Genomic DNA, 142330 nt, shown 5'->3' with positions numbered 1-142330 from the left:
ATGCAAAGCTCCAATTGGGGAGCACAATGTAAGGAATTACAGGAGGAAAAGGCCAAGTCCTACCCTCTGGGCCCTGTGAGGAGCAGGAGATCTAACAACACAGGGTGATAGTGGTGACCCTGCCCTCCACCCCACATGCAGTACGGCCTATCATGTCACCTGCACAGTCACAATGGACTGTGCAACTCTCCCCCCTCCTCACTCATAATCCTTCTTATTAACACCCTGTCAAACTTTGCCTACGACTTTCAATTAAAACCCAATTAGTACGTTTCATATTAAAATAATTAATTATATGGCTTTGGCATATTCCATCAAGGTAAGGCCACAGAAGACACTGCTTTTTAAAATATAAGTTCTATTTGATTTATTTATTTGCAAACTTGGAAAGAGAAATGTAAGTAACTTGCAATCCGAACTCCTTAACCTACTCCAAGTAAGCACTGCATTGAATTTCCTTCAAATTTTTCTGCTCTGCTTTTCTTTGGTTTTTATGTATATATGAAAAATCTGTAGACTGCCAGCCCGAGAAACGGTGCCATGAGGTGACTCAGGTCCTCAGGTCGTCCACAGGACTCCACAGGGGTTGAGCCCTCCCCCCCTCCCCCTGCCCCGATCTTGGGCTACTCCCAGACTGGACTGGAGGCTGCTGTAGCCCCTCCTTGATGCCCGGCTGCTGTGTGCCCAAGAGGATGCAGATGCGAGGATGCGGAGCTTGGCCTAGGGAGCCGCCCTGCTTGATTGACAGGCAGCCCCGGGCCTCAGTCCTCCTCCTTCTTTCCCCCCCTCCCCCAGCTGAGCTGGAAGAGTCAAGCCCACCAGGGCCGATCCCATAGTGATTGGCTGCTGTGCTGCTAGTTTACCTTGAGAGGGTTGGGCGGGATTGGGTCCTGCAGGACTGGGATGTGGAACCTTCCAGGGACACTNCTTTGTCTCCAGTTCAAGCGAGCGTGACAGAGTGTGGCTCATCAGACCGCCTCTGTCACAGGTCACACCAATCCCGACCCGGTAACGTTCCCTGCTGTTCCCAAGACGTGTGAACCTAACATGACCAAGACTGTGATGCTTGTCAGAGGCAGAGCAGAAAAGAGCCAGTCTTGGTGGAAAGATAAACTTTAAGTAACAAAGCAAGAAAAGATGATTCCCAACAGGACACCCTGAGCCAGCAGACATGGCTGCTCCTATTCCTACAGCATCAAAATATGAGAAGAACACATTTCCCTTTCTCTCTGATTTCACATCCCCCTTCCTCAGTCTCCAAAGCTGCAGGTATAACCCAACTGCTCCCAGGAGCCATTTCCTGATGCGCCTGAGGGTAGTTCCCTACCTGGGGGGGGTCTTCATCCTCACTGCTCGAATCATATCTTTTGCGGACAATCCGATCTGTAGAGACACAAGCATGTGTGGGGCTCAAGCTCCCAGAATCGTGAGATCATGATCTGACCTGAAATCAAGAGTTGGACACTTAATCGCCTGAGCCACTCAGGCGCCCCCAGTCAATAATATTTTAATAGCACTGTATGGTGGACCTGCACTGTCAGGATGGGGCCCTATGCAGGGCTTGATCCCACTAACCATGAGATCATGACCTGAACCAAAATCAGGGCTCAGAGGCTTAACCTACTGAGCCACCCAGGTGCCCCTGAAGAGCTTCTTTGTCTTTGGACCGACTTTACCAAATTACTGGACTCCTAGATGACTTGCACCAAGCTTAACTCTGCAGACATGAGACACATGGCATTTTTAGTCATTGTCACCATTTATACAGACCAACATATATACATACAAATTCACACCTTTGCTGTAACAGACCGAATGGTCTGGGTGGAGGATAAGCACACAGCTAGCCCAGCAGGGAGTTTCAGGTTTGTTAAACACTTGCGATGCATGTGCATCACCTCATGTAGCAATCACCCTACAAAGCAGAATATCTGCTCTCACACCCATTTTACAGAAAAGGAACCCGAGGCCCATCGAGGTTAAATTACATAGCTAGAAAGAAGTGAAAATGACCCCAAGCGTTTTGGCTCAAGACTCTACACTTATAGCCACCCCATTCTACTTTTGGCCGGGGGCAGTTCAGGGTATAGAGAGAGGAGACTAAACGGTCTTTCCGAAAGGAAAGTCATAGCCTGTGGTAAGGAAAATGATGGAGTTGTGGCGGCTCTCCAGACCCTAGAATGTACAGCGAAAAAACTGTGGCTTCAAGTCACATAATCCAAGCATGATGCAATGGCTTGTCAATTCTGTTGCACTGACAATGTCTCATTTAACTCCTTCTGATCTAGAGTTAGGTGTGTCCTTCAGTCCCCAGTTCAGGGGGAAAGTTGATACATTATGGTCTCGAGGAAAAGACAAGCACTTGTTGCAGCCCCTGAGGAAATATTGAACATCCAGCAAATGTAAATATCAGGGTAATTTCTTCAACTATCCTTTCCCCCTGCCCTGCCCTCTCCCTGGGCAAGAGCCTTTCCACACAAACTGCAAAACAAAGAAAATGAAGCAAATGAACTCACGTTTGCTTCCTGCTAGTTGAAAATAAGTGTCTGGTGACAGATTCCAAATGGTTTACTTGTTGTTGGTGTTGATTCCGGAGTCCTAACATCAACTTTGAAACAGCATCGTTGGGGGCACGGGGGGGAGGGAATGAAGGTTCATTTTCACGGAAAACTCCCTGGCCAGAAACATAAGTCTCTGGAATACATTATGACTTGGCATCATCAAACAAACGAAATACATAACTTTAGAAGTGCTCAAAGTAGGCTGTACTCAGATTGATGGAGGGCAAAAGCTGCCATAGTTGATGGTTTTAAAATGAGACTGTTCGCAGGGCACCTGGGTGGCTTGGTTAAGCATCCACCTCTTGATTTCAGCTCAGGTCATGATCTCACAGTTTGTGAGTTCGAGCATGACATCAGGCTGACAGTGCAGAGCCCACTTGGGATACTCTGTCTCCCCCTCTCTCTCTGCCCCTTTCCTACTTGCTCACACACTCTCTCTCTCTCTCTCTCAAAATATAAATAAAATAAGCATTAAAAAAATAAAGAAATAAAATGAGATTGTTCACAGAAGTAAATTTTACCCTGTCTCGGGACGCAAGAGCATACACATGACTGTGTTTAAGGAAAATTTTTAAAAGGCAACCTTCATTAACAACAGAAGGGGCAGGCTGTCCGGGAGAAGTTCCTTGCTTTTTTGCTCCTAATGTAGCTGCAAAATGTATGCTAAGTTTTTTGGACGTCAGTCCCCTGTCGTCTCTGACACTCCACTTATGCTGGAGTTTTAACATTTTCAAACTGTAATCTTCAATGCCCAGCAAGAAAAATAGTCAAAAAGGACACGAAGGCCATATCAGGGATTCCCGTTTCACGACAACGTGCACTGAGATAGGCTGCCCAAGTCAGAGGGAGGAGATGGGAATGCAGACGGTTGTGTCTTGTTCCAGCTGATGCGACAGGTCAAGTATCCAGACAGCCATTCCCTCTGCTAAGATAACTGGAGTACTTCTTCAACTCGGGCTTCTCCAGGGTCCAGCATGTCGGTGGACCTTTCATCCTTTTGGGTGAAAGTCACAGTCACCCAACTCAACAAATAAGCCAAAGCAAAAAAGTGAAATTGACTGGCTAAAGTGACTGCATGACTGTAAATGAATTTTGCAAAATCTAGCAAAGTGACTGCAAAATCTAGCCCAGCGGTCCCAGGCCAGAGGCTCAATTGTCATCGTACTTCCACCATGTCCCACGATCATCTCAGATCTCTCTTTTCTTGCATGTTGGCTTCATCATCTCAACAGCAGATTCCCACAGTGGCCTTTAATAGCTTAGGGGGGGAAAAAAAGGCTTGGCTGTAATTCCCATTCGTCTAGCTCAGAGTCACGCTCAGGATTGGGACCCAATCACTATAGCCAGAGGGATGGATGATGCTGATTGGTCAAATCTGGTCATGTGTTCACGGGTGGCACGATGTAGGAGATGCATTACCCCATAAACCTGGTAGGATGGGTGATTTCCCTCCCTGTCTCCTCCCCACCCCCGCACCCGCTATAACAGGAAGAAGGGGAATAGATATTGGGCAGGCAAAACCAGAATTCATTTTATCAACACCGTGGGATGTCTGGAGCCTTCTTTAACATCTCCCGTGATTCTCCTGATGTTCACTTCTTGCTCACAACTTCTCCCATATGCTTTCCTGTTACCCTGGGAGATTGCCTCAACACTCCTAAGGTTGCCGTCATATCTTTAGCCCGAGTCACCCCAAACATGGACACACACCCCCTCCTTTATTCCCCCAAACGCCCGTATTATGCATTATTGTGCATGACCCCCTGCTATGGTTTGAATGTTTGTGTCCCCTAAATCCATAGATTGAAATCCCAACCCCCAATATGATGGCATCAGGAGGTGGGGCGTTGGGAGGTGATTAGGTCATGAAAGTGGAGCCCTCACAAATGGGATTATAAAAGATCCCATGGAGCTACCTTGCCCCTTCCACCACGACAAAGCAAGAAGGCACCAGGTATGAACAGGAAAAGGTGTCTTAGGAGATAATGACCATGTTGCTTCCAGCGGGTCTTAAGGGTTAACTTACTTCAACTGAACACACTCCTTACTTGATAACCTAAGACCCAAAATTTGTAACAAACAATTTACTTGCTTTGAGATTTGAGATTTGGCCTTGAGGAGTGAAGAATCATGAGCTTGCCGGGCCACAGAGGCCAGCAAGTCTATTTGAAGCCGCCTTGTCTTTCTTATTAGCCTCACAATTTTTTTAGCAAAATATTTTTCTTTTGTTTAGGTCACACAAATGTGTATCTGTAGCCCATGCCCTCCTTTGCACAAAGAACAGAGTACTCCTGCACATTATGAAACAAGAATGAGACCCCAGGGTGCCTGTGTGGCCCAGCTAAGCACCCAACTTCAGCTTGGGTCATGATCTCACAGTTCATGGGTTCAAGCTTCACATCAGGCTCTGTGCTAACAGCTTGGAGCCTGGAGCCTGCTTCAGATTCTGTGTCTCCTTCTCTCTCTGCCCCTCCTCTGCTTACACTCTCTCTATCTCTAAAATAAAATAGCAAACATTAAAAAAAAAAAGAAAGAATGAGACCCCCCCCTTGCTCAACCCCCAAGCACTGAAATAACATTTGTAGCTGGCATCGAGTCTGTATTGATGAAGTAATGTTGCAGACCACTGCACTCCCTTTGCTTATTAACTACCCTAAACCCCTTTTTAATCTTTTTAGGTTTATTTATTTATTTTGAGAGAGAGCAAGTTGTGGGGGGGGGGACGGGGGGGAGTAGCAGAGAGAGAGGGAGAGAGAGAATCCCAAGTAGGCTCTGCGCTGTCAGCATAGAACCCAACACAGGGCTTGACCCCACAAACCATGAGATAATGACCTGAGCAGAGCTCAGGAGTCAGACGCTTAACTGACTGAGCCACCAGGCATGCCACTTAAACCCCTTTAAAAATGCCTGGGCCATGGGGTGCCTGGATAGCTCAGCTGATCTCAGCCCAGGTCTTGATCTCAGGGTTGTGAGTTCAAGTCCTGTGTTTGGCTCCATGCTGGGTATGGAGCCTACTCAAAAAAATAAAAATGTCTGGGCCAGGCAGAAAGCTCAGAGTTGGCTTTTGGACAGGAGTCCACCTTCTTACCTGGTTGCCGGCTTCCTGAATAAACCTCAAATTCCTTTCCAATCAAAACTCATCTCTTGGGCAATGATGAATGATGATCTTTTGAGTGATGAGAGGTCAAACTTGGGTTCAGCAACAACACAGCCTGCTCAACACAGAACCATGAGCAATAATTTTTGTTGTTTATAAACTCCCTAGTGCATAGTATTCTGTCATAGCAGCCCAGGGGGGACTAAAACTTTGGGCAAAGGATGCCTTTGGAGCCCATCACAGGAAACACCCAAATACCAGATAGCACCAACTGTCCGTCTTTGTGAGCTTTCTGATGCCAGAAGGCTAGAGTTGGCTTCTTCCCAGCCCAGCCATTCTCCCACTTGTATCATGCTCTCATCTCAAGGCCTCCACCATGTATATTTTGGGTGTCAGGTGAAAATCAGAAACTAAGATGATTTTACTACTCAAGCAATTTAGTTTCTTTTGTCTTCAATTCTCCATTCCAGACTATGCTCTGGGCTTTGCCTTTTATAACCATAAAGGCCATCAAAGTATTTTCCTAAACCACAGTCACAAAACACCCCTTTCCTAAGTTAAAACTGGCACCTCCCATATCCTGGCTATTGTAAATAATGCTGCAATAAACATAGGGGTACATATTTCTTTTTGAATTAGATACATGCACCCCTATGTTTATTGCAGTGTTATTTACAGTAACCAAGCTATGGAAGCAGCCCAAATGTCCACTGATTGATGAATGGACAAAGACGTGATACACACACAGACACACACACACACAGACACACACACACAGTATCTATATATACATAAATATATTTGTATCTATTTGTATACACAATATATACACATAGTATCTATAGATACATATAGTACCTATATATACATAAATAATGGAAAATTACTTGGCCATAAAAAAGAATGAAATCTTGCCATTTGCAACATGGATGGATCTAAAGATTATAATGCTAAGTGAAATAAGCCAGTCAGAGAAAGACAACTACCATATGGGTTCACTTATATGTGGCACTTAAGAAACAAAACAAATGAACAAAGAAAAGAAGAGACAAGCAAAACACCAGACTCTTAAATATAGGGAACAAACTGGTAGGCACCAGAGGGGAGGTGGGTGAAGTGATGGGTGAAACAGATGAAGGGTATTAAGAGTACACTTACTGGGGCACCTGGGTGGCTCAGTCAGTTGGGTGTCTGACTTCAGCTCAGGTCATGAACTCACCGTTTGTGGGTTTGAGCCCCACATCAGGCTCTGTGCTGATAGCTCAGAACCTGGAGCCTGCTTCAGATTCTGTCTCCCTCTCTCTCTGCCCCCTGCTGCTCTCATTGTGTCAATCTCTCTTTCTTAAAAATAAAAATAAACATTAAAAATTTTTTAAAAAGGAGTACACTTACCACAATGAGCACTGAGTATAGAATTGTTGAATTGTTATATTATACACTGAAACTAATACAACACTCTATGTTAATTACACTGGAATTTCAAAATAAATGTAAATTTTTAACAAACCGGTGCCTCTCAATGCAAATCAAAACCACAATGATCTACCACTTTAGACCTACTAGGGTGGATATAATTTTTTATATAATATAAAAAAACAGAAAATAGCAAGTGTTGGCAATAATATGGAGAAATTGGAACCCTCCTGCATTTCTGGGGGGGATGTAAAATGATGCAGCTCTTATAGAAAGCAGTTTGGCAGTTTCTCAAAAAGCTAAATATAGAACTAATCATTTGATCTAGCAATCACATATACCTAGGAGAGATATATACAAATGGAAAGCAGGGACTCAAACATACATTTGTATAATAATGTTCATAGCAGTATTATTCACAATAGCCAAAAGGTGGAAACAACCCAAGTGTCCAATAATGAATGAATGGATACACAAAAGATAGACAGATAGATGAAAGAAAGAAAGAAAGAAAGAAAGAAAGAAAGAAAGAAAGAAAGAAAGAAAGAAAGAAAGAAAGAAAAAAGAAATATATATATTGGAGGGGCGGCGCCTGGCTGGCTCAGTCAGAACAGCACATGACTCTTGATCTCGGTGTCCTGAGTCTGAGTACCATGGTGGGTGTAGAGACTGCTTAAATAAAGAAAACTTTAAAAAAGAAATATAGGGGTGCCTGGGTANTCTCTCTCTCAGAAATAAATAAAACATTAAAAATTTTTTAAAAGAAATATATATAATAGAATATTATTCAGCCACAAAAAGGAATGAAATTTTGAAATATGTGATCATTTGAATGGACCTTGAGAACATTATGCTTAGTGAAATAAGCCAGACACAAAAGGACAAATATTAGATGATTCCACTTACATGAGGTACCCAGTATGGCTAAATTCATAGGAAAGGAAAGTAGAGGTTATCTGGAATTTAAAAACAGTAGAGGTAATTCTGTTACTGATAACAGAAGAGAGGTTACCAGTGACTGGGGAGGGGAGAAGGGAGAGTTATTGTCTAATGGGTAGAGAGTTTTAATGGAGGTTGACGAACAGGTTTGGTATATACATAGTGGTGATGGTTATACAACATTATTAATGTATTTAATGCCACTGAATTATACATCTATGAATGGTAAAAATGACAGATATTGTGTATCTTTAATCACAATACTAATTAATTAGCTGATTGATTATTGGCAACTNGAGCCCGACGCGGGGCTCGAACCCACGAACCGCGAGATCATGACCTAAGCGAAAGTCGGATGCTTAACCGACTAAGCCACCCAGGCGCCCCGCTATTGTTTATGTTTCTATGGGGAAAAATCTATAAATGGAAATGTATTACTAGAAACATAGGGACTTGGATATCACAGATTAATTCTATGGTCTATGATCATGCAATATTTATTACACATCCATTTACTAAGTGCCTACTGCATGCAAAGCACCCACCAGGTTAGGAACTTGGGAAGGAAAGGTATAAAAATGAATGAGTTTCAGGTTATGCTCTGAATGTAGAGTTGTCAGATTTAGTAAATAAAAATACAGGAGTCCCAGTAATGTTCAAGTTGCAGGTAAACCACAAATACGACAGCCCATGCAATATTAGGGATGTGCTTTTACTAAATGATATTCATTGTTTATGTGAAATTAAAATTTAACTGAATGTCCTACAGCCCTGATGGAGGAAGTTTACAGTCCAGTTAGATGTTCACAAATCACCAGAGTATAAAGTACAATGAGCCGAGCATCAAAAGGTCAATTTGGAGGTAGAAATTATTATATTTAATTGCAAATGGTCGGCTGTTTCAGTCCTGTACAAATATATGTGATGTAACTAAGTGGAGAAAACAGGCTATTTTCAGTATTTTTATTGTTTTTTCTCCTCTCCTCACCTTTTTGCTTACTCAACATTATTGCTCCACATCCAGTCAATAAACCTTTGGAGAAAACTTTTCTGTTCAAGGGACTGTTCCAGGCACCAAAGGCAGACTGGTGAACGGACTAGACGTTGCCCTGCCTTCATGGAGTTCATGGTTTAGGGGGAAGACAGGCAGCGATGGGAATAAATGAAAGAAGAAAATCACTTAAGAGAGTGATGACAACTGGGCCTCCTGGGTGGCTCGTCGGTTAAGCGACGGACTTTGGCTCAGGTCACGACCTCTGGTTCCTAAGTTCAAGCCCTGTGTCAAGCTCTGTGCTGACAACTCAGAGCCAGGAGTCTGCTTCGGATTCTGTGTCTCCCTCTCTCTCTGCCCCTCACCCTGTGCACTCTGTCTCTCTTTCTCTCTCTCTCAAAAATAAATAAATAATCATTAAAAAGGATAGCAATGACAACTATACAGAAGAGAAGACAGGCTTGAAGAAGAGTGAGTGTGGAGGCTGTGTTGGGGGCTCCAGAAAGGGCACTCTGAGGAATGAACATTTGGGCAGAGGTCTCAATGGTGGGCAGTTGCCGGCCATGCACATCTCAGGGAAAAGCAGTACAGGCAAAGGGAACAAAAAGGAAGTCAAATTGCCCGGGGCATAATTACACACAATACGTTCTCAGTAAACAATTTTTTGTTTTTCTCATTCCTTTTTTTGAAGGGAGTGTAAGTTTAAATTGAAATGGTTAAACCATAGGCAGCCAAAGAAAGAAGACCAAGCGAGGCATTCCAATAACCCACAAACTGTTAGACTACAATGATTTTTAGGGTCCATTTAATTTTTAAAAATAATTTTTTAAGTTTATTTATTTTGAGAGAGAGAGATAAAGTATGGGTGGGGAAGGGAGAGAGAGAGAGAGAGAGAGAATCCCAAGCAGGCTCCGTGCTGTCAGTTTCTGTGTCTCTCGAACCATGAGATCATGACCTGAGCTGAAACCAGGAGTCAGATGCTTCACCGAATGAGCCACCCAGGCCCCCCAGGGTCCATTTTAAACCTACTTTTCCAAGACATATTTTCGAGAATAGTAACAGTCAACATCTCAATCACTTAAAATGTATGATGTCAGTTGCATGTATTATCTCATTCAATCTTCTAGCAACTCAGAAGCGAACTCTCTTTTTATCTCATCCCTATATCTCAAGCGCTGAGATCCAGAGAGATGATCTAGTGGGAAACAAGACTGGAATTGGAAGCGTTGTCACTATGCTGTACCACCTCTTTCTACTTTTAAAGACATCAGGAACCCATGGATATTAGGATGGGCTAATTGACCTTTCATAAAAAATGAGTCAGGTCCCTGATCTTGCCTAAAGAGAAGCTTTTTCCTTCCTTCTTTCAGGCAGAGATTTGTTGCATGCCCTATATTCCAGTAGTTCCCAGAGCAGATATCTACAAAGGAAATCTACCACCTTAATGGCAATACACCTTGCTGATGCCTAAACTCAAATTTATTTTTGTTATTATTTCTTCTTATGGTATCTATCACAATTTTGAATTATAAAACCTCTGTATGATTGGTGAATATCTGCCTTTCTAACTAATGTGAAAATTACATGAGGTCAGGCGAGTGAGAGGCACCTATTATTGTTTGTTTGTTTGTTTTTTTTAAGTAAATGAAGACACTCCCCTTTGGGATCTCCTGAATTTGGACTGTTAAGCTTAAGGATAAAATAATCAGATATTTTACCAGCAAAAATGAGTTTATTTGGGATTAACAGAGAATTGCAATTCAGGACATGCAAGCTATGGCAAGACCATAGACAAGTCCAACAAACAAAGAAGAGGAACTTATTTCATGGCCAAGAGGAACAAAGTTGGGAGGGAGTTATTTTGAAGGAAAGTCCATTGGAGAAAAGCAAGAATTTAGGTTGGTGCCAGTTTCTCATTGTCTGGGTTGCAAAGGGTAGTCAATTTCTTGTGGGAGATGCAATGTACATCTTTTCTTGCTGGGGCCAGGAATTGATGAGTCTTTCCCCTTGAGGATTCTTCTGTTGGGTCTGTAATTGACAGTTCTTCCTATAAGTAACATTGAGTGGTGTGCCTCTCCCTTCTAGCACGCGGAGTCCATTTTAACAAGGTCTCTCTTTATTAATTTTCACAGGATAGGACCAAAGAGAGTTAGCAGAATGCTTTTCCATCTCTTTGCAGCCCACATCCATTGTAAGGTAAACAGTGTAACCCCCACTACAAATCAAGCCTTAAAAATGAGGCCAGGCAGTGCCTGCAGTGGTAAAGCCACCCCACCTACAAAGCCAAACACTTAACTAAGCTCTGTGTCCCCATTTATTCATCAAGCATTCACTGAAGGTACCATGTTACTATTCGAGGCTCTGGGACAGAGCGGCGAGCAAGAATGAAACCGCTGCTTTCAGGGACCTGACATCCCAGGAGGGATAGCAGATACTCAGAAAATAATAAAATGTACACTGAATGTATAAGATAAGTGGTGATGAGTTAAGAGGGATGGGGGTGAGACAGGGAACAAGGTAAGGGAGTGTATGTATGTTGAGGGAGTGGGAGAGTTGCAATTTTAGAAAAGCATGTCCAGGTAAGGACTTCTTGAGAAGGTGGCATTCGTCAGATGACAATACAGTGTCTATTTCTTGGACCTGTAACGAAGATCGAAAAAGAAAATGCACAGATTCGTTAAAACAACAACAACAACAACAACAACCAAAAACAAAAAAACCTTCGATAGACCCACAACGGACCCAGGAGACCTCAATGGAAAGAGGCCCGCGTGGAGCGCACAAAAAGGGGAACGTTGGTCATAGCGGAACGGTGATCGAGGTGGAATTGCCCCAGACGCACCGGTGATCCCTCTGAAAATTGGCCCCGGGCGGAAATGTTCGCCAAGCAGTTATGCTAATCCCATAGGAACCCCTTACGACAGAGCGACGCTTCGCCCTGGATGTATGGTTACCCTGGCAACGACGCGCGCCGGGTGGGGAGGGAGCAGCGGCGGAAGGAGGCGCGCGGGCGGGGACGGAGGCGAGGCTGGCGGCGGAAGTNCGGGGCAGGCGGAGGCCCCGAGCCCCGTGGAGCCGCCGGAGCGGAGCCGGCCGTACGCCGTGCTGCGTGGGCAGAACCTGGGTGAGCGGCAGAGGGCCGGCGGGGAAGAGGGAGGGCGGGTGTGCAGGTGCAGCCCTCTGGAAAGGCTCGGCGCCTGGCCGCGTATCCAGTACGCTCTCCTTGTGTGCTGGTTGCGTGAATGGCCTGGAAGTCGGGCCCCCACTTCTCTGGCTGCGCAGGCCCAGGCTAGGCAACAAGGGTGGCTTAATGAGGAAGATAAGGAGGATTGCAGCCCTGTTTTACGGACCAAAGTGAAACTCAAAGAGATGAAGTTAACTGCCCACGTTTACACAGCTAGGGTAGCGGTATTGGAAGCCAGTAGTGATATCCCCTGCATTTCTAACGTTCTCGTTATGCCCCTTCACTCTTAGGAAAAGACCCAAATTAGTATGTTTTCCGCTAACCTAAAGAAATCCGAAGAGGATTTTTCCCTTTTATGGAAAAAAAAAAAAAAAAAGCAAAAAGTGAAAATAGCGTGGGGCGCCTCGGTGGCGCAGTCGGTTAAGCGGTGGACTTCGGCTCAGGTCATGATCTTAAGGTTCGCGGTTTCGAGCCTTGCGTCGGGCTCTTTGCTGACAGCTCAGAGACTGGAGCTGCTTCGGATTCTGTGTCTCCCTCTCTCTCTGATCCCCCACTCCCCCCCTCACACTGTGTCTCTCTCTCAAAAAAAAATGAATAAATGTTTTCAAATTTTTAAGAAAGAGGGGCGCCTGGGTGGCTTAGTCGGTTAAGCGTCCGACTTTCGCTTAGGTCATGATCTCGCGGTTCGTGGGTTCGAGCCCCGCGTCGGGTTCTGTGCTGACTGCCAGCTCAGAGCCTGGAGCCTATTTCAGAGCCTGTATCTCCCTCTCTCTCTGACCCTCCCCTGCTCACGCTGTCTCTCTCTCTCTCCTAGAAATAAAAATATTTAAAAAATTTTTTTAAGAAAGAGAAGAAGAAAATAGCATTCGGCAGGTTTTCTGCAATACACACCTCTGAGCAACGAAAGTGGCACCACCAAACTCCCTCCCTGGAACTACGCCCCGCATTTTAGCATCAAGCCGTTAGAGCTTTGAGATGTGTCTTGAGGTATCAGAAAAGCCTTAAGACATGTTATTTTTGGGGACTGGGAAGTTCAGAAATGATTCCGTGTAAATTAATGGTAATTGCTTTTTCACTTCGCACCATTTCTACTTACTAAAGATTTCATAGGCATACTGCCTTCAGAGATCAGAGAGCAGGAGAAACCCGTACTAGAACCTAGGTTTTGTGGAGCTTGAAACCTACCTTTTGGGAGGAGCTCTAAAAGACACGTGTACACACACATACATACATACATACATACTTACATACTCATGGTGTGTCTGGCTTTGAAAGGGGTCCTGGAGCTTAAAGCGTGGCCGACTTCTTCAAAGTCTTCCTTTTCCAACATACCTCATTGATGCATCTGATGCCACAATGAATCATTTTTGGATTATCTTGACTCCACATGAACTCCTATTGAACCACTTACTGTGTACCTAGCACTCTGCCGAGTGATTTCCATGTGCTCTGCTCTGTGGCTTAATCCTTTAGGAAAGAGTTTCTCCATCTTGGTACTACAGACATGTTGGGACCAGATNGATCTCATGGTTCATGAGTTCAAGCCCGGCGTCTGGGATCTCTGCTGACAGGGTGGAGCCTGCCTGGGATTCTCTCTCTCCCCTCCTCTCTCTCGGCCCCTCCCCCACTTGCACACTTGCTCTCTCGTTCACTCTCAAAATAAATAAACTTAAAAATATTAAAAATTAAAAAACAACATTAGAAAAAAAAGATGTTGAATGGCATCCCCAGCCTCTGCCCACTAGATGCTAGCTGCTAGAGCACACCCGGCTCCCAATGAGAATAATGAGAATATCTGTGGACATTACCAGATGGCAACGAGGGCAAAACTCCCCTGGTTGAGAAGCACTTCTGTAGAACAGTACTGTTCAGAGAGTGGTCTGCAGACTACTTATCTGCAAAGAGAGGACTATGGAAATTAAGTTTTAAGGGATTTAAAAAGTTGACGTTGTTGCAGCATCCAAGCAAGTAGAGACCTGGTGTCCCTGAGTTGTAATGCTTTGCAGGTCAAGGGAGCTGCTAATTAATCATGCACATAGTAATGGACTGGAACAGGCTAAAAGTTAACAAAACTAGTCCTTTACCACAGATGGTCTGAGAAACACTCCCCTAAACAGTCCTGTGCAGTGGGAATTTTCGTCTCCCATCTTTTCAGAGGAGGAAACAGACACAGAGAGATTGTGTAACTTCTGTAAGATCACACAGCCTGTCCATGATCTACATTGGGATTCCCATCTGGGAACCGAGTCTGACCCCAAACCCAAATTCTTGACCACTGTGCTGTGTTGCCTGTTTGAGGCATAATAACGGTTTTCATTTACCATGTGCATGTTATACGTTCACACTGTCGTTGGGTGCTTTTCATAGGCTACCATAGTTAGGTTTCAAGAACTCTGGTGGGGTGGGTTTTATTTGCCACATTTGATAGATGTAGGAAATGAAGCTCACCAATGGGAAGTAGACCATAAGAACGGACCTCAATAGCCCTAGATTCTGCCTCAGCCTGCCATTCAAGTGGCTAATACCACATGTAAAGTGTGAGAGACGTAAAGAGATGAAGAAGAGAATTTGTCAGGCCCCAAATGGATCGCCGTCCAAATGGATATCATGTAACTAACAGTTCATAATTTTAAAACCGTTTTTGAGATCCTAGTCTCCACTTCCGGTTTTTTCCCAGAGCGCTTCCAACATGTAAAATGCAAGAAAATGGCTTAAATAGGATAAGGCAACCTTGGGTTCAGTTGCAGTCAGAATCTTAGAAATTCATGGAAGTCAAGACTTTGAAAATAAGGGCAGGTATTTAGGAAACAAGGCTTGTTTTGGAGATATGACGTTAAGCTTGTATAAGTTGTAGGTTGTCTTTGTCACCTGTGTCTTTTCTTCCCCTTGCACACACATACACACACACACATACACACATACACACAGTTTTTAAATAATAACTGGGTCCAGTGCGGGGGCATTTTTGTAGGGGTCACAAAATAAATATTTTATTTAAATAAAACTGTGGTCAAATCTTGTTTTTCAGTAGCCACACTGGAGAACAACCACGGTCAGGCTCCCAACTGGAGCCTGGCATGGGCCCACGTACTTAAAAACAAATGTATGTTTGCTCGGTGAAGGTGACATTCTGAACTCTCCAAAGAGCTCTAAGGTAGTCTGATGGGATTGCCTTTCCCTTCCTTGGGTTGCTGGTTATGTTCTTTTTTTTTTTTTTTAATTTTTCTTTATTTAGAGAGAGAGCAAGAGCATGACGGAGGGGCAGAGAGAGAGAGGGAGAGAGAGAGAATCCCAAGCAGGCTTTGCACTGTCACCACAGAGCCTGACCCAGGGCTCGATCCCACAAACCATGAGATTGAGACCTGAGCTGAAACCAAGAATTGGACACTTAACCAACTGAGCCACCCAGGTGCCCTGGGTTATGTTAAAGCCCGTTCTTATGTCTAGTACTGCACCGATGCTCAACCCAAGTGGTGAGTTGGAGGCGCCATTTCTCACCTGAACTCTTGGAGGTTTTAGATGTGAAATTTATTCTCCAGAATGTAATAGGCTTGTGAAGTTAGTTCATTCCTTCTTGGCTCAGAAGGCATTGTCAAGACTCATCTAGATTGAAATGCTTCACTCTTTTTTTTCAATCCCCCAGTTTTTATGAATGGCTTTAATGTGGTTGGGGGGCACCTGGGTGGCTCAGTCGGTTAAGCGTCAACTTCAGCTCAGGTCATGATCTCATGGTTTATGAGTTCGAGCCCCACATTGGGCTCTCGGCTGTCAGCACTGAGCCTGCTTCNCCCTTGCCATCTCTCTCTCTCTCAAAAATAAATAAACATTTAAAAAAAGTGAGGAGCACCTGGGTGGCTCAGTCAGTTAAGTGACGGACTTTGTCTCAGGTCATGATCTCATGGTTCGTGAGTTTGAGCTCAGAGCCTGGAGCCTGCTTCAGGTTCTGTGTCTCCCTCCCTCTCTGCCCCTCTCCTGCTTGCGCTCATGCGCATGCGCGCACTCTCTGTCTCTCTCTCTCAAAAATAAAAAAACATTAGAAAATTTTTTAATTAAAAATGTGGTTGGGCTTTCTGCTTCTGTTCTTGTGCGCTGTACTCAGATGGTTCTCCGTACAGCGGCCAGAGGGATCTATTTTCCCAACTGAATCAGATCATGTCATTCTTTGTGTGCGGTCCTCCAAGTCACCGCAGATCCCGTTGCCTTCGTGGTCCACAAAGCGCTGCATGAACTGACTCCAGCCTTCCTCTCGCTTCGTTTCCTGCTTGTTTTCCTCCCTCCTCGGCCATGCTTGCCTTCTTCTGCTCATTGGCTTTCTGGGGTTGTCTGGCCCGCAGGGCCTTCCTTTGCTGGCCCTCGGGGCCGCAGTGCTCTCCCTGCAGGTCTTTGCATGGCCGCCTCCTTCCTTCATCAGGTCACCTTCTCAGGTGCTCTCCCTCCTTCCCTCCCTGCTGTTACCCAGCCTCCCCATCACTATCACATTCCTTCAGGCTACGTGAGATGCTCTTATTTACAGTTTCTGCCCCCCATGTGCCGAAACATCCCAAGAGAGAATCTGTTGGTGGCTGTTCCCACACCCCTGGCGCAGTGCCTGGCACTGAGTGGCACTGAGTGGCATTTGATAAATCGTCAGCGAACGGATGAGCCACAGAACCTGGAGCGGCCGTTAGGAGGTAACCTGTTTTCCTTTTGCAGTGTTGATGGGAACCATTTTCAGCATCCTGCTGGTGACCGTGATCCTGCTGGCGTTTTGCGTCTATAAACCCATTCGGCGTCGGTGACAGCCGAGCAAACCAGTTCTTCCACGAGTATTTGGGAAAAGAGCAAATTGTGTTGCACGTGGGTCATTGGAGAAGTGGGAATCAGAACCTTCCTGCTTGGAGATGACCTTCGGTCTGGACAGTGGGTAAATGTGAAATGATATAGAAAAAACAACTGGCAGTTATTTTTTTTCCTAACACTGTAATGCAAATAATTGGGTCTGCTGCTCAGTGTTTGTTTTTGTATCTGGCTGCACTCACGCTTGTCACAAGGAAGACCTGAAGCTCCAGGTGTCCGTGTGAAGATGGGGAACAGTGACTATGTGAACAGTGTAAAAACCACACGGGAAAGGACTGAATGTTTGAAAATATTCATGAGAAGTAGACTTAATGTGTAGACATTCCCTCCTTAAGAGCCATTTGGTCACAGTAGGGTTAAGAATCACATATGTTTTTAATAATACTGAGCTGGCCTAGAATGCTCTGGTTGCAAAGCCGTGTCAGCTGTGGGGAACGTCGGCTCCTCATGCGGCATCCGGCTCTGCACACACATGCCCCCGTTCAGGTCAGGGTCACATCACGTAGGCCCATGACCTCACGCACCCTTCGGCTGGGAGGCTTGGAGTCGGGCTGGGAAGGTTGCTGGTTGGCCTCCCTAAACAAGAGCTCCATCCCACCCCACACATGGATCTCCCTTGGGCTGCACTTAAGTCCTTCTAGGCGGTGGCAGCTTTTCAGATTTGGAACCTAAAAGAAACTCGGCAGGAAGTCTTTAGCCCTGGGTGAGGAGGTTCTTAACCAACAAGCGTGTGTTCATTGTAGGAGGCAGAGTGGCGGGCGGGTGTATTTGCACAAATTTAATTTTAACCTCGGAAACGCTGCTGTTTTGCACTGCTGAACTGGATTTTTTTTCCTCCTGAAATACTTGTGTACTCACAAAGTGGTTGTCAGTATTTATTTTAAGGGTGCTAAGTTTAATTTTTTTGTTATTAAATTGAAATGCTTATCTTGTACTTCCGTTCAGTCACAGCACTGATGTTTTTTAATGATCCGCACTAAATGTGAAATAGCTAACGTGGGATACTGTAACTGTTTGACTTAAGGATTTTGTTTGTAACCCTGACATTGAGCCATGAAATGTTCACTGTTCTGTGCTTTTGAGCAAAGCGTCAATTAAAATTAAAGAAAAAAATCTCACATGCTGTTTTCCTCCTAGTAATGATTTCCTAAGCGTCTAAAATGCTGGTGGGTGTTTGATTCTGATCTACTCAGGGAAGCACCGAGTAGGTACTTTTAGGTGAATTGTAAGTTTATATGTGAAATAAGACAGCTGCCCCAAGCGAAGGTATTATCTCAGAAGACTGGGCCGGAAGTAATCTCTCAGGCTGGGCCAGGGGTCAGAAAGACCTGGACTCATGTCCCAGCTCTAATTACAAACAGGCTTAACGTCCCCAGAGCCTCAGTTTTTTTCATCTGTAAAGTGATGTATACACACTTTATCTTCTTATAAATTATGGGGAAGATCAAATGCTGTGAAACCAGTGTAAGTAAAGGCGGGGTCACCACATTTGGCCTGTGCCATAAAAGACCGTGGTGATTGATTGACTGCAGTGGGGAGGAGGGCATGAGATTCTGAGACTGGCACTGACAGTGAAGTCCCAGGAGTGCACATCCCCACCTTGTCTGGAACGCTGTGTTTTGATATGCTATTTTGATGCCTAAAAATGCATAACTAATTTTTGGATTTTAAAGGGAAATAGTAAAAAGTTGGTAGGCCCAGGGTCCCTGGGGGGCTCAGGTGGTTAAGCGTCCGACTCTTGATCTCGGCTCCGGTCGTGATCTCACGGTTCGTGGGTTTGAGCCCCATGTTGGGCTCTGCACTGGCGGCACAGAGCCTGCTTGGGATTCTATCTCTCCCTGTCTGCCCCTTCTCTGCTTGCACATTCTGTCTCTAAAATTAAAAAAACAACAACAGGAAGGCCTGTAAGTCTGGTAACCTGCTGTTTGCTCAGTTATCACCAGCCAGGTTACAGTAGGATCATGTTCCAGCTTTCTGAAACAATCTTGCAATAGTTCTCCCATATACAAACCCAAAACCCAGCCTGCACCTTCACTCCCACATTACCGTCTGTTCAGTGTGAGATTGCAGGCTAAAGTCAGACAAAAAATAATCTTTATAGAAAGAGGCTTTTTACAGAGAGGAGGAAGAATACAAACCTCAATTCTGGGGGGGAGTGAATTTTACTGAAAACATTTATGCATCAGAGACTAACCACTAGTCCTTTTCAAGTGGAATTACTTTCTTTACCTCCATCTCTGGGAATACGGGGTGGGGCAGTAGCCCAGACCTCCAAATTGAACGGTGCCCTAAACACCTACTGTATACTCAGACGAATATTCTCTTCCTTTATATTAATCATAAAAATGATTTCTCTTAGTAAGCATTAATCTTAATTTCCTTTCTTTAAACATTTTTTGTTCATTTTTGAGAGCAAGTGAGCACGAGTGGGGAGGGGCTGAGAGAGAGGGAGACCCCGAATCCTCCAGGCTCTGAGCTGTCAGCACAGAGCCCGACATGGAGCTCAAACCCACGAACCATGAGATCATGACCTGAGCTGACGTTGGACGCTTAGCTGAGCCACCCGGGCACCCCTAATCTTAACTTCCTTTAAAATGGAGATGAAGAAATCTGCAAGCACTGCTTGGGACTTAGGGGCTCTGGAAGTCTTAGGGGTATGTTACATTTTTTCCAGCTGGCCCTCAGTCTTAAGTCCACACATTTCCAGACACAGCCGGTCCCGTGTGGACTCTGAGGCCCTTCCCGGTACTGCAAATAGTCCCGGGGAGACGCTGTCATGCACTTGGTCTCTGACGCCCTCTGGGTTCAGCAGGAAAGTGGTTACGGTAGCCTCTGTCTCCTGTCATAACTTACAATTTAGCTTCCCTGACCGATCCCTCACATTATACGTGGTGGCTGAGCGTGCTCCCGGAGCAGTGTCGAGAACTTTGTGGTCCTCAGTTCTAACACTGTCTTACAGGCCGAAGCTGCTCAGCTGGGCCCTCTAAGCTTTACTGAACCTAGAGGTAAAGAAACCCTTAGTTTTCTAATTAAATAACCCACAGTTACTGCATCTCTTGACTGACGACGACTGAGTTTTCTTTGTGCTGTCCTCCCACTTTGCCCCCACACTGGCTCAGTATTATTTTACCCCTAAAAGCAGAGCAGCTCCCTCACATCTTCTGGGAAACAGCAAAGCCTTGTTTCTGGAACCCAAACATTTTTTTACTGGTCGCTGCCCTGTTTTTGTTATAATCCCAACATAATTGGGTGTAGGATAAATCTGGAAGCCCTAACCCTCACCTCAACTTGTGAGAACACCCTCACCAGCACTTCAGCTTCCAGGGGAGAGTGTGTTCATTCAGTCACATGAGCGAGCTGACGCTGGCCTGGCTTCCTGCTCTTGTCCAGAGCCAGCCCTCCTCCCGCAGGATGCCTGGGGTCTGGCGCAGCCCTGGCACTGACTGGCTTTTAGTTACCGTCTGAAACGAGCAGCGTTGGGCATGTGGACGTCTGGCCGGAGTGGGAGGCTGGCGGGAGCAGGTCACCTTTGTCACATGCGCTGAGTATCGCAAGACATGCTCGTGCTCTGGCCATGTAGGTAACGGCCATGTGGGGCGTGGCCAGAGAAACCCTGTGCGAAGGAAAGAAGGCTCCGAGATGGCCTAGGGTACTGTGCGAGCGCCCTCTCGGGAAGCAATCTTTATTTGCGTTTTAAGAGAGTGGACACATACATGAAACACGCTGCGGCCGGTGGACACAACGCTCAGTCCCTTTTCAACTGACTTCCTGGGGAGCCCAAGACCTCAGGAAGCAGAACAATGGAATGCAAACACGGAAAGTGGTGACGATTCACCTCAGTGGGGAAACGCCGTGGCCTAAACGCAGCCATTCCCAAGAAGCGCCTTCACTCAGGGTGCACGCTGGGTGAACAGGGTGCCAGCTGCGATTTTGAAACGCGTGTGCTGCCGCGGTATACCGGCCTCGTGTGCGGAGAAAGTTTGGGTTGGACCGTGACAAAACAAGGCAGATGGTTATGTGCGATCAGAAGCACGGCTCTTGGTGACTCGGGACGTTTTACTGGCAACGCTCCCCTAGGACACAGACATCACTGCACCAGTGGTCTGTTCCCTTCCTATCCCTAGGGGAGCGCAACAGATCAGAAAGAGACGCACAGTGCAGGAGGCTATTGTTTACCGGGGGGTTTCAGTGCAGCCTGTGGGGATGAAGAGGGGGCCGGAGGGAGGGCACCCCCGGCTCTGTGCCCCGGGCTTCTTCCGGTGTGTCGTGGGATGGTTATTTACAGAAGGGTCAGATAAAATCGTTCACTACTAAAGGTATCCAAAAAAGGCCTGAGAAAATCTGGTTAAAATGTATAACCTTGTATTGCTACTGATGGGAGGAGTTGTCTTTATATCTTTTAAAAATAATAAAAAGATTCTGTTAAAAAATATATTTATCCAGAAAGATGCTGATTTGAACTCTAAAAAGCGATGCAGAGTCATCTTCCCTTGGGGACCCAGAGCTCCTCTCCTAACTGCAGGTCTACCCCTTCCTCTGTAGCGAGCCCAGGCCCGCGATGGGGCCATCCTAGGCCTCTGTGTGGAAAGCTTCCACGAGAGACGGCGTGAACACACCTGCTTCGGCTCGTGCTGTCCCGCTGGTGGCTGGCCCGCCCCATTCGAGAACAGGCCTCGGGCTCTCCTCGCTGCTCCTTCAGGGCCAGGATTAGCTGCCTTGGATTGAGCCTGGAAGATCCTGCTCTCAAAGGAACCACCTTTACAAATTCAGCTCAGACCCTCCGTAAGCGGAGCGAGGTGGTTTGGAACTATTGGTAATTTTTAAGGCGAAGGCAACATCCGTGGTCATTTGTATATCCTAATGTGATGCAAAGGGTTAACCCTAATCTAACACACATCCTGTACATGTCTCCTCTTTAACTGTAGCTGGGGGAGGAAGGAATGGAAGAAGGTGGAGATGGAGGAAAAACAGCGCTAAGTGTCCTAGAAACCCTGTATAAAGGTAAAAACAAAAGAGTAGGTCGGCACAGAGTATCCGTTTCTTTGGTGAACTGTAAAGAAGTGTCTCATAAATTCTCGTAAACCATGCTCTAAAAAGGCTGCTGCTCTCATGTATAAAAGCACCCTGACTCTGCAATAACTTGTTTGGTTATCACTCCTTGGTAAAAATTGATCTACAAACTCGCGGGGTTGGGGGTGTTGTCTAAAGCTGGTAGTAAAAAACGCGACCTGCAAGCCAATACATCTAATGGAAAGTGACGACCCTCTCCTCCCCTTAGCCTGGAGGCGGGGCCTGCCGGTCCCCAGCCCCCGTCCTGGGGGAGGGTCGTGGATGGGCCCCGGAGTCCCTGGTCTTGCACCTCTGAGTAAAGAAAGGGCAGCTGCCGTCTGCCTGCCGCAAACCTGCGGCCCCAGGCCCTAGTGACGCGCCGCCCTGCGGTGCAGCCCGGAACCTCTGCTCCGCGCAGCTGGGGGCCGGCGGGGGCAGGAGGGGCTACTTGTCAGTGAGGGACAGCTGCAAGACCTGCTGGAGCTCCGCCTCCTCCTCCCGCAGCCGGAGCTCCCGCTCCTCCAGCTCTTTGGCAGAGAGCTCCATGGCCAGCTGCAGGTCGCTGTCAAAACGGCTGGTCTCACTCGAGGCACCAGGGCACAGGCCTTCTGAGCTGGCAAGGAGGCTCTCCTGGATGGCCCTGCGGTAGAAGCAAGAAAGGGGGGAAAAGAAACCGATCAGCGGCGGCATCTATAGTTAACTGCACACCGAGCACCCCAGGCCCGGCACCTTATTGGCCCTCCCAGTGCACCGCGCCATTCAATCCCACAGAACTCTGCAGGCGTGGGTGCCGTGTGCAGGTGAGAAACCCGAGGCTCAGAAAGGCAAAGACACCCACCCAAGTCCACCCAGCTGCTAAGTGAGGGGGCTGGCAATAGAACCCAGATCTCTTTTAAAGCAAAACCCAAGTTCTTCCTCAACAGGCTTTCATTTATGCCTAGAGTATGTGAAAATACTTCATAAACTAAATCTTTCCAGTCTCTACAACCTCCTCCTTTAAAAGATCATCTACTCATCTCAGTAGCTGTTCCCCCAAAGCCTCAGCATTCCTAACAGTGTACAAACTTCCCACTGAGGGGATCTAAGACCCTGTGTGACCATACATTCTTTGCAGAAGATCAGAGCCATCAAAAAGCTATTTCTCAGGTGCCTTTCTGCTAATGGCACTGGCCTGGGACTAGCCAACAACTCTATCAACCGTTCCTGGAAACAAGGCTATCAAGAGTGTAGAGCTATTTTTAGCGAGTAACTGCCACAAGAGGAGGCAGGAGAGCCAACTCTGAAGCCTCCCATGCCGGGCAGGGTGCCTGTGTCCACCTCGCTGTGACCTTTGAGTGTCATGCCAGTCACCTCTCATACTGGGCGTCGTAGGCATCTGTCTGGCTGATCCCTCCATTCGAAGCTGGTCCTGAAAGTTCCTACAAAAAACAGATGTGATGGACATGAATACCTCCTAGAAGAAACAGGTGTCCAACCGATAAGGAAATGGAAGCGGCAAGAACAAAATTGGAAATGTTTACATGCCCACCATTGGTAGCACTGTGCGGAAAAATGAATAGGGAGTTGAGTTATCTCAGAAACATCACCTAAATGTCAGGGGGTATGTGATCTGCTACTGTAATTAACACCCACAGCCTCTCATTCTTGACACAAAACAATCGATCAAAAACAGCATTGGGCAGGGGTGCCTGGGGGGCTCAGTTGATTGGGGAGCCGACTTTGGCTCAGGTCATGATCTCACGGTTCGTGGGTTCGAGCCCTGCGCTGGGCTCTGGGCTGACAGCTCAGAGCCTAAAGCCTGCTTTGGATTCTGTGTCTCCCTCTCTCTGGCCCTCTCTTGCTCACGCTGTCTCTCTCAGGAAAAAAAAAAAATGTTAAAAATTAAAAAAAAAAATAGCATTGGGCAATGTTTAAATGAACAAAGGAGGTAATTCCTTTAAGCAAGATGACACTACATAATTCAATACTTGTCATCTTTGACTCTGGCTATTCCCCTTTGCAAAATTTATGATCAACAAGGTTTATGCAGGTATTAGGGGAAAAAATAAGCTCACTTATGGAGGGAAAGGAGGGTGTACTGGACTGACCGTGATGTCCAGGCACTGGATCCTCTGCCAGGAGGCCTCCCAGAGGGACTGTGCCAGCCCTGGGTGTGGCCCTTGGCCCAGCAGCAACTGAATGGTCCTAAGAAAGGAGCCATGGGAACTGGAGGTGGGTAGGGCTCACATTGCCCAGCCTCTGAGTCTCAAGCATTAAAACCAGAATCCCAAAAATCTGAGCTTTGACGCTGGAGGGTGGGGGCCCCTTTCAAAGCCTAGCTGAGCTGTGAGTGTGGGTGCTGGGGCCACTTCCCCAAGGAATTCCCACTCTGCTAACACGATGGATGAATGATGGAAGGAAATAAGAGACCAATGAACAGAAAGACAGACAGCAGGAACCCAGGACACAAGCGGAAACAGAAATGGCCCGACCCCTGCAGTGTCAAGGAGAGCCACAGGAGGGCAGGGATGGAAGGACTTGATGACAGCAGAGGGGACCGCAAGCCCTGGACTGTCACGGGCAGGGGAGACCTGGGGGAAGACTCCCCTGGAAAGGCAGAGGGCAAGTGTGCTTGTGCTGGTCTGCCCTCCCCTTAGCTAGACACTCTAACCGAGTTTGGGATTATACCTCTCATGATGGAATGAAACACTGGAGTAAAAAACAACACTTAANTTCCTGGGTTACAGGGCTGGTTCAGTATTCGCAAATCAATCAATGTAATGCATCACATTAGCAAAAGAAAGGNTGGTTGCATTTTTATACACCAACAATGAAGCAACAGAAAGAGAAATCAAGAATCTGATTCCATTCACAACTGCACAAAAAACCATAAAATACCTACGAATATACCTAACCAAAGATATAGGACATCTGTATGATGAAAACCATAGAAAACTTATGAAGGAAATTGAAGACAAAGAAATGGAAAAACATTCCATGCTCATGGATTGGAAAAATAANGCTGAGAACAAACTGAGGGCTGATGGGGTGGGGGGGAGGAGAAGGGGGGTGATGGGCATGGAGGAGGGCACTTGTGGGGATGAGCACTAGGTGTAAATGGAAACCAACTTAACAGTAAACTACTTTAAAAAACAAACAAACATTTAACCAAGAATCAGATGCCATTTTCATCACATGCTTACTGAGCAGCCACAGCACAGTGTGACTGGTCTTTGGCGGGGAGAAAGCTGGGACTCTAATCCACATGCCGTCTGAGGAGACCTACCAACACAGGGACAATATTCCAGAAAAGTACGATAGTGTGAACTGGCATGGACCTACTACGGTTTTAGCACTAGAAAACTAGCATACTCCGTCTGACATTTACAGGATTATTGGCTGCATGGGTGAACCTGAGGAGAAGGAATGTCTATCGGGAGACAGCCTGTGACTGTTCCTGAGGGGGCTGTGCAGATGGTGTCACGTGAGAAGCTCCTGTGGAAGACCAGGTGCAGAAGACATCCCTGTAGACGCAGTGACTATGCCACACTCGTTAGGTAGAGTGAGTCTCGCAAGTCAGCTAGAACCGGAAACCTCCCCGGCCCCGCCGCTTGCTCTGGGACAGGCACCTGGCTCCTGCTGGACTCCAGTAAACTCTGCTGGATGGCAAACTGCATTATCTCGTAATCTTCGTCTTGTAAATGCACATTTCTGCCGTTGTCTTGAACATGGTAAGACTCCGGAACTTCAAATACAGACTGATCAACCTCAAAGTTTGTGACCTGGGAAGCTGAAACACAAAGGGTGACAGTTCAGTACCTGGATCAGTAAAATAAAGTTCCACTTTATTTCTATAATTTAAAATTTTTTAAAAAATTATTTAATGTTAATTCACCCTTGAGAGAGAGCGAGAGACAGAGCATGAGAGGGGGAGGGGCAGAGAGAAAGAGAGACAGAATCTGAAGCAGGGTCCAGGCTCTGAGCTGTCAGCACAGAGCCTGACGCGGGGCTCGAACCCACATATTGTGAGATCATGACCTGAGCCGAAGTCAGACATTCAACTGACTGAACCACCCAGCCACCCCCCCATTTATAATTTTAAATTTATAGGGGTGCCTGGGTGGCTCAGTCGGTTGAGTGTCTGACTTCAACTCAGGTCATGATCTCACGGTTCATGGGTTCGAGCCCCACGTCGGGCTCTGTGCTGACAGCTCAGAGCCTGGACCCTGCTTCAGATTCTCTGTCTCCCGCTCTCTCTGACCCTCCTCTGTTCATGTTGTCTCTCTCTCTCTCACTCTCTCTCAGAAATAAATAAAACATTAAAACTATTTTTAAAAAATAAAAAATATAAATTAAAATATATAAAAACATTTTTAGTTTAAAAAATGAGAGGATTAAAATTATTAAAATCAAGGCTTGCTACTATGTAGCAAGAGAGATTCTGAGGAAGAATAACCTTGACAGAGAAAAGTACCAAAATACTGCCTTTTATTTTGGCTTGATTTTTTTTTTAGTAATAAAATTAACTCATAGTCATAAGAAAAATAAAGATCTCTCTCCTTCCACCCTCTTTCTCTTATTCCAAAGTCCTGAGGTAACCAGTGTTTACTTGTATGTTTTTTGAGGAATGCAGTGTGTGTATGTGTGTATACTTGGACACATCAAGATCTCTTGTATTTTTTCCTTTCTATGAAATATTGTAAACACATGAAAGAATGTCTGTAAACTAAAATAAAAATGATAATAAAATATCTGTATATCCCTCAATTAGGCCAATACACAGAACACTATTTTATCACAATAAAAAGAAAAGACAAAAACACTAAAAAAAAATTCAGTTATGTTTCTACAAACTACCAGTGAGTAACTAGAAAGTAAAATTAAGTAACTAATCCATTTATAGTAGCATCCAAAAGAATTTGGATGGAAGGCAAGAGAACCTGAGGAAATTTTGTGGGGTAACAGAATTATTCTACATCTTGATTATGGTGGTGGTTACACATATCTGTCAGAATGCACTGAACTAGGGGCACCTGGGTGGCTCAGTTGAGTGTCCAACTCTTGATTTTGGCTCAGGTCATGATCCCAGGGTCATGAGGTCGAGCCTCTCATCAGGTTCTGCACTGACAGCCTGGAACCTACTTGGGATTCTCTCTACCTATCCCCTGCTCACTTTCCCTCAAAATAAATAAAGTATAAAATACATAAACTAAGGGCTCCTGGGTGGCTCATGGCTCAGTCAGTTAAGCGTCGACTTCGACTCAGGTCATGATCTCATAGTTCTTGAGTTTGGGCCCCACACTGGGCTTTCTGCGGTCAGCACAGAGCCCACTTTGGATCTGCCCCTCTCTCTGCCCCTCTCCTGCTTATACTCATTCTCTCTCTCCCTCTCAAAAATAATATATAAATTCTTACAAAACACACTGAACTGTCACATTCATATACCTCATGGGAGCATTCATATACCTCAGTAAAGTTGGGTCTTAGGACTATGCTATCCTTTTCATACAAGTGGGCTCATATTTTACAAGTTGTTTTTTCACTGACTCTAAACGAAATCTAAACTTTTCTTTCATTCAGAGAAGAGATCTACTTAGGATACTCCAATGTCAAACAATAATTAGTTATAATAACTGAATGTATGTATGTGTGTATGCACGTGCACGTGTGTGTGTGTGTGTGTGTGTGTGTATTTTTAATCACAAAGCTCCAACTTTTTTTTACCTAAATCCGCCTGGGTCCCCTCCACATTTTGAGATCCAGTTTCTTCAGCAGTGCTACAGCCATTAACGTTTCCAAATGTAATCCGTGCATTTAAGACATGAAACAAAGGAATTTCTAACAAAATAAAAGCTTTTATAAATAAACGTTATGAGAATAGTAACAGCAGTCGTCATTTCCTGAGCGCTTACAGTGCTAGTACCATGCCAAGTACTTTTTATAAGTAGCACTTCACTAACATAACAACCCTTCTCAATACACAGGTGGGAAAACTGAGATTCAGAGAGGTTAAGCAACTTTTCCTAGATCGCAATGAATACGCCCTGAAGAACGTGTCAAGAATATGCCACTGTCCAAACCTGAAATTTCTTCCTAGGTGTAGGTGTTATATACAGTGTTACACATTCCAGTGCAGGCCCCAGAACATACTCATGGTGTCCACAGTCTTCCTCAAGAAACTATCTAATCTGATGCTCACCTGAAGGTTTGACATGGAAACAACAAAGGTGTCGCATTTTTATGCTTTTTTACATCTGTTAGCATCGTCGGTAAATAGAACTGGTGGTCAGGACATGTGATTTTGACATGCAAACAAGCCAAGGACCATGCCACTTCTTCCCGCCATAGTAAGCGAGAGGGTAATCGTGATCTCTTCCATCAGGCCTACTGTCTGCTACCTTGGCCTCACATGTTCCAATGCCCTGAAGCAGTTCTGTCCCCCACAAAGGCTACAGATGCAGAAGTTATAGAGGCTCCTGTGGTTTATGAGACGGTACCTATTTTGACAGGAAATCCAGGTGGGAATTCCAGTTTGATGAAATCTCTCAGCCGTGCAAAGTGAGCGCTGGTTCGGGCCATGAGGTCAATGATGGGGATGACCTGCTCCACAAGAGACAGCGGGAAGTCCTCGCACATCCACAGCATCGCTTTAAACCTGCGGGACCGACCGAAACAAGGCTGAGGCTGTCGCCCCCAGACACAGAAACTGGACCGCTTCTACGCCGGCTGGACTACACCAGCCTCCTTACTGCCCCGTCTTCCCAGTCACCGTACTTCTCTTAATGTGGAGCAAGGGCAGGGCTGGACCTGTGAAGAATTCAGATCACCGTGCAGCCTGGCGATCAGGAGAAATGACCTGCACTGTGACCTCCCCCTGCAGCAGCCTGAATTTCCTGCAAGCATGAAGAAGCTGATCGCTGGTGGAATTATTTCATTTGATCAGCTGAAGCTTGTTGGCAGCAAAAACACATAAGGAATTCTTACATCCTCTCTCTATTCTATTTGGAGAAGGGCTTACTATGAAGATGGGCAATCTACTGTTAGCTTTTCTCAGGTGAAGTAACTTCAAATTATTTTTAAAAGAAGGGGACACAGGACACCAGGAAAGAGAACTTCTGAGACAAGAATCCATAAGCTGAAAATGGCCGCCGAGTCTTACTTTTGCGTTCTAATTGTCAGCTCCTTCGGCCTCCCAATGTCCCGGTCTTTCAGATCAAACTCTTCATTAAAGTATTCGTCTGGCGTGATGGCCGTGGGGTTGTTGGCGGTGGCACACTCTGTGGTGAGGTCCTGTCGAGCCAGAATTCAGGGGAATCAGAAATGCCAAACGGTGCTCACAAGTGGAGGCCTATGGGACTCAGTGGACATGTTAACCAGCTACAGATCAGGAAGTTCTAGTCATTTCCCCTCCCTGTTTCTTTAAGTTACTGTGCTGAAAATCTATAAAGGTATCATGAAACCAAGTTGCAAGCCTAATGGGTCTCCCCATGTCAAAACATTTCTCCACTTTGCATTTTTATCTCCTGATTATACAGAGAGAGAAATATCTGAAAGCTTGGCAGATCTGGAAGACATGGAGTTTAAGTTCCAAATCTGTCATGCTCTCGCTCAGGACACTGGAAAGGGAATCTCATTTCTCTGACGCTCTGCCATCCACTGTACCAACTTCATATAGTTACAGTCAGAAACTGTCTGTCAAGGCACTTGGTGGAAATATAAAGGCCTGAATCCTGTTTAAGTTTACAGATGAGAAAGCACCCCATTTCTATAGTCACAACCCTCTTCTAAAATTCTTATCTGTAAGATCCATCTAACTCGCTTCTAAAAGAGCATCTCGAATTCCATCTTGGGAGAACTCTTCAGCACAGCAGACAGTGGCCTGTTCAGGATTCAGTAAATACCATCGCAGCACAGAAAAGTCATGTCCTTTCTTGAACCTGAGAACTTGCTGCTTCCACTTACCCCTTGAGCACCAAACTGATGTTCCACAGTTCCCAGCAAAGACTCCAGGGGGTTCCTGTCCGCTACAGAGGGGGAAAGGGTCAATGGCTAATATTATACTTTACTTAGGACTACAGAAAGAGATTCTCATGCTATTTTAAAGTTTTGGATCCCAGCTACCTATATCAGAAAGTCCATTTATGGACAGGGTGGTAAAATCTGCAGTCAACCATCAGCTAATTAATGGCTTATAGGACACTTTTTATCAGGGTCTCTAACCTAGATGAAAAACAGTTACAAGAACTAAAGCAGAAAAGCAGCAAGAGTCTGGATTCAGGAGTGAGTGTGGCAGGGCCGCAGGGTCCTCATCTGTCCAACCAGAGTCCCGGGGACAGCAGTGGGGGTAGTGGAGGTGGCGAACAGTAACTGTGTGCTTGCTTCACTGAGGGAACATCCCAAAGGTTTGCATGAGGGAGCTCATCTCATCCTCCCAAGCGCCCCATTTCACTGCTGAGGGGCCCGAGCCACAGAGGGTACAGGGAACTTCATAAGGCCACACAACTGGGCACTGGTGGCGCTGGGCAATGCGTTGGGCGCGTGTTGGCAATGCTTTGGCTCACAGCCCCACTTCTGTCCAAATCTTTCACGGTGAGAGTTTGGACTAAATCACTCGTTCTAGTGAGAACTAGTCTTCAATATCCTTAACTACGTTCTCTGCCTTCTCGTTTCTTCCCCTGAATGGCTTTAATGCCCCTTGAAGCCAGCTACGGGTAATACCTTCAAGAATAGGTCAGACTAAAGGAGGTTTTGTAAAAAGGAAGTTACTAGGAAGGGCTTACTGTAAAAAGGAAGGGCTAGGATTAGCCTGACCTGATCATGTCAACCCCAAAACTGAACGAAGCCAACAAAGGCTCTCTCGAGACTAAGGAGGAGAGGGGAGGATTACCTTTGTATCTCTTTTTTTCTTCCTCAGTCAGGTGTTCTGTCCGGATTCTGGTTATCACACTCACATTGTTTACTGTGTAAACCTTGGGAGATGTGTGCAAAAGAAAACAGTGACACAGGGAATCAAAACTCAAAAAATAAGCATAGCAAGAGCAAGAATGCTGAAGCCAAAATAAACAAATAAATAAATAAAAGAAAAATATTTCAGCAAAATAAAAATGAGAAATGGGTGACAATCATTAGGCTCCCTCTGAGAAAATATACAAGCTAATCAACTTAGAAATGCATCAGCAGCTACTTGGCATCTCTGACAGTTTTAAATACCGAGGAGTGAACAGGGACAGGGATAGGGACGGGGACAGGGATGGGCTGCATCTCCCTGGCTGCCCTTTGTGTTGCTAAACACTCTCAGACAAAAGTCCTGATATTTAGGCTTCCCAGCCAGGTTTCTAGCACTAAGGCACCCAAACTTGTCCCCTGTACTTCTCTGCTGATTCGTGGTGATCTTATGACAGGACTGACTTAGACAGCCATCTGCTGGGCAGAAGGAAAACAGTATGAACACAAGGTTCTTTCTCCCTGTAAGACTTCAGAGGAAACAGCGAGTCATTACTTAAAAGGGATTCCATCTATGGACAAAAAATTATTTTCACCGCCAGAGTGAATGCCCTGTTGTCAAGGTGACTGAGGAATCTGGGGGCCTGGAAAATCAAAGCTCGCGGTAAACAGAGAATTAACTGTATGCCGTATGTGGATTCCCAACGTGCAAAGACGGAGGAAGCAGTGGAACACCTGTGTCCACGTGTGTCTCGCTGAGCATGAAGTAAGCCTCTGCCCGCTCCGAGGTCACCGGAGGGCCCTGCCGCGCTCTGGCCCCGGGAGCCGTCAGTCCCTGCTCTGCTGCAGGCTAACGGAAGGCCAGGAACAGAGCCTTCCAGCTGACAAGATGCCAGATGACTGGACTGACAGCTGTCTGCACTATGACAACCACGTTCCTAATGCACTGGTGCCACGTAGGTGGGCTGCAGGGCCACTGGTTACAATTAGGCCGACTATGAAAATGGAGGCTCATTAAAGCTACTTTACTTTTTTTTTTAAACCCATTCAGGTTATTAAAAAAAAAGATCAACATGCAGGTTTCAGTCTAAACCTTTCTTTTTCTGCTTAAAGAATTAAAGGAATGGTCACCCCTCTGGGGACAACTGGCACCCGTATTCAATTCTCTATGACATCGTTTCTCTGCATACCTAGGGACCTCCTCAGGACATGCGAGCCCATTTTCTGTACATGACATCAGATACAAATCCAAGTGAGAGACACTAAGCAGCATTTTTCCCCCAGAGCATCTCCATGGCACAGATGCATGAAAAAAATCTGACAGACTCCTCGTTTGCATAGAAGCTAAATAGCTATATTAAATCTTATTTTAAGAGTTTCCTTTTACCTTTGCTTCGTAACCATTAACAACTTCTGCTTTATCTGTCCTCCAGCCCCAGAATCCGGATTTAGTTCTGATAAAAAGTGAACACCACAAATTTCTACATGTACAATATGCCATTCAGATTTATCCCTGCAGCCTTTACAGTTTATTTCCCCCAGCTTATGGTGGTGAAGGACACTTGGAGATTACGGTCCTATTGTCCACAAAAGGATGCTCTCAGCGACAGATGGCTTAAGAATCCCCACCCCCTCCCACGGTTATTAATCAGTTCGCCTCACCCCAGCATAGAAAGCCTCCATTCTTGGCTTCTTTACAAAAGCTGCCAGCATGGGCGACAAAGGTGGCGACATGGACTGGACAGCTGTCCTAAAGAAATGAGTGGAGATGANGGGGGGGGGGGGGGGGGGATCTGGGTCAGAGCATTTATCTGGATCACCATAACTGTGGGCACAGACATCAGTGGCTCTGCCCCCACGAGCAGCCGCATCTCAACTGAAGAATTCTTAGAACCACGAGGCACAGACCATCCTGCCCCTCAGGAGAGAGCAGGTGGAGCGGGAGCTCCTCACGGGGGCGAGCTGCTTGGAGAAGCCATTCCTGCCTGCGGAATGGCTTGGGAGTCACATGTCTTATCAGGTTTGGTGCAGCTGGGGAAAGGATGTTGAAAGCAGTTTTTCAGCCCAGACAAGGATTCCAGGGCTGTAGCACTGCTTTTAAAGTAGCCTAGCATCCTAGCAGCAGCTACAGCACTGGTAAAGTGCCTGAAAACCCAGTTATTCAACTCAACACACTCCTGGAAAAAAGAAAATGCACTTGAGAACCCAGAGCAGCCAAGAGGTTCTGGTTCTATTTCCAAACAGCACATCCTGGGACACACTACTGCTCACAGGGGGTCCTGACAAGCCTGGTCTGCCCTTTTGTCTAGGACATCACATCCTAGCTCCACTGTGACTGCTGCACTCGGCCCTGCGTCGGACAACCGCCTGCCTTCTGCTCTGGCCCCAGAGGAGAGGGGACACCATGCAGGATGCTCAGGGAACTGGCCGGTCAGCCAGCTAACAAAGGACGTACGTTTAATTTGCATCTCGTGTGTCCAAACAGTTTCATTAGCCCAGACAGGGTATACAGAGTTTTGTGTGTATGTTACAGCTCATCAGAGAAAGGAAGGACCAGAGCTTTAATTTTCCAATTAGTTGCCCACAATTAGTGCAGCAAGACCCACAGAGGGAGAGAAACGCCAAAGGGATTATACCAAATGCTAGCTATCTCCACTTTACATTTGAGAAACAAAACCACAATCCTGGGGGTGGAGTTGGGGGGGGGGCAGGGTCCGCACTGATTAATAAATCAGAGTCCCCTCTTAGTCATCAATGATGGAAAATCAAGATTGTCCTTTTAGAGTTAACAGAGTCAGCCCTCAGTTCCTTGCCTTTCACCTGGTCACTTGCTAGTCTGCCTGGGACAGAACTGTTTTCCGGCACTCGGTCTACGCAGGTGCCCAAGGATGACTCTGTGGGCCCCGCCTCATCCTGGGAGCACCCTGGAGACCACCATGCTGCTCGCCCCTCTGTAGCCACTCAAATAGCAATTCGGGCTGCTCTGCCTCCCTGCCCATCCCCACGCTGACAGCTTGGTTATGAAATCCAGCATCCTATTTTAAACCCAAAATTCTACTAACTCCTCAACCCTTGACTAACTTGACAGCAGAGGCACCTGAAGATGACAGGGCAAGCCCCAGCCCCCCCTGCATTTTGACCTTCGCCGTCTCTACAGACACTGCTGCCCCAAGAGCTGCCGAGAGAGCCACCGAGCAAGCCCCGTGGCTTGGAACCGCTATGCAGTTCAGAGGGAGGCTCTGAGGGCAGCAGAGGACTTGTTTGGGGCTGCCAGAGCACGCTCTTTCAGAGAAGAGAACCACCCAGACTGCAGCCAGAGGGGGCGTACTGGAAGGCCAGAAACTCACCCAGGAAGCAAGCATCAGGCTCTCAGCCACGGAGCAGAAGAAAGAAATGGATGAAAACGACTATCCTAGGAGAGCACACCTTCCAAGTTCAATCAAACACATGCTCCCACCCCCAGCAAGAAGGAGGTGTGCACTTTCTCTACCAGCAAATCTCACACTCAAGCAGCTCAAAGCCTTGCTTGATGCATAAGCAGCTCACTGACTGCATAGGGAATTCTGGGCACCACAAAAAAAACAAACAGCTATCTTCCAGAAATCCTCTCCCAGAGACCCACTGTCAGTTGTGAAAGGAGGTTAACCTGAACTGTCTGAAGACCTAGGGATCCTATGAATCCCAGACGGGCCACAGCCCTCTGTAAAAACGGATCATGCTGTCATTTCCCATCTACCCTCCATGGGGTAGGTGCCGGTAGTCGGCATGCTCTTTGTGAGGTACAGGTCAGAACAGTGACCCCAGCTACTCTGCCGATGAGCTAGAGGGAACGGTGGCCTCCTCATAGCATCGTAATGTCACCTCGAGATTCACTCCTTTCGTTCTTCCAGGTAAGGAAGCAGAAACGTGGAGAGAGTGAGCCCCCTCCCCAAAGCCACAGGTTAGTTAGCAGCCCTGCCTATGGCACTCAGTGCTCCCAACTCCCATCCCTGCGGCCGGGGTGTGGCACTGAGGGCAGGCCCGCTCTTTCCCAGCTCTGCGAACAAGCCCTCGGCTGCATGGGCCCTCACTGTCTACAGAGGCGCGTGCTGGAGCCTGAAGGTGGCTTCCCGAGATGCTACCAGGAAAAGCCACAGCTAATCCCTGACAGTCAGCTGTCACCTGGCAAGGCCGGTGCCGGGAGGCTGGTGACAGGAGACTGAGCTGCCTCCCAGGGGTACCGCTGCCGACACAGCAGCAGTACCGGACACCACACGGGCTGGCATTTGGCTTTCTCTTCTGCTGCTACCAGATGCCCTAATTCCACTGCTCCATCTAAATCTGAAGAAAAGGGCACTTAAGTCTTATGTTTGACTCAACGGAAAAGTCTGTCTCACTAACATAGTTTATGGAAACAAAGAAGAAAAGAAAAAGACAAAAGAGGAGAGTTAGTATATTCTTAAGAGTAAAGAACACCTAGATCCAGGATAACAGGTGTCCACGTTATCAGCTCAGGTTATGCTGCTTTGGTTTACAGAGAGCTGGATGTGACATCCTAGGCAAACACACAGGGGTCTGACAGCCTCCCGCAGCTCAGCGCGTTCTGGGGGAAAAACACTCTGGCTAACAGCTCTGACGGCCTCTGCTTCCCTTACATTCAGAAGCTCTTCATGCCTCTGCAAGGCCCAGAGGCAGATGACTAGAGACAGTGTTCTCATCCAGGTGAACCAAGGCACAAACCTCTCCCGAAGTTTCTTCTGGTAGAGTCTGGAATGGAATCACAATTCCTCCAGCCTCTTGCTCTAAACTATTAGGCCTCACAGGGGAAGAGAACCACATTTAACTGTATGGTAAGTGTGAATCTGACTAATATCAGTACAACCACGATCAATACTGGGTCAATTCTAGCTTCCAGAAATTCTCAAAGCTCCATTGTTTGGGACTAGGGAGCCTTGTGGATCCCCAAACACCAAAACAAACAAACAAACAAAATTCAAGTAAAATCCATTAGAAAGGGCCCATAAAAGAATATGAAGACATTTCTCCAAGACTATATCTATGTTAATGTCTATAAAAACGATCTATGAAAGAGGATGTCAGCTATGGCTTCTTTTTGGTTAGAACAAAGAGCTCTTTAAAATCCACCAGTACTTATTATGCCATATTAGAAAAATCCAAATCCACCCATAATTTCCAATTCATATCTACGTGCCACTAAAGACGGCAGTAAAGGGATCAGACATTAAAATGCAAAACCTGAATGTGTACCTTTCAAAAGCGATATTTTTAGTATCGAGGCTGGTGTTAATGACTGGGCTCGTGAGCCGTCTCTCAACTTCCCTGCCTTTTGGCTTCATCAAGTCCAGAGTGAGGCGCTCCATTTCTTGGGACAGGTCAAAGTGCTCAGTGGTGACCACCCTGTCATCGTGGTTGACTTCCATCAGCTCCGCCCGGTTGTCTGTTAATGGAAATAAGAGCGTAACTAAGGGCCATGCCAGCAAGATGCAAAAGCAAGAAAGCCTCAAAAGTTAAAATGCATTGTCTTTCACACTCTCCCTCCCCAACTGCTATCTATCAGTTAAACCTGAAGACTACTGATTACTGACTACCTAATCTGGCCAGTTTGCAACAACCCACAGGACGCTCTAGGCCGTCTTCCCCAAAGTTGCAGACATTTAAAACAATATGCATTATTCGTTAGCAAAACATCTGTGTACCTTTTAAAATATACCAATAACACAATTAACATAAATTACTTATGCATAGTGGACTGGCAATGCCACTTTTCTCCCCCTCAAATAGGGGAGGATCATGCCTGCTTACAAAGGGGATATAAAGAGATAAAAGACAGTCTCAAACTCAGGGTTTAGGAATGTGGGACAGACACATGTCCAAATGGTAACAGTGTTGGGGGTAAATGATACAGGCAAGAGAATTAACAGAAGTAGCCAAAGTGTTACAGCTCCTTTAGAATTTGTCTAGCAGGTTTTCCGGTCCTTACCAGAAGAACCCTAAAAAAAAAACCAAAAAACCCAGAGAGAACTATCCAAAAAAGAAAGAAACAGAGGAATTAAGAGCTGAATAATTAACAAGAATAACCAAAAAACAAAACAAAACAAACAAAAAAACCCAAAACAAAACAAAAAAAACCCAACCAAAAAAACCAAAACACATGCCCCAGGATCAGATAAGGTATAGGAATGCAAACACATTTGATGGTTAAAAATCACTCTGTCATGGTGCCTGGGTGGTTCAGTCAGTTAAGCACTGGACTTCAGCTCAGGTCTTGATCTCATGGTTTGTGGGTTCGAGCCCTGCATTGGGCTCTGTGCTAACAGCTTGGAGCCTGGAGCCTGCTTCAGGTTCTGTGTCTCCCTTTCTCTCTGTCCCTCCTCCACTCATGTTCTGTTTCTCTCTCTCTCTCAAAAAGTAAATAAACATTAAAAAAAATTTTTTTTTATCACTCTGTCACTTAGTGTGAACAGTGATTATGAATGGAATCACTCACCTTCTCCCTTAAATATAAAACTGCGCCTCCCTCTTATCCAGCTCATGTTCTCAAATCCCAGCAACGTGATATCCACACGCAGTTTGGCTCCACTTTTCCAAATTCGACAGACATCATTCGGGCATATTCTGGAAACCAAGGGCACTGGAGAAGAGAAGCGTACTGCTGAGGAAAAACCTGAGGACCAAGCGGAGCATGTAGGCCCAAGGAATCAGGATTCCAACTTTAGTAACAAAAAGACAGGAGAGGTGTGATGGTGACCATCAGAACAGGGCGTGGCTCCCATGCTTACAATAGGGGAAGCCATTTTTCAAAAATAAAAATGGACCTTCTGTTCTGAAGCTCTTTATGAAAGTGCAGATGTGCCTTGTCTGAGAAAACCCTACGTGAATTTCCCAGGGGCATCCCTGATACCCACATGGACCTCTTTTTGACCATCATCAGGGCTACCGAGCGTGTCCATCTGGCTTCTCGCTCACATATGCTGCTCCTGCCATGTGGCTGCGCCCTAACATACTGTCATATCCGCCTTTCAAAATATCAAACCTAAAATATCTGAAAGATGTGGATATTGGCACTAGGGAAGACCTTGTAAGTTTTCCAGAAGAACCTGAAGTTCTCTTCTTTTACATACTTTTTCCTTTGTTTAAATGTTTCATTATGAATATGACTTCTTGCCTGGCAGAGAAGTCAGAGTGGAATGGCTGGCAGCCTGGGGGTTAGGAGCTGTTATTAACTGATCTACAAGGAATAAAAGCAGAACATCTATGAGAATTACTGTCAGTCACTTTGCCTTACATAAGATTTTGGAGAAATACATCCACTTTGTGAAAAACCAAGCAATTCCAAGATCCATCTCCTCCTCTTCCTTCTAATAACAAGTTTAAAAGAAGCAAGTTGAACCATGTAAGGAAATGAGTAATAATAAATTATGGTACATATTCTTAACTAAAATTGTAGCTGTTTAAAGTGACATTTTAAAAAACTAATAAGATGGACAAGTGTCTAAGTGACAAAAAGTGGAGAAAAAACTGTGTCTATATTATATTTACAGATGCTTCTGAGAAAAATCTCTATGCATGGGGGAAAAACGAGAAGGAAAACATCCAAAGCACTAATAGTAGTTGTGCTTAAATGAGATTATAGGTGACAGTTTTTCCTTATTTTTTTTCCATGCATTTCTTAGACTTAAAAATATACATACATGAAAATTTTATAAAGGAAAAATAAACTTCTATTCAGGCTCAATAAATCTGGAAACAAATAAATTATAAGCCCAGAGCCACTCACCCCAGCTGGTGAATTCCCATTTCATCTGCACATAGAAATCCGGAGCCTAGAGGACAAAGGTTTAAAGTAAGTGACCCTGGGCACTATCAGCTAAATGCAGACACAGTAAGGGTTCATGAGGTCTTAGAGGGGGAAGGGGAGAGAACAGAGACAATAAGAAGAGACATAAAATGCAAACCCATCCAAAATGAGTGCTTATTTTATATGCAGGCTGTTATTTTATCTCGATATAAAATATGTCTAGACAGTCAATAAAGTTAACTGAAAGCAACAAGGTTAGAGGGAGGTAAAATCAAATCTGATGTAGGAAGCAATCTGGTTCCTAACATTAGCAGAAAGATGAGCCTGGAAATTGGGCTTACGTGCTGCCATGTGATGTGGGTAACAGACTGTCCTGAACACAGAGAAAGGAATGCCATGTCCACCTATTCTACAGGGAACTTGACTGTAAAAGTTTTGTGTGCTGGCAAGTGCTTCATATTCACTGGACCTCAAAACCAGAAGAGGCTGCCAGACATCACTTCCCCAGGAAGTTGATTTTCCCTCCAGTTAACAGACTTCTGCCCTCATTTTCCTCTTAAACTTTTAGTATTTGGCTTTATGAAATTTTACATCACCAGAGCAACCCTGTTTAGGATGACTTTCTGACCTGCCATGAATTCTTTAANGGGGATGGGGGTGAGGTGCGCACGAGGGGACCGAGGAGGAGAGAGAGGAAGATAGAGAATCCAAAGCAGGCTCGGTCAGCACGGAGTCTGTGGGCTTGAGCCCACCAACTGTGAGATCATGACCTGAGCCAAAGTCGGATGCTCAACTGACTGAGCCACACAGGTGCCCCTGTCCTGCCAGGAAGTTTTAGAGAAGGTCCTCGGAGAGCTCTTAAGAAGTCCAGCAGTTACCATCCAAGAAGAGAAGTGCTAGAAATCCCTGATTTTGCTCTGTCCCTTCCCACTCCCCTGGCTCTGTCATGGTTTTTACAACAGCACAGGACAGGAAGGCTAAGGACCTAGTCTAGAGTAAAACAGGATTCCAGTGATGGGCAAAGGCCCTCCGAGGGGCAGCACGTAAGAAGCAGTGGGCTTATTTTAAGGAGATAAATAAGCGGTGGGCTTATTTTAAGGGCACTGTTGAAAGACAAAATGTCAACCCCAGCATCTGGTGCCACCGAGCACACAGGCCATTCACGGGCTGTCTGCAGCTTCAAGACGAGAGCACAGGACAGTGCGGTTTACTGCTGTGCATCAGTACAGGCAGGAAAAGAAAATCCTTCACACGGAATTTTTTAAATGAAGGGTGAGCCCACATTCAGTCATTTTCTGCTTTGCCAAGTGGGCAGATGTGTTTTTAGTTCCTCCTCCAGTAAATTAGATAAGAAAACAATAAACCCACTTGGTCTTTGCACACCAGGCACAACACTGTTTAAAAACAACTATTTCATACTTTATGGAAGGTTTCACGCAGTCCTTGAAAACGGAGTAGCTCCAGGAATGCTTTCGCGTGAGTGTCACACAAATGTGCCTTGCAAAAAGAGTGCCCGGATAATGGGCAGTGATTGTCTTACTCATCACAAACTGTTCCTTTTCTCAACAGAGCTGTTCATTTTTCTCAATAAATACGTTGACTAAAGTTGTGCAGCGGATTTATCTGGCAAATATCTTTGGAGATATTTTGAGAGGCTCACTCGTGTGCTTAAACTGAGAATAAATGACAGGCAAATCTGAGCACGGTCACTTTCTCGTCTCCTCCTGCCCTGAAAATGCTGCACAACTGACTCCTAACACGGTTCTTGCAGGTGACAAAGCCGGTCTGACGAGTGGCAACTGTCATGCAAAACAGTCCATGAGCCTAGAGGTAAATTGCTGTAAAAATGACCCTTGAGGATCACAGAGCCCATGCACCTTAATTCACAGATAACTGTCTTTACTGGCCAAGAACCCCTGGGCTGTCCATAAACTAAGCCAACAGATTCAAAGTCACAAAGTGCTAATGTCTGGAGTCGACAGGAGTGGCAAGGAGAAGGTGCACACAGACTTCGGAGCCTGAGCAGGCCCTGGAAACCCCTGTATAGTAACCGATACTCAGCACAATTTCCTCAGAATGACCTGTGCTCAGAAGGCCACCGTTAAGAAGACAGGCACCCACGGGCGCCCGGGTGGCTCAGTCGGTTAAGCGTCTGACTTCGGCTCAGGTCATGATCTCGCGGTTTGTGGGTTTGAGCCCCGCGTTGGGCTCTATGCTGACAGCTCAGAGCCTGGGGCCTGTCTTCGAATTCTGAATCTCCCGCTCTCTCTGACCCTCCCCTGCTCACGCTGTCTCTCTCTCTCTCTCTCTCTCTCTCAGAAATAAATAAAACATTAAAAAAAAATTTTTTTTTAAAAGAGAAGCAGCTAGGCACCCAGATAAATTAATTGTTTGATGTCTATTTGTCTTAAGTTATTGTGTTTAAGCAGCACTTAAAAGGGTAGGGCTAGTGACCCAGAAACGTAATTTGTAAAAGAACTCTTACGTTTAATAGATCAGGAATAATACCATTTGGTACTAAACAGAGCATACTGACTACTCGTAAAACTCTCACGATGAAGGTATACGTGGAGGCCCAGTTGTGGCTCTAGCTACGCTGTCCGCAACTGGCTCACATTATGGCGTCGCCAAATTTTTACAGATACCTCGAGAATCCTCTGGAGCAGCTCAGGCACCCCTTCCAGCGCCATGGACGTGTTGTGGTAGTCCCGGTGCTGCAGAACGGCGCACACCATCTCGGGGTCACCGGTGCTCACCGCCTCATGTAAAACTGGAAATCGAGACAGTGAAATGTCAGGCTCTCTGACAAATCCCTCAGCCAGTCTGAAAAGAATCTATAGACCAAAGACCAATATTTTCTTCAAAGAGACACAGAGGCTACAGTCCCACCTTACTTTTATAACCATGGCTGCTTATCGCTAGCTCTTAACAATGGAAAGAAAATACAGCACTTGTAGCCTCTTGATCAAACCAGCTTTGATCTTCCCCCCACGCCCCTTCTCGGACCACTGGTTCTGAAATCCGGGGTGTCTTCAGAGAGCTGAGAGCTGGCTTTCGCTGTGAGACCACACGGCTGAGGTCAGGTGTGGATTGGGCAGGTAGGGCTTAGGTGCTCCCTTGCTCGGCCAACATACAATTACTCTGACCAACAACAGCTTGCAGACAAGTGAAACGCCAGGGTTTCACTGGAAAAGGCTACTTATAGCCATAATTTCTGTTCGATTTTGCCTATCCTGACAGACTCACTGGAGTTAACATCACATTCCTCAGGGGGAATCTGGCCTCCACACTCATGTGTGGTGCAAGGGTTTGCACTGAGAGCTGCTTTCTGGATAGGAGTCACCCTGTACGGAGGGCTGCTGGCCCAGACCATTGTGCTGCAGGTCAGCCAGCAGCCCCCAAGGCCCTCATCAACTCACCCTGGTCCCTGGTCCCAAGAGAGAAAAAGAGTCTTTTTTTTTTTTTCTCTTTTAAATGTTTTTATTTATTTCTAGGAGAGAGAGAGAGAGAGACAGCGTGAGCAGGGGAGGGTCAGAGAGAGAGAGAGTCACAGACTGAAACAGGCTCCAGGCTCTGAGCTGGCAGTCAGCACAGAGCCCGACGCGGGGCTCAAACCCACGAACCGCGAGATCATGACCTAAGCGAAAGTCAGACGCTTAACCGACTAAGCCACCCAGGCGCCCCAAGAGAGAAAAAGAGTCTTAAGGTAAAGATAACTTGAGGACAATTATAATTGTGACTGGGCTTTATTCGGTCTGGTTTCAGATGAAACCAAAACAGAAGGTTTTCAACGTGATTTTAAAAGTATACTTGCCTGTCCATCCCTCACGATTTTCTTTTGTAACATCTGCTTTATGTCGGAGCAAGACTCGAGCAGATTCCAAATGTCCCAGAGAAACAGCAAGGTGCAGTAAGGTTCGACCGCGTGGGTCCAGAGCCTCCACATTCTGTGAAATAAACACTAGTGTTTGTAGAATTGTATACTGTATATTACATCAAAACATGGAAATGCGTTTGAGAGAGAAAATTTAGTATAAAAATAGGGGGACCTGGGTGGCTCGCTCAGTTAAGTGTCTGACTCTTGATTTCAGCTCAGGTCACGATCTCATGGTTCATGAGTTTGAGCCCCGGGTCAGACCTGAGCTGACAGTGCAGAGCCTGCTTGGGATTCTCTCTCTCACCCTCTCTCTCTCTCTGCCCCTCCTACTCACTTGCTTTCTCTCCCTCAAAATAAATAAATAAACTTAAATTTTTTAAATTTAGTATAAAAACAGAAAACAGTATTTACGCATTAATTATAGCAATACATGGAAAAATGAATGCTTGCACATGGGAGTGGTTGAAATATTAACCTGGCCATAAACAAAGATAATAATTCCTGAGTTCCTTTTTCTATAAAGTTAAATGCCTAATAAATAAACGTTGGCTATAGGCCTCAGATAATGAAACACATCTGCTCTCAGTAGCGCTCACAGTAAGACTGAATAAAGACTAGGGGCTTTCGTGAAAGGCAGCCACCCTCTGACACGGAACATGGGGCATTTCTCAAGCATATGTCAGCATTCAGGTCTAGAACAGGAAGTGTAGACTTTAAGCAAAACTGAAACTTCAGAAAATAATTTGGGTCAGAATAAAATTACATTCTCTAGCTGGGATCCCACCGGAACGCCACTCGTAACTCTGGACGGATTTCCAAGCCCTAAAGCGGCAGCGCACACGGGCCCCGCGGTGCACATGACCTGCCAGGCATGCGGGCGAGCATATTTAGAGGGGGATGTGAGAACACGCACGGGCCATTTTGGTCCATTTCCCCTGGATGGTTTTCTTCCCCATGCTAGCTAGACACAGCCGTTCGGCTTTCACGCTTTATACCTATTCTGGCCCACCCTCCGCCACCTGTGTTGGGTGGCCAGAGCTGAGTGGCAGTTTCTCTGGTGTGAGCTCAGTCTGAACGATGAATGCTGCCTTCCCAAGATGACACTGAATGTTCGTCCAAGGACATAGTAAACTGCCATGGGACTTCTGGGATATAAAAGTGCCATCTACTTCTTAGAAAATGTGCTTTCTCTTGATTTGAGATGCTAGTTGTTATGCAGCCTCCGAAGATATGCAGAACATGCCACTTATTGGCCACAGGGGAGGAAGGCAAGCAGAGGCAGGCAACTGCTGTCCACCAGCTACTGAAGCTCCCTGCTTTGCTCATTGCATCATGGCTACTCTGCAGCAAAGACAGGAACTGTTATCGAGGAATAACAGCAGTGGCTGAAGGCATTTCTCTCCGGGCGTTGGAATACCAACACATCTCCTGGAATGGGGCCCACGGCACCTCCCAGGATTCCCTGGCTTTTCCCAAGGGTACGGTTTGTCTATCTCCCCAGAGACTGAGGATTCCAAAGGGCCGGATCCAAGTCTTATATTTCTCAGCTTCTTCCACCACCTTATTCTCTACTTTGCATTAAATCATTGTTTTTGAAAAAAGTAATACACCTAAGACTTTTAACTGAGTTGAAGTTTAGCACGGAAGAAATAATTAGCAAATTCATTATCTCCTTGCACATCTGTTATATAAACTGTTTTCTCACCCAACAAGTTCAGTCTACAGGAAAGGTGCTGCGTTCAGGATACTGCCTGACATATAGGAAATGTTTAACAATATTTCTCGCAGAAAAGGGGAAATTCAATTTAATGCAGTTCATGCCCCAGAACAAAACTAATATCTCACACTAACGATTTACACCTAAGATCCTGGGCAACCACTAGATAGGATGTGTAACATCAAAGCCAAATACACTAAGCTGTTGACATTCTATTTTGGACCACAGAAAAAACCATACATACGAGCCAGACGGCAATGCGTTGTGTGACACTAAGTGTAGCTCTGAAGAGCCTCACTGCCCCTTTCTCATTTGGAAGGAGAGACAGAAGGACGAACACTATATTATGGTGACAGTTATTAAAAACAGTGGATGATTGGGGCGCCTGGGAGGCACAGTCGATTAAGCACCCGACTCTTGATTTCAGCTCAGGTCATAAACCCATGGTTCGTGGGTTCAAGCCTCACGTCTGGCTCTGCAATGACAGTGTGAAGCCTGCTTGAGATTCTCTCTCTCTCTCTGTCCCTCCCCTACTCACGCTCTTTTTCTCTCTCTCAAAATAAATAAGCTTTAATTTTTTTAAAACAGTGTATGATTAAAGTAAAAATTAGCAAAACGGAGAATAGCAAATGAATATGGAAAAATCAACAAAACCAAAAATTGGTTTTTGCTAAATATCAACCAAATTGAGAAACTTTCAGCTAGTTTGACCAAGAGATGAAAGAGAGATGACTCTAGTTAGCAAAAGTGGAAGGAGGGGCTATCACTACCAACTCTACAGAAATACGAAGTATTTAAAAGGAGTGCTGTGAACAACAGTATGCCAACCGAGTAAGGGAACTTAAATGAAAGGCACATACTCCTAGACAGACACAAACTAACAAAACTGACTGAAGAAAAAATAGAAAATCTGAAAAATTTCTTTAAAAAAATTTTTTTTAATGTTTACTTTTGAGAGAGAAACCTAATGGGAATGGGAGCGGGGCAGAGAGAGAGGGAGACACAGAATCTGAAGCAGGCTCCAGGGTCTGAGCTGTTAGCACAGAGCCCAACATGGGGCTCGAACTCACAAACTGTGAGATCGTGACCTAAGCCAAAGTCGGATGCTTAACCGATGGAGCTACCCAGATGGACCCTGAAAATTTGTTTTTTAAATATTTATTTATTATTGGGAGACAGAGAGAGACAGAACAAGAGCAGGGGAGGGGCAGAGAGAGGGGGAGACACAGAATCCAAAGCAGGCTCCAGACCCTGAGCTGTCAGCACAGAGCCCGACGCGGGGCTCGAACCCACGAACTGTGAGATCATGACCTGAACTAAAGTCGGAAGCTCAACTGACTGAGCCACCCAGGTGCCCCAGGCCCTGAAAATTTTCTTTTTTTTATTTTTATTTTTATTTATTTATTTGTTGTGTGGTTTTATTTTTTTTAATTTTTTAATGTTTATTTANAACATTGTGGTACATGTGCCCCTATGCATCAGCATTTCTGTATCCCTTGGGTAAATTCCTAGCAGTGCTATTGCTGAGACCCTGAAAATTTTCTAACGAAAGACTGAATCAGTAATGTTTAAACTTCCCAGGAAAAAAGTTTCAGGCCTAGATTGCTTCACTGGTGACTTTTACCAAACATTCAGAGATTTAATATCAATTCTTCACAAACTCTTCCAAAACAATGGAAGATAAAGGAAAACCTCCCGAATCATTGTATGAGCTCAGTATTATCCTGATGACAAACGCATCACAAAAAAAGAAAACCACAGACCAACACCTCTTACAAATATAGATGCAAAATCCTCAACAATATATTAGCACAACAAATTTAGCAACACATAAAAAGTGCTGTTAAAAACACCAGGACCAAGTGAGATTTATCCTGAATGCAAAAGTGGATTAACCCCTGATGATTAATGTAATCACTGTATCAATGTAATGTATCAATAGAATAAGATAAAAAACGCATTATCATCTCAATAGATGCATGTGGTCTGAATGTGGTCTGAAATCCTAACCTTCAAGGATGATGGTATTAGATGTGGGGCCTTCGGGAGGTGCTTAGGCCGTGAGGGTGGGGCTCCCATGAATGGAATTAGTGTCTTAGTAAAAGAGACCCCAGAGAGCCTGCCAGCCCCCCTTCCGCCATGTGAGGACACAGCGAGAAACTACTGCTATGGACCAGGAAGACAGCCCTCTCCAGCCACCACATCTCATCTGCCAGCACCATTATCTCAGACTTAGAGCCTCCTGAACTGTAAGAAATCAATATCCATTGTTTATAAGCTACACCGTCTATGGTATTTTGTTACAGCAGCCCAAACAAGACTAAGCTCTAAACTAATCATAAACCCAGGGCACCTGGCTGACTCAGTCAGTTAAGAATCCGACTCTTCAGCTCAGGTCATGATCTCATGGTTCGTGAGCACAGAGCCTGCTTGGGATTCTATTTCTCTCACTCTCTCTGCCCCTCCACCACTGGTGTGTGTGTGTGCACGTGCGTACACAGATGTGTTCGCTCTCTCTCTCAAAATAAATAAACTTAAAAAAATAAATTGATCATAAACCCAAATGTAAGAGCTAAAACAATAAAACTCTTAGAAGAAAAACAGGAGCACATCTTTGTGACCTTGGATTAGGTAAAACCTTCTTAGATACAATACCAAAAACATAAAAGACCAAAGAAAATACAAACAAACTGCACTTCACCGGAATCAAAAACTTTTGTACCTCACATGATATCATAAAGAAGGTAAAAGGACATCGCACAGAATGGGAAAAAGATAGTTGCAAGTCATTTATCTGATAAGGGGCTAGTATCCAGAATATGTGAAGAACCTTAACTTCTCAAGAATAAAAAAGACAAATAACCCAATGTTTAAATGGGAATAGAACTGGAATAGACATTTCTTCCAAGAAGATATGCCAGTGCCAATAAGTACATGAAAAGAGGTTCAGTCTCACTAATCACCAAGGAAATGTCAATCAAAGCTACAATTAAGTAACACTTCACACCCACTAGGAAAACTGCACTCATAAAGAATAGCAAGTGTTGACAAGAATGTGGAGAAACTGGAAACCCTCATACACTGATGGTGGGAACGGAAAACGGGTGCAGCCAATTTGGAACAGTTGGCACTTCCTCAAAATGTCAAACACAGGGGCAGCTGGGTGGCTCAGTTGGTTAGGCATCCAACTTTGGCTCAGGTCATGATCCCGCAGTTCGTGAATCTGAGCCCCGCGTTGGGCTCTGTGCTGACAGCTCAGAGCCTGGAGACTACTTCAGATTCTGTGTCTCCTCAGTCTCTCTCTGCCCCTCCTCTGCTCTCTCTCTCAAAAATAAATAAACATTAAAAAAAATATTAAAAAAATAAATCAAGTGTGGGTTAAAAAAAAAGTCAAACATAGAGTGACCATATGACCCCCCAACTCCTCTCATAGGTATTCACCCAAGAGAAAGAAAAACACACCCATATAAAAACTTATACACAAACGTGCACAGCAGTAACTTATACACAAACGTGCAGAGCAGTATTATTCATACAGTAAAATAGTGGGGGGGGGCGGGAAGGGCATATCCATCAGCTGGTAAGCAGATAAACAAAATGTGGTGATGCAGACAATGGAATACTGTTCAGCCACAGGAAAGAATGAAGTGCTGAAAAATGCCACAATGTGGATGAATCTCCAAAACATGCTAAATGAAAGACACAAAAGGCTACCTACTGTCTGATTCCATTCACAGGAAGCGTCCAGAATAGGCAAATCTACAGAGACTGCAAGGAGATTAGTTGTCGCCTGGGGGTGAAGAAGTTGAGGGGAAATCGGGAGTGATTCGGGGGGATAGGGTTTCTTTTTGGGCTAATGAAAATGTTCTGGAATTTGATGGTGGTGATGGTGACACAACTCAGTGAATATACTAAAAACCGCTGAATGATAAACTTTAAGGTATGAAATGTATCTCAACAAAGATGTTTAAAAAAAGCCCTACATGTGTATGTGCTTGATATATAAAACTAATCTATCGTCTATATATCGTTTGATGAGGTGCTTAATTTCTGTTGGGCTTCAGTTTGCTTCCTTGTAAACTGGGAACGATAAAAAACACCTACCTTCCAGAGTTCTTATAAGAGTAAAGGCTCAATACTTAACCCCGTAAGAAGCAGTGAGAATTAGCTCTTATTATCATACACCCACATATGGAGTTTCATATAAGCAGGCACTTTCTCCCTAACAGAGATCTGTTCAAATTTCATTACACTTAATAGTGGGGCTTCGGGCCTCCAACCAATGACATTCGCTCAGTGGGCGAGAGCTTTCAAAATTAAACTGGAATTCACGTTGGAAGCTGATCATTTTGGTTTTTCCTTTAGCTTTCTTCAATCATGAACTGTATCAAATTAAAAATACCCAGCCCTTTAAATTATAACAGTACCCCCAAAGAGGAACTGAGATTTCTGCACATCTCCTTCCTAGGTGCTAATTTAAGCCTACCAGCTCTGCTCGCTCCAAGCCTCATTCACATCCTGCGGCCCTCGGGAGGCAGAAAGAGGCCCAACTTTGAGTGTGGGCTGTCTGGCCAGACCACAGGCCAGCTTCCAGACCCCGTCTCCCTCAGGTGAGCTCCTCAACCCTTCAGGACCCTGGTATCTAGCACGAGGCGAGTGCTTGATAAACTTTCACTGTGCCCCTTGGGGGACCTCCCTCCAGGAAGAGGCTGCTAATTGGCCTTCCATTCTCTCAAGAGTCAACCACCCTCATTCCTGTACATCTCGGCCTGCCCTGGTCCTCCAAGGCTGTGGCCCACACTGACTCGCCCACCTCAGGTCAGGCAGGGAATGGTACCCATGGGTGTAGTTCCCTCAGGTGAGCCTGAGCCCCCAAGGGCCAAGGGAGATCACCCGAGAGCAGGCCACCCCTGCATCTTGGATGCTTGGCTCCTGGCAGGCCTCCAGCCAAAAGGCGCCAAACTGAACGTGTGCCCAGGGCCCGATTTGGCCCGCTGTAGACTGGGCAGAGAACCCCAGGGTGGCTCGCTGTCAAGCTCTGAGCACTGCTGCTGCCTAGAACATCCTCTTCCTTTTGCCCTGATGGTGGCGGACTTTCACCTGCTAGCTTCCTAACAGGGGGCTGACCTTCGAGTTGGGTCTCCTCTGCTGCCCTACTTGATCCTGGGTCCTCTCCCTACTATCTAAGGCACACTGCTGACCTTTGCATATGTCCCTGTCAGTGTTCCCTCATTCTCCCAGCATCTGTAAGAAGGCCAGAGATTTTTTTTTTTAATTTTTTATGTTTTATTTATTTCTAGGAGAGAGAGACAGACAGCGTGAACAGGGGAGGGTCAGAGAGAGAGGGAGCCACAGACTGAAACAGGCTCCAGGCTCTGAGCTGGCAGTCAGCACAGAGCCCGACGCGGGGCTCGAACCCACGAGCCGCGAGATCATGACCCAAGTGAAAGTCGGACGCTTAACCGACTAAGCCACCCAGGCGCCCCAAGAAGGCCAGAGATGTTTAACAGACATCTCTAGCTAAATGACAAACATCATAACCGTGACACAAATCATTTCCACTGCACCAACTTCAAGGCCCCACTGAATATTAAAGACCACAGAGCTGAAGCGTTAAGAGGCACTTAATAAAGTGCTTCTGCTGAGCCAACATGGAGAGCCTGAAACTACTGCAGAGTCGGCAAAGTCCACACCCCGGCTCGCAGCAAGACCTTGGGGTGGGGGCTGACTTGCACACGCTCACAGACATGCCTGTCCTCTTCCTCTGGATGAACTTGATTCTTTCTGTGCTGCTGCTCCTAGAACAAACTACAATTCTTACAGCCACCAGCATGCCTGCCTCAAGTCTCACTCGTGGGATGCAAGGAATGAAGGAATGGCCAGCAGAGGCTTCCTGGCAAACAAAACGCTAAGTGAAACAGCTGCTTGTATTGCTGGGGCGACAGGACTTTTTGTTTTTAATTACGCAGCCAGGACAGGTTCCTTGCAGCAAAACTGGAGCATACAAAAAGGAAACAGAGTCGTGGCAGCAATGATGGTACACAAGATTACTCCCGCTTACTATGTGCCCGCTCGTTGTCCACAACTGTGAGATGGAGGGACTTTTACAGAGAGAAGCAAAATGGAAGGGTTAAGGATACAGCATTAGGGCAGAGTCCAGCTTTCTGGTGACGCCACACTGGCTGAGCATGCAACTGAGCCAGTCTACCTTATCTAGTCTCCTCATCTGTAAAATGGGGGTCATGACAGCAGTCACTCCAGGGGATTGGTGGGAGAATCAAATCTAAAATTGCACAAAAAGCACTTCACCCCACTGCTTGGCAAAAGAGGAGGTTTACAGTGCTCCTCTCTGTTTTTACAGATGAAGCAATTCAGCAAGGGTAAAGAGCTGGCCCAGGCTCACGACATAATCAGCATTAGTACTGGCCATTAGCCGAACTGCCTTCAAGTCACAGAAGTAGGTAGCTGTTTCATCATCAAGAGATCTTGACAAATAAGAAAGCAACAAAGTATCTCCTGTCAATGATGGCAACGATCAACTTCTTAACCCTGAACCGGTTACATAATTTGCAGGGCCCAGCAGAAAATGAAAATGCAAGGTTCCTTTTCCAAAAAAACAATGAGGAATTTCACAACAGTGACAGCAGAGCATTAAACCAAGCACAGGTCCCTGCTGACCACAGGTAGCACGCACACCCTTGAAGCCAGCCAGCTCCATCTCTACTCCTTCAGTGGCCAAGTTTCAGGACTGAGATTAGATGATGCGGTCATGACAGTCAAGCTTTCAGGGTGAAGATGTTCTTTATGAATACATTTAACTACCTCTTACCCAGAGGAAACTGGTATACTGTGAAATGATCTACAGTGATAACCAGTAACAGAGGCAAAACCAAATAATTAGCAAGAATGAATACTCTTCCTTTGACTCCCTTGACAGTACAAGTACACTCCATGAAAATCTGCTGCAAAATTATAATTCTCTCATCACAGATGTCCTTAACATTTTCAAGGGAAGAGGCACACAAACTTTCAATGGACATTTTTTTTTACAGCTTACAAAAAGAAGAGATAACTATGCCACATTTTAAAAAATGTTTATTTATATTTGAGAGAGAGAGAGAAACAGAGCATGAGCAGGGGAGGGGCAGAGAGAGAGCAAGACACAGAATCTGAAGCAGGCTCCAGGCTCTGAGCTGTCAGCACAGAGCCCGACGCAGGGCCTGAACTCAGGAACCACAAGATCATGACCTGAGCCAAAGTCCAACACTCAACCGACTGAGCCACCTAGGCGCCCCCTGCCACATTTTAGGTTATAAACCAAGACCATGTTCTTATTGAACAAGTTTTTCTATAAAGAAAAACTGCAGTGCACTCAAACTCTTTTCTTTACCTCCAACAAATAAAAATCCTGCCATTTTCAGGAATCAGTATTGAAAGAGTATGTGGTTTATTTGTATTTATTTTTAATTTTCTTAATGTTTTATTTATTTCTGAGAGAGACAGAGAGACAGTGTGAGCAGGGGAGGGTCAGAGAAAGAGGGAGACACAGAATCTGAAGCAGGCTCCAGGCTCTGAGCTGTCAGCACAGAGCCCGATGCGGGGCTCGGACCCCCGAACCATGAGATCACGACCTGAGCCAAAGTCGGATGCTTAACCGACTGAGCCACCCAGGTGCCTCAAGAGTATGTGGTTTAATGGTGGTGATGAAATTCTCTAGCAAAAGGGAGCTTAGTTCTAGGATTTTCTTTGTACTTTATTTCAATATTTCACAAGAAGCTGGGGCAGCCCCAATACTGAGGAAGTGCAGGTGCAGAGCACAGCATGATTGCCTGGGTCGTTTTTCAACTGTCCAAGGTGAGATACTCTCAGCTGAGAGCAAAGATGATGAAGGAGTCCCTCTGAGCCACGACCAGTAAGAGAGGGAATTAAATCACCAGGTATGCCAGGACACCTAATGGTGAATCATTTACTCTGGGGGCATGATCTAATTAAGACCAATGACTCTTCCAATAACAGTTTATTCTGTCTGGACTGAGGCTTTAAATGAAAAAAGAGCAACTTTCAACTTCCAGTAGGTGCTCAAAAATTTTTTAAAAATACAGCAGCGCGCAAGAACATACTCAGCAGTAACCATCCCCCAGATGAGCTGATGCTGACCTGGCTCACAACCAAAAGAAACCACTGCTCCTTTTCCAGCACAGTATCTTGACAATTACAGCATCGATTTTGAGCCAGTCAAAAAATCAGGACTTCAGCACACTGGATGAAATGAAGTCAACAAGAATTACACCAAATAATTACACATCCTTATCCTAACTGCTAAGTACGCTAGCTTGTCACTTGACGGCACCAATCACTCCCAGAATTGCTGAGGTGCCTTTAAAATCCGGGGTTCTCAAGCAAAACACGAGTGACATTTTGGGCCAGATAATCTTCCCTTGTAGGGAGCTGTCTTGTGCAGGGCAGGATGGTGGGCGGCGCCCTTGCCCCCTACCTCTTAGATCCCAGTAGCTTCCATTCCCTACTTGTAACAACCAAAAATGTCTCCATGCATTACCATTGGGGGTCAGGAGGTGTGTGTCAAAGTCACCTCCAATTGAGAACCATTGCTTTAAAGAGACGGCAATAAATAAAAGATGAGGCATCAAAGCACTTTAGGACAGGAAGGGATTTTAAGGATCCTGTGCACCAGGGATTCTCAAACTTTGGTGGTATCAGTCTCCCTGGGCCAGAGAGGAAAAATGCCTTACCCAAGGTCACAGGGCGAGTTAGAACCTGGGCTCCAAGCCCTTTCATACAAAAAGGGTGGGTGGGGTGAGCGGTCTGTGCTGCTCTCGCCTCGCCTCTTCTCCTCTTCGGGAGAGGCAGTGGAGCCTAATTGGTTAAGACCGTGCACCCCGGGGCCCGTTGGCCTGAGTTAAAATCTCGACTTGGTATTTATTAGGTGGGCGACCTTACTCAAGGCACAGAACCCCTGAGATCCTCAGTTTCCTTCTCTGGCAAATGTAATAAAGGTACCTACCTCTTGGACTGTTGAAAAGGCCATACAGATGGTTTATAAAGCCCTAGGCACGGGGCCCGGCACACAGCACTCCGATATATGCCCTATTATTATTACTGTCCCAAGGCTACAGAGGTGAAGAGGGGGTCTGCGGGGCCCCGAAGGCAGAGGGATAGAGATGGGCTCAGGGAGGCGAAGCGACCCCAGACTCCCCTCGCCTCTCCCGTGGGCGGACCCCCGCCCCGCCCCTCACCTGGCCCCGAAGCTCCTTCTCCAGCTGCCGGTAGTCGTTGTTCCAGACCAGGAGGTGCAAGGGGAAGTGGCCGCTGTTGTCGCGGCTGGAGGACATGGCGAGAAGGCAGCAGCTGGNGGCCCGCGCCCACCCCGCGCCCCGCCGCGCTCCCGCCAGCGCTGACAGCTAGCGAACCGACTTCTGCGGGCCGAACTGCCCCAAACTGGGAAGTGCACGGGGCGAACCAACGCAAGCCTCGGCGGGGGGAGGCGAGGCCAGACACAGGGCCCGGGGTCGGTCCGATCCCACCTACCCCCAGCTGCGCACCGGAAAACACAGTACAATCCCAAAACAGAGCGAAAACTCTCTCCCTTAGCCCAGGACCTCGACGTGGAAAACTCGGCCTACCCTTCACCAGCCCCTTTCTCCCTGCTCCAGCAACCTCACATGGTTCGGCCCACAACTGGGCCTCTTCCATCGACTCTGAGTTCAGGGGGTGACAGCGGAGGCCCGGACCAAACCATTCCAGTTACTGACTCCCTTGCAGCCTTTTTGGAACTGGGCAGTGCATCCCTGATTGGCCAGAAGCCATTTTGGAAGTGGGCAACACCAAACAAACTTAAAGGAAGAATTCTAAACTCTGGAAAAATGGCATTAAAGATTTGCATAACAAGGAGATAGTTCTTTCTCAGGGTTTCTCAACATCTGCACTTTTTAGAGCGAGCAATTTTCTTTCTGTGGAGGCTGTCCCGTGCTTTGTTGGATGCCTTTCTATCCACTGGATGCCTGTAGCACTCCCCCCTCCCATCCCCCCCCCAAAAAAACCCATCTCCAGACTAGGCCAAATGACCCCTGGCGGAGAAAAATCATCCACAGTTGAGAACCACTGTTCCATCTGAACTCTGCACTGGGTTATGATTCAAAGTTAACCTATGGCAGTTATTCCACATATGCAGCTCATTTGTTTTTGAAGCTAGCCAGTTGAATTTTGGATTATGGCAGAAAAGACTAATTGGTAATACCCAGACTTGACCACAGCTTGCAAATATTAGTTCATTCTTTGGGTTTCAACCTAAGACACTACAGCTCTTTGATTCAATGAAGACCCAAGTCAACTGACAACTACTCACCAGCATAAGCTATTTGCACAGTTGTCTACAGCTAGACCACACAGCTGGGCAAAGTTATTTAATGCATCCTGAAAGCATGCCCTCTGCCTCCCCTGCTTTGCACATCGAGCTTTTCAGATGCTTGCAACAACAGCTGTTCAAGAAGCCTGGCCTAATCCATTGTCCACACGTGTTGAGTCCAGAAGATTTGTGAGTCTGCAAACCAAAACAGGATGCAGGAGCATCAGGCCGGCACCCAGAGGCTCTCACTATGGAATGTGTGGGAGTTATGCAGCTATTCCTATGCCACACATTTATAAAAATGGAGAGATGCTGGGGCGCCAGGGTGGCTCAGTCGGTTAAGTGTCCGACTCTTGATGTAGGCTCAAGGCATGATCTCAGAGTCATGAGATGAAGCACCACCAACAGATTGCTTGGGATTCTCTCTCTTCCTCTCTCTCTGTGCCGCTCATACTCTCTCCCTCTCTCAAAGTAAATAAACATTGAAGGAAAAAAAAAAAACAGATGGACCAAAACCAGGGCTTCTATGACCTCTTCCAAGACTTCCTATCTTTTCAGATGCTTTTTGCAACTTAATCTTCTTTCTGCTCATTGTTCCATGTTTATTAAACATCTCTCGGGGCGCCTGGGTGGCTTAGTCGGTTAAGCGTCCGACTTTCACTTAGGTCATGATCTCGCGGTTCGTGGGTTCGAGCCCCACGTCGGGCTCTGTGCTGACTGCCAGCTCAGAGCCTGGAGCCTGTTTCAGATTCTGTGTCTCCCTCTCTCTCTGACCCTCCCCTGCTCACGCTGTCTCTCTCTCTCTCCTAGAAATAAATAAAAAATATTTTTTAAAAAATCTCTCCTATTCATAAGTTGAGGAACTCCACAGAGTATCTAAAGTCAAAACAGTGTCTGGCCCTTAATAGGCATCCAGTATTTGTTAAATGGAGATCATGATTGCATTTACGTACAATACATACAATTCATTAGCATTAGGGTCACATCTCTTATCTCGTGCTGACTAAACTCTTCTCACTGTGCTTATTTCACACCATCCCATAAATCATTGGAAGTTGTCTATTCTTCTCAAAAACAAAAAAATTGAGATTAGAAAAGAATAGAAATACTGAATATCAATACTAGTGGGCACTACTATTATTATTATTGAGTACTTACTCTGAGGCAGGCACTCCACACTTTTCTGTAAATTATTCCATTTGTCCTCAGTCAGATAGTAAATATTTAGCCCTGCAGACTATATATGAGTTTTATGGAATATTCTTCATCCACTTCATCTTCTCCTTTTTCTTCTTTACAACCCTTTAAAATGTAAAAATCAGTCTTATGTAGCAGAACATGCATAAAAACACAAAAAACAAAAGACAAAAAATCCGCTCCATCAGCTCCATTTTGTGGATGGGACTAAAATTGCATTCAGAGAAACACCTAACGTTCCTCAGTTTACATATTTTATTGTAGATCTACCACAACATAATATAAGCTCCATAAGGACAGGGAATTTTGTCTTCTTTAGTCAGTTTTTTTCTCCAGCGCCGGGAACAATAAATAGATCTCAATAAATAGATTTAAAAAAATTTTTTTAACGTGTATTTATATTTGAGAGACAGAGAGAGACAGTGGGAGCCTGGGAGGGGCAGAGAGAGAGGGAGACAGAATCCGAAGCAGGCTCCAGACTGAGCAGTCCACACCAAGCCCAAGGCAGGGCTCGAACTCACGAACCGTTGAGATCATGACCTGAGCTGAAGTTTGCTGCTTAACCGACTGAGCCACCCAGGCGCCCCGCAATAAATATTTATTGACCAAAGGAAAGAATAAGTGAGTGAACTTGACCAGTTATACTAAATGACTTAACTATTGATTGCCTCAGGAAGGCTGTGGCTGCAGGGCTCTGGCCACTAGATTTTGCTGTTTCCCAGTAGTATTAATCAGTGCTTCCCCGTAGTATTAATCAGTGCAGAGACAAAGAATCCCCACCCGAGAGCGAAACCCAAATTGAAGACAACTTGTTAAGTAGGACAGAAGATGCTGCCCTCACTCAAGATGGCGACAAGGCAGCGTGCCCTTTCCGGTCACGTGATCTGCCCCTCGGTGAAGGGCACCTCCCCGCGCGTGCGTGCTGCGCCGGGGCTGCGAGGCGCTGAGGGGAGAGGCGCCGCCGCCAGCGCCGCCGCGGGGACCCGTTAGAGCGGAAGCGCTGCCGCCGCCGCCTTCGCTATCCCGGGGACCCTGATTCCCGGCAGGTGGGAGGCGGGAGCCATGTCGAAGCGGCTTCGGAGCAGCGAAGTGTGCGCGGACTGCAGCGGGCCGGGTGAGTCCCACCGGCTGGGCCCGCTCTCCTCAGCTCTACTCAGAGGGACCCCTGCCCCGGGGCCGCCCCCTCGGGTCGGGCGGGTCCCGGCGGCCGAACCCCACACTTGGGGGCGCGGGGAGGAGGAGCCGGGGAGGCCTCGGAACGGGACCCGTCCGGGGCCTGTCAGAGCCGGGCTAGCAGGGGGGGCCGCCGCCCTCCCGTCCCTCCCTCCCCTCTCATCCTCTCTTGTCCCCTCTGTCCCAGGCCGGGCGGGGAGGCTGCGGGGTCGGGGCCGCTTCCCCAACAGGAAGGGGCTTGGGCAATCCACAGGAAGGCCAATTACAGAAGTAAAATGCGAGCGTTCTCCCGGCTGCGGCCCCCAGAGGCTGCAGGTGTTGCCCCCCTTCCCTCGCAGTCCCCCAGACCTCCGCCCCGCGAGGGGCCCCTGCTCAGGGTGGGCGCCCTCGCCGCTTCCGTCCACCAGTACTCTCCAGGGGACTACGGTGGACGATTTTCCTGCTCCTAACATCCCGGTTCCCACTCCACCTCCAGCGGGGAGAATCTCCGGGACGTCCGGGGTCTTGCGAACACATGCAGCGCTTGGGAGGCAGTGCGCGTCTAGAGTTTTGGGATCTGGACGGCCTGGGTTCAACCTAGGTCCGCCTGTGGGTGACCTTGGGCTGGTGATTTCATTTGGCCCAGCCTTAAATTCCTTCTTTTTTCCGATGGAGAGAATTGGGAGAACCATATTCAGTGGGAAGAAAGAGTCAATGAATGTTCTTAGCATTATCTCACCTAAGTTTTTTTTCTCCTTTTTGTATTGTGGTGTTTGGTACAGAACCTTTGCAGTCTCTTAAAGCTAGCGTTGAGTTTCTAAATCTTACATTAATTACAGCGTACAAAATAAACAAAATCACTGGCAAATATACACACTTGGGCGTTCAGGGAAGCTAGGCAGGCATATGGGTGCATTGAAAGCCCAAAACCATTCTTCCCTGCGTATTTTCAGATTTAGAGCTCAGATCCCTCTTAGCAATTGGCCCTGAATTGACAGGTCTCTCTGCTTTTTTCCGTGCTTGGATTTCAGTGCTTTGAAATTAGAAGTCATTCAAAGGTAAGATGGCCTTCTTTGGTACATCTAGTGTCCAATCAACAATCGCAGCGGAATCGTTGAACGGCAGTGTTTTTGCAACCGTTCTGAACTTCATCTGGTTGTATGGAAGTGGAGACTGATTTTAACTAGTGCTGTGATAACTCAGACCTTGTGTGGTTGTTTCATGGCCCGTGTAGTGCAAGTGGGGTTACCAGTTTCCTTTGAAGGTGGGGAGGAGGGTGGAGAGCTGAAAACAGGACCTCAAGTTGGTGTGGGTTATACAGACTCCATCGTATTCTCTAAACATGTTATTTGTTCCACTTCCTTATTTTCTTACTTGTTTTCGGTTGAACTTTCTGTGATGTGTTTGATTCACATGAGTCTAGAATCAGACTTCCTCTTGGAACGTATGTTCTTTACTCCCCATGAGTTGATGGGGGACAGGAAACCTGAGGTCCCCATTTGCCGTGCTAATGACCGCCTTGCCCTTGTGCAGCATTTCATGCGTATTTCAGACAGTTTTCTCTTCCATTGTATCGTTTTAGTTGTCTCAAATGCCTAATCTACAGAGACTTGAGTCATTTCCTTCCTGTTTTGAATATAATTAGGCTACCTTGAAATGTTGTGTGAACTTGAGCAGCTAGGAATCTGTGCTGCCCTTTCTACAGTACCCTGGTCAGAGTCGCCTCTTTCTCTTTGGGGTCCCTTTAAAAATTCTGATGACTGCTAAAGCCTTCTGCCTGGAAAATGCACATGTAGTCACTCTTTGACACAGGATTCATGTTATAATTTCTTCATGGGGTCACAGACATTTCTGAAGCCCATCTGTGGTGTTCCTAGAATACTGGTCAAGAAGCCCCTGAACAGAACATTTAGGTAAACTGGAAAGGTTTCACCCAACAGAATCCATATGAACTCGGTTTTGATTTTACTCTATCGTGATCACTAATATTTTTTCCATGAGATTCTGATCCATGATGTTGAAGTGATTGAGAACCTTGCTTAATGTGTGTTAAATCTTTGTCGTCTTACTCCTATTTAATTTTCTCCAAGAACACTGAATCCTCTGAGTGATCTTTGAAAACCAAAGCTGTGTTTCAAAAGGGTCTCCTCCCCACCACCCAATAGTAGTAGTAGTATCAGTCCTGTACTACAAAAAGAAGTGTTCTTGTGTATCTTTGTACGCATCCTTTGTCTTGGTATTTTCAATCTTTGCTTTTCAGGATTATATGGTAGTACTGACAGAGTTCTACTTCATTGAGTTATTTTGTTTCTGTTTTATCTCCTGACAAACCCTTAACCACGATCACGTCTTAGCAAATATTTTACTCTTTTTTTCCTAATGAATCTAGTTCATTCTAAATAGCTCCTCCTCTGCGCTCAACTACCCGAAAACTCCGCTGAGACTTTTCGCTATAGTAGTTGTGATTATCTGACACATTTGATGTTTTAAGTATTGACAAAAACTTTTTCCTGTCCTCGTGAATTTCAGTGGCCTCTTGACAATATCTGAATGTTAGGTAGAAAATAATTTAGATAAGTTATAACTGTTGACGTTACTAAGTACTTAGTATACACGAGGCACCTTACCCTTGATGTCCCCCTTGCCTGAGGTATGCTATTATTCCCATTTGATCCGTGGCAAGGATGCTCAAAGAAATTACTTGCCTGAGACAGTTGTGCAAGAAGTGGCAGAGTTGGGGTTCCAACCCGTGACTGCTTGTCTGCAAAACCAACCTCTCAACCACCACACCCTCTGACTCCCAGGATTTGTCTCTGATTGAAATCTCAGAACTTTTCATTATATGGTCGGAAAGGATTTGAATAAACTGTTAAATATGGTAAAGATGGTGTATATGCATTTCAGAGATTTTTGTGGACATTGAAGAATTTTTAAATATAACTCTTAGACCAGGCAGCTCGAGTGGCACCTATTGTCACCCTGTTGTGAGTCTGACGACATGTAGAAAGTCTGATTTTGTCTGGAGTTTCCAGATATGTGTTCAGTTTATTGCCCAGTGTGGACTGTTCTTACTGCCTACCAAGTGCGAATTATTCCTGGTCTCAAAGGATGTCTGCTGGAGTTCTGGGGGACTTCGTGGGAAAAAAGTATCTTACCCGCCCCCAAAATATTACTCGCTTTTATTTTACATCTTTGCCTCTGTGGAACTGCTGCCTTTACAGCTTCTCTTCCTTCAGATCAACTGCAAGGGGGAAATTGGCAGTTTATCTGAAACGAGTAGTGGATGTCATAGAATATTTCCTAGCAGAAAAGGCCAGGTTCCTCAGTCTGTCCTTCGAGCCACCATAGCCAAGCAGTTTCGTCATTGTGTCTCTTGCAGCTTTCTGCTAAGCACGGAGCCAGAGCCATGCGGAGGTATGGCAGTAGATGAGTAGATTTGCTTCGGTGATGGTAAAGCGTGTGGATTATTCACTGATATGATTATGTTCTCTTGCTCTTGGTGGAGATGGATTTGAGATGATTCATCTGTACCCTCTCAGTGTGTTTCTCTTAACTGGAATGAAGGAGCGATCATCTGAGATGGTAGATCCCATCAGGGCTACAGACTGTGACCCTGGACTAGAAAGGAGACAGCTGCTTATTCAGGGCTTCGACTCGTGTTTAGTCTCAGTTCACGTTGTGCCCAATCAGCCAACATAGGTGGCACCATCAGACAGGCTCACCAGTGTGGTGTGTCAGCCAGCATTCTAAAACAGCAGAAATGCCTTGTTTTTCTGAAAAACCAAACCTCGGTCACCTGGGGCCATCTGGCAGCACAGCAGCCCCCTGTGTCCTCGCCACTGAGATGTCATTCTTCCTTCCAGACCCTTCCTGGGCATCCGTAAACCGGGGGACTTTTATCTGTGACGAGTGCTGCGGTGTCCACCGGAGCCTGGGGCGCCACGTCTCCCAAGTAAGGCACCTGAAGCATGCGCCGTGGCCTCCCACGCTGCTGCAGGTAAAGAGTAGGAACTCGCACAGCACATAATTGGAGCTTTCAGCACTCTTGGTTTTAGCAACTAACATCCCTTCACTGTACTTCTGGAATCTTATAACGATGTTTGAATCACAACTGAATAGAAGTGCCATGCCTATCGCTGCCATATAAAGGACTGAATTTGTCATTTAAGATTTTTCCCCCCTCTGAACAAATCCAAAAAACCTCAATTATAGATAGATAACTGATTTTTAAAGTTTGTTTTTGGTAATGTTTCCCTGCTGACTTTCTAGACTGTCACCAGGAAGTGTCATTAAATGGCTCGTCTTTTCCCTGTGCCGTGATAAGTGTTCCTGAAGGCTGCGGTCTCAGAAACTTTTCATTACGTCTCCTGCTTTGATGGGAAGTCTCCTGCTTTGATGGGAACGTGGACTGAAATTCCTCAGAAATTTCTGAAACATGTGATTTAAGTTTCCTTGAAGTTCTTCTTAACCAGTTAGAGACCAAATTAAGTTAACATGTTTCAGTTGAATGCCCAGCACCCTGCCAAGTGTTAAAGTGAGCCCTTTGTTTTATTTGAGGTTGAATGTCACGTCACCTGTACTTCTATTTTGGGGTACACATTTTTCAAGTTCCATTGGAACTCAGAATTAAACATGTGTTTTGCCTTCATTTGCCTTGAGTACATATTCTACTGAATCTGTGGCAGCTGTACAGCATGTCCCTTAAACTTACCCGCATAAACCAAGGGGTCAAAACAAGTGGGTTTGGGTCTCTTATGTGATGGTATCTCCACTAATACAAAAAACAGATGGGGCTGTGTCAGAAGTCGTGCTGTGACATGCAATTAGGAAAGTATGGTTTATTAATAACTTATGCTGAGAAGTTCCTAACAGCTCCATCTCATGTGAAAGTAGGTGTTTACCGCCCTCAGGTCTTTGTTTACAGATTTCATTATAGGGCCTGAAGAAAGTCCAGAGATGAGTTGTTTAAAATGCCAGGCTTGACCCTAAAAGAACAATTCCGAAAGTGTGGCACATGATCCACCAGTGGTACTCAAGACAGATGGAGGTGATACCCAGATATTTGTTTTAATGGTTGCGTCATTTTAATGTGTATAAGAGAACTTTAGCACATCAAGCCATAATTCCTAGAAGTTTTTAAAAAAATGAGTAGATTTAAAGAAAAATATTAGGCAGATAGTCTAGACAGTAGACAGTACGTGGGTTGTTAGGAATCTTGAAAATAGTATTTGGATGATCTGGCTTGGGAGATACTGTGCTAAAGTGCCAAAATACTCTTCCTCTATAATCTATAAAAGCAATTTAATCAAACCCTCTTAGGTCTTTACTATCCTCCTGGTCAAACCTGAATCTTGCATACAGATTCATTGTTCTCCTTCTAGAATCAGAAAGCACTGATTTGAGGGACATCCCCATCATGCTAGTATTTGTCATGGGTCTTGGTTTTCCCAGTTCAGTCACTACAGCTCCCAGGGAATATTTGTGGAAGGAAATTACAATGTGATTTTATACTGCTTGGTTTTAGATGGTTGAAACCTTGTATAATAACGGTGCTAATTCTATATGGGAGCATTCATTGCTGGACCCTGCCTCTGTTATGAGTGGAAGACGTAAAGCTAATCCACAGGATAAAGTACAGTGAGTGGAATGTTTAATACTTTTATTTCTTTGTAACACACAGGGCCCACTAAAAGGTATGCGGTGACTTTTGACCAGCCTCCACAAGGGCAGCACAGGAAGTGTGTACACCCCAATTGTGCATTGAGCCTTTTGCTTTTAGAAACGCAGAAGACTGGGTACAGGACCATCTCTTTTGCGTGATTGCGTAGCACCAGTCAGTGGCTTCTCCAGTTTGAGACAGGTTCGGAGGCTGTTCATGTAATCAAATTTAAGCTTAGGTGCCCAAACAAGAGGCAGTCAGACCAGAAATCTCGGTTCTGGGCTCCAGTCTGCCTGATGCCTTACCTATAGGATGGGACAAAATGCCCCTTCCTCTCAAGGCCACTAGGTCAATTATGAAAATTACAAAGAGGAGCCCCTGGGTGGCTCAGTCAGTTAAGTGTCCCACTCTTGATCTCGACTCAGGTCATGACCTCACAATTCATGAGTTTGAGCCCCACATCAGGCTCTGTGCACTGTCGGTGCAGATGGAGCCTGCTTGGGATTCTCTCTCTCCCTGTCTCTGACCCTCCCTGACTCATGCTCTCTCTCATTCTCTCAAAATACATAAATAAACTTAAAAAAAAAATTTTTTTAAAAGAAAATTACAAAGAGAGGAGAGGTGCTATAAAAAGCCAAGTCCTCTGCAGCCCTGGCCATTAGAATGACTAATCGATGTTTTGCAGGTCTTAAATTCATGCTGGAACTTATTTTTCTATTGTTCATTTTCTTCTTGAGTGGGGCATACGGGTCACTTCCTCTTCTTTTTACAACCTGAAGAATGGGGAATGTCACATCTGTACTGCAAGTGAGCTGTTTTCTTTGTTTTTGAACAGTCCTAATAAAGCGGAATTCATCAGAGCCAAGTATCAGATGTTGGCATTTGTGCATCGCTTGCCTTGCCGGGATGATGACAGTGTAACTGCCAAAGACCTTAGCAAGGTGGGCCACACCTTTTACAATCCCTACTGTTGCTGGAGGAAACAGTGTATTGTTTTGCTTGAAAAAAAATTTAAAGAGGAAAGAGGGAAAAACAACACAAAAACTTTCTGTACTCTAAATAATTAATAACAGCCTTTTTTGGAATTGGTTTCATCTTTAATCTTAACTCCAATGGCAGCCATTCATGTTAGTGGAGGTACAAGGGCAAAAAGGAAAAATAAGTATGTATCTAGAAAACGATTTATATTTTTCAGATATGGTTTTAAAGTTGTATTTCTAGGGATGCCTGGGTGGCTCAGTTGGTTAAGCATCCAAGACTCTTGATTTTAGCTCAGGCCATGGATCTCACGGTTCATGAGTTCGAGCCCTGTGCTGACTGTGTGGAGCCTGCTTGGGATTTTCTTTCTGCTCCTCCCCTGCTCATGTTCTCTCTCTCTCTCAAAATAAAACTAACAAAAACAAAAAATAAAATTATATTTCTACAAGTTTTTTTTATTAACTTTGAAATGGGAACCATTCTTGAGTTTGTTTCTAGAAGGGACTAGAAAGTTTGAGGGACTTCTTTAGGTATCTAGGTTGTACACTGAGTAGGATCTTCAGGAGGCAGGATGACTCAAAGCTGTAGTACTCGGGATTCTTTAATGTACTTGTAAAATGAGTAGATGGCTTTTTTTATGTGGGCCTCTGCATGTTTTTGAGAGTTGCCATGAGAAATATGTATCTTTATTTTCAAAGCACTGCTTTTAGGAAATGTTCATGCAGAGCATGGGTACTCACAACTCAGATTTTAAAAGTTTGCATAGACGCATGTATAATTGTTATTTCTGTTAATTAATAATGCTTGGCAAGGTGTTTTTTTTACCAATTTAAAAATATTAAATAAATTTTATTTTTTTTATTAAAAATTTTTTAATGTTTCTTTATTTTTGAGAGAGATACAGAGTGAGAGCAGAGGAGGGGCTGAGAGAAAGGGCGACACAGAACCCAAAGCAGGCTCCAGGCTCTGAGCTGTCAGCACAGAGCCTGACACAAGGCTCGAACCCACAAACCACAAGATCATAGCCTGAGCCAAAGTCGGGCACCTAACCAACTGAGCCACCCAGGAGCCCCCTTAAATAAATTAATTTTAAAAGCAAGACATGGACATAGATGCTGCAGTAGATACCTGCTTTCTCAGATTAAGAGTTACGTCATTTTGAACAATTCTAGGTTGGACTTGAAGGAAAGCAGCTCATCTTCTGCATGTGTAAGAGCTTTTCTGCAGTGGTACGGAATTTGGTATAGACAGGCCTACTTCCCACCCTGAAAGACTTGGTTAAAGTAATGTATGTATACAAGGGCGAGAGTGATGTTGTGGAGAGGGTTTGCTGTAAGGCAGAATCCTGCAATTTCTGTGGTGTGGGATATGCGGTCTTTGGAGCAGACCGATAACAACAACAGATGATAACAGTGTCAGAACAGCAGCAGCTGTATTCTTTGAGCATTTCCTATGTACCAGGCTCCATGCTAAGAATTTTGTTATATCACTGACTTCTTACAGTTACCCTCTGCATAAAGGTGGCATAGTTATCACCATTTTCGAGATGAGAAAACTAAGGCTCAGTTTGCTTAAAGAACTTCCACAAGGTCATACAACTTGAAGGCTGTATGGTTTGAAATTCAGGTCTTGGAGACCTCAGAACCATGTTCAACCACCTTCTCATACTGCCTCTCATTCCAGGGCTGGCTGTGTCCCCTAGACAGATCATGCATCTGGGCACATCAGCCTTCCCAGCCCTGTTTCCTTCTCAGTAAGTGCACTTGGCCCCAGCGGAGGGCCCAGAGGTGGTCGTGACCAGCAAGGGAGAGACTGCTTCATCCATCTTACTAAGCCAAACAGAGATGATTACTAACATAATGTATATGAAAATGATCTGCCAGCTGCTCTAGTACACCACTCTTTACACCTTTAACAAATATTTTTTTGGTTTGTGTGTTTTTCAGCAACTCCATTCAAGCGTGAGAACAGGGAATCTCGAAACCTGTTTGAGGCTGTTATCTTTAGGAGCACAAGCCAACTTCTTTCACCCTGTGAGGAAAGCATGAATTGATTGAGATATTAAGTTGAAACTAAGTGGGTTGTGTTTGTGTAGCCTTTAGTTTTATTTAATTTGCTCGTTTGCCTCCTTTTTGTTAATAGGAAAAAGGAAACACCCCACTCCATGTTGCCTCCAAAGCAGGGCAGATTTTACAGGCAGAATTATTGGCAGTGTATGGAGCAGACCCAGGCACACAGGATTCTAGTGGAAAAACTCCTGTTGATTATGCAAGGTAAGAGACCTAGATTCTTGTCGCTTCCTGGGTTAGGGATTATTAATGTTGGGTGTGATTCATTGTTAGGTGGCTAAATTGTGTATGATTAACATTTAACCCCTTTAAGTTAAGGATTTGCATCCTATTATTTTGCAGATGAAGACATTTCAGATATATATGAGCTTAGAAGCTGGCAAAGTCATAGAGAGTAGAGCCATTAACCAGTTAGCTTTCAGTCTTTCACATGACTTATAATGTAGTAGTGTTTGGGCCATTGGCAGAGTCCAAGTCAAGTATCAAGAATCACAGAACCCACCCCTCAGTTTTTTAATATGTTTAGTCATTGCTTGAACTTAAAAACAGATCTATGTAGATAGGTATGTGATTAAACAAGTATAGTGTAAAATGTTAATTATAGGTTTTAGGTAGCTGACATCTGAGTGCCTGCTATAAAATTCTTCTTGGTTTAAAAACTTTGTGAAATGCTGGAAGAATAAACAAGTCCATAAGTTAGTCTTGAATATTCTTTAAATGATAGAAGGTGGCTTATCTTTCCTTCTTCTTGCATGTTAACTTTATTAACTGCAAACCACCATACTCTTTACTGCAGAGGATAAAATGGGTGAAATGACAAAGTTGTGCCTTCTCAGAATTTATTATCTTGTAGAGGAGATGATTCATAAATGCATGAAAGAGTTAAATGAAGCAAGATAACATGGAATTCATTGCCAGAATGGATAACTCATCTTAAAAGGCATATACAGGGTTTCTTAATTGTGGCCTAAATCATTAAGAAATTTCTTTAGTTGGACTTTGAAAAATGGGTTGGATTTGGGTGTGTGAAAGAGGACCTAAGACATTCCAGGTGAAAAAGAAAGGCCTGAATCAAGTTCAGGAGGGACTGATGGACAGGGAGTGTTGGGCCCAGCAGAGTGCTTCACTGGATAGAATAGGGTGAGCTGAGATATTGAGAAATACAGTATTTCATCAGATCTGAGACTTCACCGATTGTACAGGTCATCATTATCTCATATACCACTAAAAAATGAGGAAAATTCGGCCAGTTAAGTGATAAATGGGGGCGCCTGGGTCATTTGGTTAAGCGTCCCACTCTTGACTTTGGCTCAGGTCATGATCTCACAGTTTGTGAGTTGGAACCCCACATTGGGCTCTGCACTGATAGAATGGAGCCTGCTTGGAATTCTCTCTCTCTCTCTGTCTCTGTCCCTCCCCTGCTTTCTTTCTCTCTCAAAATAAACAAATAAACTTAAAAAAAAAATGATGGATGTACCATCAATTGTCAGATACTACCTGATTTCACAGATGTTTAAAAAAATGAGGAAAAAAAGATGCGTATCTCAGAAATCAAATGTGTGGTATGTTGAAGGAATATTTTGTAGTGTCTTGAACAATGAGAAGAGAAACTAGCAGAAACTAGACTTTATCTTTTAAGAAGAAGAGAGCACTCAGTACATGGTACTTACTATCACTTATGTTAGAATTTCCTTACGTGTACCTTGCATATACAATAGTCCCTCAATGTAATTATTTTTTTAATGTTTTATTTATTTCTGAGAGAGAGAGAGAGCATGAGCAGGGGAGGGTCAGAGAGAGAGGGAGACACAGAATTTGAAGCAGGCTCCAGGCTCTGAGCTAGCTGTCAGCACAGAGGCCAACACGGGGCTCGAACCCACGAACCGTGAGATCATGACCTGAGCCAAAGTTGGACGCTTAACCGACTGAGCCACCCAGGTGCCCTATCTCAATGTAATTATTTATGTGCCTTGTTACTAAAAGGATTTCAAACAGATTAAATATTTCATAAGTGAAGAAAGGCAAACCTGATGTTTTCTGTTATGGAAATTGAAGTTAAGGACATCAAAGTAGTTACAAGTGTGAGCTGTGCGTTCTTTTGGTCTCTCTCTCCCTGAATTAAAGACCTTGAAGTGGTTACTGAACTCATCCAGAGTCAGACTGGCTGCATCAAGAGCCTCTTGGGGAAAGACCGTCTTCATAATACTGATGTTCACACTCATCCCATCCTTACTGATTCAGAATTTCCAAGGTCAGGGCATGGATATCTATATGTTTTCTAAAGCAGTCTAGTTCATTTTTCGGAACCTCTACTCTAGACCATTTATTAATTTTATTTTCTACTTCCTTAGATGGAGTTATTCTTCATTTCCTCCCATAAGTCCATGATTTCCTTATTAAGTATTCTGTTTTGTAAATTAAAGGAAAGGGAGTAGTTTAGATTACAAAACGTTTATAGAGTTGGGAATAAGAGTAGACCCGGAAAGTTTATCTCACACAAAAGGTTGATTATTCCGAGAAGTTGCATTTGGTAAATTACTCAGGTGTCTTGGGAGACATTTCTGTCCTTTTTTATTCTAGAGCCAGTGACTGGTGAGGAATATAACTGGTACTTTGTTTTCTCTCGGTAGGCAAGGAGGGCACCATGAGCTGGCAGAGCGTCTTGTAGAAATACAGTACGAGCTGACTGACAGACTCGCCTTCTATCTCTGTGGCAGGAAACCAGGTGAGTGAAAGGCTAGTGGCCTCTCCACACCTTCAGTCAATCAGCCCCTGCAAGAACAAGTTGGGACACTGGTACCCAAGACTTCTGCTTTAACATTTCCTCAAAAAAATTGCAAATGAGGATTTTTATTTGAAAATAAAAATTCCAGTTTCGTGCAAAAGATATAAGGGTAGTCAAATCTCCTTGAATTTTAGTCTTTAAGATGTTATCTTAGCTCCAGAGGAGTGACTGTTTCAAGAATCAAAGAGCACAATGGAACCAAAATCGAACGTGTGCCATAGTTCTTGCACACGATGGGACTAGGATTGGAGGAGCAGTGCAGTAACCTGTGTAGTTATTCGAAGAAGAATTTTGCTATCTGAGGAATGGAAAAGACTCCAAAAGTAAGCTTTTTCATTAGACAACTTTATTTATGAAGTAGAACGGGGATTGGCAGCAAACCATGGTCTCTGGGCCAAATCTAGCCTGTCCCCTGTTTGTTTAAATAAAATTTTGTTGCAAGATAGCCATGCCTGTTCATTAACATAGTGTCTGTGGCTGATTTCACATTACTACAGCAGAACTGAGTATGTTGAGGGGCACCTGGCTAGCTCAGTCAGTAGAGTATGTGACTCTTGATTGGGGTCATGAGTTTGAGCTCCACATTGGGTGCAGAGATTACGTAATTAAAGAAGGAAAGCAAGGAGTAGGTTGAGTATTTGCAGGAGATACCATATGGCTGAATAGCCAAAAATATTACTGTCTGGCCCTTTACAGAAAGTTTGCCAGTTCCTGATTAGAATATCCATGTACACATATACAGTGCTTCCCTAACCTGGCTGTATGATAGTGTTAAGAGCCCCTGGTGTGGTTCCCAGTCCTTTCTTTTCCTCTAAACACAATTAAAAACCCTGGACCAAATGCATGGAGTAGCTATCTGAGGACCCTGGCTGGTGGATTAGGAACTCAAAGTACCATGGAGCTAGTGGTGAGTGTCCTGTTTATTTTACTTCTATTATGGCCTTTGTGATTGCCTGAAACCTGGAACTGCAGAGCAGGTGCAAGAATCCTGCAGCACAGAGAGTTGGGGGATTCCCCTGGGGTTTTTTTCTCCTCTGTCTCCTTTTTTCCCCCACCCAAACCCCGAGGCAGTCTTGTGGCTGCAGCAGAGGCAGCACAGCTGCCTGAATCTCTGACTAAGAGCGTGAGAGGAATTCTGATTGCTTTTATTTTTCTCTCTGTTCTCTCACCACTTGGCCCAGGGGGCAGAGCTTAACCTGGTCTGTTGTCTGCTAAAACAAAAATATTAACATTCTCCATAGAATTTAAATAATACTCAGAGTCTCACAATATAATATTCAAAGTGTTCAGGATATCAACCGTAATTACTTGACACATAAAGAACCAGGAAGATCTTAAAAGACTTGTGGGGGAAAAGGTAGTCAACAAAGGCCATCCCCAGATGTCACAGATGTTGGAATTATCAAACACTAAAGCAGTAGGAACATCATGCTTAAAGAAGTGTGAATGTTCTTGAATCATATAGAAATATAGAAGGTCTCAGTAGAAAAACAGAAGATCTAAAAATGAACCAGATAGAAATGTTGAACTGTGGGGCACCTGAGTGGCTCAGTCTGTTGAGTGTCCTACTCTGAATTTTAGCTCAGGTCATGATCTTGCTGTCATGAGATTGAACCCCACTTCGGGCTCTGTGCTGGCAATGGAGAGCCTGCTTGGGATTTTCCTGTCTCCTTCTCTGCCCCATCCCCTACCCCTGTTTGCACCATCTCTTAGTCTCTCTCTCTCTAAAAAATAAATAAACACTGTTTTAAAGAAATGTTGAACTGAAAAATACAGTAACTAAAATTTTAAAACTCACTGGATGGGCTTAATAGCAGATTGGAGATGGCAAAGAACGACTCAGTGAATTGAAATAGATCACTAGAAATTACCCAGTTTGAGCAACAGAGAGAAAAGAATGGGAGGAAAAGAAACTGAATACAGAGCCCCAAGGATTTAGGGGATAATGTCAGAAAGTTAAGTTTGTATCTTCCAACTCCCAGAAGGAGATCAAGCGTGATGCAGAAAAAATATTGAAGAAACATGGGTTCACAACTCTAAATTTGGCAAAAGACAGACTTACAGATTCAAGAAGCTCAGAGAATCCCAAATAGGATAAACTCCATGAAATCCTCACTCAGACACATCAAAGTCAAATTGCTGAAAACTAAAGACAAAACATTTGAAAGCAGCCAAGAAAAAAAATCACATATATAAAAGGATAGTTATTTGAATGGCTATGGATTTTTATTGGAAACTGTGGAGACAAGTCCTGAAAGAAAAGAACTGTCAGCTCAGAATTGCATTTCCAGTGAAAAAACCTTCAAGAATGAAGGCAAAATATATATTAAGAAGAAGGTAAGAGAACTAGTTGCTCTAACAGAAATGCTAAAGAAAGTCTTTTGGGTAAAAGGGAAATGATACCAGAGGAAATCTGGAACTTCCAGAGTGAAAGAAGAGCAACTGAAATGACAAATATCGGATAAATATAAGAGACTGTGTATTCCTCCTAAGTTCTTTGAGATATGTGTGACAGTTTAATGCAGAAGTTATAGCATTGTCTAGTGGGATTTTTAGCATATGTCACTGTGATACCTTTGATAGCTATGACATAAAAGGGGAGCAGGTAAAAAAAATACAGAGATAAGGTTTCTGCATTCATCTTAAAATGGAAAAATAATATTTTTAAGTAGATCAGAAGGTTATGTATACTATAATGCCTAGGACAGTCACTAAAAACAGACTATATGGTGATATGTGGTCAAAACATATAGGGATAAAATGGAATGTTAAAAATTACTCAAATAATCAGAAGATACTTCAATTCAAAACATTCCAGAAAAGAGAGAAAAGGGGAGAAAGAGAGGAACAAAAAAACTGAAGCCGAAACAGAAACTAATAAAGTCATAGACTTATATCCAGATATATTAATAATTACGTTAAATGTTAATGATCTAAATACCAATTAAAAAGCAGAGATTATCAGAACAGATTTAAGACTGTAAGTTCTAACTTTATGCTGTCTACAAGAAACATTTTAAATATAACAATAGAGGTAATTTAAAAGCAGAAAGGTAGGGGCGCCTGGGTGGCTCAGTCGGTTAAAGCGTCTGACTTCAGCTCAGGTCATGATCTTGTCCATGAGTTCGAGCCATGCATTGGGCTCTGTGCTGACAGCTCAGAGCCTGGAGCCTGCTTCAGATTCTGTGTCTCCCTCTCTCTCTACCCCTTCCCCGCTCATGCTCTGTGTCTCTCTATCTCTCAAAAATAATGTTAAAAAAATGTTTTGAAATAAAAGCAGAAAGGTAAAGGGGTGCCTGGGTGGCTTAGTTGGTTGAGCATCTGACTTTGGCTCATGTCATGATTTCATGGTTCAAGAGATCAAGCCCTGCGTCAGGCTGTGTGCTAACACCATGATTCTCTCTCTATCTCTTTCTCTGCCCCTTCCCTGCTTGCTCATACATTGCAGTCACTCTCTCTCTTTCCCTCTCTCCCCACCTTCCTCCCTCCCTCAAAATAAATAAACTTTTTTTAAAAAGTAACCAATTCCTTGAAAACCATGAATTACCACCCAATAAGAAATAGTATAAATCCATAATCTTACATTTTAAAGAATTTTAATTTGTACTTTATTTTAAAAAAATTTTATTTTATTTTATTTTTTTTGAGAGAGAGATAGAGACAGCGTGGGTAGGGGAGGGTCAGAGAGAGGGAGATACAGAATCAGAAGACAGGCTCCAGGCTCTGAGTTAGCTGTCAGCAGAGCCCAATGCAGGGCTCAAACCCACGAACCGTGGGATCATGACCTGAGCTGAAGTTGGACGCTTAGCTGACTGAGCCACCCTGGTGCCCCTTAATTTGTACTTTAAAATACTCCATTTAAGAAAACCTTAACCCATGGGGCGCCTGGGTGGCTTAGTCGGTTAAGCGTCCGACTTTCGCTTAGGTCATGATCTCACAGTTCGTGGGTTCGGGCCCCGCGTCGGGCTCTGTGCTGACTGGCAGCTCAGAGCCTGGAGCCTGTTTCAGAGTCTGTGACTCCCTCTCTCTCTGACCCTCCCCTGCTCACGCTGTCTCTCTCTCTCTCTCTCTCCTAGAAAGAAAAAAAAAAAGAAAACCTTAACCCACGTGATTTCAATATAAGTATTGTGAACTAGCTGAAATAGTGTTGCCATATAATATAACAGATATGCTTTATGACTCATGTGATTTGCTAGCTTTGCATTTTTGATTCTTAAGTTTTAGGAATTCACTTTTCAGGTTTTGCACAATTAAGTTATTCTTACCAAGTATTTGAGGAAGAAATAACATCAATTCTGCATTATATTTAGAAAATAAAAAGTAGGAAACACCTCTGAAGTCATTTTGTGAGGCCACCATTACCCTGATACCAAACCCAGCAAAGACAGCACAAAAAAATAGCCCTCATTAACAGGGACACCAAAATCCTTAACAAAATGTTGGCATGTCAAATCCAACTGTATATACATCATAACCAAGTAGGGTTTCTAAATGCCAAAACTGATTAAATATTCGAAAGCCAGTTGATGTGATTTATCACATTAACAGACAGGAAAAACCATCAATCTTATCATTTGATGCAGAAAAACCATGTAACAGAATTCAAAATTCTTTCACAATAAGAAAAGAAAATACTTAGCAAACTTGGAATAGAAGGGACTTCCTTAACCTGATAAAGAATATTTATCTGTAGAAGCCCACAGCTGACATCTTCCTTAATGACGAAAGATTGAATGCTTTTGCTTGAATATCAGAAACAAGGCCAGGATGTCTACTCATACCACTCTTATTCAGCATTGCTCTGGAAATCCTAACCAGTGCCATAAGACCAGAAAAAGGCATACAGATTGAAATGAAAGAGATACAATTCATCATAAATGAGATGATTTCTATATTGAAAATCCCAAGGAATCCACAGTTCTTAGAAGTAGTAAGTGGGTTTAGCAAGTTTGCAGAGTGAATACAAGGGAAACGATAAAAAATCAATCATATTTCTGTAGATTTGCAGTGGGTAATTGGAGACTGAACCTAGAAAAACAGCACCATTTATAATAGCTCCAAATTGGAAGCTTTGGTAGAAATCTAGCAAGATATTCATGGAATCTGCATGCTGAAAACTACAAAGTGCTGAAAGCAGTCCTCCAGAAGACCTGAATAAGTGGAGAACTGTTATGGGTTGGAACACTCAATAGAGTTAACCTGTCATTTTTCCACTAATTAATTTGTAAAGTTAGTGCATTTCAAGGACCTATAGCGGACTTAGATGTGCCGATTCTAAAATTTACAGGAAAGGCAGAAGAACTGGAACAGCCAAGAGACCATTCTGCAAAAGAAGAAAAATGTGGGCAAAATCACACCATCCAATTTTAACTCTTACTGTAAAGCTCTGCTGTACTCAGATGGTGATTATGGTGAAGAGACAGACATACAAGTCTCTGCATCCAGAAGCAGACACACAAATATGTTCACTTGATTCTGGATAGTTGCAAAGACAATTCAGTGGAGGAAGATGGTCTTTTCACTCTATGGTGTTGGAGCAACTGGACATTATCCATGTGCAGAAATAGAAACTTCAGGACCACCCGCAGTGCCGTAAAAACTAACTTAAAATAGATTGTAGATCTAAATATAAAACTATAAAACATCTAGAAGAAAACAAGAAAATCTGTGATCTTGGATTAGGTAAAGCGTTTAGATGTAACATAAAAGCACAGTCCATAAAAGAAGACACTGATGAATTGGACTTCATCAAAATTGAAAACTTTTGCTCTGCAAAAACTACAATTAGGAGAGTGAAAAACAAGCCACAGACTGGGAGAAAATTCTACGAAATCACATGTCCAACAAAGAACTTGGACCCAGGATATTTATACCTACATATATGAAATTCAAATGTAAGAAAACAAACAGCCCAATAAAAACTGGGCAAAGACCATATCCAGATGACAAATGAGCACATGAAGTGAAGTACTCAACATCATTAGCTGTTAGGGAAATGCAAATTAAAAGCACAGTGAGGTACCACCACACACCCTTTAGAATGACTGAAATTTAAAAACCCCCAAAGAAGCTGTCAATGTAAGTGGGAAGATATGAAGTGACTGTAACTCATACACCACTGGTTGGAAAACAAAATGATGGAGATACTCTGCCAAAAAGTCTAGCAGTTTCTTACCAAGTTGTGTATACATTGACCTAATACCTACATAAGCTAACAGTCCCATTGCTGGCTATATAGCCAAGAGAAATAAAGACTGATGATTACCCAAAAACCTATATGTGAATGCATAGAACAGCTTTTTATTCATTGGCATGTGATCAGCATCCTCCAAAAGCTAGGTTAGGACTGGGTCAGTAAGACCTGCCTGGATCTGCCAAGACTGCCTGCCCCAGCCCTGATGGTTTTATGCTAATTGATTAATTTGAAGGTGAGCCACAAAACCCCAGGGGTGCTCGCCCATCCCACATGGACAGGTGGTGGAAGCCTGCTCTGAGCTAATTCAGCTCCTGACAAGTTCTGTCCGTAACTAAAGGTCATCAGTTATACTGGGGATAAATGAAATGTACGATTAGTGTGAACACAGCCTTGCTGCTTTATGGTGTCTGGATCTTTGTACCAGTAGAAAATGAGAATATGATTCTTGCTACCGGCCAGTCCTTAGGGAGTTTGTAGACAATCTGGCAAACTCTGTCCCCTCCCACATAATTCCTAATTATGGGAAAATACTAACTGCAAAATGTAAATTGAGAAAATAATGATGGTGTTTCTTTATGTAGCTTATCAGTGTTTATAGAAACGAAACTATGGCTTGATTTCTGTTTCAGATCACAAAAATGGACAGCACTTTATAATACCTCAAATGGCAGACAGGTAAGGCCACTGAAATACCAATCAATTTTATCTGTCACTGTTATTTCCTTGGTTGTATAGTGTTTAAGTGTATAATATTTTGTATTTAACAAAGCCCATACATTTTTCTCTTTTATGGCTATACAATTTGGAAATAAGACGGCTGTAAGTAAACCACTATGTAAAACTTAAGTTTGAAAGAGTACAAGTAACAAATTTACTAGTAAGAAAATTGGAGTTAGTGATGTTGTTCCAGTTTTAGTCAGTTGTGACAGTGTATTGTGTCTATAGATGATATCTGAGAATATTTCTGTTTTATAATAGAGGGTATTCTTTATAACCATGATTGAAAAAATTTTAAGGGCTGAATAATAAATATTTTGGGCTTCGTGAGCTACGCCTCTGTCACAACTACTCTGCCAGTTGTAGATGTAACCATCCATGAACGTTATATAAATGAAGGGCATATCGATTGCAATAAGATTTTATTTCTAGACACTTAAATATGAATTTCACAGAATTCTTCATGTTATGAAATATTTTCCTTTTGCTTTGGGATTTTTTTTCCACCCAAACCAGTTAAAAATGTAAAAACCACATTTAGCTCATGGACCAAACTAAAAAATGGACTATAATCTCCCTACCCCTGGTCTGTGAGGTTAGATGAGTTCACAGCTGCAGGAATGAACTTGAAATCCTTATTTATCCAATTAGCTTTGCACAGGTACTGTCAAGAGCTTATGAAATGATAAGCTGCTATTCTAGATATAATCTTGCCATTCTGGTTTTTCACATTTTGCTCTTTTCATATTTCCTTCTGTCGTGCCTTTTTTAATACTTTAAGAATTGTGGCTTCTCACGTAAAGGGGCTGGTGACTAGCCTGGCAGTAGTTTTTGTCTTTTAGTTACTCAGTTATTATTTTTCTCCTTACTATGTTACATGAATATGATATTTCTAAAAGGAGTTACAAGTTCTTCTGTTCAAAGTTTTCTCACTAACTCTAATGGGCTGTAGAATTTTTGTTTCTGATCATGTCCATGAACTGTAATAAATGTCTTGATGCCTTGACTATCTTAATCTTCTACAAAGCTCACAAAAATGGTTTTTATTTATTGCTTATTAGTTTTGTACATTTTCTTAGCAGCCTGGATTTGTCTGATTTGGCAAAAGCTGCTAAGAAGAAACTTCAATCTGTGAGTATCTCTGTTTCCTAGTGAAGTTCAGTGTGGGGAACCATGCGTCCTAATGCCTGTCCTCAGCCCGTTAGCTGTTGCATCAGATCACTTTGTTTCATACTCTCAGAGGTTGTTAAAGCAGAAGCAGAGCATTGAGTACGTAGAGAAGAAGACGGGAAGTACTGTTAACTTTAGTAGTAGATCCAGGGGCGTCTGGGTGGCGCAGTCGGTTAAGTGTCTGACTTCAGCTCAGGTCATGATCTCACGGTTCGTGGGTTCGAGCCCCGTGTCGGACTCTGTGCTGACAGCTAGCTCAGAGCATGGAGCCTGCTTCAGATTCTGTATCTCCCTCTCTCTCTGACCCTCCCCTGCTCATGCTGTCTCTCTCTCTCTCTCTCTCAGAAATAAATAAAACATTCAAACAAACAAAAAAAAACTTTAGTAGATCCAATTTATTGGCTCTACTTTAAGTAATGGCACTTTTCTCTATTATTTTGAAACTGAAGCCTGTGCCTTTGATATTAGGAATCGGTTTCTCCTCATTAGAGTTCCTTAGTTTCTCTCTATGTACAAGAGTAAGTGGGCCACACTTCTTGGGATTCCTTCTGGTAGCCTCCTAGCATACTAGGGAATGGCACAATTTGATGCTGGAATGGTGAGTACTGCAGTTCCACTCGCTGCCATCTGGGACCCAGCCACCAGTATCACGGCCTTGCTTAGCCCACGTCATTCACCAGAGCTTTGTAAGTGTATGCTTTCAAGGGCTGGTGGTCCCGCCCCGGGTGCACGCTCGGAGCTCCCCCAGCTCTGCAGGTCACAGCCTCACTTCAGTCTGTGTACTTCTTTCCAGCCTGCCCACCTCAGCGCTAGGCAGGACCCTGACCAGCCAGCTTCTCTGGGAGTGCTTTCCCTTTGTTGGGGCCCCACAGTGAAGCCTCACCAGCGTGCTTCCCCACCACTGTAACCACCAGATTGCCCGCCTTGGGCTGTTCTTAACAGCCCTCTGGACCAAACCAAGATTCCTGACTTCTTTTCTTAGCCTTGAAGGGCGTCATCAAGTTCTCACTGTTCAGTTTTTGCCCTGCTTTCCATCCGGTTCCCACTGCATGCCTGCACAAGCACATGCGTTTCTTTCTTTTTGAGCTTACACTCTCTAAGGCCGCCTTCAGGTCCTCTTTCGGGAATCCTCTCTTTCTGCAGTGTTCTCCTTTCCCAGTGTCCAGCCATTTTGTCATTCAAGTAACTGATACCTGACCACCTTGACAGTATAGGTGGGAGTTTGCCCACACCTGACTCTGAAGCTGCAGCTCCCCTAATGTATGACTTTCTCCTCGTCCCTCTTCACTAGCGCTCCAAATAATCCTAAGTACTGAATGTGATATGAAAGTGAGTCTATCATTACTAATATTTAACTGTGATACGAAATAAATGTATTTTATGCAATCTGGTGTCCCTGTATTCTGTATCTGTGGTTTTGTGTGTCTGTGTTTTATCACCTTTCTTAAATTAAGGAGGTCATATGGTAGAATGATTAAGATGATAAGCTTTGGAATCAGGTAGCACTAAATAGTCTGTAATTTCATTTTAATTACTTAAGAGTATGTAAGCCAATTTTTATTTTAAATAATTCAAACAGTGGCACCTGGGTGGCTCAGTCGGTTAAGCCTCCGACTTCAGCTCAGGTCATGATTTCATGGTTCATGGGTTTGAGCCCCGCGTCGGGCTCTGTGCTGACAGCTAGCTCAACGCCTGGAGCCTGTTTCAGATTCTGTGTCTCCCTCTCTCTCTGACCCTCTGCTGCTCATTCTCTTTCTCTCAGAAATAAATAAAACATTAAAAAAAAAAAGTTCAATTTCATTCATCATTTAAAATTGTGCATTAAAATAAAAAATATTTATAAATAAGTAATTCAAACCTTATACATAATACTCAGGCTCCCTTAACTAACCTACATTTGCTAGGCTGAAAACTGCATAAAGGTGGGGTTATGTCTGTAATATCTCTAGCATGTGGCAGGCACTAGATAAATATGGAACAAAGTTGAGTACAGATCCCAAGAACCTGGGCTGTTGAGACCGGTCAGGTAGAGAGCTCATCTCTAACAAGCTCCTTGGCCTCTCTGGGCCATGGTATCCTCTCCCGGAAAGGGGGCTAATGATTCATCAGTGGCTGCAGCTCTGAACTGCTAAGGGAGACAGGCTGCTGTCCTTACATTAACAATCCCCCCCCACCCCCAGTGGTCTCCTCCTCACAGGGCACAGCTTGATCATCCCTCCTTAATAAGAAACTGAGAAAAATAGAATTAGACTAATGTGTTTCTTGACTTAGTAAGCATTAACATTTGGAGAGACTTAAACTTGGATCTCAGGTCTATCACTTGCTGCCTTTGTGACTTTAGGCAGGCTGCTAACTTCTGGGCCTCAATTTCCTTGTCAGTAGAGTGGGATAATAGTAGTTCCTGTCTTCATAGAAGTGTCATGAGTATGAATATGATTACAGTAGACAGTACCTGAGGTGTAAGCCCTCAGTCATTATTGCTATTGTAGTTACTATTAGTAAAAATAACCTTAGCTTATAGCCCCTTGCTGGAAAGAGATTGGATGTTTGTGATGCAAATTCAGGTCCCAAGGCCCTCATCACCTTATCCAGAAAAATGCTTTCAGAGCTTGTTTTCAATTACAAATATAAATTCACCACACTAGAAAAAAATTTGGAATATGGACAAGGGGAATCATTTTCATTCACTGTATTCTTAATGGATTCAGGCTCAGTATTTTGATATGTTTCTTCTAATTCTTGTTTCATATGCCTATCATTTTTTTGAATGGAAGCTCAGTCATAATTATAGGATTTTATATCTTGCTTCTTTCACCCAACAATTGTATTCATTTTAGCAAGCTTTCATGAGGTCTGTGTAGCCAGTGTTTTAAATTGCCACATAGACTACCTTCTGGTCAGTGTGTTCTAGATATATTTACTAGGCCCATCTCTGTGCCAGGTACTGTGTGTGGACATAAGTAATACAGTTGGGAATGAAAGTAATTCAGTGTCAACTAAAAAGGGACCAAGCAGTTCAAGCAAAGAGCAGAGAACTAGAGCCACCCTGGCAGAGGCTTAGCCTCACCTGGATTGGGGATGACCCTAAGTATCTTTCCCGTCCCAGCGGCTGCCAGCCAGGCAGTGTGGACATTGGTTTGTTGGCCACCACTGCACAATGTACTGAGTATAGACAGGCTGTTTTGGGAAGGGGGCACTCGGTTCTTTTTGGGATTGGAGGCCTGCTTACTGAGGAATATAGCAGAGACTTGCTGAAGTCTGGGTGGTAGCTTGTGCAGTGTCATGTTTTATCTTTCCAAAATGGCATGTTTGGGCATGTCCGTCCCGTCAAGGGTTAGGATCCTTTCTGTTCGGAGGCACTGGCAACTACTCAAGAGCAGAAGGGGAGGACCTTACAGGGTGATGTCCCGTGAAGAGTGGAGGACTGGACCCTACTTCTGAGATTGTTCCCTTCGAACACCTCTTACCTCCTTTATATGTAGCACACCCCTTTCTACATGTTACATCAGAGTGAGGCTGCTGTGAGAGGCAGAAATTTCTAGCAGAGCTGTACTGTTCTGGAAATGTTATTGTCTGTTTAACCGTGGGTATTTTACTAAGCACTGGCTTTAGATAAGACATTGAAGCTAAAAGGGTGAATAAGTCACATGCCCACTCATTCTCCTGGTGTTAATCCTTGTCCCTTGTGTTCCTGATATTTTTTTACTTGCAGCTAAGTAATCATTTGTTTGAAGAACTTGCCATGGACGTGTACGATGAAGTTGACAGGCGAGAGACTGATGCAGGTGACTGAACACATGGCTTTTTCTAATAAGCTTCTGTTGTCAGTGGCCAGTGACAGGCTGCCCACTTCAGTGTTTTACTTGCCTTATTTCTCCTGTCCCGATGATGCGTGTGTCGTCATTTACATTTGTGTGTGTTGGTTTCGGAGTGTGCTTCCCCGGGTCTTCCTCGTGACATGGGAGCCGCGGCCATCAGAGGGGCAGTGGCGCACCCGTGGTGATAAGATTCTATCTCTGGCTCTTTCCTCTGGCTAGTCTGGCTTGCCACGCAAAACCACAGCACCCTGGTAACCGAGACAACTGTCGTCCCCTTCCTTCCGGTCAATCCTGAGTACTCTTCAACGCGGAATCAGGCAAGTGGCCGAGGCTGAGGAGGAACTAGTAGTGTTATCTGGGGAATGGCTGATAACATGGTATTTCATTTTCCCAGGACAGGTATTTTACATTTTTTGTTTGACTTAAAATGTTAACTGTCCTTTATATACACACACGCCCAAGAAATTGGTAAGAAAAGCAACAAATGCAGATAGAAGCCTGTCAAAGAATATAAAACAGTTCACAGAGGAAATATAAATGGCTTACAAATGTGAAAAAATGTTTAACCGTATTAGCAATCCAAGAAAGCATTAAAGAAAAGGCATTAATGAAAATTTCATCAATCAAATTACTAAAGAATGTAATAAAGGATACTTGAAGCTGGTAGGGGTATAGTGAAATGGGTTTTCTAATGCTACAGGTTAAGTGTTTACATTGCTGTAGATTTCAGAAAATCAGTTTATTAACTGATTTTAAAAGCCTCAATATTTAGTCCATCCTTTCATATCAGAAATCTTTAGTTGGGTATATATGTTAGTAAAATAAAAATACAAAGATTTATGCACGGTGATTTTCTTCAAAGCACTGTATAAAATAGAGAATTCAAAACAGCCTAAGCATCCATCAGGAAGAAAAAGTTGAGTAAATTGAGAAGGCCTTTTAATGTTTATTGATTAATGGCAATTAATGGCAGTCCCAGCATTTATAACTTTATCTTGAAATTTTAAAATTTTCTTCCAAATTAATTTTTCATTATTGGGTCTACTTTAAAATTGAATTGATAGTGGAAAAAAACGCATCAAGTAGAAACATTCTGGTTTTGTTCGCAGAAATAAACACACACTGTGAGATTTAAATGGTATCTGGTTCTCTTATGTAGATGGTTCTAGACTACTTGCAAGGAAAACGTTGATGTGTGACTCCATTAACCTGCAGGGGTACTTTGATCATGCTCAGAAGTCTTTGCTGAAATCTGATGATAGTGTAACTGGTTTTATGTGAATATTGACGCATATGTTTTCACATATGGGAATGTGTTTCCAATTATTTTCTCATTCAGGGCAGACAGAAACTAGCTCGGTTTAATGCCCATGAGTTTGCCACACTGGTCATCGACATTCTCAGTGATGCCAAGAGGAGACAGCAAGGCAGTCCTCTTTCTGGTTCAAAAGGTAACTGTTTAAAACCACTAAATGTTTGCTTCTTTGGTCTTCTAAACTCGACACACATGTTAAATTTAAAATTATAGGTTAAGGCAATCATAATGAACAGTTTATCTTTTTTGAGCCCTGATGAATGATAAATATTTCAATGTTACTAACTGCTATTCAGATTTATCCTATGTGTTTCTTCCTCTTAGATCACCTGTCTTCCTATAAATTGCATCCAGAGTGTTACAGCTGTTTTAGAATTTGTCTGTCAGGCTTCCAGTCCTTATTGGAAACACCCCACCCCTCCCAGTTAAAACAAATTGTATCCTGAAATTAACCCAAAAGTCTGACTTCGATGTTATTAAAGGGCATAAGAAGATCAACTCTCTTGATTGATATTACAGCTTACCTGCTGTTGCTTACATACAAAACAAAGCTCTAAATAATTAAAATTTATTGCTATAAACTTTAGATGTCTACAGTAAGAATTATTGTGGTTTAAAATTGTAGAGCGCACCAAGCCCTATTTCCAAGGTGCCCTGTTGCATCTAGTTCAGTAGTTCAGCATCCCGAGTCTGTGCTTAGGAACACACTTTTCCCCTATCTCCATTACTCTATATTTACTGGGTGTTTTTTTTTTTTTTCTAATTATAATACTTTTTTTAAGTTTACTTATTTTGACAGAGAGAGAAAGTGCATGCACACAAGTTGAGGAGTGAGGGCAGTGAGAGAAAAGGAGAGAGAGAATCCCAAACAGGTTCAGTGCTATCAGTATAGAGCCTGGTATGGGGCTCCATCCCACAAACTGTGAGATCATGACCTGAGCCAAGATCAAGAGTAGACTCTTAACTGACTGAGCCACCTAGATGCCCCATTATATGTTTTTTATTATAAAGCATTTAACATTTTTTTTAATGTTTATTTATTTTTGTGAGAGAGAGCAGGGCGGGGCCGGGGGGGGGGGGTTGCAGGGAGGGACACAGAATACAAAGAAAGCTCCAGGCACTGAGCTGTCAGCACAAAAGCCGATGTGGTGCTCAAACCCACGAACCGTGAGATCATGACCTGAGCCAAAGTTGGACACTTAAGTGACTGAGCCACCCAGCTGCCCCTAATATAAAGCATTTAAATGGAAGAAATATGGACCATAAAAATTAAGTTTTCAGTTAGTATAGTATTCCCTAAAGACAGTAATCATCAACTGACATCAGTTCTTGATTTTACTAGTTCAACAGGAATAAGCAAATACTAAAATTTAGAATTTTAGAAAAGTTACTAAATTTTGGCAAAGGTGCAGTGATAAGAGTCCTTTTACGTAAATTTGAAATGTCAAAATGTACACACTCTTCTATTTGGTGGCTCCATTTCTAGCTAATTTGAGGGTAAATAATCAGAGATGTTACACATATGCATAACACTGAAAACATTAAAAACAAGAAACAGAGCAATGAGAATCACATATTTGAATAGTGCAGACTTTTTTCCCCAAAGAATATAGAACAATATAAAGTAATAAACTAGTTATTTAAAAAAGGTTTAGTATAATTGCAGTTTTGTAAGGAGAACATTTATACACACACACACACACGTGTACAAGTGGATACATCACATGGTAGTACTGTGTAAATACATAATTAGTCCTCATTATTTGCAGATCCCATATTTGCAAATTCATCTGTTAAATGAAATTTATCTGTAACCTCAATATCAGTACTCTCAGGACTCCCCGTGGAAACTCGTGGACATGTGCAGAGTGACAAAATATTTGAGTCACCCAAAACACACATGCCCAGCTGAAACTGAACTTGGCCATGCTCTACCTTTTTATCTCAGTTCTCATACTGTTAACAAGTGTCCTTTTTAGGTCTACATAGTGCCACATTTTTACATTTTTGTGCCTTTTGTTGATGATTTTGCTGCTTAAAACGACCCCAAGGCATGGTGCTGACGTGCTGTCTGGGGCTCCTGAGCACATGGAGGCTGTGATGTGCCTCATGGAGAAAACACCGATGTCAGATAAGCCTTGTTCACACGTGAGTTGGATAGTGCTATTGGCTGTGAGTTCAATGTTAATGAACCAACAATGTGTGGTTTTTTTTTTTAACAAATAGTTTATTGTCAAATTAGTTTCAACATAACACTCAGTGCTCATCCCCACACAATGTGTGTTTTCATGGGGCGACTGTGTGGCTCAGTTGGTCAAGTATCTGACTTTAGCTCAAGTCATGAACTCATGATTCGTGGGCTTGAGCCCCGCATTAGGCTCTGTGCAGACAGCATGGAGCCTGGAGCAATTTTTTTTTTCCGAAAGGTGTTTTTAGTGGCACCTAAGTGGCTTCGTCTCAGGTGTCTGACTTTTGATTTTGGCTCAGGTCATGATCTCATGGTTCATGAGTTTGAGCCCCGTTTTGGCTCTTCACTGACAGCACAGAGCCTGCTTGGGATTCTCTCTCTCTGCTCCTCTGCATGCACACTCTCTCTCTCTCTCTCTCTCTCTCAAAATACATAAATAAACATTAAATAAGTATATATTTATTGTTGGAGAGAGAGAGAAAGAGCACAAGTTGTGGGGGTGGAGGAGGACAGAAGAGCCGAAGCAGGCTCTGTGCTGACAGGAGAGTCTGATGCAGTGCTCAGACCCACAAACCGTGAGATAATAACCTGAGCTGAAGTCAGATGCTTAACGGACTGAGCCACCCGGGCGCCTGTAAAAATATATATATATATTTTTAAAAGGTGCCTTGGGGGGCGCCTGGGTGGCTTAGTCNCGCTGTCTCTCTCTCTCTCTCCTAGAAATAAATTAAAAAATATATAAAAAATAAATAAATAAATAAAAGGTGCCTTTAAACAGAAACACCCATAAAGTAAGGTTCTGTATTGATTGGTTGACAAAAATGTTGTGAGCAGAGGCTGGCAGGAACCCAACCCTGTGTTTCCACAGGAACAATGGTCAGTGGTTCAGATTTGCTAATTTAATCTTCATGGCAACTTTCTATATCAACCTTATGTAATGAAATTGACTCTTTGTATGTATATGTTTAGGGAAAAGACTGGAAGGGTATAGACCAAAATAAATTAATGCCTAGGAGTGATTACCATTATTCTATATTGAGTATTGCTTCTTTTCCATTATTATATGTTTTTTAGTTAGAATGAGTGGGGTAGAGGGGTGGAGAAATAGAGAGAGAGGGAAAGAGAGAGGGAGAGAAAGAATCCGAAGCAGGCCCCAGCACAGAGCCCAACGCAGGATCCTAGGATCATGACCTGAACTGAAATTAGGAGTCAGACGCTCAACTGACTAAGTGACCCAGGCGCCCCAGCATTGAATACTATTTTTGTAGTCAGATGATACATATATTTTAAATATTAATTTTAAAATTTTAAAAAGTTAAAATTCTTTTTGAGTAACCATAATTTATCACCCAGAAATAAACCAGAAGCAACATTGGAAATCAGAGGTCAGCTTGAGTTGCCTGAGAGAAGTTGGAGTGAGTTGGAGAATTTGTGAAATCTTTTCTTCAAAGCGCGTTAGAATCTGGAATCAGTCTGCTTTCTGTAGCCCATACCTTCCTGGGATGGGGGTTGTGTGTCTCCTGGGTCCTTTTCTCCTCCCTGGCAGTCATCTGACTAAATGCCAGGAGCCTGCTCTTTGAGCACCAAGTTTACTAGGCTCCATTTAACAGTTCCTTTTCCATGACATTACCTTGTAAACAAGTTACAATTAAAATTGAATCATAGTTAATCTTAGAGTAGTTATAGTTTTATTTCCATGAGCTGGAACTAAGCTTTGTGCGCTGTCTCTTGGAAGAACGAGAAACTTGGGAGCCTGCCTTCTCAATCTGAACAGCACTTTCCTAAGCTGCCTAATTAATTTGCCCACATTTACTAAGTGGCCTGCAGGGATGCTTAAATACCTCCATGTGGTTGATAGTAAGGCCCTTTCTGGTTGATAACCTGCTCTGTGATTCTTACTTTGGTGTGAATATAACATTGCTATATCTGCCATTTTCTTTTAGTTCTTTGAATGGGTAAAGCCAAAAATCCTCCTAGTGGATTTTGGGGGGAGGAAGGTTTTTTAAGCCTATGAAAAGTTATTTGCTTCTATTGATAGACAACGTGGAGCTCATCCTGAAAACAATCAGTAACCAGCACAGCATTGAGAGTCAGGACAATGACCAACCGGATTATGACAGCGTGGCCTCAGATGAAGACACAGATCTGGAAGCGACTGCAAGCAAGGCAAACAGGCAGAAGGTGAGGTGACATGTTGCACACAGAATGGGAGAATGTCTCTTTTTTAATCTTTCCTCCTGCAAAATAGCCTTATTTGTAAGCCACTGGGAAAAGTGCTCTGGAGGTGATGTTAGGCTCACCACCAGCTTGGACCAATGAGGTAAATAGGGGGTCCGTGTCCCTAAGTCCATTGCTGAATCACAGCTTCAGTTGTGACTTTATAAAACTTGTGAGGAGAGACCAGTATGTTTTATTCTGCCAACAAATGTTTACTGAGTGACTTCTCTGGATAATACTCTCCCGAATGAGGCCTGGTCCCTTTCATGTGAGGCTGTCCCTGCCTGGTAGGAGAACTGCTCTCAATGGTACAGAGTGTCAAAAGAAGCATAAACAGAAGCTGGGGAGTAGTGGTGTGCAAGGAGACACAACTTGTTGCTGAGGACAGGTGTCCGGAGAGGCTGTGTAAGTGGGGTGGCAGTTAATATACATATGCCTTAAAGGATACATGGGGTCAGGCATGTGGAGAGGCAGAGAAGGGGGTGGTCTAGGCAGAAGGAAGGTGAAAGAGGTCATCTGGGGGGATCCACTTGTGTGTAGGGACAGCCTAAAATGAGTGGGACTCAGAGCTGCAGTGGAGGGCAGGGCTCACACCACAGAGGAATGTGATGCCAGACTGAAGAGTCTACACCTTGGCGGTAGTACAGAGCCCGAGAAGCTTGTAGGCAGGGCAGGAGGGCTGAGGTCAGCAATTTTGGTTCCTCTCTTTGGGGAGGAGTGAGTGTTCTCGGTGGGTCAGAGAGTGGAGGAAGAAGAGAAACCCAACTGGGGTAGTGCTGGAGGTGTCGACGAGAGCTGATGCAGGCCACTGTGGGCCCTGTGCTGAGAGAGTCTGGGTGGAAGGGAAGCCATGGTAGCAGAGTGAACGTGGGCCCAGGGAGAAGCGCAGGGGTCTTGCCGGTCCACCCACTGCTGATTTGCCAGGAACTTGCCCCAGATCTGGCCCACAGAGGGGCTCAGCAAACGTTTGAGACGGATACATAGGAAGACAAACAGGTCTCAGCGATAAGTTGGACGTGTGCGGTACGGGGATGGACTTAAAAAGGATGTGCCCAGAGCTGTCCAGCTCACATGACTATATGAAGGGTGGTGCCACTGGCAGATGCAGGGATGCAGAAAGGACAGCAGAGGTCATTTGCTCCATCTGATCTGCCTCTGCCCAGTATCCCTGAAGCACCAGGTTCAGTCAGAGCAGAAGCCAAAGTCAAGACAGGAGCCTACCAACTGGCCTCCTCCTCTCTGCCTTGCACATCCGCGCCCTCTAGCTGGGCTCTGCCGCTGGCTAGAATGTTCCTCCTCCAGACAGCCACTCGACTAATGTCCTTCCAGCTGTTACTCGTGTCTCATCTACCCAAAGGCTTATCCCACCTGTCTCATTAAAACGCACCCAACTTCACCCCTACATCTCTCCCCAGCCCCCCACCTGCTCCATTTTCTCTCTTTTCCATAGCACCTTTCATCTTCTGTCCCTCTCTCTGCTGGGGTGTAAACACTGTGGAAGTAAGAATCTTTGTTTTCTTTTTTTACATATCCCAAGTCCCTAGAACACTGCCTGATGCTCAGTACAAATAGATTAGAATGAAGGAATTACTGAAAGAATGAATTTTTTTTAATGTTTTTATTTCTGAGTCAGAGACACATACAGCATGAGCAGGGGAGGATCAGAGAGAGAGGGAGATATGGAATCCGAAACAGGCTCCAGGCTCTGAGCTAGCTGTCAGTACAGAGCCCAATGTGGGGCTCCAACCATGAACTGTGAGATCATAACCTGAGCCAAAGTCGGACGCTTAACTGACTGAGCCACCCAGGCGCCCCTAGAATAAATTTTTAAAAAAGAAAAGGAAGGCACTTGGCCAATTCAGTTGGATGAGCATACGACTCTTAATCTTGGGGTTGTGAGTTCGAGCCCCACATTGGGTGCAGAGATTACTTAAAAATAAGACCTTTCAAGGAAAAGGACCGGGCAAGAGAAAGGCAGGCAATACCAAACAAATGCACTGAGAGAGTCATTCTCAGACTAGATTTAGGGCCACACCTCCTGTTCTGTTAGGAAATATTGACTCTAATATTTTTCAAGTATTACAGTAACCCTACCTTTATGTTTTATTTTTGCATTACTCCCCAAAGGCTTGATTTGGTGTGATTAACTTTGCAGTCCAGCTGGCATGGTCAGACTTAGAAATTCTTTAGCTGTGAGTCTTGAATGTTATCATCATCTCCGATTGTGAACATTTTCCCCAATTTATTTTTAGAGCCTAGATTCAGATTTATCAGATGGACCAGTCACTGTGCAGGAATTTATGGAGGTCAAAAACGCTCTAGTGGCTTCTGAGGCCAAGATACAACAGCTAATGAAGGTGAATAACAACTTGAGTGACGAGCTGAGAATTATGCAGAAAAAGGTAACATGTCAATAAATGCCAGGATGATTGACTCTTTAACCCTGTAGCATAAGGAAGAATCCTAGGCACGGTGCTTGTGGGCAGAGGGGGAAAAAAGCAAGTTATTGCAACAGACCTAAAATCCTTTGGGCCAAACTGTCTTTTGGGGAAGCAGTATGTATTTGGATTTCAGACGAAGTGGTTTTGATGGGAAATAAATCCAGAGTGAGTTTCCCAATAGTTGACATGTAACAACCTAGTTGCAGCCACCCTGCAATAGCATGCACTATTCCATGCTCCCTGGGAATCTGCATGCCCCTCCAGGGATGCAATCCTTGCTATTGCTCATTCTAAAGAGTAATTGCACCATGAAGACAGAGCAGACAAAATCCCTGGACAGGTGTCTGTGCTGACCAGCACTCCGTGCAGGGGCTGCCGTCCCTGCTCACTTACTGTCAGTTGTTACCCACCAGCTCCAGCAGCCCATCCCGCCCCCGCCCTCCCCTCCCCCCCACTGCTCTGTTTTCCACCGGTACTTCTGATTTCTGATGTCCTCAGAGCCTCAGAGCCTACAGCAGCGCCTGCCCCAGAGTAGGCACTTGGTAAATACAAGAAGACATTTTTTCACATGCATGAGCAAGAACTGCTCACTAGTAAGAGACAACCCTATTCGTCTGTTCGCTGCTTTTGGGGAGAGTGAGAGATATATGAACATATTAATCCCTAAAAGGGGTGTAGTTAATAGTAGCAAGGAATTTGCTTAAGTGGGGGATTATGTACTTAACTCTTTACGAGAAGGCTGAGAAAAGGAAGTTTTAAAAATTCTCAATTCTGCCCAAGACTTTGTGGATGCTGTCCCCATCATTCAGTTCTCTGCAAGATGAGGTTTTATACACTTCCCTTAAGCAGAAACAAAGTATGTGTCTGTGACTTAATTCTGTCATTTGAAGAGGAGTGTTTCAGAATCATTATCAAGAACAGAAGACAAGGCTTGCTCCCTTTGTGGCTGGGCCCTTTCCAGTGATGCTCCCTAAAGGAAGGCCGAAGAAGCAAAAAGTCTGTCCTGTCTGCCTGTCAAGGACAGACACCGCAGTGCACTCTCACCTGGGGCTTGGTCTAGGATTCTTTTGATGTTGAGATCTAGACCATTGTTTTTAGATAAATGGCTCCGAACCTACCATACTGCCTCAAGATCAACCAGATTTCAAGCCAGCACGTGTTCTGTGCCAGCCTGGCCCTGTCTAGGGCTGGTGTGCAGCCGTGAGCAAGGCCGACCAAGAGCCCTTTTGCTGTATAATCATACAGGGCTTGCACTTCCTCTGTCTTTTCTGAAGTATTTTCTGCTTAATGAATTATAGTTTGTTCCGTTAACTGAACTAATGATTTTGTTGAGGTGACTATTTCTGAAACATGTCGACTTTGCCAGTGTAAGTCAGTCTGCTAAGCATCACCTTTTTTTCCTTTTTATTTTTTTTCCTAAAACGCTCCTTTAGTATTTATAGAAATCACCAGAGATAAACCTCATATCTTTGAAAACAAATGTCTTGAACCTTAAGAAATGCAGAGTGAAATTATTTGCCATTGCTCATGGATTATGTCCTCAATTCTTAGAAATGCTCTTGATGTCTGGAACTATTGAGTTATCTACAATTTTTCATTATTGTTATACTCCTTCCAAACAAAAAAGTGTGATCTGATTCATATTAAGATCGCATCAATCAAATTTATTCTAGAACATCTCTCTAAGTACAGAGGGCTAAAATTTTTTGAAATCGAGACAAGGAACTTGTGCTCATCAAAACACATTCAAGTAAAATCCATGCTGGTTGTTTTAGAGGCATGAAAAGCATTAAGATGAAGTTTCAGGTTTCAAGGCCTTGTCTAAAAAACTCGGAGGGAAGGTTTTTACACAGACAAGCACGTGACCAGACACCCCAGTCACTCATCGAGGGGCATGTGTCTGTTCTCACTCCCTGCCCTGTGTCCATTTCACTTTAGGATGTAGGCTCCCAAATAAATATTTGGCCAGGCACCTTATGCCTGTCTCTGTCCTGGAATGTAGGGATTTCCAATGGCTGCTTATCACTTTGCAGCTGTTCTTTCTTTGCAAAATGAGTCGCAGATAGAAGTTATACCCTGAAAGCCTTTGTGGTATGGAAGCAACCTGTGTGTCATTCTTTAGTGGATCACACATGGAAAAGAACATGAAATGAGGGTGTTTCTGTGGCTGAGGCAGTAAGTCAGACTGTCACAGAAATTTGGCACTATTCCTATAAAGAACGTAGAATTTGCTTATTTTGCAAAGATGTGTTGGTTTTGTTTCACAGTTAGGTAAACGTTCTTATATGTTTGTAGTTGACCAAGTAGCATGATTTGTATCTGATCTTTCATATTTAACAGTTGCTTGGAAAAGATGCTAATTAATGAAGAGGAGCAGCCACTATTGGTGTATTGTTCACAGATCGGTGCTTTCTAAATAAAAATTGAAAGTAACTCCTAACACTGAATGGGCTTGCTATTGAAAAAGTAATGATCTCCTGGTGCAAATACATTTGCTTGCGGACTTAACCCTTGGCCCTGGTGGGGAATTTGGTCAGAGTTTACAGTCTCTGTCAAAGAGTAGACAGCTCAACTTACACCACCCCCAGCTTATAAATTCTCGTGGACAATGAAGGAGCACCAGAGAGGAAGGATACGGTGCAGGACTGGACTCAATTAATTGTGTTTGAAATGCCAGACGCTAAGGAGTAACACGATTCCTTGCCGATCCCCTAACTCTAATTCAGCAAACACCATGAAGCAGCCTGCATGTGAGGAATGGAAAGAGAAATCAGGGTCTCCAAGTGACAGCCTCTAACTAAAATAGGGTGGTGCCAGGCAGATTAGAGTGTTTAAAGCTGACACGGCCATGGTCGCGTTTTTGAGTGACAAAAGCCAAAGGAGAGCGAGGCCAGATACCCCGGCCCTGGCTGCAAGATGACCGGTCACCAGAGGGAACACGTGCTACGTGGAGCATACAGACGAAGATGTTAACGTAGTTCGATAGGCCTCCAGTTTTCTTCGTGATATGTTAATATAGCAAACGTCCCATGATTCGCTTCCCTCTCTTTTTTAAAAAGTGCTAAATTGTTTGGAATATCAAGAGTATTCTGTAATAAAAATTTGTTGATCACAATTTTCCTTGTTGGCTTTTTGGGAAGCAGTAGCTCATCTGACTTTTCATAAGCTGAACTTCCCTGTCTTTCTTGCTTTGCAAAGCCCCCCAGTCATCTGTGCTGCTTCCTTGGCGTCTGCTGGCATCTTGCATTTGCACATTGCTCAGGGCTCATTTGAAAAGCAAGTTACCTAAGGGACATCTTAGTGATCTCAAGCTCTTGCTTGAAACAAGAATACCCCAGAGTACAGCTTGCCCACAGACATTTCCGAGGCCCACCAGACCAGTTTCTAAGTGGTTAGACATTTCGTTTTTGAAGAGTCCAAACTGCAACTTTGCCACAGTGAGAAACTGCGCTGTTTAATTTGCTGAAGTGATGAAGTGAATTGATTGCGTGTCCCTCATTCCGGGAGAAAGATTCTTGTTTGTAGTTGCCTATAACTTTCGACCCAGCTAGCTGTTACTGTTCTTACTGTTTAAAGCTGGTAGTTGTATGCGTTTACTTGGTGTTTGCTTTTTTGCTTGCTATAGAAAAACACCGTCCCACTGCCAAACATTTCTTTCAGCTTCAAACACTCCAGAGTGAAAATTCGAACCTCAGGAAACAGGCCACAACCAATATATATCAGGTGCAAACTGGTTCTGAGTACACAGACACTTCCAACCACTCTTCCTTAAAGCGACGTCCGTCTGCCCGGGGCAGTAGGCCCATGTCCATGTACGAGACGGGATCAGGTCAGAAACCGTATCTCCCAATGGGAGAAGCGAACCACCCCGAAGAGAGCAGGACGAGACTCCAGCCTTTCCCTGCGCACGTAAGTAACAGCACTGGCGCTTCCGCTGTTCACTCTCTGTCCAGCCTGACCCCGGCTCTCTCTCTTCTAAACCTGCACATGCTCGTGCCTCTGCTTTGCCAAATTGGGCTAGGAGAGTGTTCCTTGTGTTTGCTGTATTAACATGTCAACAGATGCTTGTTGTATTCCCACAAGCAGACAGGGCCATTGGCCAAAGGTTTCCCAGCAAAGTTCGGGATTCTGGCTCTTATTCGGCCCCCTCCCCCGACTCCTCTCTCCCTCATGTCCATAATATCTTTCCCAGCCAGCCAGTACTGGAACATTCTTTGTAACAAGCTTTCTTCCCCACTTCTAAAAACAAAAACAAATCGTGAAGGTCACCAGCAAGAGTGCCGTCTTCTTTGAGGTAAACAGGCACTTGCCCCTTTATGAAATGGAGCCCTTAGAATTCAAGGTACCTTCTCTGCTCCTCCCAGTGGGGAGGTCTGAAAGCCTTCCAGCCTCCACGCAGGCTCTGCATGTGGTCAGCCTGCCTGCTTAACTTCTGCACCCCCCTTGTCCCCTTGGTGGAGAAAATGTGGCTTTGTCATTTCACACAAATGAAATGTAAAAATTCTACACCGATTTTACAAGGATTGTATTCCAGAGATTGTGTTCCGTTGCAGTCTGTTAACATTCTTATTTTACAGTGGGATGAGTATTGTGTTGTGAGGTTTTCAAATATCACATTTGTCTCAGATTCATTTATTTTTTAAAATCCCATGTTTTGACAATATGCTATAGACCTGTGGAACTTCCAGTTTTTCAGAGAGTAGTATTTATCATTTTTGAATGTGGAAGTCTTTCTTCAAATTTTATAGGAGTTTCCAAAAAATTCTCAGAGCAAATGCAAAGTAAAGGATATGGTCTTTAAAGGAAATTAAGCCCTAGTTTAATTTTGTCAAGCTTTAGTGTGGTAAAATTTCAGTGTGGTTGTATTGTAATTAGGACTCCTTTACTTTAGCTTTTTAAGTTGTTTGGACCAAAACATTCTAAGGCAATTGATTTGATACATTTGGTGTAACGGAAATGCCATTGAACTAACCAAAGAATTTTCTATTTGTTTAGCAGAAAACAAAAGCTAGGAAAAGCAGCTTTGTCAGTTTTCATGCTACACATTTTTTATTTTAGAAACACTTAGAATGTAATGTCACTTTATTGCAAAAGCTCTATATCTGTACTGAAGAATATATTAATCACATAAACCAACTTAACCCTTTATAAAGTTTCTCATTTCATGTATGTGTGTCCTAATTAAAAAACAAATACTTGTTGAAGGCTATCCATTAAAAAACTATTGACAAAATTAATAAATTATGCTAGCTGTTCTCTTTTCTCTTATAGAAAAGTAGCTTTATAAATTTTGAGTAATTTTGGGGAGACATCTCACTAAAGGAATAAATATTTCTGAAGACCTGTCATCAGCTAGCATGTCAGTCAGCCCGCCTGTCACAGAAATTTCAGCACTGATCTCACTTAGTGAGTTGCTGTTTAGGATTCTTTGACCCAGGAAACCCCAGGCTGAAGCCAGGGTAGGAGGCAGGGATTTTGTTTGTTTTGTATTTTCCCCGAGCGTGTTTCTTTTTCCCCTTCCAGATCGGGAGGAGTGCGCTTGTGACCTCCTCTTCGTCTCTGCCTTCCTTCCCCTCCACACTTTCCTGGTCGAGGGATGAAAGCACCCGAAGGGTTAAGTACACTCTCACCGGTCTGCTCTCTGGAGGAGGGGCAGTGCTCCTGGGCGCTTTGTGCTTCTCCTGGCCCTCCTGGCCCTCCTGGTCCTCCACTAACTGCCCTTCTGTCCTGCATGAGGCAGTGCTCCCCTGGGTGTAAGCGCAGCGGCCCGCGGGCTCACGCACACACGCATGTCTGTCCGAAGCCGTCTCCCTCTTGTCTAACCCCACGTTGCTCAGTTTTACTTCATATTTAACAGTGTTCGCAGTTCACCGTATAACATGTATTTGGAGTGTACGGTCTTTTGAAACCTTCAGAAAATTAGCTGGCTGCTGGTTAAATATCGTAGCAGGGCAGAAATGTCAAATTTGTCCAGAGCAACAGTTATCAGATATTTGGGCCAACTAAGACAGTAAGATATCGTCATGCTTTACTTTTTTTTTTTAACCTATTGACATTTTTTATGTGAACGCCATACCTGACGCACCCAGGTTTTGCAGTCCCTGTGTCCTACATCAGGATTGCAACACGTGACAGCATTGGAGGTGTAGGCAGCTGTTAGTATGAAGCTGTTCACTTGGTGAGGTGGTCTAGTCCAGCTTGCTGATGTATAATTTACATTCCCAATAACCACACATGATTCAGGTAAACTCCTTTTAGAATAGGCAGGCAGCAGTGTTTATTAAGCACCTCCTCCACACCCAGCCTCTTGGTAAGTCAAAGGGTCCTAGGGACTCCCCACTCCCAAAGGCACTGTCAGTTTACAACATCCTTTCCTGGGCTACCTGGCTGGCTCAGTGGGAAGAGTGTGCAACTCTTGATCTCAGAGTCATGAGTTTGAGCCCCACAATGGGTGTAGAGATTACTTAAATTTAAAAGAAAAAAAAACTTTAAAGAAAAGTCCTTTCCTGCACAGAGTACAGGATGGCAAGCTGGTATCGTGGTGGAGAGAGTACAGGCTTTGGTGACCTGAGTTCAGGTCATGGCTCACTCTTTCTTTAACAGAAGGATAGTGTAACCAGTCGGAGAGGAGGGAAGGTGGCTGTGCGTGAGGCGCCACCCTCACAGACAGGGTGGAGTTTGCACTGGGCCTTTTGCCATTCCCTCCACATCAGTAGGAATGACAAGAGACGTTCTTTCCCACTGCCAGTGCCATATGGCTGGCTCTCTTCCGCACTTGGAGGTAATCTATTGAAAAGAATTCTTAATGTACAATACTGAGTCTTTTGAGCAATTCTGAAGTTAAATAGAAATGAAACCTCACCATTGAAAATTGTAAATAAGAGTCAAGTAAACCTCTTTTGCCCACTGGGAGATTTGTCTTAAAAAGTCTGTCTTCTTTAGTAGTTTTGAGAATCCTTCCAAGGACTGCTTGCTGAGACAGCGTTTTATACAAGATTAACAGTTACATCATGGAAACTGATAATCTTGGTTATTCCTGACTGCTTTATTATGAGATGAGGTATTTATGGCATGTCTGTATTCAGAGATGACTGCACATCTGTTCAGTACACTGAACCAGCACCAGCTAGAAGGTAACTTTTCTATTAACAGCTTTGAGAGAGCAGCACTTTGAACTAATAGGTCTTGATCTTAGCTCTGCATGTGTACAATAATTTTCATAAAATCAAATGCTGGCTAATATGAAATCCTGTCCTATGCTTTTGTTGACAACGATGAAAGATTGAATCCGTAAGTAACTGATTTCCTGGATGGTTATTGCTATGTGTTGTTTTCTGTGCTTGAGGAACATTTCCTGAGTACTTTGACTAGATATATGAGTTGTTACTCTTCTAAAATGTTTAAATGAGACTTGGTGCTTTTGATAATCATGGGGTAATGCATTTGATTTGTAATTATCACATTTACCTCAAGGAAAGCAAAAGGATTGATTATAAAAATGTGAGATTTTCTGGGTTTAATTCTGTTTTCTAGATTTTTCCACTGGAGCAGCTCTGGATGAATTTTCTAGAATAATTATTTAAATGCAAGTTTTTTACATTTCATTTATGTATGTGCGTGCGTATGTGTGTTTACAGACACGCACGCACATACACTCATCCTTGTATGTGCATATATAAAAACTAAAGGAAAAGAAATGTAAAGATTTAAACATTCCCTGTAAAAGGTAAGATGGGGTATCTTTGTTTTGGGGGAGCTTTTTTTAGATCACCTCTGGAAGAGCCTGGTGTCCCCGTTCCCGGCACTAGGTACAATGTCTAGCTCTGGTCTTCCAGCTACACTCGTAGTGGTCAGTAACTCACTGATGGATTCATAAAGCCAGGTCCGAGTAAGGCAGCAGTTGAAGGAGAACTGCTTACTGGTAGGAGATGTAAAACCAGGGATCTGGAAGGTTGCAGATCTTCTAGAACCTAGCTTTACAGACTCCCCATATGGCTCCAAGCCAGTACTTTAAATCATTTGCCAGATGTATTTTGAGTGGGAAAAGTGAGTTCACGTTGAATTTTAGGAGCCTAGCAAGTGTCTTATGTTAGAGTGGCTAGAACCAAATAGAGCCCTCAGAAAAGTGGGAAAACCTCAGCACACAGAGGAAGGGAGCCCTGCCCTGGGAGGGGGAGGAGAGGCCATGGGGAGAGTAAAGCGAAACGTGGTGTGAATAAGGAGTCTTCTGGGGCTGGAGCCCACCCTGGGGCTGGCGGCCTTGCCTATCTGCATCTGGCCTTCAGAGGGCCAAGCAGCATTACCAGCAAGGAGCAAATAATTAGACTTCTTTTTTTTTTTTTTTAATGTTTTTATTTATTTCTAGGAGAGAGAGAGAGACAGCGTGAGCAGGGGAGGGTCAGAGAGAGAGGGAGTCACAGACTGAAACAGGCTCCAAGCTCTGAGCTGGCTGTCAGCACAGAGCCCGACGCGGGGCTCGAACCCACGAACCGCGAGATCATGACCTAAGCAAAAGTCGGACGCTTGACCGACTAAGCCACCTAGGCACCCCATTAGACTTCTTATAGACTCTTAAACTGGCCTATTCTATGGTAGCCATTCTTTTGGATGAAGCTATAAGGTCTCCATAGGTGCAAACAAGGCTCTTAGTTTACAGCTGAATCTTTAGCCACATTTTATTGCAGCATCGATAAAATTCCTTAGTCACATGATTGACTTGGATTAAATTCAAGTATAAAGGTGGAAATAGCTCATATTTGTATTTTGCAAGGTAATCAGGTTAGGTTTTGAGTCAGCTTCCACTGACTTCTGTTCTAGATGAAGAAATTCTCAAGCATTATGGATAAAATGAATACTGAGGGAAAATTATGTTTATTAAACACTCCAGAACTAACCTAGTCTCCTTCAGAGAAATGTGTTCTCCTTCAAATTCTGTCACCTTGGAAGGCTCTGTACTTTGCCAGGCTGCCATTTGCCCAAAATTTTTTTAGGTTTCTTCTTTTGAATCTGTGCCCCGTTTTCTAGTCTCCACAATTGCATTAAATATTTGTATTCTAAGGGATAGATATTTTTCGGGAAACATAGAAGTGGCTGCAAACCAAGTGTCGTGCCAGGTTAGCCTGTTTTCGTTCACAGACAACAAGCAGCAATAAGTTAATGATACTGGTTTTCTTGTGTGGCTCGTACAAACTGTCAGTGAGGGCAGCTCTTGGAGAGCCCTAAATGTTTGCAATAGTGACAGTCCTCAGGGCACCAGGCATGGAAGAGTGCAGGCAGTAGGAGACAGGACCTAGGTTCTCAGTGCTGGCTTTCTGCTGACTCTGTGGCACTGGCTTTGTCCCCCAGCTCGTTGGCCCTTCATCCTCTCATCCGTATTAGACTAGACAGTCTACAGCAGGCCTCCAGCACCGGCAGTCTGTAGGTATGTAAGTGCCGGCCTGTGCATTATGTCATAGTCCAACTCCGTGTTCCTTAGAGAACTAAACACGGGTCTGCTGCCTTGCATGTCTGTGCTAGTTTATACCAAAGATCTGTTTATGGTGTTGCCCCTGAGCTAAGAAGAAAATGGTGCCAAGAAAGAGAGAACCCATTTCTGGATCTACTATTCATCTTTTACTAAATTTTCCATAAAGAGTTGGCTCCTGTCCCAGGTGAGACCTGGGGCACCAAGGCCCCGTGGCCTAACAGGTAATGATTCCTAGGCAAGGTCCCAGATGTCTTGTGCTCAAAACTAATGGGCGTTGCCTTTCTCTCTCTCAGGCATCCAGGCTGGAGAAGCAGAACAGCACGCCTGAAAGTGACTATGACAACACCCCCAATGACACAGACCTGGACGACACGGGGTACAGCTGTGGGAGGACTGCCCTGGGCGGGCTCTCGACCCCGAGACCTAGCAGGCATGCCCAGGGGACACAGTTCATCCCCCGCGAGTCTCCTGTGTTCAGACCCATAAGGTCATGAAATGTGGATGCATGAGTTCATAGTCTAGCCTCTTACCCGTATTACTCCAAGGGCCTGTCACACACGTCTCTGAGTGTCTGTAATGTGATTAAAATCAGTACTTTATGTCAATATTAGGTCACATTCTACGCTTGTACCCAAAGATATGAGCTGGGTTAGGGATGGCTTTATGACAGCACCTCCTCCCTGCTGCCATCTTTACCCTTTCTCTGGGAGTCATAATTTCCAGCCCCATGGTAGAATGAAAGGGCCGCCCCGTGAGCTGTGGCTGCCTGTTGATGACACGGCCTCACCGTGAGTCCTCTGCAAGACAGGATAAAGGAAACCACAAGAGCAGCCAGCTCATGCAGCAGCAGATGCACATGCCATGGCTCCTAGGAGCAGAGCATCAGCTCGTGAGCACTTCTTTAATGTCCGCAGGTCAGGCAGAAAGGGAAGGCAGAGGAGTGTGGTGTGGCAAGGCGATGGCTCGGTATCAGACACGGCAGAACCCCATGGAGCCCCAAGCCCCCTCCTCCCCAGCACGGAAGACGTCATCCGGAAAACTGAACAGATCACCAAAAACATACAAGAGCTCCTACGAGCAGCTCAAGAAAATAAACATGACAGGTAAAGAGGTTTGAAAATCCTGCTTAGAAAAATGGATGTGCTTTGCAAGAGAGACCACTCCATGGGGAACAGAGATTTTTCTTTTCTTTTTAAGATTTTTTGAAAATTTCGGGTTTACATAACAGGCATAAGAGCAGATTTGTAAACTTAGGTGGTGAGGTTTTTTTCTTTAACATGATACATTCAATTTTCTGCATTCTCACAAAGTGCTCTGGAAGCAGACGCCTCTAGAAGTAAAATTGCAGCATGGTCAGGGTAGCAACCTTGTCTGGGCTGTGTGGGAAGAGCACGACACTGCCTCTCAGAGCTTGCAGTTGACTCTTCCAGCCACTATGTCCTCTGTGCTCACCCTTGTAGGTTTGAGCTGGCTGACATTAAGAGGTATCTTGACATGAGCTCAATTTCTTAGGTCTCCCTCGTGTGCACGTATGTGTGTTCATACATACACCGAGCGTAAACGTTTAAGAAACAAGTACTTTACAAACAACAGTTGATCTAGTTGTTGCCCAGATAATTCTAGGCTCCTGAAATAAGACTCATCTTACTCTGAGCAGAACCATATCCTGCAGAGTTACTTCTTACGGTGGAGAGGGACTGGCTCTTGTTTTAACTCATCTTTTTTTCCCTGAGCACGGGCTCTCTGAGAACTAGCTGTGGGTCATTAACTGTTCTGAATGACATCCTAGTTTCACATGGCCAGCCCCATCTGGACACACTGGTGAAGCCTTTAACATCCGCCCATTGGGTTTAAAAAAGCTGCAGAGCTCCATCGAAACCCCGAACAATCTCACTGTTTTCTGCAGGTTGGCAAAGTTTAGTGCTCGGGTGAAGAGGTCTGTTGCGTGCGGCGCACTAACAGACGTTGTTCAAGGCATACAGGACACAGCACTGCCCCTCCTTGGTTCCCTCTGTTCTCTGCCCTGCTCTCCCCTTTTCCCTTTTTTCTCTGCAGCTCTGACTTTCCCCAGTGTCACTGTCTCCCACTTGGTGAGAGAGTAGTCAGTGATCAGTTGAAGGATGAGCATTCGTCTTCCTGAATGGACTGCTAGAGGATCCTCCAAGGAAAAGGGGCAGGCTGTTGCCCAGCCTCTTTCCACAAGAATTACGTGGCTGTTTAGCTCCCTCCTTCCCAGGCAGCCCCTGAATCACACCCCCCACCCCCACCCCACAGACTGTAGGTGCTTACCAGTTGACAACAGGTTTACTGCAGTTCAGAAGTGCCATGCTTGTATGTCAAACAAAAATATGTTTATACTGCATTCTCAGAAATAGAAATATCTGCTCGGAGACCATTTCTGTCCTTAAAGAACCGAAATCCCCTGCTTGGCACAATTGGGGAAGTCCCCCCCCCCCCTTTTTTAAGACATACAAATCCATGCAAAAACATGATGATCTGATTTTTTTTAAGACCCTGAAAGGATGATGTAGAGTTGAATCATTAGTTCTCTTTTCTTAGTTTAAATCAGAATTGATCTAGAGATTTATGTTTACAAATCGCTCACTGTTCTCCTAAATCTCTGGTTACTTACATATGTGAGACACTTTTATTTATTTATTTATTTTTTAATTTCTAGGGGAGAGAGAGAGAGAGAGACAGCATGAGCAGAGGAGGGTCAGAGAGAGGGAGTCACAGACTGAAACAGGCTCCAGGCTCTCAGCTGGCAGTCAGCACAGAGCCCGACGCGGGGCTCAAACCCACGAACCGCGAGATCATGACCTAAGCGAAAGTCGGACGCTTAACCAACTAAGCCACCCAGGCGCCCCAAGACACTTTTATTTATAACTCTGAACTGTACTGATTAAACCCACGCCTTTTCCTCCTGTTTTCTCCTCTCGTTCATCTGTCGCCTGTGCTCATGCTGAGTAGACCAGCGGCTTGTGCGGGCACATTCAGGCTTCGCCCCTGTGCATTGGGCCGAGCAAGCAGTCCCCGGCTTTCTCCGAGCCTGGCCCCCACCCTGGGCCTGCAGCCCCACTCCCGGGCTATATCTGTCTCTCTGTCTCTGTCTCTCTCTCTCTCTCGCATACACATGCATGCACACACTATTAGATCTCACAGTGTGCACACAAGCGTTCTTTGAGGAAAGATAACAGCTGGAAGCTGTGAACATGAACTTTCCCCTTAATCCATGCATGCTCGCTTTTGTGGCTCATTTGAGGATGTCCTAAAGTATTTCATACTGAGCGAGTCTGGGAGAGGTATCCTTAGGAAAAGCAAGGCTTCTGTGTAGCAAGGGGAAGTTTGAATTATATTTTGGGGTCAAAATGAAGATGCTCACCAGCGTTAATGTATTTTTCACGGGCACGTTAGTTTGAGAAACGTACTCCTGAAGCAGTGGTGCTGTGACACGGCCTTTTTCTCTTACTGAACATTTGTGTGACCAGATGGGTTGTTGCCCCTTCATATTTACACGTGAACTAACCCCTTCTGTGTGGACTGTTGTTACTATGTGGTGTATGATTCTGATTGCTTGCAAAGGTAAAGTCAGGATTTCCCATTGGAAAGTATTTTGGGATAATATAAACCACTTCCTGGAAATGTAATGATTTAACTAAAATGTAGCCAGTCTTAATTAAAATAGTTTTGAGACTAGACTTCTTACAAAGATGAAGTACAGAGGTTGCATATGACAATCTTTAAGCAGAAGCCAACTTCTTGACAAAAAAATGGGGAAAGAATGTTAGTTGAGGGCTTTCAGTACTAGACTGGATGCTGAACAGGATTTGGTTCCGTCTTGGAAGGGGAATTTTTAAACAGCCACATGGGTGCTTGTGGAATGTTCACAAGCCTGAATGTTCGCACCATATTTCCTAACATGCCACAAACGGGCTGCCAGAGAGCTTTTCCCGGATCACATTTCCCTTCCGGGCTCTGTGGGTCAGCTCTCCCAGAGAAAAAACCCAGGCCTGGTGGCAGTGCACTATCTCAGAACTGTTGCTCAGTCCCATCTTCACTTTGTCTTTTCTCTGCACCTTGTAAAGCATATTTCTCAGGGCAGAAGCTTAATGTTTTTAAGGCACAGGAAACTAGCCCCACATGTCGCATGTTACAATATCGAGAATAAGAATCCTGAATGAAACTGAAGTCTCCATTCTTCCGGTTCTCATCACCTGAGAAGTCGGAATCACCAGTCACAAGTGGAAAGAGGCTTGCTATAAAGGAAGACCTAAATCTGTCGTGTCTCTGATCCCAGGAGAGGACTGTGGTGTGGCGGTGCGAGGCCCAGGCCCAGGTGCTGGACAGCCTGGTTTGAGCTCAGCTCTCTCTCACCATCGGTGGGACCTTAGGCAAGTTCTCTGCTTCTCCAGGCCTCAGTTTCCTCATTTGAAAAATGGATGTGTTAATAATACCAACCTTATAGGGCCGTTGAGAGGAGCACATGAGTTTCTGCAGTGTTGAGAAAAGAGCTGGCACTCCATCAGTGTTCCTGAAGCTGCAGCTCACAGACTGTCATCTAGGGGGCCCCCAGGAGGCCAGGCAGCCTGGCAGAAAGGATGAGGACAGGCAGAGTCAATGCACTGTGTCTTCTTAGAGCTCGTCAAGCGAGCAGAGAAAGTGCAGGCTGTGTTCATAGCCGCCTATACAAAGTCCTGGTGGCTTCATGAGAAAGTGGGTAAGGGTCTGATCAAGTACAAGAGCTGACCTCAGTGTTTTCTTTTTACCCGAAGTAAAGCTTTCTATTCCCTAACAGTCGAGATGCATTTGAATAGAAGGAATTTAGAAGTGTCTGTCGGGTTTTTTTTTTTTTAATTAAAAAATTTTTTCAAGTTTATTTATTTATTTTTTTTACAAATAGTTTATTGTCAAGTTGGTTTCCATATAACACCCAGTGCTCATCTCCAGAAGTGCCGTCCTCCATGCCCATCTCCCCCCTCCCCCCGACATCCATCAGTCCTTAGTTTGTTTCTCAGTATTCAAGAGTCTCTCATGGTTTGCCTCTCTCCCTTTCCCCCACCATTTCCCCCCTTCTTCTCCCCCATGTTCCTCAGTTAAGTTCCTCCTAATCCTCCTATACGTGCAAACATATGATATTTGTCCTTCTCTGCCTGACTTATTTCGCTCAGCATAACACCCTCAAGGTCCATCCATGTTGCTACACATGGCCAGATTTCATTGTTTCTCGTTGCCATGTAGTATTCCATGGTAGAGAGAAACCACATCTTCTTGATCCATTTGTCCATTGGTGGACACTTAGGCTCTTCCCATGTTTTAGCTATTGTTGAGAGTGCTGCTGTGAACATCTGTCGGTTTTAACCAACATGTGGGTATTGAGGTGTAGGCTCCGGTTGTAATTTTTTTTTTAATTTTTAATGTTTATTTCTAGGAGAGAGAGAGACAGCGTGAGCAGGGGAGGGTCAGAGAGAGAGGGAGTCACAGACTGAAACAGGCTCCAGGCTCTGAGCTGGCAGTCAGCACAGAGCCCGACGTGGGGCTCGAACCCACGAACCGTGAGATCATGACCTAAGCGAAAGTCAGACGCTTAACCGACTAAGCCACCCAGGCGCCCCGCTCCGGTTGTAATTTTAAGAAATGTTTTCCAGTCCTTTATTTTTAAGTTCTGTGGGCTGTGCATGGGAATCCTTGTTTCTCTTTCAAGAAATGAGGAAGATGAAGCACATGAAAAACAAATGGCCCACTGGAGAAAGTGTGAATATCTTTATAGACTGTTCTATGGCTTCCTGACTGGTCATGTATGTCACCTACATCCCATACATGGAGACTTTTTATCAGATTGAATGAGCTTTTGAGAAAGGATGGGGACCCTGCTTCTGTTGTGGTGGCCTCCGCAGCGGGCTGTCTGCGGTCTCAGCCCCTTTCTGGGGGACATATAAATGGAACCCATGTTAGCCCCTGAGTACTCTCCGTCTCTGCATTACTTCTGCTGTCTTTGAATAACGTCTTCAATGTTCTTGCAGTTATATTCCCTGCTCAGAGAGGATACATGTAGCTGTTACTGAAATGGCAGCATTATTTCCCAAAGTAAGTCACTTCCTACTTTGTTCAGATCCTTTTTTCTTTTAATGTTTATTTATTTGGGGAGAGAGGGAGTGCACGAGCAGGGGAGGGGCAGAGAGAGGGAGAGAGAGAACCCCAAGCAGGCTCTGTGCTGTCATTGCAGACCCCACCATGGGATGGGGCTCAGTCTCTTGAACTGTGATATCATGAATTGAGCCGAAATCAAGAACCAGATGCTTAACCAACTGAGCCACTGGGTTCAGACCCTTTTAAGTGAACTGAAAGAAACTTTTTCAGGACCTTTTATATTAACCTCTTTTTAGCATAAGTTTTAAATATGCAGACATGGAAATAATTTTGTCCAACACAAATCTTGGTTTTAATAAGACAAGAATGTGTGAGCACAGTGTAAAGGTAAGGGATTAATAGATTAAAATTGTATGTGGAATATTTCACCCAAGTGGATTAATATTTTTCAAAAACTACCTCTGACTAGGATATGCTACTAAACTGACCCTGCATGCACTTTGACCTTTGAGTCTAAGCATGTGGGCATCTCTCACGCTGTGGGCCAGGGAGCTTGCGGTGTCCTGCGCACTCCCTCTGGGGAAGGGCGTGACAGAGCTGCCGTTCACTGTGGGACAGCATGAGCTGTTCTCACGAGAAGGTGTCCACCCTGCAGTTCACGGCAAATGACTGTATTCTTCTGTTCAGAAACCCAAGTCTGACACGGTGAGGACTTCCCTGCGCTTGCTGACGTCCAGTGCCTACCGACTGCAGTCAGAGTGCAAGAAGACCCTCCCGGGGGACCCCGGCCCACCCACGGACATCCAGCTGGTCACACAGCAGGTCATCCAGTGCGCGTACGACATCGCCAAGGCCGCCAAGCAGCTGGTCACCATCACCACCAAAGAGAACAACAACTGAGCAGCTCCGTGCCAGCCCTTCCATTTTCTAGGCTTTTTAAAAGTCCAGTTTCAAATTTAGACATGGAATTCTGGCAGTTTTTACAGAAACAGACATTCAATGAGAGTTTGAGACTGTTTTTTAAAAAACTCAGTATTATTTTTGCATGTTTTCTAACAAATTTTCGACTATTAATTTAACCCACTTGCCTTATTTTGTGCCTGTGCCAGTTTCCTCTCCAACGTTCTGTCGTGCTGTCCGTGACTGTTGTTGAGTTGATGGTCATAGCCATTCAAAAGCATAGCTTCATTGTTTCAAGTTTGTTAGAACTCTTCCATCCCTTTAAAACTGCCTGTCTAGGGTTAAAACTATAAATGAAATTTTTAGTGAAACATTTTCTGGAGAGAATTGGGTAAAAAAAAAAATTCCACCTCATCTGTTCCCTGCCAAGCATCGTGCAATAAGCGATTTTTTCCACCCTAGTACAGGAATCTTTAAGTTTAGGGTGTTTCCAAACATGTAGAGGAAGAACTTTGCCACTCTCTAAAAGTAGTGTCACAGTCTCTCTCGGAAACAGGGATCTGCTCCATTTCTTTTACCTATTCTGTCATGGTAGATGTTCTTGTATTTCATGTTTCTGTCTTGATTGTCTGTCTCTATTTTACTATCATCCGGAAGTCTCCATGGTGCCAGATAAGTGCTCATCCCCATGTCATATGTCATTTGGCCCTGTCCAGGTAGGAGCTGCCACATCAATACGCGTGGTTCAGGGCTCTGCCTTCCCACAGGAAATCAGATGTGTCATTCCAAACGTGCGGCAAAGAGGAGCCACGTCCCACAAGCCATCACTTCCTCTCTGCCACCCCATTCAGATATCACTGCTGTAAACTGTGGGAAGAGAATCACCCGCTCCCTGAGTGGTAACATATCTCTCCCCCCAGAACTCGGTTACTCCTCTAACCGCGAAAGCTTCGTCACATGGCCTGCTGGCCATAGCTCATCACCCTTAAGGACCCCTAAGGTAAGGTGTCTGAGGTCATCTGAGTTTGTTTCTCCTCCACTGTCCGGCTGGTTCTTAAAAATGAGACCTCCTCTTTCATGAATTCCTTAGAGAGTATGCTCTAGCTGACCGCTATCCCAGAGCTACGAAAGTACAGGTTTAAGTTCTGGAACATACTGACATTGGTTTTTAAGCTACTAAAGAAAAGACCTTTCTTGTTCTGGATGCAAAAGCACATTGCTGTCCCTGCTTATTGCGGCCATTGTATGGGTGCAACTCAGACCCTGACCTAGACCGCAGGGGCCAGGTGGCATTAATGGAGATGAATGAAGTGAGCCAGGAGCAGAGGCAGAGGACAGTCGGGGAGCAGTGGTGCCCCTCATGGGGACAGTAGCTCCCTCGCCTCACCCAGGCTGCCCTGTGGAAAAGGGCCCGGGGTTGCCAGAACTTTGATTTTTTTAAGAGACTCCAGAAACATGGGTATGTTTTGTGCCGTTTCTCTGTTTATTAATGTTGGTGACTGAACATTCTCAGAGCACACGTGTGGGGGAACTGTGACCTCTAGGCTGCCAGCTCACAGCCTCTGTGCAGGGGTCCTGTCCGCTGCAGCATGAGGTCCTGCCTGGTTTACCTCTGAGCCTTACCTGTAATGTGGCCACACCCACCTTGTGTTAAGTTGCTTTTAGTGCTCATCTCACCCATATATTCCGTCCCATAATGCTCATTCATGCACGTGAAGAAGTCAAAGTAATCACAGTTGCCTGAATACATGCTCTATAAGCCTGTATTTTCACAGAACTGTTTGATACACATCTTTATAGCTTGACCGTATGCTGTCATGAAGGAAGCACCGTGATGGTGTTTGGTTTACTAAGGCCCAGTATGTGGATGCTTTTGCCAGATTTTGCTACACTGAGTAGCGCGGGGAAAGGGTCCGCATCTCCAAAAGACTCATCCACGTGTCTGCACAATCCTAAGTGCCGTGTTCCTGTCGGATGCTGAGGGGATGCCTTCTACCATAAATTAAGCCCCATCTGATAACTTTGTTGCATGCTGCACATACTTAGCTGTCCCCCCTCTTTCTTGCAAACACCTGCCCTCATGCGGGGGCCTCGGGGAAGGCCCAGTGGCAGTCGGAGTTGGTGCCGCGGCCTCCCAGGGAGGACAGGCTTCTAAGTAATGGGGTGTCTGCGGTGGGTGTAGCGGCGTCTTCGCTGGAACACTTGAGGACGGGACGGAGGACCTCGTCTCCATGCCCCTAGGCAAAGTCCAGGAGCGCAAGGCCCAGAGAGCATCTCCGATTGTAAGAGCTGCACAGATATTTGCTCTGTCAACCCAGAGTGCCAGCGCCCCAGAAGGAAGTTCTAGGTGGAGTGACACGCGGTGACAGGGGGCTGCCAGCCTCCCTTCAGTGCCCTGAACATTTCCTTACCTCTTCTGAGACCCGGTCCTGTTGTCTGAATGGCTGTTCACCACCTTTTTGCATGTGTGTCCCGTAGCCTTGCACTGATGTCTGCGTTCTCTAAGGTCATTTTTCACTCTTAGTTCTCAAATCTCCCCCACCGCCCAAGCTGAGAGGACGGAGGTGCACTTTATGAAACTGGCGCTTGCTGAAGAGAAAGAGACTGCTCCGCCCCGAAGCTCCTTTAGCTGAAGTCCTCCTCTGCCTCAGAATGCAAATAGTTCTTATTTGGCCAAAGAACAGGGAATCGGGCCCAAAGATCAAATACAGCATTTCACAAAATTGGAAGTGTAGGTGCGCACCTCGGGAGCTGTTACCCCATGCCCCAGTGGTTGATGCTGCAGAGCCAGGCATGAGGCCAGCGTGTGTCTGTCCACAGCAGTGTGAGCTCCCTAATCAGAGAATGTTCCTTCTTTCCTTGTCCCCGTGAAAGGCACCCTTGTTTTTACAAAAGAAAATGCTGCATAGGAAAAATGAAATGCCTTTCGTTCATAGGTGTTTTATCCATGTCACCCGTTATTCTGTACTTTTTGTGTTTATTGTACATTCTATTCCTGTAATTATTGTACAACCCTGTAAGCGTTGTAAAATCGTTTTGGAATTTGTGCCTGCTAGTTATGCAATAAACAGGCTCTATAGTGTCTTTGTGGTAATTCGGTTTCACCTCAATGAGGTGATGTTTTCAGATTCTCTGTCAAAGTTTCAAGAAAGTTCTCCTGTGGGTGCCTGGGTGGCTCAGTCAGTTAAGCGTCCGGCTTCGACTTGGGTCATGATCTCACAGTTGGTGAGTACGAACCCTGCATTGGGCTCTGTGCTGACAGCTCAGAGCCTGGAGCCTACTTTCGATTCTGTGTCTCCCTCTCTCTCTGCCCCTCCCCCTGGTCATGGTCTATCNCTCCTGTGGGTGCCTGGGTGGCTCAGTCAGTTAAGCGTCCGGCTTCGACTTGGGTCATGATCTCACAGTTGGTGAGTACGAACCCTGCATTGGGCTCTGTGCTGACAGCTCAGAGCCTGGAGCCTACTTTCGATTCTGTGTCTCCCTCTCTCTCTGCCCCTCCCCCTGGTCATGGTCTATCTCTCTCTCTCTCTCTCTCTCAAAATAAACATTTAAAAACAATGGTAAATTTTTAAAAAGTTCTCCCATAACTTAATCTTTAATGAGACAGTAATGAATATGTTTCTACCCTGGGGACTCTTATAGTTTATAGGAATTACGATCTTTCTCCTCCGTATGCTTAGCAGGTAGCTTTCTTAAAAGAAATTCTGCATCAGGATATCTGCTCCATTGATCTTATCGTGATGTGTTCACTCCTAAAGTTTAATTTTTCAAATTTAGCAAAAGCCAGCTGGGCGCAGTAGCCCTCACCTCTTTTACCAGGTCAGGGCGTTATGGGGTTAGTTTGGTCTCTTAAGGCCACCAGGCTTTTCTTTGAACTGTCAGAGCAAGGCCCATTATGTAGGTTTCCACAGGGACAATGGGATACACCTGGGTTCATTGGGGCCACCCTTAGTCCCCAACAGTTGTCCTCTGGGGAGGTGACTTGGGTCTCTTGTCTCAAACAGAAGGAGCGGGGCCTGGCCATCACAGTGCCTTTCCACACAACAAGACTGGGGAAAATGGAGCATCCTGCCTATGTGCGCCAGCTTGTCTGAGGCCCCAGACCCAGCAGCTCACACCTGGGAGGCGCTCAAAGACATCAGCATCACGGCCCCTGGAGGGCTGGGGAGTTGGCATTTCTGATGTTCCCTGGAGGTGCCGCGGCCACCAGGCTGGGACCCACACTTGAGAAGCACTGCCATAGACCACCTACAGCCTCCCACCACGCACCTCCTCGCCTTCTGCTTTTAGTAAGAATTCTAATGGCAGCTAACGTACCAATGGTTGACCCTGCGAGGCGCTGTGCCGGGGTCTTGCTGCGTACTCCCGCATTTAAGCCCCTCGTAGCCTGGTGCAGCTGGAGCTGTTCCATTGTGCGGTGGGGAAGATTACCCCCGAGGAGCTGAGGCCCCATATGCTGAGGAAGAGCATGTGACTTATCGTTAGTCCCTTTGCTCTTCCTCTTAATCGGCCCAGTTGGGTTTTCCTGACCGTGGCCCATTACTGCAGTCTCAGGAAATGTGGAGAAGCCAGGGTCGAAATCGGAAATGAGAGGGGAGCCGTTGCATGACGTGAGATTGTGGACAAATGGGGCACAGTCGGCTTGTGACCCCCTAAGACAGGCCCCCCAAGCAGGGCTATATCACCTTTGAGCCGTGGGTGCTGGGATGCCTCTGGCATTTGCCAGATGACTCGAGGACTGTCCACAGGCTCACTGCTCCGTAAACAGCGCTTTCTCACCTGTGGAGCTGCGCAGTGGCAGCCTCACCACATGGACAAGGCAGCCACCCGGTGACCCGCTGCCCCGCACACTGGTGTGCAGGCGTGTCCGGGAGTCGGGCCCTGTGGCCCACAGACGCCAGGCAGAGGACACTGTGGTCCATGCCTCTGCCACCTGGCCACCGCCAAAATCCAGGGCCACACAAGATGGGATGGACTCCTTCACTGCTTTACAGGGGCTTGGTCAGCCCACCACGGAGCGGGTCCCCAGGGGAGGGACTGCTGGGTACAAGAAGAGGCGTGTATGAACCTTGCTTCTTCCCTCCTCACCGCCATCTTCCTTCCCACCCAGGCTCTTGCTGCACAGCTTCCTGACTGCACTCCCTTCCCAGACCCCCAAAACTGCCTCAACACACTGAAAACGCCTGCCCCGATTCCCCCAAATGCAAATTCTCTCCTAGGACCCACCTTTCCTCCTCCAAAATCTCTCCTCACCCCTCCTAGTCCCTTCCCTCCCTAAGACTCCTCTTCCCCTTCTCTTCCCTCTCAGCCCTCCCTCCCCCATTCTTATAGCAGGAACCCCTGCGTCCTGCCCTCCCCTTGGCCAGCTCAATACCCATCCCCCTCAGAGCTCCTCCCAGGCCATGGCCTCTCCCCATTGATTGGTCCCACAAGCCCCATCTGGTTCATGGGCCCAGAACACCTTACGGATAGGGAACTTTTGAAGTCTAACTTGGACCCCCATTCGGTTCTCAGATCTAAGATTGGCCTGGTCTTCCCCTTGCGCACACTTGCTACCTGCATCCCTCTTCCAGCCCTCCCCTTCCCAGGCCCTGAGGAACAACACCTCTTCATGAATGCAGGGGCTGAGTGAATACTAGCACATACTGTGTGTGGCCACCCTGCTGGGTACCATTTCATAAAGTAGGAACAGAAACTATCCCCATTTTGCAGATGAGGAAACCGAGGCTCAGATGTCAAAGCCCAGTTGGTGTTGATGCAGGAAGTTAAAGCACAGGGCCTGTGCTCTTAATTACGGGGCTCTGCTGGCGCAGTGGACCATCTGAGGAAGGCGGCTGGAGGCGTGGGCAGGTGGCAGAGCCTCTGGAAGCAGAAGAGAAGACCAGCCGAGACCTTGGCAGAGGTAAGGTGGGAGGGAGATGTGCAGCAGGCTCGGTGGCCCCCGTCTCCTAACATTCCTCTTGCCTGGGAGTGTCAGAACAGAAAGACCTATCGATGCTGGTCTCTGTGTGGTCCTCTGCCCGCCTGGCAGGCTTGGAGGAATGGAGTATGGGTGGCCGTGTCTGTGTTGAGTCTTTCCATTCCTTACTATTGCCACAAATATTTCCAGTCTTTTCGGTCTGCTTCAAATTGAGACACTCGGGAACCGCTGCTCAAGTGAGACTGATCTGTGAGTGGAGGACATTGCCCATTTCAGCGGTTTCAGCGATTGGGGACCTCACAGATTCCACATGGCACGTTGACTGCCCCAAGTCACCCAAGCAGAAGGGCTCCATTCAGGGCGTGGCACTGGGTGGAGGGGTGTCCACCCAGCCCCAGAACAGGGGGACGGCTCCCACTGGGGATGGAAGCCTGAGCCCAGCCTGCTTCTAACAATTAAAACAAGATGAAAATCCTGCCCAAGTCCAACAACAGAGACAAGGGCGCTTCCACAGTAGGGCTTTTTCCTAGGGGGCAGGGAGGCACCCGCTTGGCAGGAAAACAGGTCCGTTTGTCCTCTGTGCGTTGTGTTTCTCTTACCACACCTACACATCGCTGTTCTCCACATTTCACAGATGCAGGACTGGGCCCAAAGAGGGGTCACCTGACCTCCGTGGTGGACCGTCAGGATGAGAACCCAGGCCAGTCAGAGCCAGGCTCTCCGCTCTTCACCCCTACACTTTGCTACCGCCCCCCATGTGAATCTAAATACGGAAATAGATCTGCCACATCCCCGTAAAATTACAGTGACCACCTAGGAGTTCCTGCGGGCCCCTCCTTCCCCTAGACTTTCGTGCACATTGTTTCCTCGTTTTTCGTTCCACGCCCTGTGTGTGCCCAGCCCTAAGAAAGAGCTTTGTTTTGCCTGTTTGAACACATAAATGGAACCCTATGGATGTACTCTCTTCTTTCCCTCAACGGTGTGAGTTAACTAGGTCAACATGCATGCCTCTGCTTAGCTTTTCCATGCTGTGTAGCATTCATGGAACGTATACACACGATTTATTTATCTAGTATTTTATTGATGGATGTTTGAGTTGTTTTTAGTTGTTGGCTCTTATGAAGAAAATGCTTTGAAATGTACATCTTTTGGTACATGTAGGACTCTACTTCCATAGGGGATACATATATGCCTGGGTGTGGAGCCTCCCAGGTCATTGAGAATGTGCATCTCCAAAAGTAATGCTGTTTTTATTCCTTTTTCCAAAGTGTTGTACCAGCAGAGTGTGAGATTCCCCATTGTTCTGCATCTTCATGAACACTGGCATAAAAAGCTCTGCTAACTTTGCCAGTCCAGGGTCGCCTGGGGCTGGCTCAGTCGGTGAAGTGTGCGACTCTTGATCTCGGGGTTGTAAATTCTTTTTGTTTTTAATTTTTTTAAATGTTTTATTTCTTTCTGAGAGAGAGAGAAAGAGATACAGTGTGAGCAGGGGAGGGTCAGAGAGAGAGGGAGACACAGAATGTGAAACAGACTGCAGGCTCTGAGCTCGTTGTCAGCACAGAGCCCAATGCAGGGCTCGAACCCACAAACTGAGATCATGACCTGAGCCGAAGTTGGACGCTTAACCAACTGAGCCACCCAGGCGCCCCTCGGGGTTGTAAATTCAAGCCCCACGTTGGGTGTACAGATTACTAAAAAATAAAATCTTAAAAGTTTTTTTTAATTCAGTGGGTTATGGTAGTATCTCCTGGTTTCAGTGTGCATTTCTGTGATTATAATATGGTCATGTGCTTTTCCATGTTATTTGCCATTTAGATTTCCTCTTTTGTGCAGTGCCTGTTTTGAGTGTTTACCCATTTTTCCAATAGATTCTATTTATTATTATTATTATTATTATTGAGTTTTCCTTCTCTTTTTAAGTTTGTTTATTTTGAGAGAGAGAGAGTGAAAGAGGATGCAAGCATGAGCAGGGGAGGGGCAGAGAGAGAATCCCAAGGAGGCTCTCCCACTGTCAGCCCAACGTGGGGCCCAATCCCACCACCCTGGGATCATGACCTGAGCCAAAATCAAGAATCAGATAGATGCTCAACCAACTGAGCCACACAGGCACCCTTGCCTTTTTCATTTTTTAAAAAATAGTTTCCCCTTCATTTCAAAGATGAAATATAAAATATAAAAAAGCACCCAAAATGAAAAATAGCTATTATCCCAACTTTTTAGAAATACCCACAGTGTTTTGTTTCCTTAAAATGGGAATTATGTAAATATTGCTTTTGGGCTTTTTAATTCTTTTTTTTTTTTAATGTTTTTATTTATTTCTGAGAGAGAGGGAGACAGACAGCATGAGCAGGGGAGGGTCAGAGAGAGAAAGGAGACACAGAATCCAAAACAGGTTCCAGGCTCTGAGCTAGCTGTCAGCGGAGCCCAACGCAGGGCTCAAACCCATGAACCGTGAGATCGTTACCTGAGCCCAGGTTGGACGCTTAACCGACTGAGCCACCCAGGTGCCCCATGGACTTTTTAATTCTTTTTTTAGCTAACCTCTGTACCCAATGTGGGGTTCAAACTCATGACCCCAAGATCAGGAGTCCCACACTCTACTGACTGAGCCAGCTAGGCACCCCACTTTTGGAGATTTTAACACAGCATAAACATTTCTGCAGAACTTGAAAAAAATAAGCATTCCATTTCATTTTAATGTACTGCATAATATCCTACACTCAAACAGCCAGCCTCCTAGTGTTGGACATCCAGGTTATCAGTGTTTGCTCTTGTAATTAATGCTGTGAGGAACATCTTTGTACCGATCTGATTGTTATATATATTTCCTGGGCCAGGACATAGCATGGCACCTACATCCTGGAGAAGAAAGTGATGTGGATGGGTGACTTTAGACAGAAGTCAGTGGTAGCCATGAAAGATAGGGGCAGAGGGAGCAAAGGAGATGGAAGTTACAGGGGGTCAAAGTGACAGGACTCACTGCCCCTAGGCTTATGGCTTCTGCAGCTGGCAGGAGGGATGGTGGTGCCATTCACTTACCTGAGAATACTGGAGAAGAGCCAGAGGGTTGTTGCTGTTGCTTTACTTAATGATAGTTTAGTAGGAAAGATCATTTGATAGTCTTGTTGTGCTGAGTTTGCGGCGCCTTTGAGATGCTTATCAAAGTGGTGGTGGATATAGGAGTCTGGACTGGAGATCCAGATCCAGGGCCTACTGATGCGGAGATGGCGCTGGGAGCCAGAAGCCTGTAGGAAAGGCCTGTGTGGTAGAGAGATGCCCCGACCGAAAGGCTGGCACTCTGCAGGTTACAACTGGCAAAAGCCAGAGTGACTCTCCATAAGTGCCCAAAGAACCCCATTTGTATTGTCAACCCAGATGGAGCAACAAATGTATATGTTAACTAGAGCAGAATTAGAAAACAGAAAATCAATAGACCAAAATCAACAAAACCAAAAAATGGTCCTTTAGGAAGATCAATAAAATCAAGAAGCCTCTAGCCAAAAAGAGAGGATACAAATTGCTAAGATCAGAAATGAAGAGGGGACATCACTCTAGGTCCCATGGATATCAAAATCAAAACAATAAAAGAATACTCTGTCAATTCTATGCCCACAAATTGATAACCTAGATGAAATGGACCAATTCCTTGGAAAACATAATCTGTCAAAATTCACATTAAGAAGCAGCAATCTGCACAGGCCTATATCTACTTAAGGAATTCAATCAATAATTAATAGCCTTCCAAAACATAAAGCACCAGGCTGGCCCCAGATGGATTCACTGGTGAGTCTACCAAACATTTAAGGAGCAAAGTATACCAGTTCCTTATAGTCTTTTTTAGAGGATAGATACAGAAGGACTATCTCCCAACCCATTTTGTGAGGCCAGTATTATCCTAATGCCAAGCATAGGCAAGGGCATTACAAGAGAAGAAAACTACAGATCATGGATGCAAAAATCCTCAACAAAATGTTAGCAAATCAAATCCAACAGGGCATAAAAAGAACTGTTTATCAAAACTAAGTGGGATTTGTTCCGGGTGTGCAAGGCTGGTTCAACATTCAAAAATCAATTACTGTACGTCACTAATCCAAAAAAGAAAAAATCACATCATATCAATAGATGCAGAAAAAACATCTGAAAAATTCAACACCCATTCATAGTAAAAACTTTTAGCAAACTAGGAATAGAGAAGAACTTTTTTTTTAATGTTTTATTTATTTTTGAAAGAAAGAAAGTATGAGCGGTGGAGCGGCAGAGAGAGAGGGTGACACAGAATCCATGAAGCAGGCTTCAGGCTCTGAGCTGTGAGCACAGAGCCTGACACGGGGCTTGAACCTGTGAGCCACAAGATCATGACCTGAGCTGAAATTGGATGCTTAACCGATTGAGCCACCTAGGCACCCCCAGGTGAACCACTTCTACTTGCCCCCCCACCCCCCAAAAAATCTACAAAAACCGACAGCTAATATCATATCTGTGGTAAGAAACTCAAAGCTTTCCCACTAAGGGCAGATACAAGGCAAAGATGTCCCCTCTCATCACTCCTTTTCAACAAAGTACTTGAAGTTCTAGCTAATGCAGGAAGAGGAGAAAAGGAAGTAAAAGTTATACAGATTGGGAAGGAAATGAAAGTATCTTTGTTCACAGATGACACGATTGACTCTATGTAGAAAATCTGAAAGAGCTAATAAACTCCTGGAAATAATATAAGCAATTACAGCAAGGTACAGGATACAAAGTTAATGTATAAATGTTAATTGTCTTCCTATACACTAGCAATGAAGAGGTGGAATTTGAAATTTAAAACACAGTACCATTTACATTAGCACCCAAAAATGAAATACTGTAGGTTTAAATCTAAAAGAAAACAAACAAAAAAAGTATAAGAGCTATATGAGGAAAACTACAAAATTCTGATAAATGAAATTTTGAAAAGAAATAAATGGAGAAATATTCCATGTCCATGGATAGGAAGGTTAAGATGTCAGTTCTTCCCAACTTGATCTACAGATTGAATGCAATCCCAGCAACTGGAGTGCCTGGCTGGCTCAGTCAGTGGAGCATGCAACTCTTTATCTCAGGGTTGTAAGTTGGAGTGCCACGTTGGGTATAGAGATTAGTTAAAAATAAAAAATGTTTTAAAAAATTCCGGCAAGTTCTTTTGTGGATATTGAAAAAAAAAAAATGATTCTAAAGTTTATGCGGAGAGGCCGAAGACCCAGAAGAGCCAATACAATATTGAAGGAGAACAAATGATACTACCTGACTTCAAGACTTACAATAAAGCAACAGTAATCAAGACAGTGGTATTGATTATAGAAGTTTGTGGTACTGGCAAAAGAATAAACAGATCAATGAAACAGAATAAGGAGCCCAGAAATACATTGACACAAATACAATCAACTGATCTTTGACAAAGGAGCAGTCGATGCAACAGATGGTGTTGGAGCAATTGGACACGTACAGGCCAAAACACAGGAATCCAGACATAGACCTCCTGCCCTTCCCAAGAATTAACTCAAAATATGTGCTGAATGAGCAGAAAGAGTGAAAATACAGAAAATAAGCATTTTATATGAGTAGTGGCTTCAGCACCATCTGTTCTAAAGACCTGAACTGCGTAGAAAAATCTGTGAAGAATCTAAAAATCACTAGTTTTACAGGGAGTAGAAAAAGGTGCTTAAAAATAATAAAGCCAATATACTTACATAATCACAGCACAAGCTATACGTGAGACCAGAGGACTCTGGGCTATACTGAGAGCTCTAAACTTAGAAACAATTATTTTGGCCGAGTTTAGGACTTTTTTTTTAAGGAAACATTTATTTTTTAAGTTTATTTATTTTCAGAGATAGAGAGCAGGGGAGGGGCAGAGAGAGAATGCCAAGCAGGCTCCCTGCTGTCAGCCTGGAGCCCAAACCAGGCATCGCTCAATCCCAAGAACCGAACCATGAGATCGTGACATGAGCCCCAGAGTCTGATGCTTAACCAACTGAATTAGGGTACAGAACCAACGCAACAGAGATTTTTTAGTGCTAATAAGGAATATTACCAGCAGGCTTCAAAAACAAGATATTCAAAGAAAGGCACATAAATATTTACTGAATACTTTTTATTTCCCCATCATTCTGTCCACATCGACTCTATACTGGAGCTCAGACAGGATAGGATTCCTAATGATTCCCTGTGGTTTATTTAAAAGAGGATCCTGTGGAAACTGGAGGGGAGACACCACCACTTTCACAAGAAAAATGAGTAGACCCTAGAAAATGTAAGCAGCCATAGAAAATACGCAATGCTGTAGGAGAGATGGATTAAATCAGTAAATATCTATCATTCTATACAACCCACTTTGCAATAATTAATAAAAGCAACAGAGCCTGGAAGCCATGCTGTCAGAACAGAACTTTATTTCATAATAAACGAACATCTGAAACAGAGGAAACAAATACGAGCAAGCATAATGAAAGTAGTGCTCAGGGGGTCATAGCCAAAGAAATTCAAGACAAGAAAACGAAAAACAGATTAAGGATGCAGTTTGCTGCTCCATTTGTTTTTATAGCACAATGGATGTGAAAGGCAATGCAGCCTTTACACTCAGGATTTTTTTTTAATAAACTCTGGTTTTTAATAACCTGGCACACAACCCTATCTATAATTATCTGTAATTTACTGAAATGTGGAATCTTAAATACAGTATAATGAAAACTAAAACCTCAGAGGAAGAATGTGAAAAAAATACAAATCATAAAAATATGATTATTGCTACAAGGAACTTATAGCTATTTGTAGAGATTAATCTAGAACTGTGTCACATGGATAGAACAGTGGGAGGAAAAAGTTCTGGCCGATCCGGTTGAGTTGAGTGTGATCTAGTTTCTTCAGTCTTCATGCCCCTTCCTCTGGACACATAAATCCTAGAAGGCTGCCTGTTGCTGAGACCTTCCCAAGACAGAAGAGCTCCAAGGTGTCATGCCAAAATGGTAGCCAACCAGGTGACCTTCCGAGGTCCCCTTTTGGGGCTCAGTAACATACATGTTGGGATCAGGACACACAGTGCTCCACGGAAATTCTACCATATATTTCCTAAAGGAGGAAAGACCCATTTCTCGACAGCTTTCCGGAAGGCATCTGTAAAGCACACCAGACTGTCTCGGGGTTCATAGCTTTTTTGCTTCCAGAAAATAAGACGTGCTCCTTCTGGGACCACTACATTAATAAATCCTGAAATAAACTGCACTGAAACTTAGGAGTTTGTTGTCAACAGAATAAAGAAATAAATAAGTGGCAAATTTAAAAACTGAGCAACTTTCCTCCTCTCTCTAGCTGGAGTCTTTACTGGAGGTTGACAGGGGGAGGCCACAGGAAATCATATATCCTGCCCTACTCCTCACGATGTAGAATCTGCCTTTATCAGTCTTTAAGGGGACTGTGACAGCACTGTCCACATGCGACTGTGAGAGCCCCTTTCTTGGATACAAGAGGCAGGAAAAGGCCTCCTGCTGGGTGCTGCGTATCTACAGCATGCCGGCTGGCCTTGCTCTGTTTAACTGTGGACCTGAACAGGCTCACTGAACTGTTACACAGTGACCCGGACCCTCGAACAGAACACTGTATAACTGTCCAGTGCCTGCATATCAAAGGCCTCAGCGACCTCAGTCTCTGTGCTCATGATACCAACAAAGTCAGTTCCAAGCAATTCGGGGACGTCCGTAGGGCTGCGAAAAGAAAGAAAACAGAAGCCTGATCAGATCAGCAGTCTCTGGAGCACTGGGGATTAATCCCAGCTTAAATAAGAGCTAAAAGCATGGTATAGATGGCTGTTTTCATTTACAACAGAGAAAGCTTTGACCTTAAACCACAAATGAGGTACTTTACTACCTTTTCTAGTAACAGTTCCACAGGTGCTCTGTGAAAGCCTGATCCGAGGCACTCACTGGTCCACGGTCGAGTTTACAATTAGGGTGAGGCAACAGGAAACCAAATATCCTGTCCTAGGACACACCCCACAACTCCTCACGTTGATGCAGAATCTGACTTTATAGGTCTACTACGGGACTGTGTGTCGCTAAGACCTTCCCAAAACACGAGAGGTCCCAAGTGCCATGCCAAAATGTTAGCCTGCACCCGGAGAGCCCCAGGCAGGCAGGACAAGACGGCTCTGCAGCAGGTGTAGCACCTGCTCTGTCTCGTCGGCTTCCCAGAGTTATCTGAGCACAGGGGAGCCAGCCTCTTGGCCTCGTAGCACTTCAGAGCGCCACGGTGGCCGAGCCACCCTGGTCAAGGAGGGGCAGACGCGACATGCCTGCTGGGCCCTCCCCCAGCTCTCAGGTGCTTCATCAGTTACCAGCTCCCTGGGAGTAGGGGGACAGCCTTTGCTTCTCTGTGAGTCATGTGCAGGGCCACTCACGTACTTGCAAAGACAGGGAAAGATGGAAAGAGAGAGGATCGGAGAGGGAACGGACAACCAGAAGTACTGAGAGGAAGGGGAGCCAGGCCCCTGTTCGCCCGGGCCCCGCTGTCTGCTCTGTGAGGACCTAGCACCGCTGCTCCTTCACTTCTTCCCCGCTGTGCCAGAGCTCTCAGATGGCTCCTGGTCCCCAACAGGGCCAAATGGCATGCACCTCAGCAGTCAAGACCTAGAGCAAAATATCCTCCAGGGCTGTCTGAGGCCCAAACAAGGACTAAAACAGACATGCACGGAGGCTCCCGACGAGTTGAGAAGGGAGAAACACAAAAGAGGCGCGAGGAAGAATCTGACCTGGCCACGGACAGGCCTGGGGCGGGGCCACGGACAGGCCTGGGGCGGGGCCACGGACAGGCCTGGGGCGGGGCCATGGACGGACAGGCCTGGGGCGGGGCCACGGACAGGCCTGGGGCGGGGCCATGGACGGACAGGCCTGGGGCGGGGCCACGGACAGGCCTGGGGCGGGGCCATGGACGGACAGGCCTGGGGCGGGGCCATGGGCAGGCCTGGGACTGCAGAGGCCAGGCTGGGCGCTGGAGGCCCGTCCCCTTCAGACCCCCTACCTTGGGCCAGTAGCCCTGCGTGGCCATCTTCTTCGCCTCCTCCTGTAGCAGGGTGTCGGTGAGCTGCTCTGCCTGCCTGGCCTCCTCTTCCTCCTCCTCCTCCTGCTGGTCCTCCTCCCATGCCTGCAGCTGGCGCTCTGCAACCTGGCCGCCAAGAGCAAAGTCACCCGGGACCGAGCTCCCTGGGTGGAGCCCCGCCGTGGGTCACGAAGGGAGGCCTGGGGGTGTACCCCAGCCGGAGTACAAGCGCAGGCACAGTGATGGAAGTGCCCTCAGAGGGAAGGCTGCTTATGAGACTGGAGAGGCTGCACGTGTGGGAATATGCAGCTCGTGAAAAGCTCTGGGTGGGGCCACGTGCTTGGAAGATTACGCGTCCCTACCAACTACCGAACTGAACAGAGGCCAGTGGCCCAGCGCACCACGTGCCAGCGGAGGCGGACAGGAGAGGGAGTTCAGGCAGGCACAGCAGCCTTGCGCCCGCACACACGGAGGACCTGGATGGAGCCGGCACTAAGCAGGAGGGTCGGGGTCTCAGCTGGACATGAGACGGGCGCCCTGAGCTCACGGACACGGTCCTAATGCCCAGCTGTGGAAATACGTCAGGGGTCTCGGCATCCAGTGCCGTAACAGTGCAGGGGCCACAGCAAGGCCTGCGGCCTGCAGCTCACATCCCCCCTGCGGAGGCTTCCTCCCCGACCAGGCTCAGCCCACCTGGGCCTCCAGCTCCTGTTTCCTGGCCGATTTCAGTTCTTTGCTCTCCTCTTTCTCACGACGAGCAGACTCTCTGACCTCCTCAAGATTCTGAATAAGTTGCTCCCGGTGTCTCAGGGATTCCTCCTGCGCCCGTCGGTTTTGTTCAAGCTTTTCTTGTATCTGTTGTTGTCTCCCTGTCAGAACCTACCCTCAGCAGGAAGGCAAAGGGCAGATCTCAGTTCGACTTCACAGATCCCTGTTCCATAAGCTGTGGACAGGCTGAGCTGCCCCGAGACCTAGCCTCAGCCTCAGGCCTGAAGGCAAGTCTAGGTCACGGTACTGGCAATGGCAGCCCCACTTGCCACCCAGCCCCACCACACACAAAACGCACACAGACTACGCGTTGGAGAGACAGCTAGGCACTGACAAGATCTGAGGAGGCGGGGCGGAGCTATCTCCCCAGGGCACAGAAACAGAGCAACAAGCTTGTGAGCTTCACTCCCTATCAGTAGGTTCTAGAAAAAGAAAAACCACAAGCCACGCAAATGACCAGAGGTAGACTTTGGCTCATCCCCTCAATCTTCTGGATTTAAATTTACTGCTTAGAGTGGCAGAGACCTTGCTGGGCTTGAGACCCGGCCACAGCACAGGATTACACCCAGAGCACGGTCAGGACTCAAGAACCAGGAACGGTGGGAAGCCACCTGCCTTATCCAACAGTTACGCCCCTTGGACAGGACACGTCAAGTGGCCACAACTAGGAGGAACTTTTTTTTCCTGTTCAAAATTTTATTTAAATTCTAGTTAGTTAACATATAGTGTCATATTGGGTTCAGGAGTAGAATTTAGTGATTCATCAATTACCGATCACACCCAGTGCTCAACACGAGAGGAGGAACGTCTTTAATAGGGCAAATCCAAAGGTGCTGCAGAGTATCGGCATTCAGAAAAGGGGCAGGCGACCCACTGGGACTGGACTCCCCACGGATTCCAAAATGACTTGCACAAAATATTTCCATTTTAAGCAACCTTAATTTTCAATACATGGATAATGAAGGATTTTTTTTTAAAAGATTTCTTTAAAAAAGTTTTTTTATTAAGTAATCTCCACACCCAACACAATGCTCAAACTCACGACCCCGAGATCAAAAGCCTCACGTCCTAACAAATGATCCACCCAGGCACCCTAAAAGATTTCCTTTTATTTTTGTTTATTTTTTACGTTTTATTTATTTCTGAGAGAGAGAGACAGCATGAGCAGGGGAGGGTCAGAGAGAGAGGGAGACACAGAATCTGAAGCAGGCTCTAGGCTCTGAGCTAGCTGTCAGCACAGAGCCCGACACAGGGCTCAAACCTACGAACTGTGAGTTCATGACCTGAGCCGAAGTTGGACGCTTAACCGACTGAGCCACCCAGGTGCCCCAAAGATTTCCTTTTAAATGGGATATGTCTTAATGCATTACTTAAATACTGACAAGTGTGTTCTTTCAAGAGTCCACTTCTGGTTATGCACCCCAAGGAAAAAAATCCTAAATACGAAAAATGGAAAGCTTATGAACCAAGATGTTCACTGCAGCGTTTCCTGTAATACCTCAAAATCAGAATAGAAAGAACACCCACAAGAGGGGAGTAGGAAAACAAACCACAGTATACCCACGTGATATATTAAGCGGTCATCAAAATATCTACACAGGAGACGGAATACTGCATTAGAATGCTGGTAACCAACAGACAGTATAATAAGGAATATGCAGAAGGATGTGTTTGCGCAGACACAGAGTGGAAGGAAATAAAGTAATGGCGACTGTGCAAATGATGGGGACCTGGGTGACTTTATTCTTACTTCCTGTACTCCTGAATTTTCTTCTAAAAAGCTGATACTACTTTCATAATGACATTAAAAGTCTACTTAAAAGGAGTGCCTGGGTGGCTCAGTCGCTTTGGCTCAGGTCATGACCTGGCGGTTCGTGGGTTCGAGCCCTGCATCAGGTTCTGTGCTGTCAGCTGGGAGCCTGGAGCCAACTTCAGATTCTGTGTCTCCCTCTCTCTCTCTGCCCCTCCCTTGCCCATGTTCTCTCTCTCTCTCAAGAACATTAAAAAAAAAATGTTTTTATTTTATTTTTATTTTTTTTTAATGTTTTATTTATTTCTGAGAGAGAGAGAGAGAGCATGAACAGAGGAGGGTCAGAGAGAGAGGGAGATACAGAATCTGAAGCAGGCTCCAGGCTCTGAGCTAGCTGTCAGCACAGAGCCCGACGCAGGGCTCAAACCCATGAACCGTGAGATCATGACCTGAGCCGAAGTCGGATGCTTAACCAACTGAGCCACCCAGGCGCCCCCCCAAAAAAAATGTTTTTAAATAGGTCTATTTAAAATAAGCAGAGAGGCCTGTGTTCCAGAACATTTGGCAGGGTCAGTATGCGCTCGCAGCCAGGATTACCTCGCTCATCAGTCGGTCTCGTGCGCTCCTCTCCCGGGCCCACTCCGCCTCTCTCTTTTCCCACATTTCCTTGGCCTCCTCCCTGGGAACACAGAGCGGATGACAGCAGGCTCCTTGCCACCACCGATGGCAGAAGAGAACTAAAGAAGCGACAGGGCTCCAGCACATCAGGCACACACATGATCTGTGGGGTCAACCTTCAAACCCACTTCACAGCTGACAACTCTGGACGAGCTCAGGGAGAGTCTTCCCACGGGAAGTACTTTAAGTTGCCTGGGTTATGCTCCCATCTCCTTACAAAACGCAACTGTGAGGGCCTGCACCCAGGCCATTTAGACACCTTGGCGAATGAAGCCATCAGGACTCTGGAGAGGCAGAGGAGCCCCATGGTGCCTGAGCTCTGTCACCTTCCTCCTGGGGTCACTGCTGGGTCACCCTGTGGCCTGAGGCAAGTCAGTGACCTCCTCAAGTCCTGGTGACCTTCATACCTACCCCCCGGCTGGACGTCAGGAGTAAATAAAAGGAGGAGGGCAAAGCGCTCTCTGCACAGTGTCTGGCCCACAAGAAATGACCAATAAATGTGACGCGTTATTCAATGTTTTCAATCTACTAGATTTTTAGGATCCAGACCCATTTATAAAAGACCTAAGAAGCATTCACCATCTCCAGAATTTATAACAATTTCCTTCCAGATTCCTAAGATCTTAAACGAACAGATCCTTACTCTAAACCCTAATGATTTCCACCTTAAATAACTTAAGGGAAACGCCCCTGCAAGCCAGGTCCACTAGCAAACATGTGCTCCTCCCGATGGGCAGATTAACAAGGACAGATGCTTCAGTGACAACAGGAGACTCTCGTGCTGACCTGTGGGGACGTAAGGGACCAGAGCAGAGGCTGGGAGTGTCCAGCCCGGACAGGCGCCATCTCTCACCTCAACAGCAGCTGCAGCTCTGCCTCCCGCTCCCTCTCCAGCTGCAGCTGCTCCTCGATGGCCTGCTTCATCCACGCCGCATCGGCCAGGGCCTGCTCCCGCCTGGCCAGGTGCGCACGCTGGTTCTCGTCCTCCGTCTCCAGGAGCGCCTGCAGGATACGCTTGTCCGCCTCCTACAGGGTGGAGCAGGAAGTGCAGTGGGTGCCCTTCGGCGGCCACAGCCCTCCTGCCCTTCCCCTCGCCTCCCACAGCACCCCCTTTCTGCACTCAGCACTGGCGGCAAACATTCGTGATGCTTCCAGATCTTCCCTAGATGGAGCTGGGAAGAATCAGGGTGTAACCACTTAGGAGTGGAGTGATGCAGGAGAGGCCCCTTTGCCACCGCGTGCATGTCCCTGCCCTTGGACACGCCTGGTAGCACAGCTTTTGAGAACACGGTTGGACAACAGTTTCACTTCTAAGAACATAGACTAGAGACCCAAAGGCACAAAAACATATGCACAAAATGCTCACTGCAGCGGTCCCATGGGGGAGAAACAGAAAACGACCCAAATACGCATGGGTAGGGAACTGGCTCTAGCGTACATCTCCACAGGGAGGCGCAGTAGAAGAAGAGGGACTGGGGAGGTCCTGCGACGGGAAAACGTACTCAGGAACAGCAGTGGCGCTGCCACCCCGCACCACCCCGACGAGCGCAGGCAGGGACGGAGGCAGGCAGGTTCGCTCGCTCACCAGCCCTGTCCCCGTGTCACTGGAGAGCCCACCGACGTGCCTGACAGCCATGCTGAGCAGCCAGTGAGAAAGAACAAGCTCATTCCGAGGGTCTGAGGTTCACTGTTGGGTGAGCGTGCTGAGGGGTGCCCCTTTAGTTTTTAAAGAACCCCACCGCCCCCCTCTGTGTGTGCTGGGTAAACATATCTAGAACACACAACAAAGCAGACCCCCCCCGGGGAGGGGCGGGGGTCCCAGGGCTCATCAAGGGCAAATCTCCCCTGGTGTTTTATTCTTGCAAGAACACACTCGAATGCACTTGCATTACTGAGCAATGGAAAGCATTTTCTTCTAAAAAGGGTGAAAGAAATGCCAGGCTGACTCAGACTTACCAGTTCCTCTTGGATCTGCTGTGCACGCCTATTAAGTTGCACATTATACTGATGTCTCAAAAAACGTCTAGAAGTGAGCAAAATACGGGCTGCCTTCAGTGTCTTATGAACAATCAGTAGGGGCCAGACAGCTACTTACTACAGATCTTTTTGGTTTGGGACAGCAGTGCAAGTCTGAGAAAGCACAAGGCTTGCCCGCCCAGGCGCACACACCCCAGCTCTGCCTTCTGCCGGAAGGCTGCCATTTGCTTCCTCTCTTCCTCCAGCCTCTCCAGCTCCCACCGCTGCTTCAGCAGATTCTCCTGCTCCTTCTTCAGTTTGGTGGCCTGTGGTGACAACAGTGCATCCAATTAAGGTAATCGGAATCAGAGCTTCCTTCATTCTTCATGTGTGTGCATTTTCATAAGGTGCCAAGCAATATGGCTGGCCCGGATCAGAGCCCCCTCTCACCTCTGGGCTCTGAGCCCTGAGTCCTTGGCCCAGCTCACTCTCTTCCTACAAGAGCCGTTCCCAACGTGTGGACAGGATGAGACCCATGCTCCATGCTCCTACAGGACCCTGTACTTGCCACACCTTCCTATAACTTAACCCTGCCTCCCGCACCTGACACAGGTCCTCCCATGAAGGCCAGGACTGTGGGCCTTGCTCACACCTGTATCTCTAGCACCCAGCTCAGTGCTCAGCATCTAGCAGATAGTGGGCGTTAACGATCTGGTTCTGGAATCATTTGGGCCTAAGGACAGGCTTCCCCTCATCCGAATGGGAAAATCTAGCCCAGGCATCTAGCTCAGGGAAACTGCACAATATTCTCAGAACAGCCTCCTGAACCAAAGACCCTCACAGTTTATGCCTTGAGATCCAAAACGTGCCAGCTGGGGAGAGCTGTAGCAGTGTGCTAGAACATCAGACTAAGTCAAGTCTACTTAGTGCACTGGATAATCCAAGTTCCTTTTTTTTTTTACATTTTGAGAGAGAACAATGTGAGTTGGGTATAGGGTCAGAAGGGCAGAGAGAGAGAGAGAGAGAGAGAGAGAGAGAAAATCCCAATCAGGCTCCACACTCAGCACAGAGCCTGACATAGGGCTCAATCCCACAACCCGGGATGGTGACCTGAGCCAAAATCAAGAGTTGGACACTCCACCAACAGAGCCACCCAGGTGCCCCAGGAAAATCCAAGTTCTAAGAAGGCTCTCACATAGCCACTCTCAAAGCACACCTAAGAGAATAGGTATTATCTACATATCGTGTACATTCTAGAATCTGCATATACAACCTAGGAGGATGGAAAAACCACAGCTAGGCGGCTAGGAATATATGTCAGAAGGGAAAACCCAGCACTGTTGCATTTCTTAGAGTCACCCCTCCCCCCACATGGTCTTTCTCGTGCAGCTTTCTAACGCCTACTTTATAATGACAAGCGGCTGCAGGAGAAGTGGCCGTGCCCTCACCTCCATCTCCTTCAGCTTCAGCTCCTCCATCTGCCGGAGCAGCGCCTCAGCCTGGAGTCTGTCCTCCAGCCGCCTCCTCTCCTCTTCTGCTTTCATCCGCTCCAGCGCTTCCCTTTGGGCCTTTTCATATTCGTTTTCATATCGTTTCTTCTCTTCCTTTTGGGTGGCTTCTTGCTACATGGGGCCAGATGAACGCAGGAGGTCAGAATCTGTCACACAGCCAGCAGGAACCCAGTTCCCCGCTGCTGTTCCTCATTCCAATGTGTCTACACCACAGTAGGTCATGCCACTTTTCAGCTGCGTGACGCCGGGTGAGGGTGCATCTTCCCTGGCTCTGTTCTCACGGTGGGAACCATGGGAGTGATCCTTCCCTCAGAGGCAATGCTGGGGAAGTAGCACAGTGCCTGGCACAGAGGAGGGACTCAAGAATGTCGGGGTTCCTTCCCTTCCAAAAGTCAGCAAAATACTCTCTAAAATTAACCCAGAGGCAAAGCTGTGGGTTCGCAGAGGTGTGGCCTTTTGTCCCCAGAGGTGCTGCTGTAAGCCGGGGTTGAGAGTTTATGACGTGTGCTACATCAAGAGACTGCCAGCAGCAGCGACCTTTTAAGATGCACCTTCCACCTGCCAGTGGCCGGCCACTGGGGTCATTCTGCCCTGGGGATGATCAGAAAGGGCTCTCGTACATGCAGGAGCAACAGACGTCCACTTGTAATGTGTTAATGGTAACTGAGATAGTAAAGTCTGTTCCTGGATTGGACCCGCTAACATCAAAAACAAGAAAACTTCAGAGACCTGGAGACAGAGCTCTCCCACCACAGCATGGAAGGCTATTTCCAGAGTCAGATACCACACCTGTTTTTTTTCTTCTTTCTGTACTTTCCAAGAGCTTATCACGTGCTCCTTGTGAAGGGCTGATTCAATCTGAGGGTGAGAAGGCAGAGAATGTTCATTTCCCCACTGGTTCATCTGACGGATGTACACTGCAGATCATGGTGCCACGCCCTGGCAGGTGACCGGAAGTTTCCTAGGCAAGGACTCAGAGGGGCCCAGGTGTCTTACAAGGGGGCACAAGGTGACCATATACAGTCTGAACGCACCAAAGGACCAAGTAGTGTGAAACAGATCTGAAGAGCTGTAACAAAGGAACACACGCTTTTCTCCCAGTACCCTCAGGGTTGCAGGAGCAGGTGAGCAGATGCTGAGATGGAAATGCAATCTCAGAGCCAACCTGGTTGGTCTAAAGCATGCCAGGGCCCAGGGCAGCAGGAGCTGGGTGAGGAACTGACTCGGCCTTTTGCCAGGCTCCTCAAAACGTCCTCTGCAAAGCTGTAGCTGTGTAAACATGTACTCCCCATAGCAACAGATGTAACACATTTAGGGTGGTTAGGAAGAGAGATGGGTTTAGCGAATCTGTTGGATCAGAAAATGAGTTGGAACTCTATCCAAAAGCTTTTGTTTGGGAAATTGCTTATAAAATTTTTTAATCTCTTTCTCAACTTACAAATGTAAACATCTGCAACTAACTTGAGTGTTCTAAATAAACACTGCTGAATAAAAGACTTTGGAGCACCCACCTAAACGCTCGAATGGCCAGGGAAAGGAGGCCCGCCCCCCTTGGCTGAGTGCTAACTGCACAAGACTCAAAGGCACCAAACTGTTCTATTACTCAGTGGCTGGCAAGTTCTGAGTATAATTACAAATCAATTAAATGCCACCAAACATAGACACAAAATTTAAGTGAAAATACATCAATGAAATCATCACGGATCATTTTCTCTAGCCCAGTCTCCACAGAATATGGTGCCACCCAAGCCAGACCGCCCCCCATCTGCCCCCAGATCTTGCATATTTGTCCTCCTTTCTCTTGCCACCCTGTTCTGGCCTCCACTGTCACTGCCCTGGCCTCACTCCCTCCTGCCCACCTCCACGCTGCTGCCAAAGCTACCGCTTCCCGAAATGCAACCAGGGTGTCACCGTATCCCTACTTAAAACCATCCAGGTGCTCCCCAGCGCTTCCAGAAGGCCACACAAGGCTGGCCGGGGTCCGGGCCCACCTGCCTTACCAGTCTCAACTCTTGTAGCCTCCGCTCACCATCTGACGTCCTCTCAGCCACTCGTCACTCCCCGAGTGCACTCTGCTCTCGTGACTCCCGCCTGATCCTCGCTCAGCTGCCTCAATCTAGAATGTCCTTTCCTCACCTCTACACCATCAAGTTAACACCAAGTCCTTCCAAACTCCTCCATCCTCGCAGCTCCTCTGAGGTGCCACTCTGACCTACAACTGAGCCGAGGGCACTGCCCCAGTGCCCATCCTCCTGGGGCTGCCCAGCCCACTGCAACCCATACTAGACCATGAGCTGGGGAGGGGGGACCCCATCTAATCTCCACGTGGCAAATGTTCAGTAAGTACTGGCTGAGCACCCAACAAACCAGATCTGCAAGGGGCATCGTTCAGGTGGCTGGGGTGTTCTCTCCTCTGTTCCACCCCAGCAAGAGATGCAAGTTCAAAAACAAGAAGGGAAACGTGATTTCATCTACTTAGGCAAATCAAAGGATCTCATTGGCTTTCACCTCTCGAAGTTTAGGGTTGTTCTTTTTCCAGTGTTCATACAGAAGTTGTTCGGCAATCTGTCAAGAAAACACAGAGGGAAGCCTGATGTCACTTTGCAGATCCATCCACATTTTGGATAACCCACACTGGCGGTCCGCTGAGGCAGAGAGCCCCTCAGCCGGCACGCTGTCACTGCGCCTGCCCTTCAGACCTCCTGCTGCCTTGCACCCCCACCAGACACCAGAGTGGAACCAGATAGCCCTGACAAATGACTCCCACAGTAGTGAGGGACGGATGCCAAGATCTGATGCTACAGATGGGTCCCAGATGTGACAATCTGCTTCAAAATATACAGCAGGCTTAAATACACAGACTGGGGCTCCCCATTCCCCACAGCCACTTGGAAGATCAAAGACACCAGTGCGCAGCCCGGTGGGGCCACAGGACTGACATAAAGACAAAGGACTCGGATGTAACGACATGAGGTGACTCGTGCAAAGCACATGTGAAGAACACCGTGGCACAGAGTACCTCTCCCTGCTGGCCCTGGAGTTAACTGTTGTCTCATCAGACCAGCGTGCCCAGGGCGACCCCGCATGTGTGTCACTGAGGGGTTGGGGACGCTCCCGCCCCGCAGGCTCCTGAAGGGCTAGAGAAGTTACCAGCTTCCTCTGCTCTTCTCGGGCCGACCTGAGATTGCCATGCCGCTCCCGGATTCGGCCTTCCCGCGCATCCATGCTTAGCCTTAGCTCCTCCAGTTCTTTGGCCAGCAGGGCCTGCTCCTCCAGGAGCAGCTGCCTCAGTCTCTCCCGCCTGGCTTCCAGCTGCTTCCGCTTCTCCTCCTTCATCTTCTCACGCTGATAGGCATGCATGCTGGGTGAGAAGGAGCCCTCCCCACATCAGTCACGCTACAGCCACACGTGGCACGCTCTGCTCTGCTGTGCGGTAAAAGAGGCTGAGGTGGACATGACGTGGTGACACGGTAAAGTGTCTTCCGGCTAAAGTGAAGACAGCAGGTCACAGACCACTATGCGTCACAGAATCTTGTTTTTGCCATAAGAAAAGGTACAGTGGTGGGTGCCTGGGCGGCTCAGTCGGCCAAGCATCCGACTTCGGCTCAGGTCATGATCTCCCTCTCTCTGCCCCTCCCCTGCTTGCACACTCTCTCTCTCTCTCAAAAATAATAAACTAAAAAAAAAGAAAAGAAAAGAAAAGAAAAAGAAAATGTACAGTGGGCTCATGTATGCATGTGATAACAGTATTAATATTACTTGAGCAATTACTATGTACCAGGTACTCTATCTAGGGATAGCTTTCTATTACTCATACATCCTACAAAGTAGGTTCTGTTTTAGCCCCACTTCACTGATGAGGAAACTGAGGCTCATTCATACAGCAAGTGACACAGGATTTCCATCTAGGTCTGTCTGACTCCAAAGCCTATGCTTTTAACTTTCATGTTTTTTACGTGTATTTCTGCAAAAATGGATATATGTGTGTATGAATATTTATCACACATGGGGAAAAGTACGGGAGGACACGTGCATCAGACTGTTCCTTGTGATTCTCTCTGGGGACACAGGGTTACAAGGACACTTCCAGATTCTACACATATTCTCGTTTTCTCCTTTTCAATGCAAATGTATTATTCACTGATGATCTTTTTTTTTTTCAGTTTTCAGTTGGAAAACATCACCATGCCTGTCATCTATGCAACTTCCTCAAGAAAACATGCTGTTTAGCCACGGGGTTCTTAGAGCCACATCCCACTGACCAACACATGGCTTCCTGCCTCCAGTCCATCAAGGCCACTGCAGTTACCTCCGCTGGTAGGACGTCTTGGAGCTCCATTCCGCCTGCTTGGAGCTACAGATATCAGACATCCGGAAGTAGTGACTGTTCTGGTCCCACTGCTGCCGAAGCCGGGCCTGCTGCTCTCGGTGTCGCTGTCGGGCCGCCTGCTGGTCCAGGAGCCTCCGGCTGCACCAGTGGAAGGGCAGCGTGGGGAGTGCCATCTGAGAATAGCAATGGTAGGAAAATGAGCCTGCTGCAGCCCCCTAATGAGGGGTCCACAGCCCTTGGCTGCCCCCTGAAATCACCCCACTCCAGACCAGTGACATCAAAGAGGTGTTAGCACAGGTTCCCAGGCATCAGCATTTTTTAAAATTTTATTTGTTTAAGTAACCTCTACACCCACCATGGGCTCGAACTCACAACCCTGAGATCAAGAATCGCATGCTCTTCCACCTGAGCCAGCCAGGTGCCCCAGGCATCAGCATTTTAAAAATCATTTGCCGAGGCGCCTGGGTGGCTCAGTTGGTTAAGCATCCAACTTCAGCTCAGATCATGATCTCACGGTTCGTGGGTTCGAGTCCCACGTCAGGCTCTGTGCTGACAGCTCAGAGCGTGGAGCCTGTTTCAGATTCTGTGTCTCCCCCTCTCTCTGACTCTCCCCTGCTCATGCTGTCTCTCTCTTTCTTTCTCAGAAATAAATTTTAAAAAACATTAAAAACATTTAAAAATCATTTGCCATCAAGGCTGCAAATCATCACTTTGTTGTTTAATTTTTTTTTTAGAGAGAGAGAAAAAGCGTGAGTGGGGGAGGGGCAGAGGGAAAGAGAGCAAGAATCTCAAGCAGACTCCATTCTCAGCACGGTTGTCCATCCCACAACCCTGGGGTCATGACCTTACTGAAATCAACAGTCAGATGCTCAACTGACTGAGTCACCCAGACACCCCTGCAAAGCACCATTTTAAATATGCCTGGGCTCCACACAACTGTGAGCCAGACATCAAGGGCGCTGCAGACGAAGACTAGAAACCAGTCCTAGCAATGCTGGCCCAAGCACTTGGGGCCTTCTATGCTCCCCACAGAGTAACAGGGATAATAACTGCAGGAACACGTGTATGTGGCACGCTCTTGACATATATGATCTTTCTCATTGTTACAATCACCCCATTATTTGGCAAGAGAGGAAACTTAAGTTCAAAATGGTAAAGTGACTTGCCCAAGACCACGGAGCCAGGAGGAGAAGAAATAAGAGAGCTGGAATCCTAGTTCATGGCAGCCTCAGACCAGGGCCCAGGCAAGAGGCTGCCTGTTGGGACCCACAAGCCCTGGCTCTGGCAGCCCCCAGGGGGGTGGTCTCGCCCCTGGTTGTCATACCTGGAGAGGGATTAGCATGGAGGGCACTTCCCTCATCTTACAGATGGAGAAACTGAGATCCAGGGAGAAATCGATCTGCCCGGATCGTGGAGCAACATGGGGCCACAACTGGAGATATGAAAGCAGAGAGCAGTCGTACTTCCTACACCTTCTTCCCTGACCCCAGAGCTGCCCTCCCGGGCAGGTCTACACTGTGTCTAGCTACGACAGTGCTTACGGAACGTCTGTGTGGGTCCAAGCCAAGCCTCAAACTCCGTGCTCAGACCTGGGGGAAAATAATCTACGTCTATGGACCAAATGTGGCCCGCGGCTGCCCGCTTATAGCCTGTGTTGAACTCGTGGCGCGCCTGACATAATTTTTTCCTTGCTCTGCAAGCCGCCCGCGGAAAAGCTTTCCACCGGGAATCAAGAAACAAGACTCTGGTCCCGCATCTGTCGCAACCTTCACGCAGCCTTAACATCCCCGTGCGACAAAAGGGGTTGCAGAGCAAAGCGTCCGACCCAAAGGGCGCAGGGAGCAGAGTGGGGACGGGACGGCGCCCGCCCCGGTTCCCGCCATCAGGGCCACGGCGGCCGGGCTCCGCGGGTCCCGGCCCCTACACCGGCACCGGCCGAGCCTAACGCCCGACTCACGTTTCTCCGCGCCCCGGAGTTCCCGAAGAGTCCCCTCGCCGNCCTCCCCGCTCCCGGGACCGCGCTGGACCAACTCCGGCCGTTTCGCCGCTCGTTGCCGGGACAACGGACCGACGACGGAGCGCCGCGAGGGCCAAGCCGCCTCCAAAGCGATACCGGCGGCGCAGACAGAAAGGAGGTTGTGATTTTTCTCCGGCGCCCTCTCACGGGGGGCGGGAGATCTATCACAAACGTCGCTCGGCCCGGAAACCGGGAAGGAGGAGGGTAAAGGCGTGCAGTCACTAGCACGCAAAATCAGGGTGGTGGTTACCTGGAGTGTGTATGTTGGGGGGCGGGAGGCGAGGGAAGGGGGGATGAAGGTGAGGGTGGGGGGAGTCGGGGGGATAAGATAGAGGTGGAGACCATAAGTCAGTGGCTCTCAAACCTGGCTGCACACGAGAATCACCTGGAGGGCTTAAAAGCTTAGATGCTGATAAGGAAGAAAAAGTAAGTGCAGACGCCCAGACGAGTTCCATCATGTTCTCAGGGTGTCAGAGGTGGTCTCAGCTCCCCAGGCGCACTCACTGTGCACCGGCTCGGAGAACCGCTGGCCTAAATAGATACAAGTTCCTGGAAACTATTGTCTTTCGCTTGGTGGTGGGTCTCAGTGGATTGGTTCTATTGGTATTTTCTGACCCACATGTGTTACACGTATTATTTTATATATGAAGAAGATAATTAAGGGGCACCTAGAGCTCATGACGCTTCAGGGTCGTGAGTTCAAGCCCCACGTTGGGCATACTTAGTTTAAAAATTTTTTTTTTATTTTTTAAATAAGTTTACCAAAAAAAATAATAATAATAAACCTCACTCATTCATTTTCTTTTCTTTCATTTCCCATTCTTCATATTTGATTCCCTTCATTCCTCCCTTCATTCTTATTCATTTGTCTGTTTTTTTCTGGGTGCAGTGAAGTATCCAGTTGAACACTCTGGCCTCTGTTCCAGTCTCCGCCAAGCTAGTTGTGGGGTCTTGGGCAGGTCACTTCATCTCTCTGTGAAACGAGAATATGAAAGTAATTGAACAGGGAGACCAATAGATGAGGACAGCCCTGACGCCTTGTTAGCCTAGCAAGCAAACCAAAACCTAAGCCAGAATCAAGGCTCTAGAATCTGAGAAAATTAACGTTTATTCATTTTTGAGAAAGAGAGTGTATGCACAAGTGGGGGCAGGGCAGAGAGAGAGAGGGAGACACAGAATCTGAAGCAAGCTCCAGTCTCTGAGCTGTCAGCACAGAGCCTGACACAGGACTCGAACTCACAGACCGTTAGATGATGACCTGAGCTGAAACTGGACCCTTAACTGACTGAGCCACCCAGGTGCCCCTAGAATCTGAGAAAATTAAATGTAAGGACGACCAATCACAAACAGCCACCTAGCCTTCCCAGATAAAACAACTGCTTAAGTGGTAGCCAATAAAATTATTTCCTTGCTTTGCTTCCTCATCTTCTCTTTATAAAGAAAGGTCTCCCTCAGCTCCTGCCTGGTGGTGGAGGGCTCCTATCTCCTCTTGGTTTGGCATCACCCAGTTAAAATTGACATATGCCCAAATAAACTGAAAACTTTGAACGTGCTTCAGTTTACCCTTGAATAAGAACAACAGCAGTGCTGTTGTTGAAGGTTGGCCCTGTGAGACAAAATGAAGTTTCGGTGGAGAGGACCTGGTGCATCTCAGTAAGTATTCTTTCTATACATCTCCCGTTACTTAGTCGACTCAGGGTCTGCATGACATTCCCCAGGGATACCCTTCTGTTGGTCCCTACCCCTTTGGCCAAGCTCACGGTCACTCTTCCATATCGTATCCCCAATGGGCTGGGGAGGCAGCTACCCACTGGGGTCAGCAAAAGAGCCCAAGACATAAATGCTTATTGGTGGGTCTCTGCCAATATGGTAGGAACTTCAGAAATCTGTGAATTGGGTACGGGGAGACCTGGCCTCAGGTCCTGATTTTGTGAGTCCCCTTTGTGACCTGGTCCTCAGTTTTCTTATCTGTGTGATATGGCCTTAAAGGATCAAACAAGCTCTGCCAGTGAGACTCCAGGGCCTAGGCTTGACTAGCTTGGTCCCCAGGCCCTGCTCTCTGGGCCTCTTCTGCTCAATAGTCATCCCCACCGGCCCCCACTTAGTCAACCTCCACCCTCGTGATTACACAGCTCCCTGTAGCTGCTTATAGCTCATTAAGCATCTTTATTATAAGTATCTTTTCCTTTGATCCTCCCAGGACCCCTTGAGATATTTTATTATTCCCATTTAATTTTTTTTAAGATTTTATTTTTTTACACCCAACGGTGGGGCTCAAACTCACAACCCCAAGATCAAGAGTCTCATGCTCCACCGACTAAAGCAGCCAGGCGCCCTTTATTGTCCCCATTTTAAAGTTGTCTAAACTGAGCTTCAGAAAGTGGAATCCCTTACGGGGCAGCGGTGGGGGGGGGGGAGGTGCTCTGTCTGACTTCGGAGCTGAGGCTTCCCTGCTATCGTCTTGGCACCCAGCACAGGGTAGGCGCACCATATTTGTTGAGAATGAAGGAGTAGATGTCCTGCTTTTGAGTCCCTTCTTCTTCAAAAGGAGAGGTGCCCGGGTGGATCAGTCAGTTAAGCAAGCATCCAACTCTTGGTTTCGGCTCAGGTCACGATTTCACGGTTAGTGAATGTGAGCCCCGAATCAGACTCTGCGCTGGTAGTGCAGAGCCTGTTTGGGATTCTCTCTCACTCTCTTTCTCTCGCTCTCTCTGCCCCTCCCCTGTTTGTGATCTCTCTCTCTCTCTCTCTCTCTGAAATAAATAAACTTTTAGAAAAAGGTGAGGGGAAGCGTGATGTCAAAAGGAAGCAAAAAGAAAGACAAAATGGAACTCACATTATTGGAATACCATGTGCCAGATGCTTGGGGATGTATTCCCTCCTTGAAGCCTCCCTCCCACCTGTGGGAGTCCTGTCTCCATTCTGTATCCTGGACCCTGGAGAAGTCAAGCCACTCTCTTGAGGTCACGCAGCAAGGACTATGAAAGCCAGGATTTCCAGGCAACCCCCAGAGCTTATGATGGCCTTTCAGATGCTTTTCCAGGAGCCTGTGACTTGCAGGTGTAGCTCTAAGAGGCCAGCAGATGTGGACCAGCTGGGCCATTTAAGGAGTTCAACAATATTAAATATTTAGTGACAGGTTGATGACTATGGCCCACAGGGGGCTGAGAGGGGAAGTCCAGGCAGGTGGATGGCACACACGCTGGGCCCTGGGCCAGCGCAGTGCGGAGGGCTGTCCTTGGACTTGTGCCTCCGGGTGTCCCAACAGGGCAGGAGAAAACAGGACCCGGGACATGGCATGGACACATGGGAGCAGCTCCCCATTGGCCAAAACGTGACAGCGCTGGAGGCCATGCTGTGCCCTCCCTTAATTAGCAGGTGTCATTGCCAAGGTACACATGGGTCTGTGCTGGGGTTTCACGGAATTTCAACATCAGCCACTTAGGCTGCTCTCTTCTCACCTGGGCTGGGCTCCCCATCCTCCCAGATGCTGAAGTAGACCGGCAGCTCAGAGACCCTGGGGTTAAGGGGCTGCCTGCCGGAGCCCCAGTTTTGTGTTTTAATAATAACAACAACAGGAATAATCATAATGTAGGTCTCTATGAGAAAACAAAAGTGCAAAAAAGCATTCACCAGAAACAGCGGATATCACTAGGGGGCAGGATTCAGGGTTATTTGAATTTTTATTTCTCTCCAGGTTTTTAAATTTATGATGGTTGCTGTTACTTGTGTAATTAAAAAAATAAGGTATTGGTTGGTTAATCGTAACAACCTGCACTTCCATCGTGCTTTAGACTTTATGAGGTACTTTCAATGCATGAGTGGCTCTCAGCCTTCACTGCAGGTCTGGATCCTCATACTTAATCCTGGAGACAGAGGTTCTGATGTAATTGGTCAGGGAGGGGGCTGCACATCTGTATTCTTCCCCATTTTTGGTAGTTTATCCCTTTAATTAAAAAGTTTGGGGGGGGCACCTGGGGGCTCAGATGGTTAAGTGCTGGACTTTGGCTCAGGTCATGATCTTGAGGTTTGTGGGTTTGAGCCCCACATTGGGCTCTGTGCTGACAGCTCAGAGCCTGGAGCCTGCTTCAGATTCTGTGTCTTCGTCTCTCTGCTCCTCCCCTGCTTACTCTCTCTCTCTCAAAAATAAGCATTGACAAAAAAGTTTCGGGGCACCTAGGTGGCTCAGTCATTTGAATGTCCTATGCTTGAGTTCAAGTCAGGTCATGATCCAAGGGTCGTGGGATTGAGCCCAGAGTCGGGCTCCGCACTGAGCAGGAAGCCTGCTTGGGATTCTCTCTGTCTCTTCCTCTGCCCCTCTCCTCCTCTCGCATTTTTACTCTCTCTCTAAAATAAAAAGTGTATCAAAAATAAAAAGAAATAAAAAATTTTAATGTTTATTTATTTTTGAAAAATAAGCACAAAGCGGAGTGGGGATAGAGGAGGGCGGGCAGAGGATCTGAAGTGGATTCTGGGCTGACAACTGAGAGCCCAGTGTGGGGGCTCAAACTCACAAACCGTGAGATCATGACCTGAACCTAAGTCGGACGCTCAGCCGACTGAGCCACCCAGGTGCCCATAAATTCAAAAAGTTTTAATTGAAGTATGGCCGATACAGAATATCATGTTAGTTTCAGGTGTACAGCATAGCTCCAGGATTGGTATATGTAAAGAAATGCTCACCACAATGAGTGTAGTCCCCATCTGTTGCCAAAGTTATTACGATTGTATTCCCTTTGTGTACTTATCATCCCTGTGACTGACTTATTTAACTGGAAGCTTATCTGTACTTTTCATAAACTTTATTTTTGATACTTTTAGATTTACAGAAAAATGCAAAGATAGGCCAGAGAGTTCCCTTCTACTTTATACTCCTTTTTCCATTACTAACATCTTATGATCGTTAGATACTTCTGTAGAACAGAAGTCTCATGGGGCACCTGGGTGGCTTAGTCGGTTAAGTGTCTGACTTCAGCTCAGGTCATGATCTCACTGTTTGAGCCCCGTGTCGGGTTCTGTGCTGACAGCTAGCTCAGAACCTGGAGCCTGTTTCGGATTCTGTGTCTCCCTCTCTCTCTGACCCTCCCCTGCTCAAGCTGTCTTTCTCTCTCTCTCAGAAATAAATAAAAAACATTTTAAAAAATTAAAAAAAAAAAAGGAAGTCTCATGAGGTTGAGTTCAAGGAGTCAAGTTCAAGCTGCCAACAGGGCTACATTCCTTCCCAGAGGCTCCAGGGAAGAATGGGTTTCTTTGTCTTCTTCAGCCTTCCAGAGGCTGCCACGTTCCAAGACTTTCTTCCAGCTTCACAGCCCACAGCCTAGCATCTCCTTCCGACTACTCTTCGCCAGTCACATCTGCTAGACCTCAGCTGGGGAAGCTTCTCCACTTTTAGGATTCATGTACCCCCCCCCCCCCCCCGAATGATTCAGGAAGCTTCCCCATCCCGAGATTTTTAACGTTAACCACCTAGCCAAGATAACATATTCACAGGTTCTAGATTTAGGAGGTGCACATCTTTGGAGGTCAATATTCCACCCACTACAGCAGGAAAGGGGGACCCTTTTAATTATTGTCATTCAATTTCACTTGGTTTTGGTTTTTACCATCACCACCACCTCCCCACCCAAATAGTACATGACTACCACACCACTTATCCATCTGAGCCCTCCTGGCCTCTGGCACACGCCTACCTCCTTCCTCCCGGTTTGGAGGTCGTCACCCTGAGAGATACCTGTACAGGTAAGCCTGCCCTCTTCAGGCACAAGGCCGGGACCTCCCATTACCGTTGATGCTCTATCTGTAAATCAGGTGAGCTCATCAGACCCTATTCATATAGCCCTGTTCCTATGTGCAGAGGAAGCTGAAAAATGGAATTCTCTTACAGAACCTCCTATTCAGAGCCCTCAGGTAGTTCAGCCTACATCCATCTGCTGGAATACATTTGTCTGATGGACCGGCACTAACTTTTTTTGGTATTTCTTTTGTTTTTCAAGGCCAGCCCCATATGAAGGAAGGCGCCTCTGTGTAGTTCTGAATCATTTGGTATCTCTGAGCTTTAATTTTCCTATCTGCAAAATGGGAATGATAGTACAAACTTGTTATTGACAACAGCCATAGCCCAGGGTCAGGCACATCATCAGGACTTGATCAATGATAACCATTGGTGTCATAATTGCCCTGATACTGACAATTTTATGCGTAGCGCCTCCCTCTGTAAGTGCTGGGTTCTTTTCCCCCCTCTCCTAAAGGAAGGTGCTGGGAAATTGTTACTTATTTGCATACGAGCAATTGATAAACTCACCACCATTCCCCCCAGTTTCCCTGCTCAAGCTACACCCTGATTGGGGTTGGGGTATCGTCCTCTCTCTGTGGTTCAGGAGGAAATCCTGACTGGTCTAAACCAGCTGCAGTGGACCCACACCCTTGTGTGGGAGTGGGTCTGGGGCCCAGTTCTATCCAAAGACACTTCAGGGGATGTCTGCTGGAGGAGGGAAGGCAATTGCTGGGTGCTGTCATTTCTGCAAGAGACCCATGGTACTGCTGCAGCCATGACCCTAGCAGGAGCACGCCACCTGACACAGCTGACCGTGACCTATCACAGGGCAGGAGGAGAGAAGAGTCTGCTGCTTGATGGTGACATCAGAAACAGAATCAACCCATCATGGGCCCCAATCCCAGAGCTTGGTCTGGCCTGCCTTTCTTTTTTCTTTTCTTTTTTTTTTCTTTTAAGATTTTTCTTTTCATTATTGTTTTATAGTAAAAAAACCATACCTTGAAATCTACTCCCTTAACAAAGCTTTAAGTATACATTACAGAATTGTTAATGGATAAAGAAGATGTGATACATACAATGGGACTCCTTTTTAGAGGATAAAATAGTCTTCTTGCTTTAAGTCATTTTTCAGTCACCAGGAAACATTCCCATTGACAGACTTTTCTGAGTAGAATCACTCACAGTGCAATACACACACACATGCGCGTGTGCATGTGTGTATGTGTGTATATGACCTTTGGGGAGGAGGGCATTAAAATACACTTATAAAATCAACCATTCTAAACATTTAAAAATTTTATTTATTTTTGTTTTAGACAGAACATGTGTGCAGGCAGGGGAGAGGGGCAGAGGGAGAGAGAGAATCCCAAGCAGGCTCCAGGCTCAGTGAGGAGCCCGACACGGGACTCAGTCTCACAAACCATAAGATTATGACCTGAGCCAAAACCAAGAGTTGGATGCTCAACTGACTGAGCCTCCCAGGCTCCCCAATTTTAACCATTTTTAAGTGTGCAATTCAGTGGCATTAAGTACTCTCACAATGTTGTGCAACCATCTCAGAGTGTGTTTCAACTATTATTTAATTATACACAATCAGGTCATGGAAACAATAATAATGATAACAGTCTCACGGCATATACAATGCTGCAGGCGGGGATGGGCATTTCCATGGTCCAGGTATTTCTGGCCAAACAAGACGCTAGAAAACAAAATATTCAAGTATCTTTCCCCAGGCGGGTTGGCAGTTTGCTCCACACACAGCAGCCGCTGCTGAAAGAATGTCCCCCCCCCCCCAACTCCAGGGGCCTAGGATAGAGCTGGAATCACTCAGGCTGGTGGCCTTTGCCACGCCGAGTTTCAGAAGACACGCCTGCACCGTGTGCAAACAGCATGCTTTCTGGAAAACAACGTGAGGTGCGAGGCCTTCAGTGTTAGAGCGTCATCCTTGAGCCTCCACAGCAGCTGGAGAACCGATGTCACGGTCCTCCCATGTTCCCACCGCCACCGACGGGGGTGCAGGGCCCACGACCACAGCCGGAGAACCGCCTGACCCAGCTTGGTGGAGTTCACCCCTGACTTTACGCGGAGACGGGGAGAGCGTGACCAAACAGGGTAAGTGGCAGAGCCTGTGTGTCTTGTGAGAGCAGCTGGTGGCCTCAGTGAGCAGAGGCAGAAATGCGCTGCAGAGAAGGGGAGACTCGGTTGGTAGCTGCTCAGCACCTATTGAACACCTATTGTCCTGCGCCCGTGACTTCCCTTCTCACTGTGTCTCCAGGAAGAATGGGTTATCGCAACCCCACTTTTCAGATGGGGAAACTGAGGCTTAGTGAGGTTGGGCAGAGGACGCTCGTGGCCAGTGTCATGAGCTGGGGTCCTGTCCCAAAGTCCACGCTGGTTTCATTCTGCTGGGCTGTTAGATATGGGCGCCGTCCACCGAGATGGGGGATCAAGCCAGTCTTGCGTTTTCCATGACTCTCCTGGACATGGGCACCCAGGGGCCATCCCTGGAGGGTAGAGAGCTTCCACTTCCTGAGTTCAGGGTGAGTGGTGGATGGTGTGAGAACAGCTCCCTTCTCTGCTCACCTATGAGCCTTCCTGGGCTCCCCATTTCCCTCCATATGAAGCCCACATCCTGAGCAAGCCACTGGACCCAACAGTGTCTGGCTCTTGGCCAAGCTCGCCCACCACGCTGGCCTTTCCTTTAAGCCCTGAGGCCTGCGTTTCTGCCATACTGTTCCCTCTGCCTGGAAGGCTCTGCCCTGCTTCTAACTCCTCTTCATCCTTCAGGTCTTGTAAATGCCACTTCCTCTGGGAAGCCCTCCCTGATCTTCTCTAATGAGATCAAGTTGCCTGACCTCAGGCCACCCTGCATTTTCCCCATAGTGTTCACTGCAGTGTGAAATGATTGTTAAAACTTAATAACCTGGGGCACCTGGGTGGCTCAGTCGGTTAAGCGGCCAACTTGGGCTCAGGTCATGATCTTGCCCTGAGACAAGGCAAGATCGGTTGAACCAAGATGGGTTCGAGCCCCTTGTTGGGCTCTGTGCTGACAGCTCGGAGCCTGGAGCTTGTTTCAAATTCTGTGTGTCTCTCTCTCGGCCCCTCCCCATTCATGCTCTGTCTCTCTCTGTCTCTCAAAAATAAATACATGTTGAAAGAAATTTTAAAAGTTACTGACCTGCCCACACCAAACTCAACTTGGTGAGGGTAGGGACCTTGCTGCCTTCCTCCTGCTGTGTGTCCCAGTCTCCTGGACTCGTTGGTGCCCTATGGCTGCTTAAAAAATGCTTAATGAACAAGTGAGTGAAACTCTGGCCAGTGGAGCACTAACTTAAGCACACTAGTAGTCAGGGGCATGAGGGCATGAGCGTGAAGGCCACACCTTTGCCAGAGAGGTGTGTCCCTAAACCTGGGCCATGTGCCAGGACCGGTTCCTGAAAATGAGTATCATCTCAGCTGAGCAAGCGCCTGGGG

General features: G+C 45.7%; 4 protein-coding genes and 2 non-coding genes across 23 annotated transcripts; 4 read left to right on the top strand and 2 right to left on the bottom strand.

Moving 5' to 3' along the window:
* Nucleotides 1-12001: 12001 nt before the first annotated feature.
* CUNH12orf76 (chromosome unknown C12orf76 homolog) lies at nucleotides 12002-18139 on the top strand (the record flags this gene model as incomplete). Its single annotated transcript, XM_077774964.1, has 2 exons — nucleotides 12002-12125; nucleotides 16878-18139. Coding segments are annotated over 2 exons (210 nt in total), but the record flags the coding sequence as incomplete, so codon positions are not given.
* A 2532-nt stretch (nucleotides 18140-20671) lies between these two features.
* ANKRD13A (ankyrin repeat domain 13A) lies at nucleotides 20672-53748 on the bottom strand. Of its 2 annotated transcripts, XM_077775110.1 has the most exons (15): nucleotides 53639-53748; nucleotides 42605-42737; nucleotides 41436-41560; nucleotides 38770-38815; nucleotides 37480-37623; nucleotides 36240-36429; nucleotides 32380-32446; nucleotides 30937-31018; nucleotides 30012-30073; nucleotides 29209-29339; nucleotides 28547-28704; nucleotides 27774-27887; nucleotides 25679-25839; nucleotides 23421-23488; nucleotides 20672-22710 (listed from the first exon to the last, which is right to left on the bottom strand). In XM_077775110.1, exons 1-15 carry the CDS (start codon nucleotides 53732-53734, stop codon nucleotides 22515-22517), a joined length of 1773 nt encoding a protein of 590 aa, XP_077631236.1. In that variant the 5' UTR covers nucleotides 53735-53748; the 3' UTR covers nucleotides 20672-22514. The 2 variants fall into 2 exon arrangements, with proteins under 2 accessions (XP_077631236.1, XP_077631244.1); XM_077775118.1 differs by lacking the exon at nucleotides 42605-42737 and having other exon boundaries at nucleotides 53639-53714.
* Nucleotides 36923-36985, top strand: LOC144240983 (U7 small nuclear RNA). Its single transcript, XR_013337923.1, has one exon. It is a non-coding gene; the product is annotated as a U7 small nuclear RNA (small nuclear RNA).
* A 3134-nt stretch (nucleotides 53749-56882) lies between the features above and the next one.
* GIT2 (GIT ArfGAP 2) lies at nucleotides 56883-108184 on the top strand. 16 transcript variants are annotated; one of them, XR_013337794.1, is made up of 21 exons: nucleotides 56883-57058; nucleotides 60960-61093; nucleotides 62621-62733; nucleotides 63591-63696; nucleotides 65680-65766; nucleotides 65876-66006; nucleotides 68433-68527; nucleotides 75413-75458; nucleotides 76580-76631; nucleotides 80383-80455; nucleotides 80708-80805; nucleotides 81828-81939; nucleotides 86030-86172; nucleotides 88461-88610; nucleotides 92310-92558; nucleotides 94173-94262; nucleotides 98409-98491; nucleotides 99030-99218; nucleotides 102413-102506; nucleotides 104136-104199; nucleotides 104890-104910. XR_013337794.1 is itself a non-coding variant. In XM_077775014.1 (20 exons), exons 1-20 carry the CDS (start codon nucleotides 57007-57009, stop codon nucleotides 105100-105102), a joined length of 2277 nt encoding a protein of 758 aa, XP_077631140.1. In that variant the 5' UTR covers nucleotides 56883-57006; the 3' UTR covers nucleotides 105103-108184. The 16 variants fall into 16 exon arrangements, 15 of the variants coding, with proteins under 15 accessions (XP_077631140.1, XP_077631146.1, XP_077631129.1 ...); XM_077775014.1 differs by lacking the exon at nucleotides 102413-102506 and having other exon boundaries at nucleotides 76583-76631; nucleotides 104890-108184; XM_077775020.1 differs by lacking the exon at nucleotides 102413-102506 and having other exon boundaries at nucleotides 88461-88565; nucleotides 104890-108184.
* Nucleotides 82157-82218, top strand: LOC144240988 (U7 small nuclear RNA). The gene has a single exon (XR_013337930.1). It is a non-coding gene; the product is annotated as a U7 small nuclear RNA (small nuclear RNA).
* A 9231-nt stretch (nucleotides 108185-117415) lies between the features above and the next one.
* On the bottom strand, nucleotides 117416-133064 carry TCHP (trichoplein keratin filament binding). 2 transcript variants are annotated; one of them, XM_077774985.1, is made up of 13 exons: nucleotides 133024-133064; nucleotides 131046-131239; nucleotides 129887-130097; nucleotides 129245-129301; nucleotides 127526-127594; nucleotides 126674-126847; nucleotides 125439-125551; nucleotides 125226-125292; nucleotides 124123-124295; nucleotides 123189-123270; nucleotides 120767-120952; nucleotides 120056-120199; nucleotides 117416-118743 (listed from the first exon to the last, which is right to left on the bottom strand). In XM_077774985.1, the coding sequence occupies exons 2-13, from the start codon at nucleotides 131237-131239 to the stop codon at nucleotides 118711-118713; spliced, it is 1503 nt and encodes a 500-aa protein (XP_077631111.1). In that variant the 5' UTR covers nucleotides 133024-133064; the 3' UTR covers nucleotides 117416-118710. The 2 variants fall into 2 exon arrangements, with proteins under 2 accessions (XP_077631111.1, XP_077631117.1); XM_077774991.1 differs by lacking the exon at nucleotides 120056-120199.
* Between the last annotated feature and the right edge of the window lie 9266 nt (nucleotides 133065-142330).

Source organism: Crocuta crocuta, unplaced genomic scaffold (genome assembly GCF_008692635.1).
Source record: "Crocuta crocuta isolate KB4526 unplaced genomic scaffold, BGI_CrCroc_1.0 scaffold313, whole genome shotgun sequence".
In the NCBI taxonomy this organism is placed as follows: domain Eukaryota; kingdom Metazoa; phylum Chordata; class Mammalia; order Carnivora; family Hyaenidae; genus Crocuta; species Crocuta crocuta.
Note: the sequence above shows the minus strand (reverse complement) of the source record. Positions and strands in the feature narration are given on the sequence as shown.

Bases quoted from the DNA above. Each gene is read 5' to 3' on its own strand.
- GIT2 (XM_077775003.1), top strand. From the start codon at position 57,007: ATGTCGAAGCGGCTTCGGAGCAGCGAAGTGTGCGCGGACTGCAGCGGG. The intron at 63,697-65,679 runs GTGGGCCACACC...TGTGTTTTTCAG, and splicing joins CTGCCAAAGACCTTAGCAAG to CAACTCCATTCAAGCGTGAG. The intron at 94,263-98,408 runs GTTAAGTACACT...TCTCTCTCTCAG, and splicing joins GGGATGAAAGCACCCGAAGG to GCATCCAGGCTGGAGAAGCA.
- ANKRD13A (XM_077775110.1), bottom strand. From the start codon at position 53,734: ATGTCCTCCAGCCGCGACAACAGCGGCCACTTCCCCTTGCACCTCCTG. The intron at 41,561-42,604 runs GCAAGTATACTT...CTCGATTTCCAG, and splicing joins AAATCGTGAGGGATGGACAG to TTTTACATGAGGCGGTGAGC. The intron at 29,340-30,011 runs GTAAGTGGAAGC...CTGGCTCGACAG, and splicing joins ATCAGTTTGGTGCTCAAGGG to GACCTCACCACAGAGTGTGC.
- TCHP (XM_077774985.1), bottom strand. From the start codon at position 131,239: ATGGCACTCCCCACGCTGCCCTTCCACTGGTGCAGCCGGAGGCTCCTG. The intron at 129,302-129,886 runs GTAACTTCTCTA...TTTTCTTGACAG, and splicing joins GAGAAGAGCAGAGGAAGCTG to ATTGCCGAACAACTTCTGTA. The intron at 125,552-126,673 runs GTGAGGGCACGG...TTGTCACCACAG, and splicing joins TGAAGCTGAAGGAGATGGAG to GCCACCAAACTGAAGAAGGA.